Source organism: Saccopteryx leptura, chromosome 8 (genome assembly GCF_036850995.1).
Source record: "Saccopteryx leptura isolate mSacLep1 chromosome 8, mSacLep1_pri_phased_curated, whole genome shotgun sequence".
Classification (NCBI taxonomy): Eukaryota; Metazoa; Chordata; class Mammalia; order Chiroptera; family Emballonuridae; genus Saccopteryx; species Saccopteryx leptura.
In genome coordinates, this window is record NC_089510.1 from 59,697,618 (window position 1) to 59,837,723 (window position 140,106).

The 140,106-nt window shown below is 37.8% G+C and overlaps 1 protein-coding gene and 1 pseudogene across 4 annotated transcripts; one reads left to right on the forward strand and one right to left on the reverse strand.

Moving 5' to 3' along the window:
* Window positions 1-1,091: 1,091 nt before the first annotated feature.
* On the reverse strand, window positions 1,092-105,474 carry OPA1 (OPA1 mitochondrial dynamin like GTPase). 4 transcript variants are annotated; one of them, XM_066347714.1, is made up of 31 exons: window positions 105,272-105,474; window positions 94,145-94,463; window positions 93,006-93,102; window positions 91,207-91,314; window positions 90,666-90,719; window positions 89,919-89,986; window positions 78,622-78,732; window positions 73,967-74,020; window positions 70,405-70,509; window positions 68,760-68,846; window positions 67,945-68,058; window positions 62,345-62,425; window positions 62,143-62,217; window positions 61,761-61,832; window positions 61,578-61,677; window positions 60,904-61,034; window positions 58,032-58,104; window positions 57,866-57,938; window positions 55,973-56,088; window positions 55,052-55,116; window positions 53,957-54,033; window positions 47,989-48,154; window positions 45,869-46,021; window positions 37,995-38,103; window positions 37,449-37,528; window positions 34,781-34,921; window positions 32,352-32,468; window positions 30,587-30,680; window positions 29,582-29,692; window positions 6,013-6,087; window positions 1,092-3,987 (listed from the first exon to the last, which is right to left on the reverse strand). In XM_066347714.1, the coding sequence occupies exons 1-30, from the start codon at window positions 105,301-105,303 to the stop codon at window positions 6,023-6,025; spliced, it is 3,048 nt and encodes a 1,015-aa protein (XP_066203811.1). In that variant the 5' UTR covers window positions 105,304-105,474; the 3' UTR covers window positions 1,092-3,987; window positions 6,013-6,022. The 4 variants fall into 4 exon arrangements, with proteins under 4 accessions (XP_066203811.1, XP_066203812.1, XP_066203813.1 ...); XM_066347715.1 differs by lacking the exon at window positions 90,666-90,719; XM_066347716.1 differs by lacking the exon at window positions 78,622-78,732.
* On the forward strand, window positions 39,150-41,761 carry LOC136380052 (band 4.1-like protein 2 pseudogene; annotated as a pseudogene).
* Window positions 105,475-140,106: the final 34,632 nt, after the last annotated feature.

The window sequence follows — 140,106 nt, forward strand, 5'->3', positions numbered from 1 at the left end:
TTAATCTGACCACTTTTGCAGTACTTGTCTTAACTCTCCAGTTTTCTACATCTCTCAACTAAATCTAAAAATGCAGAAAATATGACTTAGTTATCACAAATTGAGTATGAATGATTATTTAAAAAAAACATTTTGGAATATAATTAAACACTATATTATTTATAAGCACATGGTACTTCAATTTGATAAAGATATTAATTCTTCAATTGTAAATATTAAAAAAACAAGATAAATTACTCTTAAATTTTCAGGAACTAAGTTCTTGAAACTTACTATATACATGAAGATTCTGAACTTGAATTACACAAAGGATGGAAACTTAATTTAAAACACAACTACTTTTCCATCCTCACACTAGAATTAGTTAACACTGATAAGCAAAATAAATGCTGATATGATTGAAACATGGTGTCCCCCTAAAGAAATTCAAAGACTTGCCTTTTGATATTTATTCACCAGAAATGGACTGCATGCCAGCTGCTATATACTATTTATTGAAGCAATCATGACTTTGAGTATTTTCCTAGTTTTGACTTTAGCCAACTAATACGAATCCTTGAGAAGGTACACCCACATTCTGCCTTATTTTACACATCGAATGATGAATATTTAATAAGCATCATTTACGAGCAAAGTTCTGGGAAGAATAAAAAAATGAGAAATGAGAAATAGGATAATCAGGTGGTAGACAGAATTAAGTGACCTTTAAGGTTACTTCCAGTTTTATTACTCAGTTGTGACTTTTTGGTAAGCCTCGTGTATAACAGAACATGTTGGCCTCTTTAGTGAAAATGATGGCGATAGCAGCAAAATGTAATCAAAAAACGTTATTTATATATTTTACTAAAAACAAAAGCAAAAAATACCCAAAATGTTTTGACAAGCGTCAGGACTTGAAAAGGGGGGGGGCATGTTTGACCACGAGGTTATAACTGTGAAGCGTGACGGTGCTGAGATGAGTCACATTAAGAGGCATGTTACACTGAATCGGCTTAGATTGGGGGTCAGACTATGACCGTAGGTGCAGAGGTCTCTCTCTCTCTCTCTCTGTCGCTCCCTCTTTAAAACAGAGAAAACGTAAAGATGCTCTCTTTAGATAGTATGATATCTTTAATTGCTCATCCACACAAATGACCTTGGATCAAGCACAGGCAAAGATAAATGGCAATAACATCTACAGGTAGTGTGAAGGTTTTAAAAAATACAAGGTTCATTCACAGTGCACAAGTAAAACAAAGTTGTTTAAAATATTGAAACATTAGCCACCACTGTTCAAAAGGTAAGCATTATTTGTAAGCACATTTCCATCCTGTTTAAGTACCTGCAACTCTAGCTTATGCCAGCTTGGAGAATTGAGATAAAAAGCATTACTTTGATCCCCTTTTTAGAAAACTAAAATACCACATTTCTTTACACAGATAAATTTGAAATAAATAAATATAAAATTATTAACGAATTAAGGAATTTATCTTTTAAACCTACATTCTGAGTCTTATTATCATATGTAAAATTCCCAAAGTCTAAGAACAGGCAACACCTCTCTGCCATGTTCCCTACTCATTTTTACTCTATTCATTTGCATGTAGAGGCTAAATTATTCGTGGGAAGGAGTCTGTTAGAGCAAAACCTGGGGAAGGGGGAAAATACAGAGAGGAGAGAATACAGTTAGGCTGCTAAGAAGGCTGACTGCTCCACCTGCAAGCACAGCTCTGCTGGTTCAGCCGTGAAGCCGCAAGAACCTGCCTTCTATCGAGCACAGCCTCCAAGGTGGACTTTTAAATCCATGTCCTGACCGAGTCAATTTCAGACATAATTTATTTAAAGTGTTCAGTCTTCCATAGAGAGCTTTTTCTCAAGCTATTCTTTACAAATCCTGACATGAAAAACAATTCCTGGCCTCGTTAGAATTTAACTTCTGTATATTGAATTTCTGAAGTGATTTGTTTAAATTTAAATCATTTATAATTTTTGAACTATACACACAACACAGAATTTACTGTTGAGAATCTGAATTTTATTTTTTCTTTTATTAACATCTGCTTTTAATAAGTACCTAGCTTTTTTTAAAAAATAAAGGCATGCTTAGTATGAGATCAACAAAAAAAAGTATCTATTATTCATGAGATGTGATATTACTGAAGAATGGGAAAACATCTGGACTCCTATATAGGATTTTTAATAATATTCATTTTTTTATAATTTATTTACATAATTACAAATACTTATCTCAAAGAAATAAAGACACGCCCCCTTTCTTAAATTTGTACAAATGGATGTGATGAAAGTACTTACTTAACATCTGCCTTTTGCTTAGGAGAAATCCTGCTGAGGGCATCTAGAGCTCACAGAAATAGATATGGTCCTCCTATTTCATTTCTGATTCAGAAACCAGTTGTGTTTTAGAGCTACAAAAGACGACTAATTGTATGATGTCTGCCTCAGTGAGCGGTTTACTTACTGGCCAGCACTGGTTAGAAGGAGTTAACCAGGGAGGTCATCTCCTAATCTTTGTACAGAACACTGGGAGCTCCCTTTCTGTTCCCCTCTCTCCCTAAACCTAGAAGACAGGAATGGTTCTGACTACTCATCTACCCCACATCAACAATGCAGACTGCTACTAGCTGCTGAAAACTAGGTCTGCTTTCTTATTAACCAGTATAAAACAAGTATTTCTGAAACACATTATAACAGCCTTCATAGTTTCATATTAAGTGTCAGCGCTTGAGAGAGAGCACAAGAAACTATGTATTGATAGTAAATTTTACAAATGCGCAGTGGCAAGGGAACTGCTACCAAAACATAATTCCAAGAAAACTGTACAGTTAAGTAAACTGTAAAATAAAAACTGTCACACATGGGCATTTAATAATAAAGGCTTAATGAAATGGCAGCAAAGAGGTGAGTTAAATGAGAAAAACATTTTAAGTAAAAAATGTCATATTTCTTTGCTTTAAAGTCCTTTAGCCAAAGAAAGTACGTAATTATATAAAACATAAAAAATGTTGTGAGGGTATTACTGTAATTAAACTGCAATAAATTAACCGTTATCTTTTTTTTTAAATGTTTAGTTAAAAGGGGGATGGTCAACATTATTCTAATTGTTGAAATAATTTCTACTTAAAATACAGTCCCATCACAGGAAGCCTTTTTCTGGTGCCTAGTTGAAATGTTTGACAATAATCTAAATGTAATTAGTCAACTGATTATTCTTAAACTTCCCTATCCTGTGTCACAACCCAATAGCTGTCAACAGGTTAAAAAAAACCACTGCTAACAGAAAGCTTAGCTTAAGTACACAACATTCAAAATAAATGGATTTCTAATGGATATAGAGTACAAAAACATCACCTGAATCAAATAGGTAAGCTTCCAGCGACTGAGCTTCTAAGGCAGCTCGATACCGTCACCGAGGGCTGAAATCTCTTTCACTGAATGTCCATGGTATTGTTGTAATCCAAATTACCTTATTTGAAGAGTTCTTTTGTTAACTAGTTTTTTTCATGTGGTGAACATAAACAGAATTATCATGGTCAAAGAGTTTCTGGGTATACAACATTACAGATACAGACAACAAATTAGCGGCTACCATCATTTTATATACACTTGATAGCTTTTAGAAAATTGCTGTAAGTTTTAGTTCAAAACACCTACCATTAATTAGTTGAACTAGTACCACCACAAGTGAGGCAGCAAGCAGGAGAGCAAGTGTCTTACCTTTGAGGACTGAACCTAATGGCCATACCACTCACATTATGCCAATTTGTCACTTCAGTACAACAGAGGAGAATGTTAATGCCAATTCCCCTGCTCTTCTATTCAAAAGGCAGCTGGTGGTTAAAGTGCCCCTAACACACATAAATTATTTTTATCCCATGATTTTATTTGTGTTTAAAAAGGTAGGAGAGCAGAAGGAAAAAAGGCAGGACAAAAGACTGGAGTTTTCTTTCTTCAGGCATATGCAGAAGTGATGATATTATGAGTGGGATTCTGTAAAAATAAGCACATTTGATAAATTTAGTTCTGGAAAGACATTACTGCACAATCATAAAAATATTAATGCTTAACTGTCTAAGTCTCCAATTTGCTAGTTTTATTAAATTTAAACTATCACCAACTATATCATAATTTCAGCAAACATGATATATGAATAAAAAGATACTGAAATTCATTTCTCAAAAGAAAAAAGGAAAAACATAGTATATTAAAATTGATCAGTAGAAGGAATCTGAGTATAACTATGTTGGGTATAAACATTTTCAGCAAGTATCAGAATTAATTACTTAAAACGATCAGGTGGAGGAACTCCATACATGTTAAAACTATCATTGAGAAACTATTGCTTAAGATGCTTGGTAACTTTTATAAAACGGTTAGAATGAAGCAAGGCTACCATTTTGCCAGATTTGTTTTTAAATGGATTTGCCAAGTATGCTAACATAGATCGTCTAATTCATAGAGATTTGTAACAAGGAATGGGAAGGGCCTTGGAAACTACAGCCTCGTTGGGAACAAAGAGAGTTGGGATGGTTCCCCGAACACAAACACCACCACTGCCTGGCGCTGTGTGTTGCCCCGGTCTGCAACTGGGACAGACATTTTGTGGGAAAAGCTTGTTCCAGTAGCAATGGTGACTTTAGTTGTCACACTGACCATCTTAGGGAAGTGACACTGACTAGTATGTGAAGCACTGGCTGGCTATGGGCTTCATTTCATTAAAAAGACAGAAATATACTTTATATTTTTAATGGGATTTCTGTGATATTCATGACACTCCACCCCATGGTACCCCCAAAACACATTTGTAAACAAAAAAATTAAGTGAACTTTCATGCTGAAGAATATCTCTCAGTCTAGAAGGCTGTCAAAATGTGTATCTCTAACATTAACTATTGACAGTGATTAGGATGATGGAGATATCATACACTTTATGATTTTAAAAGAAAAATTTTATACACTGAAGATGTATAAAACATTGAGACTTATAAATAATGAATTATTTTTGGCTTGTGTTAAAGACTGATACTATGTTTACAGGTATGTTTTTGTATACATCTGTTCACACACGAAAGAGACAAAGTAACAAAGTCAAGCTTTCTAACTTCTTCCTCTCGTTCATTGCTGGTGTACTGTTGGCCAGAGCTGTGCTTTCCTTCCTAGCCTGCTTTCTTAACTACATTGCCCCCACAGTAGAGGGAAGTAGGCAGTTTGTGGTTTAGGTTCTTTAGGGAACTAAGTGTAGCTGGAGGGAATCTTCCACACTTTCCTACTCCTTCCTGTCTTCTTACATAGGCTGTTGATAAGATAAGACTCACACGTAAAGTGATTAAATATTTTAAATAGATAATAATGTCTTAATGATAGCATTTGCCCAGTCTCAGCTCTTCAATAAAAGAAAAAGACCTACTAATTAAAATTCTTCAGCGATAATTAACAATTAACTAGGTTCCTAAGAAAAGTTTTTCAAAATGTAGTATTTTATTGGGAACATGCTTATCATGCCAGATTACAGTATTAGGTAAGAAAGTCCACACATTCAGAAGAGTACTAAATCCCAAGGCTATCTAAATTACGTTAAACAGAAAAAAGGTTTATCTAAATGTTTTAAACATAAGAGAACAAGATAAAGAACAATTAATAAAATTGTTAGTCAAGCCCAGTAAAAAGCTCTGCAAGCTAACATACACATAATTAATTATCCATCGAGTCTGAACAAAGAGGAATAAAATCAGAGAGCTAGAGTTCAGTTCTTTACACGCAGCAAATTTGTGAGCCATCTGCGTATTTATAGAATATCTTAGTTTGTTCACCTTTGTTCTGTTCAAAAAGAGTTCTAAGGGAATATTTTTAGTTGAGCTTGAAGGCAATCAAGTCATTAAAAAAAACATTATACTGTACATGAAATATAGAGATTTCTGCCATTAAAATTGTTATTAAGGAGCAAGTAGAATATAAATTTAAAATATAAATATTACATTTAGTAAGTACCACAGTAGTAAGAGGACTTTTACTTACTTATTATAATTTACTTCTCCTGATGAAGAGCTTCAATAAAAGCATCAAGTTTTTCTTGAATTTCCCTAACTTTCTCTGTGGAGATAAAAGGAGATAATAAATTAAAAATAAATTTATTTTTCAAAGGCATCACAAATCATAGAAGATAATTATTCAATAAAGAATCTTGAATACTTTTAACTTTTTAAAAAATTATTTATTGATTTTAGAGAAAAGGTGGGGGGGAGAGAGATAGAAACATCGATCTGCTCCTGTATGTGTCCTGCAATCAAACCTATAGCCTTTGCGTTTCAGAGTGACACTCCAACCAGCCGAGCTACTGGCCAGGGCTAGCCTGGGATACCTTCACGGTTTGGTAAACAGAGGAAAATGACCTTAGCACCACGCACCACCCACCTTATATCCAGATAAAGTTCAAAAAGGTTATAGTAGTAGTAGCTCTTCACATTTTTTTTTTTTTTTTGTATCTTTCTGAAGCTGGAAACAGGGAGATACAGTCAGACAGACTCCCACATGCGCCCGACCAGGATTCACCCGGCACGCCCCTGGGCGATGCTCTGCCCACCAGGGGGCGACGCTCTGCCCCTCCGGGGCGTCGCTCCGCTGCGACCAGAGCCACTCTAGCGCCTGGGGCAGAGGCCAAGGAGCCATCCCCAGCGCCCGGGCCATCTCTGCTCCAATGGAGCCTTGGCTGCGGGAGGGGAAGAGAGAGACAGAGAGGAAGGAGGGGGGGATGGAGAAGCAAATGGGTGCCTTTCCTATGTGCCCTGGCCGGGAATCAAACCCGGGTCCCCCGCACGCCAGGCCGACGCTCCACCACTGAACCAACCGGCCAGGGCCCTCTTCACATTTTTTGAGGGGAGAATGAAGAGCATGATGGGATTTACAACAGAACCTTTTGAGATTCTAATAAAAAGTTACAGAATCTTAAACAGAAAAATGCACATACACATATATGCAATTATGTATAGCGTTTTATGGAGTTCTCAGGTTCTCTAGAGTCCAGCCAAGGACTCACAGTGAGTACTATCTGGAAGAAAGGAAAATATAAAATAATAAAACTGTTTTTAAAAATTAAAAGAGAATATAGGTATTTAACTAGCCTTAGGCTGGTAAATGACTTTTTAGGTATAAAGTTACATGTTTGGGAAGAGTTACAAAGGAAAAGGTTACCTAATATGACCACCTTATACAGTGTGTCTGTAAAATCATGGTGCACTTTTGACTGGTCACAGGAAAGCAGCAGAAGATGATAGAAATGTGAAATCTGTGCCAAATAAAAGGAAAACCCTCCCAGTTTCTGTAGGATGATGTGGCAGCATGTGCGCATGCGCAGATGATGATGTAACACCGTGTATACAGCGAAGCAGCCCACGGCTGTGCCAGTCGAGATGTGGACGGTACAGAGGAAAGTTCAGTGTGTTCTGTGGCTCACTAAATTCGAATCTGTGACCAAAGTGCAACGTGAATATCGGCGTGTTTATAACGAAGCGCCACCACATAGGAATAACATTACTTGGTGGGATAAGCAGTTAAAGGAAACCGGCAGTTTGGTGGAGAAACCCCATTCTGGTAGGCCATCAGTTAGTGACGAGTCTGTAGAGGCTATACGGGATAGCTACCTAAGGAGCCCTAAAAAATCTGTGCGTGAGCCCACATCAAACTGCACTGAATAGGTATGAAACTGGGAGAGTTTTCCTTTTATTTGGTGCAGATTTCACATTTCTATTGTCTTTTGTTGCTTTCCTGTGACTGGTCAAAAGTGCACCATGACTTTACAGACACACTGCATGTCAAAATGTCCTAAAATTAAAAGACAAAAGAAATCATAGAAAAATTTTGCAACAAACATGAAAAGGGCTGTGACACTTTAAAATACATATAAAAATATAGTTTTCTAGCTATGAATGAAGAAAGAAAGGTTTAAAAACACCAGAGCCACTAAAGACAGATTTACATTCTTTTATTTGACTTTTGATTTTCATGTTCATAGACTTGCAAAATAAAATCCATAATTTCTCTGAGGTGTAAAGATTCCCTTCACAAATGCAAACTATTCACAACATGTCAATTTTCTAGTATTAAAAATGGAAAAGTTGTGATTTATTTTACTTTACTTCTAATTTAATTATGCAACTCTTATTTTAAAATATAGGTTATAGTAAGCATAGTAACAAATATTTGTTCTTTTAACACAATTTATTCTATTAGTGGGAATTAACAATTAAAGTGAAGCGACTGGTTCCAAGTTGGTGATGTAGACAAAAAAATGCAAAGCATTCTACCTTGTATCTATAGAAAAAAATCACACGATACACTAATATTCAACAACTGCATCTTTTACATTAAAAATAATCTGCAGTTAAAGATATAAGTATTTGTTTCTTACCAGTGAGAGAGCACTTGTGCTGAGCAGCTAATAAAATAAAATTGTCCCTTTTATGACCGCCAATAGCATGACAGGAACTCAACAAAACCTATCACAGTTTTTGACCATGTGCATATAAAGAACACAATGTCTTCATAGTCTTTTTCTTGTAATTAACAGTTCTAATTCTTGGTATTTTGAAACACAAAACCTATAGAAAAACAAACCCTACTGTTTTAATCAATTATTCAAAGAGAAAATATGGTAATAGTTTCCACAAAGGCAGCATTAACTCCTTTTATAAAAGTTAAACTAGACAAATTAGAAAAAATAATCCCAACCCATCTCTTGGAATTTTGTCTGTATTTTTTGTTAGTCTGTACTTTTTTTTAACCAGCAGTCAAACCAGTAAACGTACTTCCTTTCTCAAAATAAGGCCACATTCTTATTTTTAAAATTAATTCATCTAGTTGCTTAGAAACAGCTTCACTGATTTTCCTCAATGAATACTTAGAGAGTTTCACATAGTACTGCTCATCAGTTGAATAATTAAAAGGGGGGGGGCAGTAGGAGAAAAAAAGAGTTTCCTAAATTATCTCATTGAATGCTGGAGATGCATGCGGTCTTTAAAAAATCATCTAGCTTACACAGCACAACACACGGAAATCTAAAACAGGTGTTTAGAACCTCAGCAGCCCCTCTCATACTCACTGAGAACTATTTCTAATCGGGGAAGCTGTACTGCACCAAGAGGGGAAATTGACTCTAGTTGCTCCATGATCTGAGCACAATCAGGCAGCTGCACGGCCAGCTCCATCCATACTCTGCCCTGTCAATGACCTCCATCCCCAGGGGACAGACTATCTGTGAGCGGGTGGTACAGTAGCATCACTCACAAGAGGCTTTTCAGAGCAGGATCTATCTGTATTGAAAGAAACTAAGAGCCACTCTGATCGCAGGTGTCTAAATCAAATTCAAATTCTTCCGAAATTAGAGATAAGCCATGTTGTTTCTTAAATGAAAGTAAAAGGAGTATTTATTTAATTAACTATTATATGAACACAAAGTAAAAAATTTCCAAATTTCCTGTAAAAACTTGTTTCTACAAATACATTACAATTAGAGTCTCAGGACACTGTATCACTTTGCCCTGGAACCTCAAGAAAGACACAAAGTACAATTAGATAAGGTTCTGGGAAGTAGTGGGGGGGGAGAGGGGAGAAGAGGAGAGGATGGAGGTAAATGTTAAAAAAAACTGTGATAAATGTATCCTTTACCACTAAATAAAAAATCCATTTCTTTGTTCATTCCTTCACTTATACATTCACTTGACTTAACGGAGTAACTCAGAGATACGGATGATCTGCCTTTGACAAGTTCCTTGCTTACTTCCCAGCCTCCTCCGAAGTCTATGAAATGTCTCCTGTTTTGGGTGATTTCAAATCCCGCATTTCGGCTGGCCTCACAGCTCTGCAGGTGTCAGTACCAAAGATGAGGACATGAAGTCTGGGAGTTAGGCTTGTCCATGTTCCTCTGACTCAGAGACACACATCAGACCTGCTGCCACATGCATACTCTACATGGTAACAAGATAAATGCTATCATTTTTAAGTACATTTGTTATGTCTTACATTTTATGGGAATTAAGATATGTTTTGGTAAAAATTATGGACATTACCAAACACCTATAAGCTGTTCTTTGGCTAGGGATGACAAAAAAATATATAATATTATCATACTCTGATGAATATTATTACCTCCTGAGCAGACTAGATCTATACATATTTGGAGAAGTCTCTGAGAACAATATAAGTGGGAAACTGAACAAAAACATTCAGCATCTTCTGTGTCTACAACAGTGTCTGACTCGGTATACGTGCTCAATAAGTAGGAAAACAAGGGCTGTAGGTTATCAAATAGAAAAAAACCCAACCACTTGACAGGCTTCCAGGAGGTTATACCAGTGACCACGAGGGCAAGCCTTGGAACAGGAGGCAAGATACACAGGACAACAAAGATCAAGACAAGCTGGTGGGTCACCTGAACCACACAATCAACACAAAGCCAAATCCTCAGGTCTCAAAACACAATACCAGTGGCAAAAGAAACTTCAAAATAATTATTGTACCTTATTAGGAAGGCTAAAATATGCTGCCCCCCACCCCCAGCTTTAGAAAGGAAACTGATTTCAGGCCTTATAAGGAAGCTCTATTATACAAATAATAAGCAGCATTATTTCCCATATTTGAATTCACTCATTTTAAATTCTGACGTAGGTTCTCAGCACTGTCCTATATACTAACTATGCCATACGCTGAACAGAAAACTGAATTATCCATAAAACTTTCTCATTTCTGATCCTTCCAAATTAATGTCCTAGTTATTACTATTTCCAAATCCCCAAATCTTATTGTATTTAACTATTTCACTATTAGAAATTACTTTCCCACAGAAATATGTGTACAGATTACCATGACTAAGTATAAAGCAAACTCCCTTTTCTGTTATATATTTGCATTAAATATTTATAGCTAGAGCATTCTTGCAAAATTTGTGATTTACTTGATAAATTAAACCAACTCAGGAAGGGATTAACATACTGCTATTTCTGTTACACTGAAATAGCCAACTCTACATGTTGTGAATACTGCATCTACTTTCCATTTATCCAGTGTTTACTTAAAAGATGAACTATTTCAAACATCAATGCATTGTGCTCCTTGATTGAGTCATGAATATTCCCATAATCCCCAACTCATAAACCCTCAGTCTCAGTGAATAAAGTTTCTTCTTTTTTCTTTCCTTCAGATGACTTGACACCCATTCATGTTCTGGGTCTCTTTATCTCCACATGATACTGCTAGTCTCAAATTCTTTTTGAGTCTTCTGATACTTGCTCTAAAAGTCTCAAATATAGACTAATCTGTAATTAGGTTTTGAATACACTGTGAATACCAAAAGGCCAAACCCGGGAGAAGGTTCACTTCAGTGGTTAATAACAGTTTAGAACAAGAACAAAGAATCACACACAAAACACTACCACATGCACTGAAATAAACCTTTTACAACTTTTGATGTTTTTAAAGAAAGCATAGAGAAACAAGCTGCAAACTTACTGACTGATGCACTGTACTTTAAGTAAACCACACATCCCAAGATCCTAATGTGCCTTAACAGACTCATTTATAACATGCTATACACACACTTTGTGCCACACTTGAGGACACCTTATAGGTGAGATTATGCTGTAAAAAGCTGTTCATTAAAGCACTGAGAATTAAAGGAACACTTCTTCTTATGTAATAATATATGTTGTTCCTGAAAAGGCTTGCTTTTTATTAGACAGTTATACTATAACTGCTCTTTACAAGTTCAGTATTTAAAGGAATCATCTATTTTAAAGGGGTTTGAAGAAAGAAAACAATAAAAAATAGGTGAATAAGGGATCAGATTCAAGATTCAAAACTATACTCAAAATCTTCAATTCAGTGCAAGGAAAACGTGCACCTCTTACAGTTAAAGAAAGGAGGGACCAATGAGAGATAGTCAAAGGTGTATAACTAAATCTAACACTTACCTTCTGAATCTTGGCCTTGTAGTTGTTTTCCCTACAAATACAGTTATTTTTAAATAGACTCATTAATAAAGATAAAGAGATTACGCTTATTACTGAGGCATATGGAGGCATAATTTCCTATGTTGTGGAAAGCTATTTAAGACTGGTACGGTAATGTCAAAGCGGGGCGGGTCCCAGAGTGCCAGGGGGTCTGTGAAAGGGCTAACAGAGTCTCTGGGTTCTTCCCATTATTTCAAAAGTTCAAACAAAAATCTTTGTTTGGGCAAGAACTACATCTACTCTTATAACAATCACTTATGAGATATGAGTATATAATTCTAACTCTATGTTTCTAATTAAAAAGAATACAAATATATTATTGTAGACGATCTTCTAAAACATAGACTTCACCGGCATATGCAATAATAAAAGGAATGTCTGATGGAATAAAGTTAGAAATCCCTGGTCTAACACCCCCAAATACTCAATAGGGTAGTTATTTTATATGACTTTTATAATGACAAAACATAATGTATTATAAGGTATACAGTATTGTGACAGGAGAACTGTCTTAGTCCCAGCGTTGCCTTTAACTTAGGACTGCAGACAATTCCCAGTCCTAGTTTCCTTATCTATAAAATGAAGAAGTCTGTCCTGAAGAATCCAAAGCCCACATTACTTTAAAACTTATTTAGGATTTACAAATGTACTATTCTAACTGATTATGTTTTAATTACATCTTTTTAAACTTGTTTATCTTTTGTTTATTATTCAATATCTTTTAAATTTTCTTGTTAAGTTCCTAGTAAAAAATACAATCACAAATGACAATATTATTCTCACAGGGCCATATAATTCATTTTAGAAAGAGCAGTTTTATACTGCATGTTCCAGGAATCAATGTGGGACTGCTTGTATGAATCATATATATACTTACAAAAAGTCTGTCATTTAAAATAACGCAGCCTAGCACAATACTTGCTGTGCAATAGATGCTCATGAATATTCACTGTTCGTCCATTGTTGAGTGATTTGATTTAACCAGTACTTAATCCAAACATTAAAGATAATTATTTTAAAAGTCTGCTATTTTCAAGCCTTAAGACAACAGGAACTAGAAAAAAAGCTGCCATAACAAAGTCTGTGAGGTAAATTGTAAGTTATACCTGCTGAACACATAAAAAGGTCAAAGTGACTGAATCAAGTTAGCTTTTTTTTTTTTAAACTCTTAAGCACTTCCACCAATCACCTTTTGGCCAATTTAACCAAAACCTTTTAAAATATTTTCTTGGTATTTTAAAAAATTTTTTTATTAATTTTAATGGGGTGACATCAATAAATCAGGGTCCATATGTTCAAAGAAAACATGTCCAGGTTATCTTGTCATTCAATTATGTTGCATACCCATCACCCAAAGTCAAGTTGTCTTCCGTCACCTTCTATCTAGTTTTCTTTGTGCCCCTCCCTCTCTCCCTCCTTCCCTCCCCCTGCACCCCATAACCACCACACTCTTGTCCACACTCTTAGTCTCGTTTTTATGTCCCCCCTATGTATGGAATCATGCAGTTCTTGTTTTTTTCTGATTTACTTATTTCACTCCGTATAATGTTATCAAGATCCCACCATTTTGTTGTAAATGATCCGATGTCATCATTTCTTATGGCTGAGTAGTATTCCATAGTGTATATGTGCCACATCTTCTTTATCCAGTCTTCTATTGAAGGGCTTTTAGGTTGTTTCCATGTCTTGGCCACTGTGAACAATGCTGCAATGAACATGGGGCTACATGTGTCTTTACGTATCAATGTTTCTGAGTTTTGGGGGTATATACCCAGTAGAGGGATTGCTGGGTCATAAGGTAGTTCTATTTTCAGTTTTTTGAGGAACCACCATACTTTCTTCCATAATGGTTGTATTACTTTACATTCCCACCAACAGTGAATAAGGGTTCCTTTTTCTCCACAGCCTCTCCAACATTTGCTATTACCTGTCTTGTTGATAATAGCTAATCTAACAGGTGTGAGGTGGTATCTCATTGTAGTTTTGATTTGCATTTCTCTAATAACTAATGAAGATGAGCATCTTTTCATATGTCTGTTGGCCATTTGTATTTCTTCCTGGGAGAAGTGTCTGTTCATGTCCTCTTCCCATTTTTTTCTTGGATTGATTGTTTGTTGTTGAGTTTTAGGAGTTCTTTGTATATTTTGGATATTAGGCCCTTATCTGAGCTGTTGTTTGAAAATATCATCTCCCATTTAGTTGGCTGTCTATTTTGTTGTCAGTTTCTCTTGCTGAGCAAAAACTTCTTAGTCTGATGTGGTCCCATTCATTTATCTTTGCCTTCACTTCTCTTGCCTTTGGAGTCAAATTCATAAAATACTCTTTAAAACCCAGGTCCATGAGTTTAGTACCTATGTCTTCTGTGTACTTTATTGTTTCAGGTCTTATATTTAGGTCTTTGATCCAGTTTGAATTAATTTTAGTACAAGGGGACAAACTGTAGTCGAGTTTCATTCTTTAGCATGTGGCTTTCCAGTTTCCCCAGCACCATTTATTGAAGAGGCTTCTTTTCTCCATTGTGTGTTGTTGGCCCCTTTATTGAAAATTATTTGACCATACATATGTGGTTTTATTTCTGGACTTCCTATTCTGTTCCATTGGTCTGAGTGTCTATTTTTCTTTTCCTTTTTTTTTTTTAAATTTTATTTATTCATTTTTTAGAGAGGAGAGAGAGAAAGAGACAGAGAGAGAAGGTGGGGAGGAGCTGGAAGCATCAACTCCCATATGTGCCTTGACCAGGCAAGCCCAGGGTTTCGAACCGGTGACCTCAGCATTTCCAGGTCGACGCTTTATCCACTGCGCCACCACAGGTCAGGCTCTGAGTGTCTATTTTTCTGCCAATACCATGCTGTTTTGATTGTCATGGCCCTATAATATAGTTTGAAGTCAGGTATTATAATGCCCTCAGCTTCATTCTTTTTCCTAAGGATTGCTTTGGCTATTTGGGTTTTTTTTATAGTTCCATATAAATCTGATGATTTTTTGTTCCATTTCTTTAAAAAATGTCATTGGAATTTTGATGGGAATTGCATTAAATTTGTATATTGCTTTGGGTAATATGACCATTTTGATTATATTTATTCTTCCTATCCAAGAACAAGGAATATTTTTCCATTTCATTGTATCTTTTCTGATTTCCCTTAACAATGCTTTGTAGTTTTCGTTATATAGATCCTTTACATTCTTTGTTATGTTTATTCCTAGGTATTTTTTTGTTGTTGTTGCAATCGTGAAGGGGATTATTTTTTTTTTTAGTTCGTTTTCTAATGTTTTGTTGTTGGCATATAGAAAGGCTATGGACTTCTGTATATTAATTTTGTATCCTGCGACCTTACTGTATTGGTTTATTGTTTCTAGTAATCTTTTTGTGAAGTCTTTGGGGTTTTCGATGTATAGGATCATATCATCTGCAAAAAGTAATACCGTTACTTCTTCTTTTCTGATATGGATGCTTTATATTTCTTTATCTTATCTGATTGCTCTGGCTAGAACTTCTAGCACCACATTAAATAAGAGTGGAGAGAGTGGACAACCCTGTCTTATTCCTGATTTAAGGGGGAAAGTCCTCAGTTTTATGCCATTTAATATGATGTTAGCTGATGGTTTATCATATATGGCCTTTATTTTCTTGGTATTTTGAAGTCAATTCTCCAAAAGATTTCAGTATAGATGAACATAGAATAAATAGCCTTATACTCAGCCCTTTATATTGATGAGGCCCTCCAACTTTCGTAAGTAGATGGCAACCCTAATTTCAGTCCAACTAACTATTAATTCTCACGGATATACCCTGAACTAATGAAGAGAGGCGTCATTCCAGGTGTGTATCAATGAGTGTAAAACTTTGAACTTTCTTCTACCTGATACTTACTAAAATGCTCAGCTGTAGAAATAATACATAAGGGAGGCTGGATGGGGGATACACAATTCATCTACTTCTCTACACACTAGATTTCATCTTTAGATAAGCCAAACCAATTAGCTATGTATTTGGTCTAAATCATTCTGATTTTGCTCAGAATTGCTTATGTTACTGGCCTACTGAAAACATCAAGAGCCCCAAGAAATTCATGATTACACATGCAGCTATCTGATTCACTCTCATGTAACTCACAGTTCCTTTGATGAGGACTGATGAAGTTTCTCTCAGGTGTGTGCACTGGAATACCTATGCTTCATAAGCAGCTGCTGTGTCGATGTCTGACAGCTGCCAGAGATCATGCAATTAACACTGCTTTCCATTTTGCATCAGCCACTAGAAAGTTCAGGGCTAAATTTGCTGCTTAGTTATTACTTATTTATTATTTATATACTTATTTAGATAGCGAAGTATCTATCAATAGAACCCCTGAGCATGTATTTTGAGGGAATACCAAACTCATCCCAAATTTCACATTATTCCATTGCCTGAATTTTACCTTCCCTTTCATTTAACTTTTCCATTGAAGTGTTTTTACCTTTATACAAGATAGGTTTTTGTAAGATGCCTCATACCCTTTTTTGGTGATAAGGCAGGAAATTAATAAACAAAGTATCATGCTAGTTTGTGCAAGATATAACATTAGGCAGCTGAGTTATACAACATATTATAATATTCTAAAAGTGGTCTTTTATACTGGTAATGCTTTTTACTTCAGTAATTTAAAAATATTTGGGGGGCAATACCTATCATATTTAATCTTCTATGAATATATCTGCACTGGAGAAAAAAATTAATTTCTGCTCAATTCTTGGAAAAACTCAGTGATAAATATCTATACTTAAAGTATTTATTTTCAGCAACAGAAGAAAAAAATCATAATTTTTTTTATGGGATTCATGATAGTGTTTTAAATGTAAAAGTTAGACTGAGTCTACCTTAAGATTATAACAGTTTACTGTGAAGTATTTTATTCTGTATCCAGTTCATAAAATGCTCCATATTAGTTACATATATCAACTCAAATTATGGTGAAAAAATATTTAAAAGTTGTTTTATATGTTAACTCATTAATAATATATTGCTTTTTCTCCAATAAAAACACTATCTCAAAATGAACACATTCCTTTAGTTCCTGTTGAGCAATTTAGATATAAAGACAATTTTAAATATATGATTTAGGCAGTTGGGAAAGCTCTAGCCTTATAACCAGTAAAACAGTCATTCCTAATCAATTAAGTTTTTAAAATTACTCATCATTTTTTTTCTTTTCTATTTCCTCTTATTCTTAAAAGTATATTTTATCCAAATTTTGTTAGGAGAGAAGTTGAAACATTTTAAGGAAAGGAAAACCACCCAGGCAGCCCTTAAAGAGACAGGACATCATTTATCACTTGCAAAGACAGATTTATAAGAAGAGGGCCCCTTCTGTTCCTTTAAGACTGCAAAACAGATGGGAAGTGAATGGACAGTCAATGGGACAAGAAAACACATGCTGCTGTATGTATGTTCCCAGCATAAGAAAGAGGTCAAGATTGTAACTGCATGACTGGGTCCTGGAAAGGGTCTTTCTTCAAGCTGTTACAAAGACAAACGCTGTTCCTCATCCCGCTGTCAAACTGTTATAAATATTGGTTTGTCAAAAGACCTTCAGTGCTGAAGCTTTAAAAAGGAGGCGTAACAGATGAATGAATCATGAGAAAGATTCTTAAACAGTCAGCTCATTAATATAATTTTAAAAGTAAAAGGAAATAATATAAAAACAAAATGTAATTCTGATGTATGAACCAAACTAAAAGTGTATGGAAAAATATGGAATTTAAAAATTATAGGGTTAATTATAATAATAAAGTTATTAAGTAAGATAAAAAGCAAAAATGAAATACAATTATATCCCTTAAATAAGATACTGCATTGGGACAAAGTATTAAACTTATCACAAGGAGAACAAATAGGCATTCATGTTTTAGAGGCTGATAGCATAAGTTTTCAGTTGTCACAACAACCTTGTAAGGAGGTGTCATTACTGCTACTGGCTTCTGAGCCCTCACAATAAGGCTCAATGAAATGAAAATACATTTAATTTCAGATGTTCATTAATTTAGAAAGTCACCTTTAAATTTGAAGTCACAATTTTTTTCTATAGAAAAGGAAAATCAAAAAATTGAAATAGCAGTAAGAATATATACATAGATTTATAAACCTGGGTTATTCTTTTGAAGAATGAAACCATTACATATGTCTTTGGAGGCAAATTCATTGTCCTAGATACTTAATAATTAGTTTAACTAGGAGAGTAAGCTCTAAAACTAACACATTAAAAATAACATTGAAAAGAAGAGAAATTATATGAACTTCATTATCTATAGTCAACTACAGAAGAAACCCAAAGAAACCTAAAAATGAACAAAATCCCAAAACAAATAAAAAAGATGCCATCTCCAACACGTTGTTAGCACCAGCTTCTCCATAAGTATTTAGAGAAGGAGCTAAGTGATTTTTCTCAGTGAACATCAATTTCCCCATCAGAACAATGGGGATAACACCTTAAAAGCCTCTTATGCCTTGACAAGGTGCAACCATGGACAAACATAACACATTTTGTAAATCGTAAAACTCTATATAAATGTAAGGGACAGATAATAGAGTCCCAAGCAGGATTTGGATTCCAAATTACCAAATCGTGCAGTTACAAGAGAATACCTTCTATTCATTGCTTTTTCAGGTCAGCCATTTTAGAAAAAAATAATTTAAGTAAAAATGAGAATAAAAAATTACGAAGTTAAGAATTGAGTGGATGGTTAAAATGGAGGCAGCAGAAAATGTTCAAAGGCTCTCCTGTTTAAAAGAGAATCAAGATCAAAAGTAGCTAGAGTGCACAGAAGAATCAGTCCAGCGGTTTTAAAATGGGAATGTCCTGAACAATTTTGAAGAAGGAAGAGACATAATGAAGGCACAAGCGGAGATAGGAAGTTCCAGGGTCCTGAATCAGGTGGGGGTTAACTTTCAAAGGACCATGATTTTCAGAACATGTTTTGCTACAATAAAGCCTCTGGAATACCTGACCTATTTAAAACTAACTGGTACTATAGGTTTTATTTTTACAAATGCTGCTTTTTCTCTCAGTGAATCTTTTGAAATAGTTTATATAAAGAAAAGGAAGAAAATTTTAGCTGGCTCTGATATGAGAAACCAGAAACAGAAGCAATGGTGATGAAGATTGGAGGCGTAAGGGAAAGCCAGCCTAAGATCTCTTCATAAAACTGTGTGACAAGAATATGATAGAAATTATGTTCCTAAGACCACATTAAAAAATTTGTTAGACTACAATGTTATAGTAGTTATCTCTAGGTAGTAGCAATTGTTTAAAAATTTGCTAAACATATTTTCTAATTTCCCACAATGCATATATACCAGTTCTATAATAATAAAAAGGATTAAAACAAAAACACCTAAAAATTCAGGTCCTATACTTGGTGAAGACAGGTACATACTGGACCTATGTCTCAGACTATAAAGTGACATCAATAAAAGGAGAGACTAGAAAGACTTAAATTCCTTGGCCCAGAAAAAATGATCTAACAACTTCTTTTTATAAGTCAAAATACTAAAACTAAGGAATGGATAAAACAGCTCTTCAAAGAGAAATTAAAATGGACTACCTTCATACACAGTAGATACCAAGGAAGTAGAGAAAATTTATTATCTTAACTAGGTTGCACAAGCTTGAAAACTTCACTAGTTCAGGACAAATTCCAATTCATTCACAGATGACAGATCCAAGATAGGCAGGCACTGGACATGGTATGAAATCAAAGCGAGTCCTAACCACTGAAGAGAGTGCCATGATGAGCTATTACTATGTGGTCCCATAAAATGTCTCTTGGTATCAAATAACCAAGAGGTTATTTGGGAAAATATTCTGTTACTTTTAAGATTGATCATATCATGAATTAGCTTTATCATTTCCATAACAACAATAATTAAGAATAAGAAATTATGTTCAGTTGGGAAAAAAAACAGTTTAAAAATGTATAAAAATAGTAAGATATTTCTTTTGCCTTTAATCCCCTCTCCAACCACTCAGACAACCCTACTTCTGAGGATACCAGTTTAGTGTACATCAATTTGTCCTTCAAGACTTCTTTTTAAATAATTTATTCATGTCTTGCATAATCTTATTTTTTAATATGCTGTTTCACAAGCCAATTTGTGATTCGACTGTTTTCAATGACTCAATTCTACTTTTTTCCATCTTAGAAATGGAGAGAATACATAAAACAATTAAAAAGAAAACAAATCAAAGTTTAATTCCAAGTTCAAAGATGTTATTTCATTCTGAACTCAGTCACTAAGGAAGTGGTAAGTATACTGCTCACAAAAATTAGGAGATATTTAAAAAATGGATATGAAGCAATAAAGTATCCTCTAATTTTTGTGAGCAGAATATTATTAGCAAGGGGAAAAAAACAGCATAATTCCTAAGCTTTAATTCTGTGCACTGACCTTTTTATATATAAGAATATACACATAAACACACATCACAACAACACATAAATAAAACCTACCTTAAAATGATAAATGAAAAATTCAATCTGTAAATTATTAGAGAAATCTTTCTTATCTTTATTCTTACTTTTAATCAGTTGAAACATGAATTTAAAGTGAAAAGAATATACTTGCTAGTAAGGCATGAAGTATCAGTAGCCTGTGTAAGATTACAGAAAGGTAAATATTCTTTTAATCTTGTACCAATTTATTAATATCCTTCAATGTTGCTTTAAAAAAATAGACTTAGGCCACGAAAAACGTGCTTGACTCTTAACGTCCCATTTTGAGGCTGGATTTTTTCATCAGTAACCTGGAAAGCACAGCACTCAGGTTTGTGATGGAGAACTCTGTGTAAGTAACTGCTTTTCTAGCACAGAGACCTCTCCCTGAGGATTACTCTGTTCTTTGTATCTGACTCTCGTCCGGCTCTTACTCTCAGCTACAGCACAAAGCACAGTCCACTTCACATATGCAGACTGAAGGGAAAAATAATCTTTCACTATTTTCCTTAGATGCTTTAATTTGGCAATTTCAGCTTAATATAAAAAAATATTATTTCACAGAGGCATAATTGAAACATTTGATCACTTTTCCCCCCAAAAGATGCCTTAATGACCAGAAACACTGATAACATAAAACAGAATAAAGTTATCTTACATACTCTGTAGTGAAGAAAAACTTTCCAATCTTTTCATTTTCCAAATATACTCATTTCTACTAATAACCATTCCAAAGTATACATGAATGTGTCAAAGAGAATGGAAATATTTCAATCAACTAAGAAAATTCCTAACAAACCTAAAAAATTATCAGTGTTTTGGTGAACTAAAAATGAGGAAATCACTGGTGACCAGAAAGAAGTGGTCTCGTTGGGGATGAAAGCAGATCCCCGACGTCAGCAAGGGAGTGAGTGGCACAGGGTAAAGGTCGCAAATGCTAGCTGCTCCCCAAGGGAAATGGGGTGGGAACTTTCTGGTATGACAAAGTAGAAAAAAGTTTCCTTAGGATGAGAAGAGACAGCTTCTTTTTTTAAGTCAAGAGAAAGAGGGGCTAATAAAAAATCTGTATTAGAAGCTCATGGTCAAACAGTTATTGAACACATACAATATAATATGTAAGGTATGGTGAATTTATAAAAGAACCAAATCACTTTGGCAGAATAGATCAATATAATAAACATAACATGTTCTCCGTAGGTTGGTTATTTTGGTTGCCTGCCTATAGTGGAAAGCCTGCCTTCTCCTCAGTTAGACGTCACTGGCAGAGGTTTTGAACCACTGAAAGAAGGCAAAGAAGTAGTGTAGAGGAAAAGTACTGGTTTCAGACCAAGTGCTAATGATCCACCAGGAGGCACAATGAGATATAAGAAAAGAGAAACAGAGAAAAGACTGCTTAGAAATGTGCTAGAAGCTAGGAGAGAGGAGAAAAGCAGTAGTGAGGTCTTAAAATTATTGGCCAAAGAAATGCAGTAGCAGTATAGGCAGTCCCCAGGTTACAAACAAGACAGGTTCTGTACGTTTGTCCTTAAGTTCAATTTGTATCTAGTGGGAACAGGTGTATTTACCTGTTAAATGCAACTTAAGACAGGTGTTTGTCTTAACATAGTATTTGTTTTTACCTTTCTGTGCATATAAATAAATATTTCAAATCTATATACAGAACCTATCTTGTTGGTAACCCGGGACTGCCTGTGTTTAGATATAAATGATGTTACAGGGGTCCTTACAGGTCATGCTTTCTCCCTAGTGCACTTTACGCTATTCTCTGTGATTGTGCTTTTTTGTTTGTTTGTTCAAATGCTCTCGGTGCTAGGTACCTAGAATTCTACAACTTAATACCACCGCTATCTCCTTTAAATCCCTTTAAAATTAATTTTCTTTGGTTACATTGTCAGAAAAAAAAAAGTGAACATGCTACTATAGAGTTCAAATAACTTACCATATTTTCAACAATCACTTGGTTTATCAGACTCCACTAAAAGAAGATATATATCAATTTTATCCCAATGAATAACTAACTGTACTGCTCTGAACAGGAAGAACTCTCTAGAGTGCTGGTTCGGGGCAGAAGGGTGGGTGGTGGCGCTCCCTGGCGATGATCACCCATGGAGGGAGAGGTGTCAAAACTGGCAGCCAGAGCCCCACCTCTGGAAAAATAGTTTCAAAAATTTGCTTTTCTTATCCTTTTAATTCTGACTATAATAATCATCCCAGGATTACTTCCAGTCTCTCACTACTTCATAGCCACTATTTTTTATCGACAGTGGCCCTCAAGCGCATGGCAGGTATGGGATAAGTTTAGGAATGTGGAATAACTAATGGAAATAAAATACAAGAATGTCTTGATATCTTTTCTTTTCTAAGTGAAAAACAAGAAATCATTCTGGCTGAGGGTTCCATCTACATATGTTCTGACTACTTTTTATTCTAGTTTTAACATGGCATGAAGATATTTCTTAACTATCCTATAAATTAGGATTACGTTTTGGAGTTAGTGAAAGGGCCTTTCTAGATTTAAACACCTATGGTGCATTTCTCTTCTGATCTTGGCTTTTAAAATGGCAATACTGAATCATTCTGCTGCTGTTCCCTTTTCATCACTGTAATTTCAAAAACGTACTAGTAGGTTCATTATGGAGAACCAAGTTTTCATTATAAAAACAGATTGTAACTGAATATGTGGGAGCTCTACGAAAAAATGTTTCCATCTGTAGTCTATTTTTTCTAAATTTTTAAAGTCAAAACGGAATCCCCTACACATTAAGATACAAAGCTTATATCTTCGCTACTTTCTAATTATCAAGAGAAAGCACGGGGTGGAAGATAAGAGGAGACTGGGAAAGTGAAGAGACACAAAGACCAGCCCCACCAGCATTGTATACTCCCAAGAGAAACAAACTTTAAGTTTCAAGAAACAATTGCTTGCTGTCTGGGAGATACTCAGGCATCAAACAATAAAGAACAGTCAACAGAGGCAAGAGGCCGAGCGCGCTGCTGTGATTCCTCCTCTCTAATCCCCCAGCTCAAGTAAATAGGCCAGCTGTTGCCACCTCGCGTGGGGAGTCAGCAGAGCAAATTAACTGCCCGAGAAAAAAGCCTCGGATATTGGAAAATTCTAATTTACCAGCCTCTTTTAAGCTACAGTTTTTTTTTTAACATTAAGGAGATCACACTATAGCAATGGTAGCCCAAGTAAAGGAGTTTACCACTGTTTTCACATTTCACTGGTGAATGAGTTGTAAATATGAAGTATTTGGTTTTGACTGAAGCACATCTTCTATGAAATTTCACTACAAAATAAAAATAATTCCATCAAAGTCATAGTGGGCACATTTAAACACCAGACAGTTTAAGTGTGACTAAACACTGCAAATAAGAAATTAAACAGTATGAATAAATACCCTAAAGCTTACTATAAAACATTTCAACACTCACACAGAATAGCTCAACAGAATGCCTCAAATACTTGATAAAAATTCTGTATGACTTATAGCTGGATCCTAAGTCTCTAAGCATGAACACTTCACACGGAAAATCTGCATCTGAATTTTGGGCACTCAGGTACTATTTATCTATGGTAGAATTTGACAGACTATACTTCGAGACGTGATCGCAAGTCATATAAAGAAACCTAACTTCCTCAATGTGTCTGTGGCTTTATGTACACTTTAGTGTTCTCTTACCCAGATGTTCTAATTCTATCAAAGTTTCCATATCATTTGACAGTTTCAATTGCAAAGCTTTTTATAGCGTAGGAATATGATGATGATCATCACTAATATGTCTTTTTAACCCACCCTGCAAAAGTAGTTTTGGAAGCTTCCATATATGTATATTGCTCACAAAAATTAGGGGATATTTTATTGTTTTATATTAATTTTGAAATATCCCCTAATTTTTGTAAGCAGTTGTATAAAGGACCACTTTATGTAATATTATTTTCTAGTTGCTTGAATTTTTTTCTCAAATAAGTTTTGACACAGAAGTTAAAACACCTGGGCTCAAATCTTGGCTTTATCACTTACTATCTATCTAAGTCTCCATTTCTTTATAAAGTAAAAAAAGAGGACTGTACCTACGAGAAAGCAGGCAAAGCATATAACCTAGTATCTGGGAGAGAATAATATTCAAGTATACATTCATAAACAGTTTCAAGTTCTGCTACAAAAATGAAAAGGTATTGTAAAATAAAGAAAGACTGCAATTCTTAGAAAAAGAGCTAAATGGTAATGCCCCTGTGATTCCTGGGTGTCAAGGATGCTTTGATTGTGTTCTCAGAGATGACCAGTGTAACTCGAGCTCTAGTGAACAGGAGTTAAGAGAAACCTAAGCTCTGAATCCTGAGCAATTGATTTAAGGTCTGAACCTCACAATAACCTAGTTAACAGTTGACACAATATTCATAGCAACAGCAAACAGTAAGAGAATCCCAGGCTGTACTGATGAAACTCAGTTTAGCAACATTACCAGCCATTATTACCAGCGGGGTGGGATGGAGAACAAATTCTGAACAAGTCTGTGAGATGACAGTGCTATTATTTGTTTTATAGAAAATCATAAAAATTTATATAAGGTCATAACAGAAAGAAAAACTTTGATTTAAGCTACAATATACCAATTTTCCTCTCTCCAAAAAAAAAAAAAAAAAAAAAAAAAGCATTTTAAAATTGCTGTCTGTTTGAATAAATAGGTTGGAAACATAAAAAATTCTGCTGGGAATCCAAGTAGGTTTTATCTAAGTTAAGACTGCATTTAAATATGTATTAACATTGTTTGAAATACATTTCACTACAAAATAAAAATAATTTCATCAAAGTCATAGTGGGCACATTTATACACCAGACAGGTTTAAGTGTGACTAGCCACTGCAAATAAGAAATTAAGGTGAAAAGATGAGCTATGTATTTTATTAAATTGCCTGTGAGGTAATAGTCTTCTGGCAACTTTAGAGATCATGCTTAGAAAAGTTTCATTGTCTCTAAATTATTTTCATGAGCCTGATCCATTAATTTTGTTATAAAAAACAAACACATTTTTTTTACTTTTTATATAATCCCAGACTTATAGAAAAAAAATTATCAGAACATTACAAAGAAAACATTTTTCCTGAATCATTCACTGTGTTTATGCCCCCAAAAGCCTCAAATATTCTATTATGTATTAGCTACAAATAAGTATATTTTCCTAAATAATACCAATTTAACAATTAAAATTTAAAAATTAACACGGAAGTACTACTACCACGGCACGCTCAGAACCCTTTCAAGTTCTACCCACTGGACCATTAGTGTCCTTTAGAGCAAGAAGGTGAGTGCAGGACCACACTCCGCATTTCTTTAGTTTCCCTCAATCTGGAACAGTCCTTCCTTGTCTCTCATGATGGTGATGCATTTGAAGACGACGGGCTAGCTGTTTAGTTGACCGTGCCCTAACTTGGGTTTGTCTGTGGTACCTTTGGAATTGGACTTCAGTTATGATCCCTACCATTCCTCAAGTACTTCCTTACCTCTAGACCAGCAGTTCTCAACCTGTGGGTCGCGACTCCGGCGGGGGTCGAACGACCAAAACTCAGGGGTCGCCTAAAGCCATCGGAAATACAAGTACTTCCTTACCTCTAGACCAGCAGTTCTCAACCTGTGGGTCGCGACCCGGGCGGGGGTTGAACGACCAAAACACAGGGGTCGCCTAAAGCCATCGGTTTCCGCTGCTCTAGACCTTCAGGTTCATCCTGCCGTTCCTGGCTCCAGCCATGGAATCTGCCATATCTCCAAAGTCCTGGCTCCTATGCGTGACCCCTCTTCCCAAGAGCCTCCTGAGACCAAGAGAAGTGGTCTCTGCTCTCATCTCTCTGACCTGCCTAACTGTAGCTCTGTGGTTTCATTTCACTAGTGAACATGGTACAGCTTCTCCAGAGTATGAGAAAACACTGTGCTACTTCTTATGCACTCAACTTCAAGGATGATCAGTTGATGAATCTCAAAAATAAAGTGGTAATATGATTTAAAATTGAGCAAATTTAAGACTGGTACTAAATGCGATACACCAAACTTTACTAATCTCGACAATATTCCACACTGTACAATTTTTAAATTATAGTAATCACCTCCCTTCTCTAAATTCTGTTAACTAACACACTATTCCAACTGAACAGGTATCTGTGTAATAGAGTAGTAACTGTTACACTTTAAGAGTTTTCTGGCTGAAACTATCCACAGCCATATTCCCAAGGGTTAGACTGAAGATAAGCAGTAAGGAGAGACGCTCAAGACTGTCTCGGCTACTGGACAAAGTCATGGCCCAGTTCCCTCAGGGTGGCTGATGAGGCCGGTCACGGGCGAAACACTTGCTTCCAAGGACATAATTTGGTACATTAACACGACCATAATTTTATATGTACAGAAGTAGTAAATCATGTCACGGAGTCGCAAGTTTCTCAGGAAAGCCAGTAGAAAAACATACGGCCTGGCTTGACAGTGCACAAATTTGTTAGTAATACACTTTCACTAAGGAATCCGATGGCAATGGAAAGTGACTGGGAATCGGTCACACACAGGACTCTTGTTATAAAGCATGAGAAAAGACACATCATTTTTTTGATCACTTAAAAATGAAGTATTTCACTGTCTGATAACTATGTCCTGAGAAGCACAAAAGAAATATATTTGTATACACTATGACGCTGACACACCCCTTCCTGGAACAGTACTAATTTAGCATAAAATTATGAACCAGGAACTTCTAAATGGTTTTGAACTAATTCTCCTAAAATAGCAATAACTATTGTAGTAGTCATTTTCACAAAGAAGCTAAGGCTCTGGGAGATACCCTGCCTAAGCTAACACAGCTAGTAAATGGCAACTCTGCATTAAACACAGGTCTTCTATAAGTTTGACCACACTTAAAACTATGTTGCTAAAGTGGCATGTAAAAAAAACAAAAGAAAGGCAACTGAAAATGGTTTAAAAAGTTAAAATTGGATATGTTTCAAAAAAAGACTGTTTAGGCCCTGGCCAGATGGCTCAGTGGTAGAGTGTTGGCCCAGCATGTGGATGTCCTGGGTCTGATTCCCAGTTAGAGCACACAGGAGAAGTGATCATCTGCTTCTCCACCCATCCCCTCCCCTTTTTTCCTTCATTCTCTCCCCCTCCCACTCCCGCAGCTATGGCTTGATTGGCTCAAGTGAGGTGGCCATGGGCACTGAGGATGGCGCCATGACCTCTGCCTCAGGAGCTAGAAAGTGGCTCAAGTTGCAATGGAGCAACACCCCAGACGGGCAGATCAATGGAGCAACACCCCAGATGGGCGGATCATCGCTCCAGAGTGGCCATGCCGGGTGGATCCCGGTCAGGTGCATGTGGGAGTCTGTCTCTCTGCCTCCCCTTCTCTCACTAAAAAAAAAAAAAAAGAAAAAGATTATTTAAAGAAAGAAAAGGAAAAGAACAAGCAAAGTTCAGGTATCAGGTAACACAGAAATGGAGAGAGAATGCAAAGACAAGCAGTGGAGACAGCACACTGCTTAGGCACAGGGCATAAAAGGAAAACTGCCTGCTTTCTCTCAAACATTCCCAAGATTATACTGTAGTGATAAAAATTCAGCTTAGAAACTGTTTTCATATTCGAAAACCTTCTTTCTATTCATCATATGCTTTCTTTTAGATAACAGAAAACTCAGGATAACAAATTTAAGTGCAATGAAAGAAAAAATACTTTGTTTCATGAAGCTGACATAAGGGAAATTTATAACAAGGTAAGCTCAAACAGAAGCTCAAACCCTGTATTTTTAGTTTTATTTATTAATATTAATCTTTTATTGACTTCCTTAGATTCTCAAGGATCTAAATAAATTTTAATATGTAATCAAACATCTTAAAGCTAGGACCCTACTAGCAGTAGGAAAGAACTAAATACCACCCCCAAACAAAGAGACAAAGTGAGCAGTAAGGTCCAGCTGGAATGGGGGTGGAGGTGGTGGAGGGAGGGAAAGCCATATTTCCCAGTGCAGGTGAGAGCCGGGCAGGCTGAAGAGACTGTTCACGCAGGGTGCCGAGGGCCGGCCCACCTGAGGGGGGTATCTGTGTAAGAGGCAGTGTGGTGCAGCGTGCTGGAGCTCAAGTAGCACAAAGAGGGTGTCTCCATGAAAACACGGTCTGGCTTCAGGCGAGGAAGGAGTCCTTGTGTAGGGAGAGGGGAGGGAATAATGAGACGGGAGAGGTCTGCACACGGGGTCAGAGCGTGGGCTCAGTGAAAAGGACTCCATGAGGAAGGGCAACCTGACACACGCGGGACGTCAGAGCCTGGACGAGGTAAGAAGTGTGTCGACATGGGGGAGGCAGTGGTGGTGGCCTGCGGTCAGGATAAGAGTTGGAGCTGGGTGAAAGTGTGTGCTCAATGAAGGGGATAGTGACGGGTTTGGTTACATACTGAAGGGCTGGTCAAAATAAGTTAATATATAAATAATACTTGAAGCCAGATTTCTCATTGTCCAAAAAAAGAGTTATAAATATGGAAAAGGAGAAAACTAGAACAAGTCCTGTATTATAGGATTAAACTGGTAAGTATCAGAGTCAGCCTATGGTTTTCAATAGACATATGCATATGACTAGGAACACAGATGCAAACGTGTGTACAGGTATCCACATGTGTACACGCACACACACAGCACTTGTTCCCTGGCTCTTCCCACTGAGAGGGTCTGGGAGCAGCGACAGTCCAGTAACAATGAGCAGATCTAGTTCCCAGCTCTTGATTTCTAAATACCATTTTCTAAAACAAGGAAGCTGGGTCCGGGCAAGTACGAATGAGCATGGCATCCTGTTAGATGGAAGGACAATCCTAGGACAACAGAGGAGACCCGAATGGGCTGTGAAATTAGTAACGCATCAGTGTTAACACCTGATTTAATGGCTGCATCATGGTTCCTAGGAGAAAATGCTTGTTTCTGCGAAACACACATTAAAGTACCAGGAAGCTATGGGGCTTCAAGTCAGCCTTCAGACAGTTCAGAAAAACGTTCTTTGTATATACTTGTCTACAAGTTTGAGAATAAATGGGTGAACAAATAAATGGAAATGAGGAAGGTGAAAAGGTAGTAAGGAAAAGGCAGGAAAACTACTTACTGAGGTCTTCAGCCAGTTGAACTCGTTTACCAGTAAGCAGCTTAACCTTCTTCTCACTGTCCTCAGCGAAGTCTTCCAATACTTCTTTAACATTTTTCTCTAATCGTCTGACTATTTAAAGGAAATAAAAAAATCTGAGGAGTACTGCTTTTATGAATGCACAACGATGTGAAATTAACAATATATGGAGAATAACTTCTTACTTTTCTCATCACATTTAGGTCTATTAAGTTCAGACTTCTCACAGTTATAGGGAGAGTAATGACCTATTTATACAGTACTTTTAAATGTGATTCCATTTTTTTTTAAGTGAGAGGTGAGGAGGCAGAGAGACAAACTCCCACATGTGCCCCAACCGGGATCCACCTGGCAAGGCCCCTATGGGGCAATGCTCTGCCCATCTGGGGTTGTTGCTCTGTTGCTTGGCAACTGAGCTATTTTTAGCACCTGAGGGGAGGCCATGGAGCCATCCTAAGCACCTAGGGCCAACTTGCTCAAATGAATCATGGCTGTAGGAGTGGGAAGGGGGGGGGAGAAAGAGAGAAATGGGGAGGGGTGGAGAGACAGATGGTCACTTCTCCTGTGTGCACTGACCAGGAACCAAACTTAGGACTTCCACATGCCAGGCCAAGGCTCTTGCTGAGCCAACCAGACAGGGCTTATACAGTATGTACTTTTAACAGCATAAAAAATACATATTGTCAGAGAAAGTCATATTCTCAAGCCCTAATGCTTTAACAGAGGTGCAGATTTCTCAAAAAAACTAAGTGATGCTTAGAAGTCTTTTTCTAACAGTTTTTGTGTAATAAAGGGAGACTCCTGGTATGTTTCATTTCCCATCATTTTAAATTATGATTAATTTTCATTAATATTTTAAGGGCAAATAATAATTTTTGTTTTTTACTAGACCTATTGTAAAAGAAGTACTGGGCATGCTATTAAATATGGATGCTATTAGTATCATTTTTGATGTCATAATTAGAAAGTGGTCCCTCTGTGGCTTACCTTCAGTGTTTGTAAGTTGCTGCCTTAAAGTATTTGCGGTGATTGCAAGCATGCGCTGTATCCGCCAAAACAGGACAACATCATTGCATTCCAACTAAAATATAAGGTAATCAAGATTACCAGATGCAAATTGAAGCATAAATTTGATCGTGAACACAGACAGCTACTAAAGTTGAGTACCTACAGCCTAACCTTTAAATAAGATACTTAGATTTACCTAACATATATATATCCCTACTATAGACATAAGCTACTGAATCTTTCTGCACAGGATCCATCAAATTCTGCATGACTGGGGTTCTATCTACTCCACACCTATATAACTTTTCTTTGATTCCAATGACAAAGCAAATAAATTTGTGAAGTAGGACATTTCATTACACTGTATACAAGTAGAAAGACACAGCATATTATAACCTTTACTTTGTATTTAATGTCAACAACCACGTTAACGTGCGTCTTTGGGTTATCCTCTTTTCCGTGAGAATATGCTCAAGGAATTTTTGAAATTCAGCTGTAACATGAAAATAAATGATTTTTTTAAAAAGAAGCTTATTCTGTAGAAAGATCTTCTCAAAAATTAAAATTATGCAAAAAACTTGCCACTTTTTACATTAGGACATTTAAATGTAAATTTATTCTAAGCTTCTGAAAATACAAAAGGAAAATATTTTAGGGGTCTCAAATAGGATCTCTGATTAATAAAGCTCTTTCAGAAGAACATAATAAAATTTTGCTTGTAAGAAAATGCTCAAAATACATCAGTCTGCTGCCACCTAGAGGTTACTTTCTAAAATGTGATATTAAACTACGTTTACAACTGTCTAATCCAAGAACTTAATTGAATTATTTAAAACAAGGTTTTAGTGATATAAAAAAATTACAACATAATATAGGAAAACTATCACCATAAAAAATCATTTTGCAGTATGATTTCCATCATGCAAATAGATATTTTATGGAAAGAGTTGAACAAAAATATATAAAAATGTTAATTACAATTACTCCTAAATCAAGGATTATAAGGAATTATGTCCTTTTGCATAGTTTTTTATATTTATTTACTGCACTTACCTTTACAAAGGCAATGTAATATTTTCTAACATAAAAAGTTAATTCTTAAAAGAATTTTAAGTGATAAGTACCTATTTTATGCACACATAATCTTTCAAGCACTGGAACGATGTGCATTTAAGATGCATTGATACTTCCTGCCGTAAGTGGTAAATATCTTTGAAAAGATATGGATTAGGTTATTCTTTATAAATCAAACATATTCCCCAGAAGATCAAAGGACTTAAAATTAATGCTAAAGCTAAGGTTTGCTTTTAAGCATCTAAAAAACTATTACTAAAAAACATTTCTAGGCCCTGGCCAGTTGGCTCAGTGGCAGAGTGTTGGCCTGGCGTGCAGGAGTCCTGGGTTCGATTCCCAGGCAGGGCACACAGGAGAAGTGCCCATCTGCTTCTCTACCCCTCCCCCTCTCCTTCCTCTCTGTCTCTCTCTTCCCCTCCCACAGCCAAGGCTCCATTGGAGCAAAGTTGGCCCGGGTGCTAAGGATGGCTCCGTGGCCTCTGCCTCAGGCACTAGAATGGCCCTGGTTGCAACAGAGCGACGCCCCAGATGGGCAGAGCATCATCCCGGTCGGGCACATGTGGGAGTCTGTCTGACTGCCTCCCCGTTTCCAACTTCAGAAAAATACAAAAAAAAACCTATCCCAAAACAAAACAAAAAAAACATTTCTACTTGTTTTTAGAAACCTTACCTCAGAATCTACAAAATGCCTTTGGTAGTAATAAAAGCCTCTTCGACAAAGGTTACAATGATTTAGAGCTGTTTTTAAGAAATGTCTTCTATAAACTTGATGCCAAGTGTCCTTAATCTAAAATGAAAAAAAGGAAACAAAGACCAAAGAGTTATTACACACTCCTCAGGTTAATCAAGCACATTCGGAAAAGCCACATACAATGCTTATTTATAAAAAAAGTTAACTAAAACCAATGGCAAAGTTGTTCTTTACCAACCTCTTTTATCCATTAATTTTTTTCAAGACAAAGATTAGATTTAGATTTACTACTACTCTGTCCCCTTAACAGTTCACGTACTTCAAAATTTGCAGTGTTTTTAACAAGCATTGTTGTTATATGCAAATAATCATCTCGTAAGGTGGATAAGGCAGGGATTATTTTCCCCTAATTTGAGAAAAACATTCCAAAGCAAAAAGAGGCTGTGAGTTGGGACTAAAATGTTGGTGTCAGACCAGGCCCATCAACCAACTCAACAATATTTCCTTTCTGATTATTAAATTTCAGTTACCACATCAATATGATCCACGTCATGTTATTGCTATATACTCTTCAGAGTGTTCAAGTTTCTTTCATATCACTGTTTTTTTTAGAAGTGTAACAGTAATATTAAATAGGTAGAACAAGTATCATCAGCAGCACTTGACAAATGAAAAAAGTGGGGCTTAGAGAGATTATATCAATTATATACTAAAGGAAATATTACTTACTAGTGAAGGGAATGAAACTGTACTAGAATGCCATCTGCTGATTGATAATCAGTCCATCCACTTTTCTAATCATAGTACTTTGCTACCAATTTTACAGCTTCATAAAGTGCACTAAACAAAATGTCTTTTGGGGAAAAAAACACAGACTTTCTCGCTCACAAAAAGTAATTAAGATACCCAGCCAATCCATATCCTAAATATAGACAAGTCTCTCCCACTGTATTAGCCAAAGTATCAACACTTATAACACATAAAATGTACAAGTATCTACACCAAATACAACTTATTAATGAGAGCAAAGACAATGTAGATAAATTAAATCTATATTCAATTAATAATTTCATGTAATCATTAGTCTTAATTTCATTTTCAATTTATACATATACATGTATGGAAGCTATAACTGTGTTTGAGTTTGTTTTCTTTTCTTGTTCTGACCTCTGGTGGAATTTAAAATAAGTATACTGTACTGATATCTTGGCCCTGGCTGGTTGGCTCCGTGCATAGTCAGCCTGGCATATAGACATCCCAGGTTCGATTTCCAGTTAGAGCACACAGGAGAAGCAACCATCTGTTTTTCTCCCCACCCCTCTCCTTCTTCTCCTCCTGCAGCCAGTGGCTTGATTGGTTTGAGCGTCAGCCCTGGGCACTAAAAATAGTTCAGTTGATTTGAACATCAGCCCAGAAAGGGGTTACCGGGTGGATCCCACTCAGGGTATATGCAGAGGTCTGTCTCATTATCTCCCCTACTCTTACTTAAAAAAACAAACAAACCAGTATATTCATATCTCAAACAAGAAAACATAAATAGCAGATAATCTTTAAAGAAATTTATATGTGGCTCTGAAATTTCTCATGATTGTTTTCCCCATTGTTGGGGACTAAAAGCCAACAGGGTCTTTGCAGCTTAGATTTTTGGGGAACATGGTGTGGGGAACTGGTAGTAAGCTGACAGTCTGCCCAACCCCCTACCTCACTTGTTTTGTGAAGTTGCTAAAGGCTATTTTTTTCCACACCTTCATGTTAGCTATGGTGCTGGATTGTTTATACTCTCCTATCCCTCATGTCCCTCAGAAAGACTGGAAGCAATCCTTTGTTTTGTGAAGTTAAGAGGTTATGTATGGTGGGGGTTTTCTGCACTTGGTAGAATTCTTGGATTGCCTTGGAAATGTGATCAGAGATCTCTTTGATTTGCTAATGACCTCACTTTGCTCTATAAATAAAGCAGGTGGGAGGGGGGGGTGGAGAGCAGGCTCTGTTCCTGCCATCAATCAGCATTGCAGAGGCCTCCCGATCCCATCCTTCTTCTCTTCAAGCCTATTTTCTTAATTCCGCACCATTCCCACTCAGGACCTGGAATTACTAGCTGCGCTGGCTCGCGGCAACCCACCAGAATTACTTTTCTCGTTGGTTTTAATTTAAGCTAACTTAAGCTAATATTAAAATGAGGTTTGATCCCTTACACCTTAACTAGGAAACACAGGCCCAGAAATGTTTTTTTGTTTTGCTTTGTTTTTTTTCTTCCTCAAACATCATGAAGATAAGCAGAAAGTAATCTACACTGAAATTATATTTCTCCTCATATTTATTATAAGTGAGGAAAACAGACTGCAAAGGCATGATCCAACAAGTAACAAAGATTAAGGAAGCATGCTCATGCTTTCTGCCATATTCATTACCAAGCTTGGATCTACTTCCACTCCTCGGGATTCCAGGTTCTTTCGGACTGTAGTTATCTCATCACTTGCAAGATAAGCTGGGTGCTCCTCATTACATTTCAACATCTTCTCCAATTCATTCTTGGTTTCATTGTGAACACACTTTAAAACGTTTAAAAGAAAACAGTGTTTAGTTGGTTAATGATTTGGCACAGGTATAAAAACAGTCCTGATTTTAACAAATATGTTGCTATTGCACAATAGGTGACACAAGTTCAATCACAACAAACAAGAAAGTACATAGTGCCCTGGCTTATGAATGCAGAGTAATTTGGAATTATGACTGGCAAAGAGCAAACAAAAATAAGATTTAGCCCTATTTGTTATATTTTACTTTGCTAATACATTTTACTATCAAAGTTATAGCACCAGGCATCTTACTGTGTATTATCTTTCTTGACCTTAGAGTGTGGCTTTAGTCTGAGAAAAAGTACCCTGAACACATGGGAAGAGATAGTGCTCTGTAAGTGCCTTACGTCTAAAGAACAAGAAGACTTTAAGGATTTGCACCTGTTAACCTGTTTCTTTTTCAATAAATTAAATATGAAATTCATAGTGGGATTTTTAAAGTCTTTTCATTAAAAATCGTGCTCTATATTGTTTCTGTATGGTGCCCATTATTCTTAAATTCACTTCTAGTTGCTTCTTTATAATTGTTCATAATCTCCTCACCATAGGAGGAAAACATATACACACTAGTGATAAGCTTGAAAATAACTCTTGGCCTTGGCTGATCAGCTCAGTCGGTTAAGAGCGCTGTCCCAAAACAGCAAGGTTGTGGGTCTGATCCTTGGTCAGGGCACACACAAGGAATGCACAACTGAGTGGAATAACAAATGAGTGCTATCCTTTCCCTTTCCCTCTCTCTCCCTTCCTCTCTCTCCCTCTTTAAAAATCAATGAAAAAGATTAAGCCCTGGCTACATAGCTTGGTTAATAGGAGTATTATCCTGAGCATGGAAGTTACCGGTTTGATTCCCTGGTCAAGGCACATACAGGAGCAGCTCAATGTTCCTGCCCCCCCCCCCCCAAAAAAAAAAGTAAAGAAGACTCTTATACAGTATCAAATTAAGATTATCTTTTCATTTTTTAATCCTTCCTTCAAACTTGCATGACAAAAAAAAGCTTCAAACTCACGGATTAAACAAGTTACTACCATGGCACTTAGCCTAAACTGTACAAGCTACAGAAACTGAGCATGTACACAAAAATAACACATAGACACACATAACTGGCTTGCAAATAGAAATACTAATTAGTATTCTCTGAAAACATTATATTTTAGAAGAAATATTACTTAATAAAGAGAAATTTTACTGTTTCCTCTATTTGGTCTGGGGTAGGAAGGAAATCTCTAAATATGCAATTCCCAACTCTTCTTGGCCTGTCCTCACTGCCACCCGTCCATCTGTCCCCATCCCACTTGGTCTTCAGGACAACACTTCACTTCTACCTATGCTGACCACGATCTGCATTAGTTCAGCTCAGATAAGGTAAACATTTTCAAAGGGATGGACTTTTCCTAGAAAACTAAAGAAACAGTAATACCATAACAGCACAAAATAGTTTTAAGAGCATAGATTTATCATCTTTAACACTGGAACAATCTTAAATACTGCTAAATCCAGTCATTCAAAAAGACAAAGAATTGTCGCTTGCAGTCTGAGACCTAGAGATATTCTAACCGCCTCTAGATCTGTTTCTTACTAATTTCCGGGAATGAGGTCTAGAACAGTGGTTTTCCACTGGGAGTGAGAGGGTTAGCCATGTTAGAGACAAGCTTGGCAGGGGTCTGACAGGAGGCTCTATTTTGAAAGCATAAACAAACATACACAAACCCCTCCCGGGTGATTCTGATGCCCCCCCCTCTCCATTCTAAATTACAGCCTCTGTACTAAAGTCACCGTGAGTCCTCCTTTCCTTACTCATTACTCCCTTGATTTATGTATTCTCATTCTATACTTTATGTACACTCTTTTATTTAGACATGAACGAGAAGGAGACAGTGGTGTAGGACTGAATGCTAGACAGGAAAAGAAGCCACAACAAGGCAGGAATGAAAAAGGTGGACAATGGTTTACACATTTTTCCTCTTTTACTAATTTGTAAAATTATTTATACTTGTCTTTATCATTTTGTCTTTCTCAAATACTCATTAAATGCAAATAAATGAATTCTACAATTCTGCTTTCTGTCTGAACTTTTATATTTATTTTGTGAACATAGGAGCAAAAAAAGGTTAAATGATATAATAATCTGAATAGACAACTAACAAAAAAAATTCAAAGATAAAATAATAAAATACAGTAAAAAAAGTCATTATATTTTTTATTCTACTCATAGTCAATCTACATCCTTTGAAATCCTTAATTCTTTTTCCTTTTTCATCTTTAATCTTTAATTTATCTCAAGTAAGAAGCTGAAATGAACAAAGTCATCAGCCATAAAGAGGCATATTTCATCTCCCCTCTCTTTCTTTATAACATAGTCACTTCACTGAGAAAGGCTGACACAAACATCTGAAGTAATTAAGACTGGTCTAGAGGAATGCAAAGGTTATATTTTACTGCTTGAGTTAAAATGAACAAAATCAGATGATCATAAGAGCAGAAACTTGTTTCGTTTTTTACCTGTTCTTGGGTCCGATTCTTCCAGTATAACCACCTCTTTTTCCAATCTGGACCTACCATGTTTTCAATTGCATTTTCAGCTAAAAAAATTTTAAATTCATTATGAATTTTATTGCCAAGTATATAAATTATAACTAATTATATTACTGCTTTCTTAACTACTTCAAAGTAATATATCAATATAAAGTCAATTGAAATGAAGAAAAATTACGATTAATAGGGTGCATATATAAGAAAGAATTATATGTTTACAACTTATAAAAGGTACAACTGCTTGTAAAGTTCTCATAAGTATAGTAGCAAACACTAAAATAGTTTGAATATAGCTTTTTAGATTATCAGTACTTATAAACATGTCTAATTTATTTAATATTTTTAGTAGTTACCAAGTAGTTAACTAAAAAATCCCACAAATAACATTCAACCACAGTATTAATAATAAAGACCTTGAAATGTTCATTTTTTAAAAATAAATGTTCTCTGAAGTTGGATGATTCCTTCATCACTGGGAATACTCAAAACTTGATAGCCGTGGTCCGTACTTACTGTCCTTGAGACGAGCCTGAAGGGCCTCTTCCATAAAGTAAATAGCTGCGTCCCACTGCTGCTTATCGGATATGGAGCGATCTTCCAAAGCATTGTGTTGAATAACCCTCTGCAATAACAAGGAAAGAAAAACAGCTACTATAATTTGTGTCTTATCGTTAAGTAATTTTATTCAAATTGACAGCTTAGCAAATATCTAAAATAACAGAGGTTATCTAAAACAATATAAGTGTGTTCTTGCCACACAAAAGCAGAGGGTCCTATTATCTGCCTATTTGTCAGCTTTCTATCTGAAAAAACAAACTGAAGATTTTCTCCTAGCCCAAACTGAGCTGACCATCTCTAAGATCGTGGGGGGCAGTGGGTACACTAGTGTATTACAAATTTAACTTTGCAAAATCCCAACACCTGGGACTCTAGTTTCAGGAGTTAACAATTCAGATCATCTCTCTCTCCTTTCTGTCATATGACCTATATGTTAACGTTTTCAAATATGAGGAGGAAAAAAATGATAACCATTACTTCACTGAGAAGAGCAACAAAAATGGAGAAAAATTTAAAAGGTCCAAACAATCATAAGCAAATGTTATTTATTATAAGAAAATTAGTTTCCAAATTTTTAATTGTTGAATGAATGAATGAAAATGGCACCATCCCTTCAGAAAGCCAGTCTTAATAAGGCTGCTAACTAGAATATAATTTCCAAATATGAAGACATATTTCTTCCAAAAAAATTCTAATTACAACCAGCTCACAGTCATATATATATGCATTTTCCTAGAAAACTACTTTTTATCTTTCAACAGTGCCTCTCCTTACTATCTGAGCAGAGCAGGTGCTGAATAAGATTTGATTATGATGATAAGAATGTTCTACGTAACAAAAGATTGATCGGTGGTGGGAGTCAGGTGCCAGGCTTCACAATTAGACAGAATGGGGCTTGTATCCCAGCTTTGCCAACGACAATAATAGGACTTCTTAACAAGTAAATAGGCCCAGAAACTGACTACGTTTTTTGTGGGAGAATGAGTGAAAAGGGCAGTTTCCTGTGTTACTTCCAAAAGGTCTGAACAATCTGCAGTAACTTGTGGCTGGAAAACAACTTCTGTGAGGCAAACTAGCAACTAAAACCTCACCTTGGCATAAACTGTGACCATGACTTCTGAAGCAGGCTCCAAGTCTGAAGTGAAGAAGGAATCTGAGCAGTTAGGAGCAGATGCTACCAAGGAGAAACCAAAAGAAGTAGCAGACCTCAGCAGAATCAGTCATCTAATCCAGAGGAGGAAAAGGATTCCCAGTCATGTCTTCCAGCTAACAGCCAGAGGAGCCCCTGTTGCTGGAAGAGGCAGCCAGATCTGAGAGAGGGGCTCTCATACCTCTGTGGCTTAAGAAACAGAAGCTCTATAACTTAGTAGTGGCCGAAGATGGAGAAGGTAAGAAAGAGCTTACCCACGCTGTGTAGAAGAGCAGGTTCTAGGTAAAGAGGAATCTCTTCCTGAAGAAGAAAGGCAAACCAAGGGTGATGCTGAACAAACAGCTCGAGAAAACAAGTCACTAAAGTGGATGTCAAGGCAGAGAAAGCCTCAGTGAGCAGTCCTGAGACAGCTGCTGAAGAAGGACGGAAGGAGACAGGAGGAGGAGGGAAAGCAAATACGGGAAGGCAAACCAGACGCAGCAGCAAAGTGAGACAAACCAATGAGCTTCAAGCAGAGGAGGCTGCTCAAAAAGCCACCATGAAGACCAAGACTACCCAGTAGGAAGTGACCCTCCTAGATGACACAGAGGACAGCTGTGACTGGAGGAATGTAATAAGGAACAAGTGTTATATGACAAAGTGTGTGAACATCTCAACCTTTTGGAAAAGGACTACTTTGGACTTCCGTTTCAGGAAAGCCCAGAGCAGAAAAGCTGGCTAGATGCTGCAAAACAACGAGACAACCATGAAATCTTCCCTGGCTGTTCACTTCTAATGTGAAGTTATATCCTCCTGATCCCTCCCAACTCACTGAAGATCTCCCAGAAACTTCCTGTGCCTTCAGCTCTGGCAAGACATTGCCTCTGGCTGCTGCCCTGCTCCTTTGGGACTCACGCCCTCTGGCCTCTTACACACTACAGGCTGAACTTGGAGGCTGTGACCCAGAAGAGCATGCCAGTCATGACCTCAGTGACATCCAGTTTGCCCCCCACTCCCAGACGACGGAGCTGGACGAGATGTCAGAGCTGCATGAAACCGCAGGGGCTTATCTCCAGCACAAGCCAATGCTCAGTTCTTAGGAAACGCAGAGGCTTTCCGTGTATAGCAGTGACCACATCATGCCAAGGACTCAGGAGGCGTGGACATCAAGCTGGGCATGTATGGTACTGACCTCACTCAGAGAGACAAACAGAATCAATCACTGTGCTTGGCCAAAAGCCTTGAAAATTTCCTGTAAGCAGGGTACTTCTACATTAAAGTTAGGGCATTAGGGCACCAGAGCTGGGACAGTTTGAGAGCACCACTGGATTCAAACTGCTGAACCGTAATGCCCAAAGAGGAGAAGGAAGTGCGTGTGGGACATCGTACTTCTTACAGGCTTATGTCTTCAGAGCAGCCACCAAAGCCCAAGTTCTTGACCTTGGGGTCTAAATTCCACCACAGTGGCCACACCCAAGCCCAGGCAAACACCCTACTAATAGGTGAGTGTATACTAACATAGTAAAGCAGGTGTCCAGGATTCTAGGTGGAGGTCTAATTGGTGCTGGGGACCAAAGTCTTATGCAGGGTTTTCCTGACCTGCTGGGGAGGTTTCCGCATACGGCCGTGGAGCTGTCGGCACTGCTATGGCACAGGATAGGGATGGCAGGAGGGACATCAGAGGCCCCACTAATGCCCCTCATGGGCAACTCATTGAAGAAGAGTTCACATGAGACTCTGAATGTAGTGGAGAAGAAGCAGGCAGAGGTTGAGTAAGATAAAAGAGTAATCCCAGAAGAAATTATCCCAGAGAAATTAATGGTAACAAGGTAGCCTGGCCAGGTCCTGGGAGCTCCACAAGGCGCGGCCTCTGACACAGAGCTGCCACCTCCTGTCTCTGAGCAGCAGCAGCGACAGCGGGGAGGAGGAGGGAGAGCCCCGACCCACCGTGTGACCGAGGGCCCTAAAGGAAGAGCAGGAGGAGCATGAGGAAGGGGTGAAGAACCCGGCCGAGTAGCCGAGGCCGTAGAGAGGGAGGACCCAGTGCCAGAGGCCAGCGCCGGCAAACAAGCAGGTGCCAGTGTCGTGCAGTAGGAACAGTGGCCCAGGAAGATGTGGTTGCCCCAAAGATATCTGTAGAGAAGAGAGAACACAAAGGCCCCACTGAGCAAGAAGTGAGCGAAGAACCAGAGGACGAGCAACATCAAGTTTCAGAGAGGTGTCTCATGTTGATGTCGGATGTTTTGTCACAAATTATTTGTCAGTCAGAATCATCTGTGGTAAAGATAGATAGTAACAATTTCTGATGCCTCACAAGGGACAAAAATCTCCAAGAAAGTCCCTGTTGCCCAAACTAAGACCAAAATCATCACATGTGAGTCTCCACAAATTGAAGGCAGGGCTGCTGGTGACTCAGGCACGTTACTGACTGCACAAACTGTCACATCTGACCCATGTCAACAACAACCACACACATCACCAAGACTACAAAAGTGGAATAGCTGAAACAAGACTTGAGAAACGCATCGTGATCACAGGAGATGCAGACACTGAGCACGACCAGGCGCTGGACCAGGCCAGCAGGGCACCGTGATCACAGGAGATGCAGACACTGAGCACGACCAGGCGCTGGACCAGGCCAGCAGGGCATCGTGATCACAGGAGATGCAGACACTGAGCACGACCAGGCGCTGGACCAGGCCAGCAGGGCATCGTGATCACAGGAGATGCAGACACTGAGCACGACCAGGTGCTGGACCAGGCCAGCAGGGCACCGTGATCACAGGAGATGCAGACACTGAGCACGACCAGGTGCTGGACCAGGCCAGCAGGGCACCGTGATCACAGGAGATGCAGACACTGAGCACGACCAGGTGCTGGACCAGGCCAGCAGGGCATCGTGATCACAGGAGATGCAGATATGAGCACGACCAGGCGCTGGACCAGGCCAGCAGGGCATCGTGATCACAGGAGATGCAGACACTGAGCACGACCGGGCGCTGGGCCAGGCCAGCAGGGCATCGTGATCACAGGAGATGCAGATATGAGCACGACCAGGCGCTGGACCAGGCCAGCAGGGCATCGTGATCACAGGAGATGCAGATATGAGCACGACCAGGCGCTGGACCAGGCCAGCAGGGCATCGTGATCACAGGAGATGCAGACACTGAGCACGACCAGGCGCTGGACCAGGCCAGCAGGGCATCGTGATCACAGGAGATGGAGATACTGAGCATGACCAGGTGCTGGACCAGGCCAGCTGGGCATCGTGATCACAGGAGATGCAGATATGAGCATGACCGGGCGCTGGACCAGGCCAGCAGGGCATCGTGATCACAGGAGATGCAGATATGAGCACGACCGGGCGCTGGGCCAGGCCAGCAGGGCATCGTGATCACAGGAGATGCAGATATGAGCACGACCAGGCGCTGGACCAGGCCAGCAGGGCATCGTGATCACAGGAGATGCAGACACTGAGCACGACCAGGCGCTGGACCAGGCCAGCAGGGCATCGTGATCACAGGAGATACAGATATGAGCACGACCAGGCGCTGGACCAGGCCAGCGGGGCATCGTGATCACAGGAGATGCAGATATGAGCACGACCAGGCGCTGGACCAGGCCAGCAGGGTATCGTGATCACAGGAGATGCAGATATGAGCACGACCAGGCGCTAGACCAGGCCAGCAGGCAGCCAGATGGCAGCGCCCGACATGCCCGTCAGGAGAGGGGCGGTGCAGTGAAACCAGAGTTGGAGGAAAGGGAGAGTAAGTTAAGAAATTCACTTATTAAGCAACATTCAACTTTGTGAACCTAAAGAATTCTGACCATTTCAAGTCAATGTCACACCACTAGCCAGTGAATTTATACTATGACTGTTAACAACAACCAGAAGCCTGAAGAAGTAAAGTGCTAATACCAAACCATTTTTTAATAGCTCTGGTCTACACTATTCCTCGCATTTTAATATATTATTGTGTTTTATAACTATTTCTAAATACACTTGGGTCTTTCTTTCTTCTTCTTTTTCAATCAGAGAGTTTTGCTTTGTTTCCTGTTTGCTTTGTGTACAAGTACCGGCTGTTTATGACTCATTCTGATGCAGTGGTCATGAAAGCCAGCCCTAGCTGGGAAGGTGCTGGTCACCTGAACAGGTGCTGCTGTGCAGAAAGGTCACTCTGTGACTAATTCAGATAGTGGCTTTCCTTCCTCCACATTCTTTCCAGTGAATTACAGTAAATATTTACAGAGTTTTCAGATTGCAGTAAATATTCTCTATGAGAAAATATTAATACAAATGGAAAGCATTTCTCACATCTTGAAATTTTCCTAATGTTAAAAAATTCATTGGGGATATATATAGATATCTATATATTATATATCAGGTCTACCGGAAAGTTCCATCCGTTTCTATCACAAGTTTACACATGTAAACACATGTTTATTTGGCGCATGTGTACCTCTCTATTTTTATCACTTAATGTATACATACTGACGTAGCAAATTAACTAAAACAAAGTTGATTCACGTCAGTCTTATGTGTGAAGCAATAGTGTACTCATGGCTACTGATAAAGTTCATTTACACCACTGTAATTTTTACGAATTTCAACAAGGAAGAAATGCTACAGAAGCATGTCTGTCACATCCACCATATTCCCCAGACTTAGCACCCTCCGCTATCACTTGTTTTTGTCCTTACAAAATTTTTTGAAGGGCAAAAAATTCAAAAATGAAGAAGATATCAAACAAGCACTGGTTCAATTTTTCACATCAAAGGATAAAACATTTTTCAAAAATGGGATATACAAATTGCCCTCATGCTGGCAAGAAATCATTAATAATAATGGCAATTATATTATTTAATCAAGTTTATTGACGGTAAGAAAAATTTGTATTTTGTTTTATTCCAAAAATGGACAGAACTTTCCGGTAGACCTTATATATCAATATATATATCAATAAATATAAATATATATATCAATATTTATATACTGGTGCCCTAATGCCCTAACTTTAATGTAGAAGGACCGTGCTTACAGTATATGTATGTGTGTGTGTATATATATATAATTTTTTTTTTAAGTGAGAGGAGGGGAGATAGTGTGCACCAACCAGGATCTACCTGGCAACCAGGTCTTGGGCTGATGTTTGAATCATCTGAGCTATTTTTAGTGCCTGAGGCTGACCTGCTTAGACCAACCAATCTGGAGGCTGATGCTCAAACCAATCAAGCCACTGGCTGTGAGAAGGGAAGAGGGAGAGAACGGGGAGAGGGAGGGCGAGAGAAACAGATGGTCACTTCTCCTGTGTGCCCTGATTGGGGATTGAACCCAGGACACCCATACTCTGGGCTGACGCTCTATCCACTGAGCAAACTGGCCAGGGCTCATTGGGGATATTTTTTATACTGAACCCATTTGCCTTTACAGTCCTGTGACTTTTTACTGTTGGCAGAAAGTCACAGAATCTCTGGGTGGTAGAGTGATGAAGTTCGCTGACCTCACACTGTGTTTAGAGGCCCTACTGCTCCACAGTGCTAACGCTTCTCAGACACACTCTTCAGCAGCATTCCTGAAACAGGAGGGAGGAGAAAGAAAAAACAAGTTCTTCCCTTCAACTAAAATATTCAGGCAGCTTAAAACCTCAGAGCTTTCCTTTTTTTTAAAGATTTTATTTACTTATTTTTAGAGAGAAGAGATTAAAAGAGAGAGAGAGAAGAGACAGAAGCAGGAAGCATCAACTCTCATATGTACCTTGACCAGGCAAGCCCAGTTTCAAACTGGTGACCTCAGTGTTCCAGATGGATGTTTCATCCACTGCGCCGCCACAGGCAGGCAGGGCTTTCTTTCTTAACACACCCAATTTCAATCTTTTACAGTTTGAATATTTGTATAGAAGACTTGCCTTGTCCACATGAAAAACCAACATTCTGTTACTGAGCAGCTGTCTCTCTGAGACAGTCTGATGATTCACACTGGGGAGAGGAGGTAGTAGGGGCTATGGTGGCGTTTTGATGGTTATAAGAAAACTACACCATTTAAAAAGCTGGCACCAGAGACCTGATAGGTACTTATTAACTAGATCGAACACTTTTTTCCTTTGTTTTTGATCCTATCTATAGTTATGATGCCAGATTAGATTTATAGTAGCTTCAAGCTATATTAAATGATATTTTGCTTTCTGTAGTAATACTGTTGTAAAATAAAGTTGGTTTAGTCTCTGAAAAAAAAAAGACTAAGATAATGTTTATAAAACACACAGCAGTTTCTGGCACGTGCAAGCACTCAGCACACGGTGGTCAGTGCTACGGTAGGAGCCTAACATTTTATGACTCAAATCCACTGAAAATCCATGCATCTAATTCCCTTCATTACTGGAGGTTAAATGAGAAGCAGCTAACCTCTATTAGTTAAGGCTGATGGATAACAATTTGTTGAAATTTACAGCAGCCTGTTTACTGAAAGGTTTGACCTTTTTTCTGAAATGACAGCCAAAAATGAAGTAACAGAAGGCAGGCAATTATAGAAGGACAGAGAAATGTCAAAGGGCCAATTACAGATCATAGATATCTTTCTTTCCTTCATTATTTTAAATTCAGAATCTAATTTAGTCATATAAAAATAGTTTTCTATGGAGGTATTAATTTGAGAAACTATATAAATATATGAGGCTGACATCCTAATATACAAATGACATACCAAACTGTCCTCTGCAAAATCATTCCACTTGTGGCGTTTGATACTTTCTTCCTTGACAGCTTCTTTGAGTTTATCAAAGATATCATCATGCTCTTTTCCTTTCGGTTCTGTCATAAAGCGGGAAAATTCGTCTTGTAGAGTCTCCCAAGCAACCTAGAATTATTTAAAAGAACATATTTGTACTGCATATCTTTATTTAATGTGTAATATGAAAAATAAACACACAAATAAGTCAAATAGGAGTGATAAATCTGGTCATCAGAAAATATATATTTGATCACATTTTTAAAAAGTCAGCAAATATAAACTCTGGCCCTGAGATCTTACACTGGTAGCTGGTGGGACGGATCTGGATTCCTGACGTGTTGCTAGGCATAATACATGGTGTTTAAAAGTTTTAAAATGGTGTCCAATATTTAAGGATTGAGAGACTTCACACACAAATCTACATTTCCAGCCTCTGTGGAACATCTGGCAACAACACACCCACATTCCCTCACAACAGCACCTGCTGGAGGGACAGAACCTGCCCCTTTAGATAAGGGGCCCTCGAGCCACCCAGGCTTGGTTCACTTTCTCCTTCTCTACTACATCCGAGTTTGCCTGCTTCTTCCACACTTTAAAAAGCTTAAAACTTCTTAATGACTTAGTCTTCTTCACATTTTGGCCTTTATGCAAATACACGAAGCAATGCATTAATACTCTGACACATAGCTGAGTATTTATTATTCAGCCTATTATAGCTAACTCCTAATTACATGAATAGCAAAAGTAAGAGCAGTGTCAAAAGTAATCAAGAACTAAATCTATTTAAAGTCAAAGTAGGCTAGTTAATGGTATTTTATACTCAGCCCTCTTCATTTTAAACATTAAGAAATTACATCATAAAGACAGTGACTATTCAAGAATACACAGGAAGTATTAAAACCGATGTTCCCTGACCTTCAGCAGGTCCGCATCTCTCTACTACACCTACGTGTGAAGGTGTGAAGGGCGAAGCGGCAGGAGCGGCCTCGCTGCCCTTTCTGGGACCGCTTCTACTGCGTGACCGTGGATACAGAAACATCCGGTCACGACACACCAGAAACTGCAGGGCCAGCAGGGAGAGAGCTAGAGCAGCAGCAGCAGCAGCTCGAATTAGTTCGGGGTGACTGTGTGGAGAACTGACCGGGGCTCAGCAACAACATGCAGAGGAGGGCATGCAGCTATAAAAGTTCTTAGAAATGGGGGCTTAAGGAAATTGAGAACAGAACTGAAGCTAGGACTGAAACTGGAACGGAAAGGGGTGAAATACACCTGAAGAATCAGAAACATTTTGTTTCTAAGGTAGTCATGAGAAGCAAAATTATTTTTAACACCAATTCTAATTTCAGGAGCACCCTCACACAGACCTTTAGCTAGTACAATCATTTTTCAGAGTAATATGCACAGCTGATCACCCTGGATGACGGTCAATCGTCATTGTAAGAGCAATTGGCATTTACTGAACAATTACTATGGGTCAGGTATTGTCTAATTAACTCATTTATTCCTTATAACAATCTATGAAGTAGGCATCATTATCACCCCTATGTTACAGATGAGGATACAAACCTTAAGCATCTAGCCCAAGGGTCACAAAGCAACCAAGTGGCAGGACCAAGATATGTGGGTAAGAGACAAGCATTCTTTAAGGCACTTTCTTCTCATTTCTAGTCTAACCTTCTGGCAAGATCCAAACTAAGGAAATGATTATTTAATATTTAAGTATAATTGGGCCTTGCAGATACTCAATATATGAAATGTTTTATCCATTAAACATTTTCCTTAAAGAATCTTTATCCACAGAAGAAGTTATAAATATCTCCTATTCAAGCAAATTTTGGTGGTTTTGTCAAATGCTATCTTTGGAAGAAAAATAATACCTTACCCAACACCATACCAATTAGTAAAGTTTATAACAGTAGTAACTGGTAGCGGCATTAAGCTTAATCCCATCGCAGAGATGAAGAATAAAAAATAAATGGAGTATAAAGACAAAAGGAAAGATAGTGGCTGTGATGGGAATAAAATCTACAATTCACAGCTCCTACTCCCTTCAGATAATGCTTCTTACCCATTTAATTAAATTATATCCTAACCTCTACTGCTTTATTAGGAAGCTGTTTATCAGTCCACTGTTTAAGCTTGATATCCACTGTGGTATTAAAAGTCCCTGAATTCATGGTCTGTGCAGCTGGGAGATAGATGTTTTCAATCACATGAGTTGATACTCTTTCCCATAGAGATTGTTGAAGGATTTCCTCCCTAAAATTTAAAAAAACAAAAAGTTTCAAGAACACCAAATTTAACTATATTGTTTTTAAAAACAGCTTTATTGAAGTATTTACAAAAAATTGCACATATTAAAAGTGTTGATATACGTACACACCTGTAAATCACCACAATCAAGGTAATGAACTTACCCATTATCCCTATGAGTTGTAACCAATGGATCTGCTTTTTATCACTAAAGATTAGATATTTTCCAGAATTTTATATAAATGCAATCATACAGCATGTACTCTTGTCTTTTTTCACTCAGCATAATTCTTTTGAGATTTATCTATGGTACATATATATCAAAATATCACTTTTTCTTATTGCTGAGTATTCCATTACATGGAATCTGTTTATCTACTTACTTGCTGATGGTCATTTGGGTGGTTTCTAGTTTTTGTCCATGAAAATAATGCTGTTATGAGCATTCATGTACAAGTCTTTGTATGGACATATGCTTTTGTTCCTCTTGGGTGTATATTCTACAAGTGGAATGGCTGATCATATGGTAATTATATATTTAACTTTATATGATACTGCCAAACTGTTTTCCAAAAATGGTTGGACCATTTTACATTCCCACCAGCAGAGTATGAGAGCTCTAGATCCTTCATATCTTGCCTATACTTCTATACTTGACATGGTTAGTTTTTTTAATATTAGTCATCTTAATAGGTTTCCAGTGGTATCTCATTGTGATTTTAATTTGTATTTTCCTGATGATTAATAATTCTAAGCATCTTCTCATTGGATTATTTGCCTCATATGCTTCATATATGTTGACTGAAATGGAATCCAAGACTGAAGACAAAATTTTAATTAAATTTTGATATAATTTTAACAGTTTATCAGACCACAGCACAAAGCACAGAGATGTTGTATAATACTGCTGGGTAATTCAGGATTAAGATAATAATAGAAAAGATGCACAACAAGTTGAAAATTCTGTCTCAAAAGACATCTTACATGAACACAGATCTCTAAATAAGAAAAAGAATTATTTCAATCAAGAAAGAAAATTAGCTGTTAGCTTAGTTGGTTAGAGCATTGTTCAGATATGCCAAGGTGTGGGTTTGATCCATGGTCAGGGCACAGGATACAAAAATCAACCAAGGAATGCATAAATAAGTGGAACAACAAATTGATGCTTTGCTTTCTTTTTCTCTGTCTCTCTTCCTCTCTCTCTAAAATCAATAAATAAAAATTTTTTTTTAAGTAAATTAAAATCTCAAGATATTTACTTGGCTTCCCCAAACTAATTTCTACTGTAACAGAATACTATAGTATATAAAAACACTGTTTTTGTTGTTTATCAAGTGGTATGTCTTAAGGGTAACCTCGTCCTCTAGATGCAGCCAGGAAGCTAAGGTAGTAGAAACAAACATCCTTGCTGCATTCTCTTGGGTAAGAAGAGTCAACAGCTCCTCTTATCCGAGACTACTCATACTCAACGTTTTGTGTAAAAGTAAGTCTACTGAGTCAGTGAGCTTAGCTGGTGGTCTCCTCTTGCTAACTATTGGGTCTTTTTTCAGTTACAGCCAGAAAACAACAACAAGAAAGAATAAGAGGAGAGGATTTACCACCGAGGACCAGAGGACAAAGTCAGTTTAATCGTGGTGTTAATGACAGATAGTGGGAGAATTTCAGGAGCGAGCCAAAGAAAAGCAGCTTGTCAGGGCCTCCTATTCACATACCATTTTAAACACAAACTCAAGGAAATTTCTGAAAAGTGAACAAAAGACTGATCCAGTTTCTGACCACCAGGGCTTTCTGCTGCTGCTCCTGCCTCAGCACAGACATGGTCTATTATCTCTTTCTAGGAGTCTTTGGGCTGGGAATCAGTATCCCAGACACCCTTGCAGGGAGACCACAGCAAAAATTCACACCACCAAATCCTCACAGGCCTAGAGGGACTTTCTCAAAGGAGACCACTGCTTTCTGACCCAGCCTGGGGAGCTGCTGTCACTTACCCGACCCCAGCCTCACTGGCCCTTTCACCACCAAGTGCTGTCATCGGTCCAGACCTCCTCTGCGCCCCTCCATCACAATAATTTTTTTTTTTTTTGTATTTTTCCGAAGCTGGAAACGGGAGGCAGTCTAACAGACTCCCGCATGTGCCCAACTGGGATCCACCCGGCACGCCCATCAGGGGGCGATGCTCTGCCCATATGGGGCGTCGCTCTGTCGTGACCAGAGCCATTCTAGCGCCTGGGGCAGAGGCCAAGGAGCCATCCCCAGCGCCCGGGCCAACTTTGCTCCAATGGAGCCTTGGCTGCGGGAGGGGAAGAGAGAGACAGAGAAGAAGGAGAAGGGGAAGGGTGGAGAAGCAGATGGGCACCTCTCCTGTGTGCCCTGGCCGGGAATCGAACCTGGGACTTCCGCACGCCAGGCCGACGCTCTACCACTGAGCCAACCGGCCAGGGCCCACAATAATTTTTATTGTGACCCTAAACTGTTCCATAACAAACAAACCATTTTACATTCTCACTTTTTCCCTGTTCCTTGCATCTTCAAACCTTCCCTGGCTCTTGCCATGGACAGTGATTGTCCTCAAACTCTACTGAGAGGAAGTTGCCCATCAGTTGAATATACTTAAGAGTTAGAAAGTAGAAGCCCCCCCCCCCCCCATTTTCTTCTGTGGAAAAACATAGCTTGTTGTACCCTTACCTGTATCGGTACTTACATCGACCACTATTCCCAGCATGTTATATGTGACTGCAGATTTCTTTCTTTATCCTAAGTTTTGCCATCACACAAAATAAATCCCACAATATACAAAATACAATTCACAATATAGTACTATTTATTACCATCTTTTATCTTCAGGAACTTCCCCTATACTCAATTTTAATTAGAAAAATTTTCAAAATAGACATTTTTCTTTTAATGGAGGACCTAATCCATACACTACTTTTAACCAATATAGAAAAAGCAAAAACCCCTTCCTAATTCCTCTTTCATTAGACAGTCATTATTTACAGCTTTAGTTATCATTAAAATAATTTAATGTTGGCCCTGGCCGGTTGGCTCAGCGGTAGAGCGTTGGCCTGGCGTGCGGGGGACCCGGGTTCGATTCCCGGCCAGGGCACATAGGAGAAGCGCCCATTTGCTTCTCCACCCCCCCCCTTCCTCTCTGTCTCTCTCTTCTCCTCCCGCAGCCAAGGCTCCATTGGAGCAAAGATGGCCCGGGCACTGGGGATGGCTCCTTGGCCTCTGCTCCAGGCGCTAGAGTGGCTCTGGTCTCGGCAGAGCGACGCCCCGGAGGGGCAGAGCATCGCCCCCTGGTGGGCAGAGCGTTGCCCCTGGTGGGCGTGCCGGGTGGATCCCGGTCGGCGCATGCGGGAGTCTGTCTGACAGTCTCTCTCCGTTTCCAGCTTCAGAAAAAAAATAAAATAAATAAATAAATAAATAAAAAATAATTTAATGTTTATGTACATATTTGTGTGATGTGTATTTACAAGGGTAGATCATTACATGTACTGTTTTATAAATATTTTTTTAAACTTGAAAGTAAAAGTGTATTTGCCTGACCAGGCAACAGTGCAGTGGACAGAGCACTGGACTGGCACACAGAGGACCCAGGTTCAAAACCCTGAGGTCACCGGCTTAAGCGGGGGCTCACCAGCTTGAGCGCAGCATTCCTGGCTTGAGTGTGGGATCATAGACATGACCCCATGGTCACTGGCTTAAGCCCAAGGTCACTGGCTTGAGCAAGGGGTCACTTGCTGTGCTGTAGCCCTTGGTCAAGGCACATATGAGAAAGCAATCAATGAACAACTAAGGAGACTAAACTGCCATAACGAAGAATTGATGCTTCTCATCTCTCTCCTTTCCTGCCTGTCTGTCCCCATCTGTCCCCTCTCTGTCTCTGTCACACACACACACAAAAGTAAAAGTATATCATACGGTTTACCAAATCAAAATCCTGTATTTTCCAATGACTATACAGTAATCTACTATATGGATACACAAAATACTATGTAATTCTAAATAGAAAATATAATTATTTTACACTTCAATATTTTTTATACTTATAAACAAAACCACAGTAAAGAATTTTATGTGTTCACCTTTGTCAAATTTATCTCCATTTCCACAGATTCCTAGCAATGTAATTACTGGATATAAATGTAATCACTGTTAATTATAATTACTCCTCTATTATGTATCCAATCATTAAATCCTGTCAATTCTTATCTTCTAGGTCAGTGGTCCCCAACCCCAGGCCGCGGACCGGTACCAGTCCATGGGCCATTTGGTACCGGTCCACAGAGAAAGAATAAATAACTTACATTATTTCCGTTTTATTTATATTTAAGTCTGAACTATGTTTTATTTTTAAAAAATGACCAGATTCCCTCTGTTACATCGTCTAAGACTCACTCCTGACACTTGTCTCAGTCACATGATACATTTATCCGTCCCACCCTAAAGGCCGGTCCGTGAAAATATTTTCTGACATTGAATCAGTCCGTGGCCCAAAAAAGGTTGGGGACCACTGTTCTAGGTAACCTCTTAAGATCTTAAAATGTCTCCCCTTCTCCACCTGCATGACCACTATTTAAGTTCAAGCCACTATGATGTCTTATCAAGATTTTTCCAATAACTACCTCTCTCCTTGATTACAGTTTCCTCCACCTATATTCCATTCTCTCAACTACAGATATCTTCCTAAAATGCAATCGGACCTAAATTTCCTCAACGACCTTCACTGCTCAGTAGGTTAAATTCTAGTCTTCTGAACTTGGCTAGTAAGGCCTAGAATCTACCGTATTTCCCCATGTACAAGACACTCCCAGTATAAGACACACTTTATTTTGGGGGCTCGAAATTTGAAAAAAAAAAAGTATTACATAAAGCTATTGAACTCAAGTTTTATTCATCATAAAATTCATACAACTCCTCATCACTGTCAAAACTCCCATCACAAAGAATTTGTTAATTAACATATGATTGCAAAAATCTCAAGGTTCCTTAGACACAGCTTACTTGCAGCACAGGGACTTCCTTTGGTTACAGTGCCCGACTCCAACAAATTCAAAAGCACCCAAATTTACATAAAACAAATTGAAAGTAATAGTTTGCCTTGAAAGATTTGCATTAGTATTTTTCAAAAGGATACATTTACTTGCTTTTTTTTTTTGGCAGAGACAGAGTCAGAGAGAGGGACAGATAGGGACAGACAGACAGGAAGGGAGAGAGATGAGAAACATCAATTCTTCATTGTGGCTCCTTAGTTGTTCATTGATTGATTTCTCACATGTGCCTTGACCAAGGGGCCACAGCAGACTGAGTGACCCCTTGCTTGAGCCAGCGACCTTGGGCTCAAGCTGGTGAGCCTTGCTCAAACCAGACGAGCCTGTGCTCAAGCTGGTGACCTCGGGGTCTCGAACCTGGGTCTTCCACATCCCAATCCGACGCTCTATCCACTGCGCCACTGCCTGGTCATGCTACTTCCTATTTTTTTTAAATTGTCAAACAGGATTCAATTTGAAATATGATTTGTACAAAACATATTAAAGGTAAAGAAAAGCCTAAGACAAATCAAGATTTTAAAAGTATGAAGCAGCTATTTTTTAGAATATCTCTTCTGAAAGATACTTATACATAATTTATTCTACTTAAATACTTCATTAGTTAGACTAAAATAGTAATTAGATACTTTTATCTTCCTGCCTATGTTTTGGGGATGAGCCAAGGCTATAATAAATCACTACTTTTTCTATTTAAATTTTAATATTTCACTATTTTTCATATAGTAAAGTCTTTGAGAAAAGGTCAAATACTCACCAATGTTTTGGTGTAACCTGGCTCAGACTGATAACTTCATCGAGGATTTCATTTTTAGCTTTTTCAAATAGTTCATTCTAGGCAATATAGATACAAGTAAGTAAGATTTTCATAAGATAGTCATTTGTCCTGCCATGATTTTCAAAGATAACTAAAAAGAAGGCCTCTGACAGGCTAGCACCCTCAGTTTGAAGCATACATGACCAGGAAAAGTCTCTTCTCTTCTAGTCTCTTTTTGAGAAATGTCAATATCCAGACAAGGACAAAAACTGACACAGATATCTACCTTATTCACATAATGATGAATGCAACTTTTCACATCACATCTGCTCAGATAAATTTTTCACATAACAAACGTTATGTGAAGGTATCAATACATGTGAATTTAGTCTTTTATTAAAGTGATGATGTTTGACAACCAATGGCATTTTAAAATAAAGAAAAACCAGTTTTTAAATCCCACTAACTTAGGGTATATTTTTCCACAGTAAATGTTGAAAAGTGAATGATGTATAACTTTAACAAATTTATATTATATAAATACATTAATTCTAAAGACCTTTAAAAATATCCTTCATCTTCTCAGAAAATAGTTTTAAATACTTGTTTTGATATCACATGATCACTAATTATGTTTTAACATTATAAAAAATGACTTCAATTATTGTAGAAAAGATAACTGGAAATGTACTCTTGCAGTTCTAATCATGGTCAGAACCAAAGCAATTTAGCTTACTAGATTTTGCTCATTAACATAAATTTTGTTATAGTGCAATATTAGATTAGATCAGCAATTTTCAACCTTTTTCATCTTGTGGCATAAATAGACTACTAAAATTCTGCATCATACCAAAAAATATATTTTTTTTGCTTATCTGACCAAATAATAGGTATAACTTTGATTGAGTCACACCAGATGGCCACTGCTGTGTTGGCTATTGTCATTTCTTTAATATGATGACAATCTAAGGGAAAAGAGGTCAGTGCCCTTAACTAAATAGTTAGGTATTGCATGTTTTAAAAATTCTTGTGGCACGCTGGTTGAAAATGGCTGGATTAGATATATGCAAAATACATAAGGTGCACAAATATTACCCGGTCCAGTTCTCGCAGGCGAGGATAGTTATTCTTCCATTCTGTTTCAAGGTTAAAACGTGTTGCTAAGGAAGAGAGAAAGATGTTCAAGTCTGAGGATTTTCGATGTTTCCAGATGCAATGGCTACAGCTTACCTTGCCTGTCTTCTGCATGAACTGAATTAAGTGTGCGCCTATGGCTCGCGAGCACTCCGGGCTCTCAACATCTCAGACTCTCATCACTGCAATTTTCCCCGACTAATCCCCTTGACTCTAGTTTCCCCATTTTCAAGCCACAAAACACACAACTGAAGCAGTTTAGTACAGCAGCTAAAGAGCATGGACCCTGTGTTTACACCACCAAGATTCAGATACCAGGTCTACCGCTACATGACACTGGGTATGTTACTTAGTTAAGGAACTCTGTGTCTGTTTTCTCTTGTGTAAAATGGGAATAACAATACACAAGATTGCCCAGGAACTACATGGGATAAATAGGTGAAATTTCCAAATGGGAAAAGGGAAGAAATGTATATTCTCACCAATTGAAACTATAGAAGCCGCAGAGCAGGGAAGTACGGGATTCAGGAACTAGCTGAAGCTCAGATAGCTCTGCTTCCTAACCTATTTCCTCTTTCCACTCAAAAGGGGACTCCGAGTTGACTGTAGTTTGTTATGCTCTTTCTCCCAAGGACTACTGCAAACTTTCTAATTTATTTCAATTCACAATGTGCACCCAGCAATGCCTCCTCTGAAAGAAAAATCCTGTTCTTGTACTACAACTGAAGATTTGTATTTTTTCTACTTTCCACATACTCTCTAATAGTAAATGAACTAAAAAACAGCTCCTAAAGAAAGGAAGAAAAGAATCTCATGAATACCTAAGACTGCCAGCTAATGCAATTTCTAAATGTGATGCTTTAGTTCAGAAACCCAACTTACCTTTAAAACTATCAGCCTGTTGTTCAACTGACTCTCGTACCATTTTCCAAAAACAGTCTGATACAGCAAGGCTTAAATTTCTGGTAGTCACTTGGTGTGCCTTTAGCATACTTGTCCTACAAAAAAGTAACAAGGGTTAAATTACACTAAAATGGCAGTAGGACTGTACCGTTACTAAGTTTGAGAATGTGCTTGTTACGGTAAGGTTACAGCTTATCATAAAATTTTTTAAAATTTATTTTTATTGATTTTAGAGAGAAGGGGGAGAGACAGAGAGAGAGTGGGAGAGAGAGACATAGATTTGTTGTTCCACTTATTTATGTATTTATTGGTTGATTCTTGTGTGTGCCCTGACCAAGGATTGAACTTGCAACCTTGGTATATAGAGATGACGCTCTAATCAAGTGAACTACCCTGCCAGGGCTGCCACATATACACTTTATACCAATGCTATCAAATAAAATTTGCTGTGATGAAGAAAATGTTCTAGCCTGATCAGGTGGTGGCGCAGTGGATAGAGCGCTGGACTGGGAAGCAGATAACCCAGGTTCAAAACCCTAGGGTCACCAACTTGAGTGTGGGGTTGTTGGCTTGAAGCCTAAGGTCGCTAGCTTGAGCCCAAGGTTGCTGGCTTGAGCAAGGGGTCAATCACTTGCTCTGCTGTAGCCCCCTGGTGAAGGCACATATGAGAAAGCAATGAATGAACAACTAAGGTGCTGCAACAAAGAATTGATGTTTCTCATCTCTCTCCCTTCCTGTTTGTCCCTAACTGTCCCTTTTGTTCTCTCTCTGTCTCGACACAAAAAAAAAAAAAAAAGAAAGGAAAAAAAAAAGAATGTTCTATATCTGAACTATCCAATATGGTAGCTTCTACTGGCCACATGGAATTACTCAGCCCTTGAAATGTGTTGCTAGTGTGACTAAGAACTAAATTTAGTTTTATTTGATGTTAACTAATTTAAATTTAAATAACCACACAAGGCTAGTGACTAGTATATTGAACAGCATAGTTCTATACACTTGTCAGCTCCTATCCCATTGAATAATACTCAAAATTATGTTTATAAGAATTATCTTTGCCCTAGCCAGTTGGCTCAGCATCAGCTGGGTATGTGGATGTCCCAGGTTCGATTCCTGGTCAGGGCACACAGAAGTGACCATCTGCTTCTCTACCTTTCCCCCAACCCCTTCTCTTTTTGTCTCTTCTCCTCCCACAGCATGGCTCGATTGCTTCAAGTGCATCGGCCCCAGGCGCTTAGTATGGCTCTGTGGATCCTCTGCCCCAGGAGCTAAAATAGCTTGGTTGCAAGCATGGCACCAGATGGGCAGAGCATCGGCCCAAGACGGGTTGCCAGATGGATCCCAGTTGGAGCACATGTGGGAGTCTATCTCCCTTCCTCTTACTTGGAAAAAAAAAAAAAGAATTATCTTGATTTACTCTACTAATATAGAAGCAAACATACTTTTCCACGTCAAGAGACTCTCTACATATACAGTTTTAATATAACTCAGTTGCCCTTTAGCTCTTCCTTTTTGCTTTTCGGTTTTCAATATCTATTTAGGGATACCCCTTTGACACCCCAATCCCCATTTCAACTTTCCCCAATACTATGAAAGAAATGAGTACAAATATTTAAAAATGTAAGTGTTGATACTTTAAAATCGCTCTGTAAGTAAAACAACTCAAAGATGTCTATGCAGTCTTTCATTGCCCACAGTGAAGGGGCAGTGTGCTAGGTCAGCATGTATTGTACCATGTGATAAACTGCTCCCCCTTCTGTAGAGTAGCTGGAGGGCTTGCTGATACATAGCACTATTTAAGAGAAGTTCTGAAAGTTCAATGTTGAACTTCCCTCACTATAAAATCTTTACATTTTTAAACAAGATACTTACTTTAGGAGTTTTGAATTCTGAAAAAATTCTTCTTCGTATTCTCTTATTGCTTCTATGCTTTCAGAGCTGTTTCCTAGGGAAATATGATGAAGTTCTCGCTAAGAAAATTAATGTTTATTATTTGAAACAATAACAACTTCAATTATAGTAATTCATCTTTGCATACCTTTCCCTGTTACAACAGCAAAATAGCCTAGAGCTTTCATTGGGAAGAGTTTTCCTTCAATTATCTGCTGAATCTATTTTTAAAAGTGAGAAAAATAAATGCGAGATGTGTTATAAAGGTTTACATAATTTTAAAGAGCATTATATGTTATTTAGAAAGCAAATTTATAATGCTGTATATGCATATGTTTATTTAAATATGTAAATCAATACAAAAGTATTAAAATGTATTTTAATTGCAATTTTAGGACAAAATAAATACATTTAATTTCAGTATATTCAAAATGTATTATTAAAACACAAGTACCAAAATTAAAACTGGAATGATGTGCTTTGAAGTCAGGCCTGTCCAAATTTCTGCTCTGCCACTCACTAGCTATGTGGCCTTAAGTACACTACAACTTTTTCAAAACGGCTGCTGAAAAGATTATATGAAATAATGATACTTAAAACAATGCCAAGAATGCAAAAGATTCAATATATGTCAGCTGCTATTATTTCCCCACACTCTTCCCCAAATATCTATATTCTAACCAGTGAGGCCATCTGCTTAAAAAATATTTGAATCCATTGGTTTCCCTACTGTTGGGGGTCAAAAACCTTCTTTGAATATAGCAACTACAGACTTTGTCAGCAGAAAAGTGCAAATTTGCACAGAGAACTATCATTCATGCAGTGTAAGAGTTTCTCCTCTCAGAAAGCCCATTCAGCTGAAGACTTACTGATGTAAAAGTCCCTCCTCTAAGATAGGTCACATCCCTAAGCTAACACTGACTCTGGTGTGAAAAAGGATTGCTATAAGCTTCAGCTGCATTTAAAAAAAAAAATTCAATCTGACTGTCCTGTTCAGGAAAGACATCTGAACAGAATGAAGAGAGATGGGACGAAAACACAGAAATTTGCTTCTACCTCACTTTTTTCTCTCCTTATATCAGGACCGATACTGCCAAAGCAGACCTCACCCACCATATAAAGCAAAGCAAAGGTCAGAGTAAAAAGAGTTACCATGGCAGGCCTGAGACTGCTGTCCTTAGAAAGGCCTGCCTGTCTTAGGCTGGTATCTGGGAACTGAACTAGTAAACAACTCCTTTCATTGATATAAAACTTTCCCTAAGGAACAGTAGCTCATTGTGCAAGCAATATGGTTTATGCTGAACAGCTGCTTTCCTCTGGGTGTCTGGAATTTTGGTACGAGGGTGCCTACATAACCAGGCCCCAATAAAAACCTTAGGTGCTGGGTCTCTAATGAGCAGCCCATTGCTGGAGGGATCAAGCACGGCTCCTGTGACTCTGCTGGGAGAGGACTCTTGGAAAAGGGAATCTGAGTTCCTGTAGTCATCCTTTCTTGTGACTGTTCCCTTGTGATTTTGCTTTGTCCCCTCTCATTGTACTAAATCTTAGATGTAAGTACGACTATGTGCTTGAGTCCTGTGAGTCCTTGTAGACAATCAGTGAATGTAGCAGTGATCTGTCTTGAGAACCCCTAATGTGTCTTGAGGGGCACAGTCCCAAAAAGTCTCAGGTAGAAAGGAAAGAAATTCTAAGCAGGAGCATGAGGCAGGGGTACTTATATCTGAAGTTGTTTTATGGAGGATAAAGATATAGTAATATCTCTCCCACCTCTTTTAAAACAAATATTTACCTCATTAAACCTTCACAACTTATGAGCTAGTACCATTAATATCTTCATTTCCAACAGATGAGAAGCCCAAAGCACTAAAAACGTTAAAATAACTTATCCAATGTTATACAGCTAGCAAACAGTAGAACCAGAATTTGGGACCAAGCAATCTGGCTACAGCTTCTGCTCTCTTAACCAGGACATGTTAAGCCTTTAAGTTAAGTACAGAGCATGACCTAAGTCAAGACTTGAACTCTAATAACATTTACATACAATGTCACCTTGAAAGAAACCTCTTTCCTTGTTACAGGGGACACCAAACACCATGAACAGAAGTCGAAGTCACAGAATTTCAGAAATGAAAATGACCTTAGAGATCACCTAAACCAGCGATTTTCAACCTCTTTCATCTCATGCCACAAATAAACTAATTACTAAACCTCTGCGGCACACCAAAAAATATATTTTTCACCGATCTAACAGGAAAAATAGGTGTAATTCTAATTCATTCATACCAGACGGCTATTGTTGTGTTGGCCGTTGTGACGGTTTTGACAATCGAAGGGAAAAGAGGTCAGAGCCCTTCACTATAGAGTCAGGTATTGAATTTTATAAAAATGTTCGCAGCACACCAGTTGAAAATCACTGAGCTAGTCTACTAGGCTGGACTGTGCACTGACTAGAAACAGAAAAATACTAAGATTTTCCCAAGAACATACCCATTTGGAAGGGGAGCATAGATAAGAATGCTGATGCCTGACACCTAATCTAATGCCCTCTCTATTATAAGAATCTGCTCATCTTTGATCAGTTAGGAAAAGTAGTGTTTACCTGCAAAAAAATTAATTTAAAAAAATAACAAAAGGCATATGTTAAGGTCCAAAAAGGAGTCAATTAGTTTGACACTAATTTATGAACATCAATCCAAAAAGAAAATTTTACAAAAGAAACACCACAAATGAGGTTAATGACTGTATGGCATTATTTAAATCATTGCAAGTAGAGTTTGCAGCATTAGCAGTTCAGGTATTTCTAAAACAAACTATAATTATGGAGTTTTATTTATACCTCAAAATTGCACTTAATTTACTATAACTTCCCAATACTTTGTTCTGACAGAGGAAAAAAATAGCTCTAGCACTCTCTGATAAAAGTATTCCATAAGGTGTTTTCCCCCTTTACAACAGTCCCTGTCATAGCTGGAGCTTGTACTAAGGATCGTTTTTTTTCACAATAAAGAACTTGCCCTTACCCTGCTTGGACTAGCCACATTTTTCTCTGCCAGGTCTACTTTGGTCAAAACAAATATCGTCCTTCTTCCATGAGGATCCATTTGACTGACCAAGTCTGTAACAATGCTGCGTTCAGCATCCACAGATCCATCTGAAAAAAAAAATGACACTGTAACAATTGCAAAGTGAATTTTAAAAACTTCCACAAGCCACACCACTGTGTCTACATGATAGTAAGGGAAATATTCTTTTTTTATTTTTATTTTTATTTTTTTTATTCATTTTAGAGAGGAGAGGGAGAGACAGAGAGAGAGAGAGAGAGAGAGAAGGGGGGAGGAGCTGGAGGCATCAACTCCCATATGTGCCTTGACCAGGCAAGCCCAGGGTTTTGAACCGGCGACCTCAGCATTTCCAGGTCGACGCTTTATCCACTGCGCCACCACAGGTCAGGCGGAAATATTCTTAATACATCTCTGTTATAAAAAATATTCTAGCCAATAAAATTTCTGTGGTGCCTACAGTGAAATTCATCAAAATATTCCCAGCTTCAATTCTGTTTACTAATAAAATGAATGAGCAGGAGAGAGTGAATCATATCTGTCTTGTATGTTTATGCAACATGCACACTGAGAGCAAAGCTTAGATTGCTAAAGGAAACATATCAATGCAATTAAACTCTTTTGTTAAGATTTACCTTGAATACACAGGATGATGGCATTAGGATTCTGCATATAAGCTTTGCTGATACTGAATATAGTTTCCTTTGTGTCAGGAGCCATGCCTGATGTCACAGTCTTAAAGAAAAGGGTTTTAAATGTCATTATAAATGGTTTCCACAAGAGGAATAAGATAAAATATAAGTGTTATATATACTCACACTAATCACACCTGGTAAGTCAACAAGCACCATCCTCTGCAGCCCAGGGCCTTTTACATTTAAGGATATGGTCTATTCAGGAGGAAACAAAACAAATTTGGGGGAAGCTTGTTAGGAATTCTTTGGTGAATATGTTCTGAAAATTGTATATCTCATCCTTTCAGATATGGTGCTCAGAAAAAATATATTCTTTTCCTGCACTAAAAGTAATTATTCTAGACAATTACCCACAAAACAACCGATTATTTGGAATATTAAAAAAAAAATCTATGTTATTTTGGAATAGCAGCAATGTAAATATCAATGCTAATGTCATTATTTATTTCAAATCATAACCATAAAATTTTCATAGGACATTGTTAAAGTGAATCGCAACACTGACCTCAGGGCTAACAGTACAACCTTCTTTCACATTTTTCCTCATTCGAAGTTCTATTTCATGTCTTAAAGCTGCAAGCTACAAATTGAGAACAGCAAAGTATTATGAAAATCTTCAGTAAACAGATATTCTGTTTAGTTTTCTTCTATAAGCTTACATAGGTGTATAAAGTTACACACATGAACTTCACATGAATGCTACTTACATCTTCCTCTTTAGTAAGATCAAACTCTCGAGAACTATCTTTAAACAAGGCCACGTGGTGAGGACCTTCACTCAGAGTCACCTGAATTAATAAAAAATTGAGATGTAATAATGCATTTACCATTCATATTAATTCCACAGCACTGACATGGTCTAGACAGGCCACCTCATTGCACAAATTCTGGCGTCCCTTCATATGCCATACACAGCAGTATCCTTGAGGGCTGTCAACATCGCATCGCAGAGACCATAATTCTTTATCCGTATTGTCCACATATCTGTCACATGCAGTGTGATGGCTACTTTATGGCTTTCATGACCCTCTTGTTTCACAATGTTATACATAGTACTGAGCACAAAACCACCAATCTAAAACTTGCAAAACTAAAAGAAAATCTTGCATTTAACATCCCAGGTAAATTTAGGGAAATCACAATTCATTTATTTAACACTGACTTATTGAGAGCTGTGTCAAGTGTTGTGGGTGGGGAAACATGAAGACCTGACTGTACATGGTTTAGACCCACTATCTATGGGACAGATATATACAGAAGCGAGCAGTTCTAGCTACAGGAGAGCTAAGGCAGCCTTCCCCCAGGGAGTGTCATTTGAACAAGAAATTCTCTAACAACTACAGGTTAACAGTGGTTTCAAGTTCTCAACTTCAATCTCTTGATTTTTTTAAGTGTAACTTTTCAAGCTTCACTATAATGATCCGATTTCACTTTTAAAACATTAATTCCTTCTGCTGAGGTTAGCTAAACAGGCCAGATTACAAACCAAAACCAGCCATTTAATGGTATCAAAGAATAGCCTGGACTGAATTCAAGACCCCAAAGGATTGGGGCAGGGGGAGGAATATTCCTGACGATATTTTCCCTTAGGGCATTTGCTAATTTGTGGCTCAGGGCAGCTTGCAAGGAAAGCTTAAAACTTGTAGCAGTTTCACTGGGTTGAGGAGCCAGAGTTAACAAGCAGCCACAATTTGGGGTGCCAAGGTCCCAGACAAAAATGCACAGCAGAAAGGAATCTCCAAATCCCTACATTCTGCACATAACTTCCCTTTAAGGCACTTGCACATTAAGAAATGAAGCAGAAAGAAGCTGCTATCCAGGCTAACACGCTAAATCAACATTCTGGCAATCTCACTCTTCAAGGAAGACAAGAATCGGGAGTTGAGAATCCACCAAGGAGAAGTCCTGGTACAGACTACAGGGTTGAGGGGAAACTGGAAAGGGACCAGCCTTGTCGGGTTCAAGGAAATCTGTGCATGCTGGGTCAGCCTGACAGAAGAAACCGCCCTCCTGAGACAGAACATCATCCACACCCACTCTAGTCAGGGTGCTGGTAACAATGTAAAAGGTAGGTTACAAAGTTAGCACAGTCCACTGCAGAGCATGATATCAGACAAAGTCAGTTCATTTGTTTTCTTCCTAAATTAAAAGTATCCCAAAGGCCCATCAAGAGTAAAATGGCTCTATAGCAAAATGGATCTGTAAAGTATGGCACATACAAATATCATAGATAAGCGATTTTCAACCTCTTTCATCTCATGGCACACATAAATTAATTATTAAAAATCTACAGCACACCAAAAAATATATTTTTTGCCAATCTGAAAAAAAAATAGGTATCATTTTGATTCATTTACACTGGATGGCTACTGTTGTGTTGGCTGTTGTCATTTTATTTTTTTATTGACAACTTCAAGAAAATTAGGTCAGTGCCCCTAACTATAGTTAGGTACTACATGTTTTAAAAATTCTTGTGGCACACCAATTGCAAATTGCTGCCATAGAAAAATGAAAAAGAAACTAGCCAGACATAATGAGAATGTATGAATCTCTATGAATTACACCAGACTGCTTGCTGCAATTATAAGCAGACTCCATTGCTACAAGATTTTTAGAAATCCTTGTCAGCCTCATCGTCTCACTTTCTACCACTATCCTGCCTTCTTTTCTGATTTCAATTTTCCAATTACTCTATAACACACCTACCAGCTGATCTTAAAAAAAAAAAACACACAACCAAACAGACGCCCTTTTTTTAAAGTTTGTGTCCAGACCTTAGTGGGACTTAAGTACCACCCAGCAATCCTCGTATTTCTCGACTTCCCTCATGAACTCAATCCTGGACTCACCACCCGCCTAGTCGAGACCTCACACTTTCCTCTTACTCAGTCTTCAATACCTTCTCCTCTCTTTTCTTAATAGCTGATAATCTCACTTCTTCCGTCACTGCGGAAGCGGAAGCAATCACAAGGAAATGTCACATTTCTACTTCCTTGCCTCTACTGTGAATTCAATAGTCATCTCCATCTTCCCCCTCCTTGATTATCAGCAGCACCGGCCTAGCCGTCTCCCTCTCCTGGCTCGTCTCCCTCTCCTGGCTCGTCTCTCACGCTCAGGACACCAGCCGCTCTGCTCTGGTCCCCCTCCGACCACACTGGTTGCCCTTCACAAGCTCCTGCATTGTTTCCGTCTCCCTCAATCTCTGAATGCTGGGAACGCCAGGGCACAATCCCTGATCTGCCCTCTGTCTCTACTCACTCCCATGGCGACCTTATCCAGTAAGAGCAGGGCTTTATATCCTACCTTCAAATATCTGATTATGACTCCTAAATTTAAGTTGCTAGACTGTTTGCCAAACCTATATATCCAACTGCTCATTTGCTAACAACCCTTAGCAAATCCAAAACTCCTCATTTTCTCCCCCAAAGCTAATTCACTCTAATCCAGACCTCCCCATGCCAGTAACAGGTTTTAATCTATTCATACAAAAAACCTCAAGTCATCCTGACAACTGACTTCCTCTCTCTCCATATCAAATAAGTCAAAAAATCATGTTGATTCCACTTTCACAAGAGTCGACCATATTCATTGCTACTTCTCTGGTTCAAGGATCACCCGAATACTGCAAAAGCTTCCCACCTGGTCTCTCTGATTCTACCCACCCCCTTGCCTCTGTCTATTTTCAATACAGCAGTCAAAGTGAGCCTTTTTAAAAAAGTGATGTTACCCTGCTCAAAGCCCTGCACTGGCTCCCATTTTATTCAAAATAAAAACCAAAGTTCACATGATCGACAAGGCTCTAATAATCTGCTCCCCTCTTACCCTGTTATCTCTCTGACTGCATCACCTACCACCTTTTACTCTGTTCTAGCCACACTGGCCTTGAACACAGTAGCCACCTAACTACCTCTGGGGCTCTGCACTAACTTTCTCTCTGCATGAAACACTCATGAACTAGGTACCCACACAACTCCCACCCTCACTTTTTGCAAGTATTGGTCCCACTGTCACCATTGATGGAGTCGACCAGCACCCTGACAACGCCATTCCTGTTGCCTGGCTCCACTTCCCTTTCCCTTCCTTTCCTTTTCTTTTTCTTTGCACACTTACCACCTCTAACATATGCAACATACGCACTTCAGTTATTAATTGCGTCTATTATTTATTATCTCCTTCTACTAGAACATATACTCCATTATGGCAAAGATCTTTGTTTTGGTTACCAACACACTGCCTAGGCCAGTGCTGGCACATATTAAGCACCAAGAACTATTTTCTGAATGAAAGACTCCGTAGTCAGGGACTCCCCTCCAGTAGCCACGGATGAATTGTCAGTACTTCTATAGACAGACAACTTGTACACTCAGTCCCAGCCTTTAACCTCAGTGACTTTGCTCCCTCTTTGTTCCCTCTCTCCTGCATCATTTTTTTTCAACTGGAGCATGGGTAGTCTGTCGGAAGCCGATCCACAAATACTGGCTAACAAGGTCACAGCAGAAGAAGATCCACAACTGCTGGCTGACAAGGTCACAGCAGAAGATCAAAAACTGCTGGTTGACAAAGTCACAGCAGAGAAGACCAATGGCTGCTGGTTGACAAAGTCACTGCAGTGAAGACCAATGGCTGTTGGTTGACAAAGTCACCGCAGAGGAAAGGCACAACGATACTTCCCCCTTTGACCTTTTGAATTAATTTGGCCTATATCCCCCCTTTTCTGGGTGTGTGCTATCATTTATGGCACAGGGATAATAGTACCATGCTTTCCCTGTAGATTCGTATAATTTCTTTGGAAATGAGACAGAGGGTGTGAGTTCCACAGAAAAGCCTGTAAGCCCCTTTGCCTGGGCTCATAGATATAAGAGGCTGGCTATGATATCCCTTGTAAAGGGTTAAGTTTGTAGGAGAATTCCTTCTTATTAATCATGTTAGAATAAATAGATTGTGACTTATGAATAGGTAGGAAACAGTAACTATACACAGAAGCACCTTTCAGCCTTCACTTAATTCATTACTTTACCTCCCTAGCCTTTTCATGTGGTAGAGTAGAGAAACTTTCCTTTCTTCTTGCATACCTGACCTGCAGGTGGTGGAACATTCTGAGAAAAATAAAGTTAGAACTTAACTAGTGTATAATTAGTAGATAAATAAAATTTGACTAGACAATAGGACATTAGGTAAGGTAGAGTTATTAATCAGTACTGACCTTTTAGAAGTTTGTACCAATATTGTTATTGCTGTTCAAGTTATTGTATAACAGTACTTTGAATGACTTACCACCTGATTTATAGCTTATAGAAATGAATTAACTGTTGCCTAGAAATATGTAACCATAGTGAAACAAAAACAATGATTAATCAATGTATTCTGAATACCATGTGATTGTAACTTAAGTGTGTGTGTATAAAAATAAAGCTAGACCAGCCATTGGCAGAGATGCCTGGCAGTAAATGCTAACGAGAGAATAAAGAGAAAACAAAGAATTCGGCTCTCTCACTCGATTCGTGCCGACGCCGTCTCTTCCTGTGGGACCCCTGGATTCCCCCCGGGGCTGGACCTCGGCAGTAGTCAACCTTTTTATACCTACCGCCCACTTTTGTATCTCTGTTAGTGGTAAAATTTTGTAACCGCCCACCGGTTCCACAGTCATGGTGATTTATAAAGTAGGGAAGTAATTTTACTTTATAAAATTTATAAAGCAGAGTTATAGCAAGTTAAAGCATAAAATAATAATTATTTACCAAGTACTTTATGTCAGATTTTCACTGTTTGGCAGAATAAATGTTTATAAAACAACTTACTATAGTTAAATCTATCTTTTTATTTATACTGTGGTTGCTCCGCTACCGACCACCATAAAAGCTGGAATGCCCACTAGTGGGCGGTAGGGACCAGGTTGACTACCACTGAACTAGATCATTACATATAGCATATATCTTTAAAAACTCTCTCTTGACCCAACATATTTTAACTGCTCCTGCCCCATTTCTCTACTCTTTTTTATATTAAAGCCAGATAATTAAATTCATTGACTCCACTTCCAAGATTGTCATTCTCTTACTCAGCATGAACTCCAAAGGCCTAATAACAGTAGAGCCTGGCCTTGCATTACACTCCTGTCCCCCTCTCGTCACTCCTCCGCACTCAACTCCTGTCAGAGTGGCCTCCTGGCCATGCCCCCTGATTTCTACAATAAGAATAACTTCAAATGCTCTCTTTAGTTAAAATTCTTCATTTCAACACCATCAACAAAGCTCACTGAAGCAGTTACCTTTCTAAGGCACTCCATTCAGATGGTCTATTTTCTTACCTTAACTGGAGACCGTGTCATCATCTCCCCAGATCCTCGTGGGAATATTCGTGCTTGAGCAATCATTTCCAACACACTAGTTTTCCCAGCACTCTGATCTCCAACCACAACAACCTTACCGCAAAACAAGTAACATTTATTCATATATTCAATACTAACTTATATTTAAAGAAATTTGAAATGCTGCTGAGATTTTTTTATTTTTTTAAATATCTATAAAGAATTTAAAAAGACCATCGATGAAAAAAAATGATAGTTGATACATAGATGCACATTGAAAATATAAATAATGAAACATGAATTGGATCCATGTCAAATCCAAAGCCAAATTTTTATTAAAAACTTACTAAACCACTATTTTCAAAACGTTTCAAACGATCATTCACGTTCCACAAATCTTTCCCATAGCTGATTCACTCTTTACAAAGACATTTTCAATCCTAGGATGTTAAATTTCACTTGTGTCCTGAATTTAACCCACTGTTCAGGTACTTTAATATCATCGATATTATACATATATTATGCCAAATATATTCATAATTCAAATATCTAACAGCCTTCCTTTATTACACACAAATATAAGTCAACCAATGGATCAAAATACTCACACAACATTCAATATTTAATACATCAACTAGAACACATAAGTAATATTATATAGGTAAAAAATATATGTCTCTGGTTAAGTCTATGTGTCTACATATACATATGTGTATGTACTGTGTGTGTGCATCCGTGCACATATAACTTTTTTTAAAACCTAAAGGCTTTTATTGATAACGAGGAAGTTCACTATGTATTGATTTTTCTCTTACCCTTGGCAGATGATCTTGTGTATTATAACTGGCATCATAATCAGATAGAACATCCAGAACTTCAGAATACATGTCAATCAAAGATTTCTATAAAATTTAAAAAATTAGTATTAAACAGTGAAAATATTTTTTAAAAAATATCACAAATGTGTCGAAAAAAGCTAATAAATTCAAAATGTTTTTCCATAATCATCATACTGTTTTTTCAAATAACGTAAATACATAGTCATAGTAAAATACTATAGAATAAAATTCATTTCTTCTAATTCAATGTATCCAATTTATTTTATTTATAGGTACACTGATTATTAAAGCACATTAATTCAGGATTTTCTAACCTTCTAATTAAATGGTAAAAGAGGGAAGTTATTATTTAATATTGAAAAAATATGAAATGCCCAACAAAGGAACACCATTAACATCATAAAGGTCAAATGAGGGGTCAGGTGACCAACTGAAAGGAAGTAATCTTCTACCAAATTTGGTGTGTGTGCCTGATATAGAGATAGAGACAGACAGAGACAGAGACAGAGATGGATGGGGTGGGGGAGAAAGACCAAAAAGAGGATTAAAGTGGAAAAAGAATCAACAAAAAGACTGTTGAATCAGTAAGCATGATTAAGTGTACTTTGACAACTGGGCAGACTAAAATATGAGTGTCAGGGAGAGACATCCGTGTTATTCCTCTCTGTATGTAGAAACAGGATCAAATATGGTACCTGGCAAATAGCAAGGTTCAAGTAAGTATTTGATGAATAAATGAACAAATACACAGGCTGAGGGAAAAGGGCTACTTTTAAGCATTTAATAATTAAAGGTAAGTTTTAACGCTAAGGTAAAAACAAAATAAGGGCCTACAGTTCTTTTCTTCTCTTAATATTTAGAAATAATAAATGGGAAGCAACGGCTGTCCCTCCACTGAAAAATAAACAAAGAATTCTTTAAAATTTCATTGCATCTCATTTTATGACAGAAAATACTGTTTCTGAGATAAATTCTCAAAATATAATAACAGTTGGACATAACTTTTCTCAACTCAATATTTTTGAATAACCTATAAAAAAGCCACAGTATTTGTCTTTATGTAGTTATGATTTAGAGTCAGAACTACTAATATATACTATTTAAACTACAATAAATATCTTTAGACCATGGCTATCAAATGTCTGTACCACGATTTATTGCAGTTTTCTACACACACATTCAGTTTATTTATATGAGATGTAAGTTAAAAGAATTATTCCAAATTAATTTAGCAAATACTGCTTGGTTTAGTGGGCATAAGATTTAAGTTACTGGTAATGGTAATTACCAATATGCTGATAACAGTATCCACATATGCTTTTTCAAAAATTCTTTAAAATTTTAAATTCTTTAAAATTTAAAAGTTCCTAGGGAACTTTCCAGGAGAAAATGTTAACTTTCTTAAAACTAAAGATATGACTATTTAAAGTATGAAGATCTTAAGGGCATAGTTCAAAATTACAATTTGTAACATGTTTAAATATAGGAAGAGAACCTTCCTATTCCTGAAGGGTAACAGTTACAAAAGAAGAGGAGAGGACTCTTTATGATTCCTTACCCACTAGTACTGATGAATGCACGAAGTTCTGAGAAATAATAAATTAAGATAAACTTAAAATACCTTAAGCTTTCTATGATGGATGCCTTTGTCATCTTTCTGCAACACTAATTTTCTCAATTCTTTGTTCTCCTTTTCTAACCGTTCCAAGATTCTCTGGTACTTTAACTGAAATGAAATAATAGCATAACTACATAAGAAAAAGATGTGCTAATAAATAACATTAATTAAGTATAAATTAAAAGCTTCCAAAGTCCTGAAGTCATATCTCCTACTTAAAATAAATTACTTCATTTAAAAAGCTCCTATAAATATATTCACAATTTATTTTATTCTCTCAGTTATTTCACACAAACAGTAAAATTCAATATAGTTTTCTGTTATAATTTGGCACTTTATTTGGAAAATTCTTTGCTATTTACAATGAAGAAATTATATTATTTAAAAGCACTAAAAATGTAATCACTTAAAGAAACCAGTCCTTAAGTACACTCCATAAAGAAATATTTCCTGTTACATACAAATTTTAAATCTTCATTATAGGGACATTTGGCAAATTTTCAAATTCTTCCCATTCCCCATATTATTTTGTTTTAATTAAAATGATATAAAAAAATAATAGCCTATTGTACCTGAGCATGCATTATGTGACCAGCCTGTACTGAGTGTTACACCTGCATTAACTTCTTTCGCAAAAGGCAAAGGTTATACAGATTAGGAACCTGAGGTTAGGGATGCTTGATAGCCTATCCAAGGTCAGAGTTTTCGATAAGTTGGGGGCTCAAACTCTTTCAAGTTTTGTTAAATTTCTGTGGCCAGAGATTACACATTAATTTTTAAAATACTAATATAAAAACATATTTTAAGAAGACAGTATATTCAGATACATTGTTTTGTCAAAGTACATGCTTAGCTATACACTTTTCTTAAATAAATGTGACCTTTTTCTAATTGGTCTTTTCAGTTTGCACACTAGTATTTCTTCTCTAAGCAGTAATAAGGTTTGGTAAACTATTAAGAATTACTCCATTCTACAACAAGCAAAATGTTTATGTTCAACTTATAATATCATGCCTTTTAGAATGGAAAATATTTCTCAGAATTTTTTTAGGTTGTAATCAATCTTCCAAGACCACAGTAAATAACAAGAAATCATGTTTCTATCCTCAGAGAATGTCTAATTTAAGACAAATTAAAGAAAAACATTAGTTTAACTATATAGTATGAGACAGGTAGAACTGCAGGTTAAATTCTACTATAAACCTTTTTATAAAACATTCATCTTATATATATAAAAAAATAATGTATAGTAACAGTAGTATATATAACAAATTTCTGGCAGTATTTAAGAATTAGACCATTGCTATCTAATATGGTAGCTACTAGCCATGTGAGTATTAAGCACATGAAATACAGCTAGTTTGAATCACAATGTGTTTTTAAGTGTAAAATACACACCAGAATTCTAAAATTCAGCAACTAATAAATAAATAAAGCATCTAATACTTTTATACTAATGTACATATTTAAATGATACTATTTGGGACCTACAATGTTAAATAAAATACATTATTAAAATCAATTTTTTATGTTTCTATTTATACTTTAATGTAACATTTTTAAATTACATATGTGGTTTCCATTATATTTCTACTGGGTATCACTGGTATAATCATATGATCAAGCATTGTATCAACGCTCAGTGGCTAACAACTATAACTGCACAGACCAAGGGCTAGTATCAATGAATGCTGTAAGGGTGGTAGGATTTCCTTTGGTTCATTTCTTTGTAAATATTGAATCCACGATGGGGTCTACAAAATTTCTGTGATGAAACCATTCTCTGGTACAGATGCCGAGCTGTAGCTATTTTATAGAGATGTGCTACTAGGCTGTCCTTCAAAGGACAGTAATTACTCCAAAGATCAGTAATTCTCAAATGTAAGGATGCATCAGAATCTCTTGAGGGCTTTTAAAAATAAAGACTGCTGGGTTCCAATACCAAAGTTTCTGGTTCAGTGAGTCTGGAATGGGGCTAATAATCTGCATTTCTAACAAGTTTCCAAAATATACTTAAGCGACTGCTCCATAGACCACACGTTGTCACCAGTGATTCTTACTTAACCCATGCTGCAGATTGGAACTGCCTGCCTGGGAAGTCTTAAAAATATAAATGATGCACAGAGCACAAGTCATACAGTTAGGTATGACAATCAATTCATAGATATTAAAGAAACGTGACTCAAAATATACTAAGTGTTTAATTTCAATACCCCATGCTGCATATACAAAGAGACATAAAATGTCTTTTTTTTTTTTCACTTTAGAGAAGAGAGAAAAAGAGAAAGAGAAAGAGAAGAGAAGGGGGAAAGAGCAGAAGCATCAACTCCCATATGTAGCTTAACCAGGCAAGCCCAGGGTTTCGAACCAGCGACCTCAGTGTTCAAGGTCGACACTTTATCCACTGCACCACCACAGGCCAGGCAAATAATGTATTATTTTATTTTATTTTATTTATTGATTTTTTAGAGAGAGAAGAGTGAGAGAGAGAGACAGAGAGAGAGAGAAGGGGGAGGAGCAGGAAGCATCAACTCCCATATGTGCCTTGACCAGGCAAGCCCAAGGTTTCGAACCGGCGACCTCAGTGTTCCAGGTCGACGCTTTATCCCACTGCGCCACCACAGGTCAGGCCCAAATAATGTATTTTTAACTAAAAAAAAAAAAAAACTCAAATATTGCAGATCATTGATAACTATATAGAATATCTGACAATGGAGTGGATGATAAGACAATTTTGTACTAGAATGATAGCTACTCAGTACATTACACAGATCTTTAAAATAATAATGATCTTAGGCCCTGGCCAGTTGGCTCAGTGGTAGAGTGTCAACCTGGTGTGTGGAAGTCCTGGGTTCAATTTCCGGTCAGGGCACACAGGAGAAGCGCCCATCTACTTCTCCACCCCTCCTTATCTCCCTTCTCCCTTCTCTTTCTCTCTTCCCCTCCTGCAGCCATGGCTCAATTGGAGCGAGCTGGCCTCAGGCACTGAGGATGGCTCCATGGCCTCTGCCTCACATGCTAAGAAGAGCTTGGTTGTTCAGCAACAAAGCAACACCCCAGATGGGCAGAGCATCACCCCCTTAGCGGGCCTGAAGGGTGGATCCTGGTCATCGGGACACATGCGGGAGGGAGTCTGTCTCTGCCTCCCCTCCTCTCACAAATAAAAAAATGAAAATAAAATAAAATAATAATAATGATTTTATAATAGAATAGCTTTACAAAGTAGTACCAGAAATACCTTTAGAAAACTTATCTGATTGGTTATGGGCTTTAGAAAAGTAAAGGAAAAAGTTCTGAGGGTTCATGAGAACAGTGGTAGACTCACAACTATAACTTGAATTAATTAATAACTGGTACTTAATTAGCCTATAAATGTAAAAATGCAAGCATAGGTTTACATAAGGACAAGTCACTTTCTCTTATTTTTTCTATAGTTTTGATGATAACATTTTACCATTAGACCATTCCAAATTTTGCTTTGTTAAAAAAAATTAATTTTCACATCACCAAACTCATATTTGACTATTAGAAAAAGTCCCTGGTTCTTTTCACTCATCAGAATTACCTGGGTATGCAGAAGTTCTTCTTGAAGTTGGTCGATTTTCTCTTTGTCTGACACCTAAATATTTAAAACAAATTAATTTTGAGTAGAATTAGGTTCAGATAGAATGTATAGTAAGTTAAAAATTTTAAATGTATTTTTAAGAGTAAAAGCTATTGACTTAATATGTATAAACAAAGCAAATTTTAAATCAATTAATATTTAGGAAAGTAAAATACAATTGTATTTAGCAATAAAAACAGTTCATCAAAATTTTACATTAAGTAAAAACCTTAATTTTCCTGTTGCTATGCTAGTCATTTCTTGAATGGCTTGTTAGAAAAATAAGACATGTGGTTACTACGATCTTCAAAGCTTGTTTTGTGCACAAGCGCAGGCACTTGGATGCATGAAAGTACTGACAGCCCTACAGAATTGTGTTTTGGGAAGTCAGATACATGTTATGATTTACAGGTATTGAAAAAGTTCATTGATCATAGTGTGTATTTTAAAAAAACACTAGCCATTTCCATTCTGTAAGTAGGTAAATATTAAATAAACGCAAAGAACAACTTGCATTTTCAGATGATTGTTTTTAAATTCAGTTCTAGTGCAAGAACTGCTAACACATGTTATAGCAAATGCATCAGTAGCAATAAAGTCAAATAAAGCAACTAAAATTAATTTGGACATAAAAACAAAAGTAGGACAAAACCCACAGGTATTGTGGAAACTACTTCAAATTGTTATTAATAATAGTTCTAAGAGACAATATCCAAAACCGACAAAGAAGTTTATTGTATAACAGGTTTTAAAGTAGTTACAATACAGTTTTAAATATAAAACACAATGATCAATTTTAATCAAAATGATGTCCTTTATGACAAATCCACACAATTGTGCTTTGACTCTTTGATGAGGTGCAGAAGTTATCAACCTCGGTCTTTCTGATAATTAAAATTTGTAAACATGAATTTATTTCATAGGACACAAAAACAAGTTAAAATTCATGTAATCTTTGTCATTCATTGGCTATTAAAGCAATCAAGACATCATGGTAGCAAAGAGATATGAAAAAAAATTTAAATGATTTTCTTACTTAAGAAGACATTAATAATTCTTATCCATGTAATAAAGTTATTTTGAGATTTTAATTCCTATTTCTCAAAATTTACCCTAAACACTTCTTTTAAATAAAAATGACAATGCTTGCTGGAAATGATGGGTACGTATGATTTTTTTCTTTAAAAGCCTAGGCCTAAAAATCTCCAGATATGATTCAGTAGTTAGAAAAAAAGATAATATAAAACCAACTTGACTGCTGTTTTCTCACTCCCACAGAGCAAGCAGAGACTTGTGGCTAGAAGCTTTTTTCATTTGATTGTGTGTTTGTGTAGAATGGACAAGAATGATTAATAGTCCCCTAAAATGCGAGGAAACAAGAAATTTAGAGAGAAGCGCACAATCCAAAGAACAAAATATTGAAGGCCAATGAAGAAATAAATAATTTTGCATTTTGATCACAAGGCATGCCATCACACTGTAACAATGTGGTCATAAAAAATTGCAGATTAAATTCCCAATTCATTTTAAAAGGTACTTTGATTTACTTTGTTCCATTAAATATTCATCCAATTGCAGCTAAATTAGTATAAAATGTATTAACACTATTAGTATAAACTGTTTTAGTTTGAATGTGAATATTTAACAATTTCATGCAATATATCTTAAATTACAATACAAAATTCATCATTACTCTACACAGTGCGACAATAGTTAAGAAACTAATACAATTACACAAAAAAGTTACACTGTTTACTATAAGCCAAGAGCTTAAAAGGTTAATTTAGTAATTTGGTCAAATAAAAAGGGTATACAAAAAGTTAAAATTATATAAGGTTATCAAAATTTTACAAACACAATCTTAATGCTGACAAGTATTTAGTAATCATGACTGTTAAGATTTTTATAAATCCCTATTTTAAGAGTATTTAGATTTATCATTTGCTCTTCTGGCATATGATTATTAGGAATAATTCATGCAAAGTTTTACTTTTTATCTTCTTAGCTTAATGGAACATCAAAATTAATGTAATGTTACAAGTGTTGGTAGAGTCAATAATTAATTACACCTAATATTTTCTAAGAAATAAGGTGAAACCTTTAGGTTCACAAAATAAAAATTAATGAGAAGCTACTTTTACATATCTTCTTAAGAAACTAGCACATGCTATTTTTATTCTGTCATTTATTTAAGGCCTTAACTAGCAATTTGGGTGTATTTTATTTTAATGCACTTTTCCGATAAAATTGAACTATTTACGACAAGAGTAAGTTCTTGTCCTGTTGTTTAAGATACTCAGTTTGCATTATGAAATTAATTTAAAACTCACCCTGACAGAAATGGGTATCAATGGTCTTGAAACCAGGGCTTTTGTACAATTCCAGGGCTGTGGAACTGATGGAGAAAGAGCGGAATCCTCCGCAGAAACAAGCTAAGGCTGAAAGACAAAAACCTTTACTAGCTCCTCACAGAACCAAGCCTGATTTTACATGTTTAAGTATTTCTTCCTCCTAAGCTACGGTGGCCATTCTGAAATAGTAAAACACATATATAAAAGACTCAAAATGTCTATGTATGTGTACATATTCACAGGAGGCAAAACTACCAATAGCAGTTTTAATCTACTGTTACTGCGTGAGCTCCTTTGTTCAGAAGATAGAGAAAATATTAGCTGCTACTACTACTAAGATATAAAAAAAAAACCTACTTATATTTTCAAGAAGGCAGAAAAAATGATTCAAAGGCAACAAAAAGCTGTGGTTTTGTACCTCAGTAAACATCAAATGCTTAGAATGATATAAAACTTATGAATGAGGATTTTGATCATTGTGATAGTGAAGGGTGAAGTCACCTGTGTACTAGCTATAGGTGGAAAAGTAGGGAGCAACCATAAGAAATCTGTCTTTCAGGACAGCAAGGGGAATGATGTCACGATGGAAGAGCGGGAACGGTGCCTACTGTCCCACTGACTTTCACACCGTGGCAGGAACAGTTTAGTCTGATGCCCCACTATGTGTCATAATAAAACAGAGGGAGGCACAGTCCTGTCAGTCCCTATTTTACAAACATGAGAAGTAAGACATAGAAGAGTTAAGTGGATAAATCCAATGAATACTAGAAATAGGAATATCTCTATGCCTAAAAAAAAGCAAGTGGGTCTCAAATGAGCATTACCCTTTGACAAATGTAGAAAATACACAGCATTTGCTTCTAATAGCCCTCATAACATCACATTCAAAAAAATCTTAAACCATACCTTAAAACCTTAAAATGGCAGACTATAGAACTCATTTCAAATTATTTTATCATTAGGAACATTTAAGAACAATTTTTAACTAGAACTATATTCATATTTCCAAATAACGTACCAGAACATAATAGTTCCTTCCCCTTCTTCTGTAATAAAGCCAAGGAAAGGATGGCTCAGCATATGCATCCATATTTAAAATGGTACTCTCAACAGCCAAAGAACAGAGAATGTGAAAGTGCCATTTAAAATAAGTCTTTTCTTGGTAACACACACACTTTAATTTAATCAAGTACAAAAATTACTTTCTGTATCTACCTAGGTCATTCTTTTACTGAAAGCTAAACATACAGTAGTTGATTCCACAGCCATGGAACTGAGAAAAGCCAGGAAGTGACATTGAAAAAATGAATGAAACCATGACAAGTAATCTCAAGTGTTAACCACCACCAGATGCAATAAGGTTAGCCAGCAGAAGCATTGCACTAAGTCATTATCTATATAGGTTGATTCCAATATCAGAACCTACAGGAAGCTAATTCTATGTATCACTGAATCTTATTTCCTGAGTAAGGTTTGCACATAACTTTAAAACTTCTGACATTATATATGTGAAAATTAGCTGATTTCATCACAATATAACTTTAAAATCATTACATTTATTTCACTTTGACTCCTAAGTTCATTTAGAATATGATTAACCTTGGGATCTACACTGTGGGATCATCTAACAGCCAAAAGTGTATTTTAAAGGACTTCTTGATTGTACCTATAACCAAATATTTGTATTGACTTATGCTGACTTTTATTAGAATCTCTTCTTTCAGTAGCCCAAGGTAAAATTTATTTGCACTGACTTTATGGAAGGAAGTGTACAAACTTCATGCAATCAGTTTATCAACCTGTATAAGAATAACTATGCCCAAAAGTTAAATCAAAATTGTTTTCTTCTATAAGAAATAAAACTGTTCTCTGCTGATCCATTTTAGCTAAAACAAATACATTTCACTCCATAGTAATCCTTTTCATTTTAGAAATAAAAATTTGGAGAACAAGTAAATAGACAAGTTGACTATGAAATTAGGATGACTAAATACCTGGACCAAGTAAACCATAATTCATAATTCTTCCCTAAATACAAACTCATGGACCCTCACAGTTCATCTCAGGTTTAGATCATGTATATTTTGGGTATGTTTACCCATTCCAGGAAAGTTACATATTTGTATTATGTATCTTTCATATTTTTACTTTGTCAAAAATAACTTCTCATAATTGGTATCCATGAATGGATTAGGGCGACATGATCTTTGTAGAAATGGTGGATTAATGAGAACACATCAGAAGCCCCCTTAAACCATCCATCACCTTGCGCTTCTGTTGGGCATAGCTCGTGCTATACTGGCCAGCAGCTCTGCGTGCTTCCTCTTCATGTTCTTGTATTTGCTGTTGTAAGAGAATGAGCTCACCAAGCAGACCCTGCCACGAGTTTACAATGAGGAGAAGAGGAAAATTGGGGAGGAAAACAATGTTAAACCAAAGGGCACAAGAAAGGAAAAGATGTAAGTTGGGGAGGAATGGACAGCATATAACAAAAAATGGAAACATTTATGTACCTTTCAAGCCACTAGAAAGTTGGGCTCTGCACATTTCCATTTTTCCCCTCAGTAAAATCAGGTGTCTCAGAAATATAAAACAGCACAGTTTAAAAAGTGAAATAAGTAACTATTGGCTGTATAAAAAAAAACTAGACTAGCTTGAAACGATCAAGGAAGGTAGTGCTGTAATAAACTAAATTTCCTAGTAACAGGAAACTCTAGAAAACAAACATCTCAATCCTTATATTTGAATTGCCAATATGAACTAGTTCATGTTCTAGACTTGATGAGGGAGAAAATTAAACAGTTCTTGAACAGTGTGGACCTTATAAATTGATTAAATCTTTTAATTCTCAACCATAATTCTCATATGGCTGAATAGAGGATATACAGAATGGTTTATTTACTTTGTAACTTATTATTTTAAGTAAATGTTTTTTTCATGATATCTGGTGTCTGCAACTAAATACTAGTCCATGAAAACTATTAAGAGTTTCTGAGCCTGACCTGTGGTGGCGCAGTGGATAAAGCATTGACCTGGAATGCTGAGATCGCAGGTTCAAAACCCTGGGCTTGCCTGGTCAAGGCATGTATGGGAGTTGATGCTTCCTGCTCCTCCCCCCTTTCTCTCTTTCTCTCTCTCTCTCTGTATCTCACCCACTCTCTCTCTCCTCTAAAAAAAATAAATAAATAAATAAAATTTAAAAAAAAAGAAAAAAGTTTCTGAGTATTAAGTTAATCAAAATTCTACATTAATCCATATTTCTACATGCCTATACACACAAGCTAACTTGACTAATACTTAGGGTATTTCCTTTTGCAAATTAAAAAATATTTTAGATACTGTTTCAACTTTACACAACATCAAGTAAATAGTCTGACTAAATTTTCACTTTTTATGAGCTGTTTTGACATTAAAAATATCCTGTGAGAGTATAAACTATATCAACCACTAAAACATAAGCATTATAAAAGCAATTAAGATATGGATATAATTATTATAAAAACTAAAAATGAAACAAAACCCAATTTGGACCCATGTACAAAATAATTAGCATTGCTATGTTTAAAATTCATTCAATTTAATAATCATGAAATGTTAATCTGGTACAGTTTTTATCAGAATATATTCACACATGGCATGATAATAAAATACACTCTCTATACAGTATTTTTAATTACTGCCCTATCAGATAACTAATCTTAAGAAAAGTGGGAGAAAAGGCAACTAAGAATTGACAATGTCAGAAGCCTAATATTTTCTCATTTAGAAACCATAAAAAGACTCAATTCCAGTGAATGAGGTCATTAATTTGCATAAATTCTAGGAGAACAAAGGGCTCAATATTTATCAGATTATAAAACAAACAGTTAGGAAAACATACTCATTAAAATAATCTAAATTAATCTAAAAGAGGAGTTAGCTAGCTTCAGAGGTTTTTAAATAACTGTCCAAAAACTTTATTTTGTATTATACAATTAAGAAGTCTCTTAAAATAAAATACATTCAAATTTTAATGAGTAGATTCACCCAGAGGCTTTATAACTCAGTTTAATTCATACAATCCAAAGACTTATAGAAATCAAAACGTTTTCATAATAGTAAATACAAACAAAAAAGCATTTTAAATTAAGAGAAAATATTAGCATATAATTTGGAAGGGTTTACTTTGTTTGATTCTTAGTTTTAATACATGAGGCTATAATCAGTGCCAATAATAATGGCACTATATAATGACTTACTATAAATCAAAGGATGAAACTTTTTGATATTTCTGCATGACAAGAAAGAACATCAAAGTAGTAAGTAACATAACTGAAATTTCAACATTTGTTTCCAAATTCAATACAGAATATATTTATAAAACCTTATCTACAAGATATATCTTCTAAATAAATATTTTATAGTCACTGATAAGTCTATCAAGAAAAGATAATGCCAACTCACTACCCTCATCATTCCCATAATCTTTTGTCATGTTTTTCATTTTTTGTATCATTGCTTTTCATCATGCAGAAATATTCAGCTTCTTTTTACTCCAAACCCAATTATTTTTATTACCTTAGTCACTTGTCATAGTCAGTTCTTCCAAACATTCAGGTGTTTAGATTTTTTAAAACAATTCCCTTTTTAAAAAGGGAATTCCCGTATTGGTTCACACAGTAGTGTACCTATTCTTTATCTAACACACTAACCAGTATTCTACTTTGAACAGTGCCAAAACAGTAATAAAATAGTCCACTTTTCTTAACTGTGCTGGTCTGTCAGGCACACGATACTTTTTTATTTATAGCTGATATACCCTTCCTTAATTTATTGCTTATATCTATATACAAAGTGTATGGTAAATACTCTAACATCTATTACATTACAAGAAAACATCCTCTTTCTAGTGACACTTCACTTTCAAATTAAGTTACCTCCTGAAAAAAGTAGGAAGAAAATAAGAATTACACATAGAAAAAGCTATTACACTATGCTACATGACTAAAGGATGCCACCCTTATCCAATTTTAGGCACCAAATCTCACCCTAACTACAGGGCCCAGTGATAGGCTACACAGCCTGGAAGTCAGGCCATGTGGAAGAAGGAAGGGGAAGAAATGTGTGTATCTACCGAGGAAGATACACTCCTAAATGGACAAAACACATTTTCCCCAATAATTTCCTAAGCTCATACATTTTTCTCTCAAAAACTAGCACATATTTTTAAGTGATATATATTACATATAAAATATAATTGTTACAAATAACAAAGTTATTGTAAACACAGATGATATACTCTCTAAACACCTAGTGTCAATTTGACACGCAGCTCTCAAGTCTCATGTTTCATGTACAGTGTTCTCAGTTTTTAAAAAATTATGTCAGATCAAGAAAATCAGTGATAACTCCAGAAACCAAAATATCAACTGAAAATGCTACAAAAACATAAAAGTTGATAAGTTTGGTAGAAAATTTTTAAATAATCTTGAAATTATAAGTCATTAATACGTGAGTACATTTAAAATACTATAATATATATTAATTGATTTTAGAGAGAGAGGAAGGGGAGAGAGAGAGAGAGAAACATCAGTTTGTTGTTAGACTTATTTTTGCACTAATTAGTTGATTCATTTTTTGTGTGTGACAGAGACGGAGAGAAACAGAGAGAGGAACAGATAGAAAGGGAAAGAGATGAGAATATCAATTCTTCACTGTGGTACCTTAGTTTCTTATTGATTACTTTCTCATATGTGCCTTGACCAGGGGCTACAGCAGACCAAGTGGCCCCTTGCTCAAACCAGCGACTTTGGGCTAAAGCTGGTGAGCCTTGCTCAAACTAGATGAGCCTACACTCAAGCTGGCAACCTTGGGGTTTTGAACCTGGTTCTTCTGAGTCCCAGTCTGATGCTCTATCCTCTGTGCCACTGCCTGGTCAGTCTCATTAGTTGATTCTTGTATATGCCCTAAGATCGAACCCACAACCTTGGCATATTGGGGTGACACTCAATACACTCTAACCAACTGAGATACCTAGTCAGAACTAAAATACTACATTTATAACATATTTTTAAAATATTACATTTTAATACATTTTTAACTTATTTTAGAAATTTGTAGCAGAGCAGAACTCATACCCTGTTGTTTTTATTCCTAGCATCTAGAATGCCTGACACATTGAATGTGTTCAAGCCACCATCCTAAGTAGGGCCTTGTAGGAATATGTTATGAAAATAGGAAGTTAGGATTACAATTAGACAGCCAGGTGCCCTAGGGTGAAAGCCCTGAGCAGACAATTTCACTACCAGTTTAATTTAATTAATGTCTTTTAAAGTTCTTAACAAAAAATGTTTGTTTTCCATAGGTTTATAAAAGGTTCCTGTTATCTTTATTATATCTTTTTAAAATGTTTGTTTACCAATGAAAGAACCTGTTTCTAAAGGTCATGAAATATGTTCACATAAAAATATCAATCTAAAATTGCTAATTACTAACTTAGGCCTCACTGAAAGTTAAGGGGTTTAGAAGTTGAGAATCCTGATAAATTAGAAACTGCAAAGTTTTAATAATAAAAGGTATAAGGTATAGAGGTACTTTTAAAAGGAAAAAGTAAGATGTTCTGAGAGCTGGTTATTTCTGAATGGTGAAGGTTTGTGTAAGTTGCAGAAGATTTGTGCAGGTTGTAGAAGGTTTATTGCAGAGGTTAGAAACAAAAAGAGAAGGAACTGAGAAAGTAGACAAAGGTGAGACAAAGAAAGAGGAAGGAAGGATTTTAGAAAAAAGATTGTCCAGAAAGGAAAAAAAAAGGAACATTAAAACATTTTTAGGGGCCTCGGGAGCTTGAGAAATTCACCCAGACATTGCACAAAGAGCCAATGGTCTTCTTAAGCCTCAACTACACAAACAAAAAAGGGTGAGTCAGAAGGAGAGACGCACCCCACAAGTACAATTGTATCTTTTTACTTTTAATTTTTTGAAGATTTCCTCACCTACACTTACTGCAGCCGAGAGGCACTTTGTACTAGCCAAGCAATGGCCTAAGCCTCTCATGTTGTACTGGGATGTATTAGCTGGCCCTGAGTGGCAGAATCCAGTCAAATTACTAATGTGGGGGCGAGGGTATGTTGCAATCTGTCATCAACAAGTCCTCTTTGGATACCAGCGAGGAATGGGAAGCCTTATCATGAGATGGCATCAGCCCCTGGAAAGCAACCCAGTTCCAGAGAACCAGCAAGTGAGAGTGAATCCACCTCTGGAAATGAACCTGAAAAAGGGAACACCTAACTCACTCCCAAGCACTCGGGAGCACCTGACATCCCCTGGGGCACTTTAAAACGCCTGACCACGCACGCTGAAGAAGTACTGCAAAATGCAGATATGCCTGCAAACCCTGAAAACCTGTTTCTCTCTATACTTGCCCTTCACCTTCCACTGCAACCACCTAACCATCCTACTCTCTGTTAATCTTTACTAAACAGAAAAGGGAGATATGTAGGAATACGCTGTGAAAACATGCAGAGTTAGGTTAAACAATCAGAGGCAGAGAGGTGCCTTAGGGCAAAGGCCCTGAGTGGACAAGAGTCCGGGGCCTCTCTAACCCTATGCTAGAAACAGCAGGATAAGATTCAGCAACAAGAAAATGTTCAGGCTCTCAGAACAGAGATTAGGAGTCAGCATGTTCCTTGTACTTCACCCCCTGTAAACTTCTTCTGCTTCCTTGAATTATTTATACTGGCTAATATATATCTGAGCAAGGCAGGGGACAAGGCTTCAGTCCCTCGGTCTGCCAACCAGGGCTGTTACCTCCCCATGGCCCCTTGGAGCATGTCATCTGGTCACCAGGCAGTTCATTGTCCTTGTGACAAGTGGTGCCCGTGTGAGGAATGGGAACCAACCATTAAGGTTTCCTTCTTTGAGTAGTTCATTGTTGCAGCCAGAGGGCCTGACACATGTCAGCTGCTTGAATGACTCAAGTAACAACCTACTTTTACCTAATACTGCACACAAAGTTTCTAGCATAAAATCCAAATTGGTTTCATAAAAAATATCTATTCTCTAGATAAGTTACACATCAACCCTACAATCCATTTTTCCCAATTTCAGAAAAGACTCCTCAAAGTTTGAGAAAAGGGGAAGAAATTAATTATATAATGTTAACATTCTGTTTACTCATGCACTAAAAGTGTAAGATCATAGTAATCATCATCATCATCATCCTAAGAGCCAATATTTATTTAGTTTCATTATGTGCCGTAACCCTCACAATGACCCTATCAGATAGGGTTTCCCCTTTTACAGAAGAGTAAACAGAAACTCAGAAGCAGAAGCGAGGCACTTGTCCAAGGTCACAGAGCTCAGAAAGCAGAAAGGTCAGGCTCTGAATGCAGGCAGGGACTACAAAGTCGGCACCTGACACCATCCTGTTAGCACTTTGGTCTCACTATTTAAATTACCCTTTAGAGAAGAAGCAGGCAAACTACGGTGGACTGGCTGAGTAGTCCAAACATTCTGGCCTGCAAACTTAAAATATCTGGCCCTTTAAGGAAGTCTGCCAACACCTGCTATATTAGATTTATAAGTGACTTGGGGCCAGAAAAGAACTTAATGAGAGTAAAGACATTTTTCCCTTTCCATTTAACAAATATTTCTAGTCATTAAAGTACTTTTCAGTTTGAATAATTCTGCTGTTTGACTAGCTCTAAAGAACCATTTTCCATTTAATTTTTTTTAATCTCCCAGGGAACTGAAAAGTGTTTATTATTTGGTTATCAGAAGGAAATACAACTTTTGATTTGGATTACTTAACTTGTTCCAATTAAGAAATACCATATCTTATTTCACTATTTGGAAAATTTCTACAAATAATAGTTTTAAGAGATAAATCAGTCTATTAGCAATAGTATAATGAATATTACAATTTTTACTAAATCCCCCTTTTCTAACTTTCCTATGAAGTGCAATGGTTTCTAAATGACATAAACATGCAGTGCCCTTATTACTAAAGAATGAAGTACGGCTGCCTGCTCTACCACTCCCTCCTCCTGCTGCAGATCCTCCCTGCTCTTCTTCCCTGATCCCTCCGCTTCCCATCCACGACTTTCCAGGACACAAGCAATTTGGCTTCCTGGCTAAGAATCTAACCAAGCATAAGTCGCTACTTGTTAGACGCTGAAGCAATTCAAGTTTCCTGAATCTATAATTACTTGATAATAGTGAGAATTTCATTTTACCCGTTAGCACGTTTGTTACATAAGGAATCCTAGAAATGTACATAGCACATAAGCAACAATGCTTTGTTATAATTCAGCACTACATGTGTACTACCTTCACTTTCTTGTTCTCCTCAACAGCTGCAAATATTGAAGGCCAAGAGAAATTTACAGGAAATCAGAGCAAAAAGAAACATTGCATAAAATCACTCTTGTTGGCATCAAATTTACTACTTTAAATTAGTCTCTCTTCTACTGAGTTAAACCAATCGACTGTGTTTGCTAAGAGCTCAGCACTATCCTACCTCCTCTGAGAAGAGAGTGTGGTAGAAACATCCCATCAATAGTAAGACTGCAAACCAAAATAAACAGTTAAATATGGCAAGTGTTTGAAATGTTAAGAGTATAGTTACTGGAACTGAAATGATTATAGAAGCCTTAAGGATGAATGGAAATTAGGCAGAGGAAAGGAAAGAACTATTTCAGCTGGGAGGTACCATATAAGCCACACAAATAAAGTAATAAGCGAAAAGGAAGAGCAGTAATATATTACTGTTCAATAATTAATACCACCTTTCAAGATTTAGATTTTTCATAGGTCCTCCAAACATTTTCAATAAATTATAACTATGCTTATAAACTTCAGAATGACCATATTCCTTATTTCTGTGATATGTTTATGACCAATCAGACACTTCACAGAACAAAAGCACAGATAATAAAATGTCTTACTTAGCAAATTAATTTTCACCAGAAAACAAGAATCTTACTGAATCTAAAAAAGAAGATACACTAAGTAGTCTTTTCAGCTATAATGTATTATTATGACCAATACACAGAAATCTACTGATAAATTAATTCACTAAAATAGGCTCACCACTCCAATTTCTAATTTGTTATCTGGTAGTTATAAAGGTCTCCAAGTTCAAAAATATTATTCAGTTTACACCAGCGGCTCTTTCTAATATTTTAAAGCAGGGGTTGGGAAACTTTTTGGCTGAGAGAGCCATGAATGCCACATATTTTAAAATGTAATTCCATGAGAGCCATACGAGTCGTGTACGTTACGCATTATCCAATAAAAATTTGGTTGTCCCAGAGGACAGCTGTGATTGGCTCCAGCCACCCGCAATCATGAACATGAGTGGTAGAAAATGAATGGATTGTAATACATGAGAATGTTTTATATTTTTAACATTTTTTTTTTTATTAAAGATTTGTCTGCAAGCCAGATGCAGCCATCAAAAGAGCCACAGGCTCTGGCTGGTTGGCTCAGTGGTAGAGCGTTGGCCTGGTGTGCAGGAGTCCTGGGTTCAATTCCCGGCCAGGGCACACAGGAGAAGCACCCATCTGCTTCTCCACCCTTCCCCTTCTCCTTCCTCTCTGTCTCTCTCTTCCCCTCCCGCAGCCAGGGCTCCATTGGAGCAAAGTTGGCCCGGGCGCTGAGGATGGCTCTATGGCCTCTGCCTCAGGCGCTAGAATGCCTCTGGTTGCAACAGAACAACACCCCAGATGGGCAGAGCATCGCCCCCTGGTGGGCATGCTGGGTGGATCCTGGTCAGGCGCATGCAGGAGTCTGTCTGACTGCCTCCCCATTTCCAACTTAAGAAAAAAATAAAAAAATAAAATAAAATAAAAGAGCCACATCTGGCTCGCGAGCCATAGGTTCCCAACCCGTTTTAAAGAGAACATAAATTTTAAATTTTTTGATTAATAAAAAAGCACGTATTAAAAAATAGTTTCAGTATTTTTCCATTTTTTATTTATAAAAGATACATAAATTTTCATTAATACAACATAAACAAGTAACTGTCTACAAACTGAATAGACACAGATCCAGGAAAATCAGAGAAACTTGGTATCTAGTTAGCCCATACATTCTTATATGCAAAGATATGCTTTCTGTAGACTTTTTGAAGACCTCCATTGCAACTCTCCAGAACACCTAAAAGTCTAGTGACCCAGGACTGGGAACACAGGTAATCCCTTCATCATGTTGTTCACGCTGTCTGACTCAAGTCAAACAATCAGACATTTGTGTTCCCTCAACTCCCCGTCACTTTAACGTCAGTTGACTTGGAAAGGTCCTAACTGTTCCTCTACTTGCCAGCACTTCTCCAGATGTGTTCTCCTATTAGAAAGCACAAATCTTTTTTTTAGTTCTAGTTATGTTTTCAATTTATTACTACTGTTTTAAAAATCTGATTCACATTCACTTTTATATTTCTAGTAGAAGTGTAGCCAGAAACTTAGGAATAAACCACACAACTAGTAAGTTACAGCATGACTGCTGCAAGCCCTGAATACATTTTAACTCTGGGGCTCTCAGACACCAGACCCAACCAATCAAAAAGGTATCAGCTAAACTCTGGCTGCTATCTACCTCTGATCACTATCCAAATTTTCGAACTTGATGTTTTAGACAATAGAGTAATTTCGAAAAGGCTAATGCTAAGCTAAGGTCTATCCTTCATTACCTTAAACCACTAATTTGTAGACAGGTCTGTTAAAATCAGTTTTTCTACATCTTGTCTGAATGGTTCATTATTCTCAAGTGTCACAGAGCAGCAGTCAAGCCCTGAAACCATAATACTGCATATTAATAGAATTAAAACCACTAGTAGAGGCTGAGAAAGCTCTTTTGTATAGAAATTTTTAATCTAGCATTCAGTACAATTTGATTTAGCCTTTAAAAAAAGCAGTTGAATTCCAACTCTAGATTTAGTGTTTAAAACAAATATTTAGAAATTATAATGGGTGAGTTTTTTAATGGGCAAAAAATCGCCATAAATTCAGAAAAAATTAAAAGAAAAATAGTCTAGAAGGATACTTCTTTTCAAACAAGCAAAGGAGGAAATTATAAAGTAAAGCAATAAATCTGCTCTCATGTCTATAGCATAAAAATCAAATCTGTAAATGTGTATAATTAAATTCTTGAGATCCATTCCCTTGCTTCTTCTACACTATAGAGATCCTGAGCTTTTACGGATTATTCATTTATCACCTTAGCAGGATTTTAAGGAAATTATCTGAGTCAGGTCCTGCAGTAGGTTTCTCATTCACCAAAACCATCCTCAGCTATAATAGAGAAAAGCAGAAATGCAGACATCCAATATCTGATCGAAGCAATGAGAAATCTTCTCCCCAATTAGACTAGCTCCTCTCTGTACAGTAAGTCTACCTGTATTAAAGGGCCAAGGCCTTGGTTCAAAATAAACTGTGCATAATCAACTAACTCCTATTCATTATTTTATCTGCAGTAGCATGAATAGTCAAGGATATCCCCTGATTATTATAAAGCCAATGGAAAAGATATCTTAAAAGGCAAATGCCCATACACACACACACACACACACATGCACACACATTTCAAAATGTTTTCTCCAAAAGATCAAGTTAAAAAGCAAAGGAAAAGAAAATTGGGTTGAAATATAATTAAAACTTAGACTATTATGTAGAAAGTTCAATGTTAAAGGACAGGGAGAGAGATAGAAACCTACTTAGAAATTAATTTCTTCCAGCTTCTCCAATAAACAAGAAATAATTTCTCTTCAATATGGTAAAACCATAATAACCTTCCTTCTAAAACCTACATACTCCATATTTAATTTTAAAATGTTCATAGAGTATTTTTCCAAATACCTATCTAGATATATATTTTTTAATATTCAAAGAATCAGTTACCTTATCAATTCCAAAACATAAAAATGAGACTAAGAAAATGTAAGGTTAACATATGAATATAAATATAGAGCGATGTACTGTATAAGTTATTCCACATAAGTAATTCTCTTCAGACTTTCATGTGGATTTTGCTAATGCAGGTATTGAAACTGACATAGCCTCTACATAATTTTGTTAACTATCAATGTAATAATTTACTCCCTAATAACCTGCTTCTATTCCCTTACTATTGCCACTAAGCGTATGCTGTATACACTGGTCCCTAGAACACTTCATGCAAAGGGCTCTGCCGCTAAGTATCTCTGGAACGTGTTGGACACCAGACTTCTAAGAGCTTCACAAAGCACATCTGCACATTAAGATCTGAAATATCCTAGGGACAAGAAAAGAAGCCTGCTTGTTTTATTCATGCCAGCTTCTCCCACACACATTTAACAACAAAATCCTTTGTTAAGGGACAAACTCTTTAATATTTCACAGAACGTATTTGAAAGAAATAGGCTTTATACAACTGTATTTCTAAAACTGCCATATATACCTTGCATTTTGTACTAAGGTTAGTAACAATACTTAGATGTTTTATATTTTATCCTTAGATGTTAGATGTTACCATTTTCAAGTCTTCTAGGCAGGTTTAAAACTTTAAAATCTTACTGGACTACCTAGGTAAGAATTCTCCTTTGTACTTACCTTTCTATAATGCTTATCACCTTCAGACCCACGATCTGTTGCTCTAAATGCAGTTTCTCCAGATGAACCTTTGGAATAAATAAGCAGTCCTTTAAATTCTCCAGTGATGATACCTAAACTAACCTCCAAATAATGTTTAATCAATTAAAAAGTAAATGGATTTTTGGAATAAGTATCACATTTTTGGAAAATTATTCTTATTTTAAGAAACATACTGGCTTATGAAAAAATATTTTTTAATTGTAGCACGTGTTTAACTTATTTTAAAACATTACTTAAAATTACAATAAAAATAAGACAATCTTTGATAAGAAGAAGTATTTTACATGAGTGTACTTACAGCTCAGATATATATCACTGCCATTAAGTAAAGATTACATATAGTAAAAAAATAAATTTAAAATGTCACCTATGACAGGACAGATGAGACAAACTAAAATTACTTTTCATTTCAGTTTACCAAAGCAATTAGATTACCTTCAAGAAAATATTCTGGTAAAGCAAACTCTGTTTTTAATAGCTTTAATCTTAAAATACAGATACATATTTAGGAATTTTAGTTTTACTGCAAAATAATTATTTTATTATTTCCACCTAAAAGAGAATGAATTTGCCCAATATAGTTCTAGGGGTCCGAAATTCAGCATAAGCAGCATTATAAATTTGGTCTGCAATTTTATTTGCAAGTAGTTCATTAGAAGCATTTAAAAGGCATATTAAGGTCAGCAAAAATGTCTGTTTACACACCTAACAAGAGAAGTAGGCCAGAAGCTCCTATGACTTCACTAACCAATTTGTGACCTGTGAAAAATCAGCAAAAGGGGAAATAGAAATGAAAATTTTAACAGGAATGAGCAAACAAAGATGTCTGAGATCTCAGCTGTGTATCAGTTGGGCAGTAATTGGGCAAATGCATGTTAGTAAATTCTACTCATTATGGTCTATCATAATTAAATTTGTTTTAAAATCACCAAATTGGCTCTAACCAAGTATGAAAAGCAAATACATAGGAAGTCTCATCTACTTGTCAGGAACAACTAATCCTATTCCCTCGCTGACTAAAGCTTAGCTTGTTTAAGCTATTGCAAACTTCCATCCTATTGGGCTTAACAGAAATTAAAAACATTGTACCACAAAAGTTTGTGTTTATATATTTTCCAAAAATCTGTATTTTATTTGTACAAATATTGTTATTGAAAAGATGATAATAAATAAATAAATATATCTGATTATTTTTCTCTGTGGTTCCTGACATTTTCAATGAGATCAAACACAGGTCCTTTCTTACCTGTGGTGAAAAAATCCTTCAATAAGCTGAGGCTTTCAACAATCTTTTCAAAGTCAGGGGCCAACTTTGCAAGGTCCTCTGAATTAGGAAGGGCTTTTCTAATTTTCTCTGGAGAAAACCAAAAAAAAAAAAAAAAAAAAACAAAAAACAAACAAACAAAAAAAAAAACAAGTCTCTAAGTAAATATTTTTACTATTAAACCATTAATAAAATTTAAATCTCATGATATATAAATTTAAATTAAAATCTTTTTCCATTTCCTCCCTATTATGACTGCTATATATACCTGAAACAACATGTTATTCTGATGATAGTCCACAAGCCATGAAATACATTTTTAAAAGACTCATCAAACACATGGTTTAGATATAAACGGTTGTTTTATAAGTTAAATGCCTTGAGACAGAAGCGCCATTTTAACAATGTTAACAATGAACCGGAATCAGTTTGGGAGGAAGTTACACCAAAGAAAAAAGAACATAATATCTCTTACAGTACCTGGCCTAACTCAGAAACAAGAACACATCCCAGTTCAAGTTCAAGAACAGAATTCCATTACTTCTCTCTCAGTTTTTTATAGTCCCTGTTACCAAATGGAAATAAGAGCCCAAGGCAAGCTTTTATTTTATTTTAGCTAGTTTTATTTATAAAATGGTCAAAACACATATTTTTATTTAAAAACATTTAATAGTTTTGTCCAAGCCTGGTACAAGTTTACAGGGTCTTCTAAATTAGGAAGGGCTTTTCAAATTTCTCTAGAGAAGACAACATGCATAAATATTCTCAAAATATGAATACATGACAGCTATTATATTAATGCGGTAAAAGCATTAATTTCCTTACTCTTCAGAGCAACTCTATAAAATAGCTATCCTCAACCCCATTTTCTAGATGAGGAACTGGCGCACAGAGGTTATGTAACTGGACAGAAGCACACAGCAAAGACGCGGGCAGTCAAGGGTTAAGCCTAGGCAGTCTAGGTTCAGAATCCAGGCTTTCAACCACTACATCAATCCTCATAAATACTAGAAAAATAATTTGAAAGGGTCCTTTTCCTACAAATACCTTTGTCAACAGAGCAGTTTCATTTTTTTAAAAAGTACTGTGAATAAGCATATATAGACATTAATTCCACCCCCCCCCAACATCTAAACCAAGAAATTAGACAATTTCATCCAAAACTCTTTTTAAAAATCAACATGAGTTACTGACAATCATAGCTATAAAATATACTTTTTCTCACCTACATAGTTTTGGAAAAAAGGAAACGGGGGCTGAGAATAGAGAGAAATTACTCTGGACACTAGCAGACTTTTGAAAAACCTGGTTACCAAGAATAGAGGTAACCAATATATCAAGCAAGAAGAGCTAGTTAAACAGATTATGATGCATCAGCTGGGTAACATAGGACTTTAAAAATGTTTCGGAAGGTTGCTTGGCAGTATGGAAAATGCTAGCAGTATGTGTTAGGTAGCAAAAGAGAAGATACCAAAGTGTGTGTTTACTATGATTGTATAATTTTTAAAAAGGAAACTAAGATATAAACCACATACACAGAATTGGTTCAATTTTTTTTAAAAATGCTCCATAAGGACAGTGGCAGCTTTGTTAAAGTGATGGACTAGTGGATACTTTTTTCTCATAAATTTTTTTCTTTGATGTTTTATTATTTTTATCATTAAAATAACCTACTACACATTAAACTCATGAGTTAGGAAACTATCCCAACAGAAGTAGGTCTCATTCCTATAGATATGACCCTCCCAATAATAAAGTACATTAATATTAATTATACAAACCTAAATCAATATACTCATCAATCTCCCAAACAAAGTCAGGCACAATCCATTTATAGTCACTAAGGTCTGGTATCATATCTTTCCATTGATCAAAGGTCTAAAAGATAAGAAAGAATGCCAATCAAATGCTCTGCATACCATATAAAAATATAAGAAAAATATTTTTATTTATTTAATTAAACATGCTAATCTACTAATAGTAAGTAATACATTATGCTCAAAAGTTTTAGAAACAGGCCCTGGCCAGTTGGCTCAGCGATAGAGTGTCGGCCTGGCGTGCAGGAGTCCTGGGTTCGATTCCCAGCCAGGGCACACAGGAGAGGCGCCCATTTGCCTCTCCACCCCTCCCCCTCTCCTTCCTCTCTGTCTCTCTCTTCCCCTCCCACAGCCAAGGCTCCATTGGAGCAAAGTTTGCCCGGGCGCTGAGGATGGCTCTGTGGCCTCTGCCCCAGGCGCTGGAATGGCTCTGGACGCGGCAGAGCGACCTCTCAGAGGGGCAGAGCATCGCCCCCTGGTGGGCATGCCGGGTGGATCCCAGTCGGGCGCATGCAGGAGTCTGTCTGACTGTCTCCCCGTTTCCAGCTTCGGAAAAATGAAAAAAAAAAAAAAAAAAAGTTTTAGAAACAAAATGGCCTCAATTCTTCTAAAACTATTGATAAATGAACTGGAAAGCATATAAAAACATAAATGTTTCTTTACTGAATATGAAAAAGGTAAAAATTTCAAAATCTATTCCTGTATGAAACAGGTTTCAGGCTCTGGCTTTAAACAACACTGCGGATAGAAGCAAGTAGACCAGGTGTCAAGACACCTTGCCTCTGGGCCCAGCCAGTGAGCGGCTACACGAATACGTTTCCTATCTGTGCTACCAAATAGCAAAGTTAGAAACCAAACCAACGTGTTCTCAGTTGCAGCAAAGGGTTCCTTTCACTAGGCCATTTTTATCTCCAATAATTATAACTAAGATTCAGAAGGCATTTTCCTATTACTATTCACACTATTAAAACAGTCGAGCATATAAATACACAGTAAATATTTAAACATCCAATTACATTGTACCGCACTAAAGAAAAATTGTTATAAAACCTTAAAATAATCATGCTGAATAATTAGAAAAGCGGTAGGAAAGTTAAACTCACCTTTTTGGCTGTATAGCCACCCCCAACAGCAGATCCCAGTATGAGATATCGAAGTTTTAAGAGTCTTGCAGCTAATCTCGCTGGCCAAAAATTCCTGCGGGGCTGGTAGCCATATTTAATTGGAGACAGTTTCAATTTACGTAAAGGAAGGTTACTTAGAGAAGAAAACTGCTGAAATGATGTCCTGAACTGGGGTCTTTGAAGCTTTAAGGTAGGGTGATGTGAATGATAAATACTTCGTGAAAGCAGATGCACTTTCTGTAGCGGTAGGCCACCTTTCATTCCGGAGCTGCGTTTCACTAAGGAGTGGCAAACCTCACTGAAAGAAAAATGGGTATGGGAAAAAGATTAGACAGGGTAACATGCAAAAGAAATGATAGAAAAAGAGCAATGTACAAAAGGGGAAACACATAACTCATGCCCCTGTGGCCAACCACACTATGCCATCAACAGCTTCTATCTGTCAATCATTTACTACGTGCCAGGCACTGTTGCAGCAGGTGCTACCTCACGTAATCCTGCTAAGAATCCCACGAGAAATTATCCCCTTTCACAGATGAAGAAAAGGGGGCATGCAGATGCAAATAACTTGCCTAACTGCACCCTGACATACAGAGTGATGGGGGGATTCAAACCCAGACAGTGGGACTCCATAGCCCATCCTCTAATTTACTGTATGTGGGCTATAATCCTGGTACAAGGAATTGCAACCGAAAAGAATTACAGTGGGGATTTATTTTGTTAATGCTCTTCACTGTGAGTAAAAGTGGAAAACGAAATGCACCTAACCTTTTGCTTTCAAGCATAACACTCCAGCAGCTTAGAACAGCTATTCTTTGCTGGCTCGTCTAAGTTTCACAATGGTGAAATAGCCCAGGGGTAGAAATTAAGGAAAAGTCATTAACACCTCAGGCATATGGCTCCCCAGAAAAATGAAAGTAGCAAAGATCAACCAACCAAACAAAATACCCAAAAGAAAAGAGAATCTAAACGTACATGTTACTGAGCTCTTCCCTTTTCTCCTTCCGGGCAGAGAATGAAAATTTAACATCAACAATCATTTACCTTATTCACCACACATAGTGCTTACTATGGACCACGCTCAGTTCTAAGTAGTTTAAAACATTCATTTATTTAATTACATTGGACTAGAACTAGGAATCAAGGAACACACATACAATTTGTGAAGGACAGTGAGAGAAAAGGCATTACGCTGGATGTACTCAAAAGTGCTACCATTAATTCTCAGAAAAACCCGGTATGGTAAGTGTCCTTATTTTACTAATCTGCCTTTTAAAAGTGTCTTCCCTAAGGTACAATGACTAGGAAATGGTGGAAGAGGGATTGAAACTCAATTCAGTCTGACAATATAGCCCAAATTCTTCCCACAAGAGAAACTAGGGGTAGAGGATGGGACGCAGTGGGTACACAAACCCGGGTGGCCTCAGGCAGGAGGCTGCAGGCCCTCGGCGCACCCGCCCCCTGCTGGGAACCCTCAGGATGACAGACACTAGGCCTTGCTCTGACTGAAGACCCTGCAAGGACCCTCCAACTTAGGAAACCTGAGGGAAATTAGGATTTAATAGTAGGAAAATATACACTTTGAGTATTTAAGTGAACTACTCATTTATAATTCTACAAGTAAAGGCTATTTCTGGTCACAAAAATATTTATCTTCTTTCTAGAATTTGGTCAACATTCTGTAAACTTTTTTTTTTTCTGTAAACTTTTTAAAAGCTCTGATTCCAGAGCTTGATAATTATGATTAAGATAAATCATAATCTCTCCTTCTTATAAAAAGTTCTGTCACCTTTTATTAATCAAGAAATTAAATTCTCCTGATCTCAAACTCAGCATATAAAAAGCAAAGTCCTCATTTTAGCTTCAAAAATGGGCTTTACCCCAGCAATCATCCACACATCAAAATTAATAACATAACAAATGTCTCTATGTCATAGGAACAGTAGAGACAGTTAAGTGGTATAAGAGTTGACAGGAAAGTGAGTGATCCCTCGGGGTTGAGGTGGTCAGTGACTATTTCCCAGAAAAAGTAAAGCTTAATTAGTTGGGAAGAGTCAAAATGGGGAAATTCCCGACAGAGAGAGGGGTGCGGAGCTAAGACAATCAAGTGGCACAGGACCTAACGGGCTAGCACAGAAGGTTCATTGTGCAAGGCGAAATTGGAGAGGAGGTCTAAGAACAAACTACAAAGCCGCTGAACATCAGGCTGATTTTCAACTTTATTCTGTAGGCAATAAGAAGCCATTGATGTTTCTGAGTAGACTAATATTATTTAAACAGTAATTTAAAAAGATACTAAAGGCAATGTACTCTAGACTGAATATTTACATCTCCCCCAAATCCATGTATTGAAGCCTAATCCCTAGTGTAATAGCATCAGGAGGTGAGGTGTTGCAGGGGATACTTAGGTTTGCATGTGGTCTTGAGGACAGAGCCTCCATGACGACACTGGTGCCGTGTAAGAGGATAAAACGCACAGAACACTCCCTCTGCCCACCATGTGAGGAAAGCATCAGAAGATGGCCATTATAAGCCAGGAAGCAGGCCATCACCAGACAACAGACTTGCTGCCACCATGATCTTGGACTTCTTAGCTTCTGGAACTATGAGAAATAAATGTTTGTGTTTAAGTCACCCAGTGTATGGCAATTTCTTACAGAAGCCCAAAATCACAAAGACACAATGTTAGATCAAAGATAGGTAAGTAAATCAGAAGTGGAGAGAAAAGGTGATCTTATTTTAGTTGCCCAGATTTACAAGAGAAGAAACTAAAGTGTTGTGGCAGAAGTGAGAAGGGAAAGGGTAAGGTCAATACCAGAATGACAGACAAGCCACAGGAAAAGAGAGTAAGTAATAAACATGAGGTTTTACCTGGGATGACTCAAGTTACCATTTACAGATATAAAAACTCAAGAGATGAATCAATTGTGGGAATAGTTCATGATTCCAAAACATTTAGTTCAAATTTCTTTCAACTGTATTTCTACATCCACTTAAGTCTTTTGAATTGGGTAAACTTTGCTTCCAGTGACAGCTTTGTTGCTTACTAGTTGGGCAATTAAAGGTAAATTACGAATTTATCCAAGCCTCAGTTTTTCAATCTGTTAAAATAAATGATAGCTGTATCAGGGAGTTCTAGTTAGTAATCACTAATTCAAACACCATAATTTCCTTTCACTACAATCATCTTTGACAAGTCACTGATACTTCTTTCTTTTACCTATTAGTTTCCACCTTATCTATGTACCCACTTACCCACCTAAAATTCCCTAGTTCATAGCTTCAGTAACTCTTGTGCAAAGATTCTAGACTCCCTTACCCTCTTTCTGTCTTACTTAACTAGCAAAATATAAACCCTGAATGATTTTTTTTTTCTGAGGTGAGAAGCAAGGAGGCAGAGAGACAGACTCCCACATGTGCCCGACCAGGACCCACCCAGCAAGTCGGCTAGGGGGCAATGCTCTGTCCATCAGGGCATTGCTCCATTGCAACCAGAGCCATTCTAGCACCTGAGGCAGAAGCCATAGAGCCGTCCTCAGCACCCAGGCCAACTTTGCTCCAATGGAGCCTTGGCTGTGGGAGAGGAAGAGAGAGATAGAGAAAAAGGAGAGGGGGAAGAATGGAGAAGCAGATGGGAGCTTCTCCTGTGTGCCCTAACCAGTCATCGAACCCGGGACTTCCACATGCCGGGCCAATGCTCTACCACTGAGCCAACTGGCCAGGGCCCTGAATGATTCTTACTGCTTTTCTCATCTAACTAGGAGAATGAAGCACTACTGAAAAAAATCACATCTACTGGATAGACATCTCACCTAGGTCCTCAAGACAGCCTGACAGTCCAGTCTTACTTCATTTCTCCTATCAATACATTCTTCTACTCTCTGCTAGGACTCTTTCAGACATTTTCCACTCTCCTCTAACCTCCTCATCAATCTCCCCATACTTCACTATTTCAGACATTATCCACTCACCTCTAACCTCCCACATCCCGGATACTCCCTCCAACTCTCAGTGGATGACCTTGCCCCCACTTCAAGGAGAAAATAGAAGCCACCAGGAGGAAACATGCTGTCCACCTACCACAACTACACATACTTCCTTACAACTCCTGTAAAATAACAGCAAGTACTTCTCCCGAAAAATCCGTTTCGAATTCTTTCTCCTGCCCTTTTTTTTTTTCAGATACAGAGAGAAAGTCAGAGAGAAGGATAGATAGGGACAGACAGGAACGCAGAAGTGAGAAGCATTAATCAACAATTTTTCATTGTGGCACTTAGTTGTTCATTGATTGTTTCTCATATGTGCCTTGACCGTGGGGCTACAACAAACCAAGTAACCCCTTGCTTGAGCCAGCGACCTTGGTCCAAGCTGGTGAGCTTCGCTCAAACCAGATAAACCCACACTCAAGCTGGTGACCTCGGGGTCTCGAACCTGGGTCCTCTGCATCCCAGTCCAATGCTCTGTCCACTGCGCCACCACCTGGTCAGGCTCTCCTGCCTTTTAATGAATCACAAATTAAGTCTCTCTCATCTTAAAGGAGAGAGGGGGGAAAAGACCCCATTTTATTCTCTAGTTACTCATTAAAAGCCAAGTCAACCTAATTTTCATTTCTATCATTTCAGTGAAATGGCTCGTAAAGAGTGTGCCAAAAGCTCTCCAATGGACACCCGGTTTTTCAATTCTAACTCTCTCAGCAATATCTGACAATGCTGATACCTCCTCATTGTTGGAACTCTCTCTTCCCTGGCAATTTCTAGTTTTACCCTTACCTCACTGGTCACTACTTTTCACTCACCTTCTCCCCAACTACCTTTTAAATTTTTATTTCTTAATTTTATTTGTTTGTTTGTTTTTTTGTATTTTTCTGAAGCTGGAAATGGGGAGGCAGTCAGACAGACTCCCACATGTGCCCGACCGGGATCCACCCGGCACGCCCACCAGGGGCGATGCTCTGCCCCTCTGGGGCATTGCTCTGCCGCAACCAGAGCCATTCTAGCGCCTGAGGCAGAGGCTATAGAGCCATCCTCAGCGCCCGGGCCAACTTTGCTCCAATGGAGCCTTGGCTGAGGGATGAGAAGAGAGAGATAGAGAGGAAGGAGAGGGGGAGGGGTGGAGAAGCAGATGGGCGCCTCTCCTGTGTGCCCTGGCCAGGAATCAAACCCAGGACTCCTGCACGCCAGGCCAATGCTCTACCACTGAGCCAACTGGCCAGGGCCTTTTATTTCTTAATTTTAGAGAGAGAGGACTGGAAAGAGAGACAGAAACATCAATCTGTTCCTGCATGTGCCCTGATTGGGAATCGAACCTGTAACCTCTGTAGATCGGGACGATGCTCTAACTAACAGAATCACCTGGCCAGGGCCCCCTAACTACCTTTTAAATGTTGAGAGTTGGCCCTGGCCAGTTGGTTCAATGGTAGGACATTAGCCTGGCACATGGATGTCCTGGGTTTGATTCCTGGTTAGGGCACAAAGGAGAAGCAACCATCTGCTTCTCCACCTCTCCCCCTCCCAATTCTCTCTCCTTCCTTCATTCTTTCTCTTTGTCTCCCACAGCCACAGCTCAATTGGTTCGAGTGCATTGGCTCTGGGCACTGAGGATGGCTCCGTGGAGCCTCTGTCTCAGGCACTAAAAATAACTAGGTTGTGAGCATGGCCCCAGATGGGCAGGGCATTGGCCCCAGATGGGATTACGGGTGTATCCTGACTGGGCACATGCAAGAGTCTGCTTTGCTGTCTCTCCTCCTCTCACTTGGAAAAAAAAGAAAGAAAAAAAGAAGAAAAATGTTAAGAGTTTATTAAGGCTTAGATCTTAAACCACTTCTCTTCTCACTGAATACATTCTTACTAGGCAATTTTATCCACACCCATTCCCTAGATTACCACTGACACACCCATGTTTCTCATATCTATGTTTAACATAAATAGATAAGTATCTAATTGCCTACTCAACATCACTACTTAGATACCTCAATTTCAAGATGTCCAACATCTTGATATCTCTCCTCCACCCCCCAAACCCTGACCTCCAGTACTCCTTATCTCAGAAAGTGTCACCTATTCAGTTACATAGGCCACAAACCTGGGAATCATTCTTGATACCTCCCTCACCCTAGGGTTCTGTTAATTCTACTTCAACATAGACCCCAAATCTCCCACTTCTCCCATCTCCACTACTATCACTCCTTATGTGGGTGGCTACAATGGTCTGTACTATGGTGTTCTCCACAGGACAATCAGAGCATTCTTCTGAAATGTAAGTCTGACCACTGTCACACACCTGCATAAATCATTTACATGTCCCCCCACCGCCAAGCATTCAGAATAAAATCCAAACTCCTGGTTTATAAAGCCCTCCATGGTCGGGCCCAGTCTCCCCCTCTCACCTGCCGACAGGTTCTCACTGAGTTCCTCAATAGTGCCAGCCTCCTTCCCACATTGGGCCCAGTCTCTCCCTCTCACCTGCCGACAGGTTCTCATTGAGTTCCTCAATAGTGCCAGCCTCCTTCCCACATCAGGGCCTTAATGCACACTGTTCTCGGAAAACTCTTCTACCTCCTCAATTCCTGTTGCTCCTGTTAACTCCTGTCAGAATTAGTTTCACCTCAAGCATTCCTTCTCTCCCTGAACCTTTATTTTTATTCAAGTCCCCTGCTATAAAGTTCTTGGCTCCCTGTAGTTATAAAATTTATATTACATAATAGTATAATTATTGAATTTAATATTTGTCTCTACCATTAAACTGCAATTTCCATAAGGCATCAGATTTCTTACCAGTGTATTTCTAAAGCCTAGCCCAATGCCTCACAAATAGCAGATACTCAATTAATTTGTTTAATGAACATATGCTATTGAGATAATAGCAAAAAAAAGGGTGAAAGAACCTAGCAACGGCCACAGGAAACGTGCTCAATACTGTCATTTCAACACTAATCTCCACTACTATATGAATGAACAGCTCTTTAACCCTCAAAAAATTATTTGCCATTTTTATAAAAAAAAGTTAATACAAATATAAAACCAAACAGATAAACTCCAAGATTGAGTGGGCATACCCTTAAGATGCTTCTGTTTTTCATTAAAGTAAGTTGTCACTTAATGTCATTGATAGGTTCTGGTTCTGCAACCTGAACCCAAACAATATACAATGAAACCAATTTACCATAGGCTAATTGATATTAACAAGAGATAAGTTCCTACAGTATCTCATCAATGTTACAATGAAACAAAACTGAATACAATGATTTTACTCAAGGGCTTGCTTTACTTTCTTCATCTTTTATTTTCAAACCCTAAAATTCCTATTTTCCATAATGGTGGCAGCAATAGCTGTGGGTGGAGACAACAGAGAGTAAGGTAGTCCAAGTCAGAAACAACATGTGAAATGTTCTTTAATTAGTCCCCTGGAAGAGATAACTGATGTAAAGCAAAAGCCTAGAACTTGATAAGGCACCCTCAAGAATCATTTCTAGAACTTCCAGGTCATGATGATGATGAAATTGACATTTACTGAAGCACCAAGTAGAGAAAGGTGGTGTGGGTCACCCTCCACCCTATTCCAATGCAGCTGAGTGTTAAGAGCAACATTAGTTCCCAGTCTAAGCAACCTGGCAGGGAAGAAAGAGCTAAGGCTCCCCAGTGTGTGTGGGTGAAGTGAAGGGAGGGATTCTTCCCAGAGTGGCCCCAACAATACTGGCATTTGTGACGAGATTAGATAGCCTGACCACTCCCTAAAAACCCTAAAACAAAGCCTACTAGCTGACATATCATACACCTAACCATTTGCTAAATTGGCCTTTTCAATCAGGGGTAACCTACACAGCACCTGTTTCTATCATTAGTCCTTCATGTTTAAAAGTGATTAGATAACTAGGCTCTTGTGGAAAACCAGTAGCTGTTACAACGAGGACCAAGATAAACAACATTAAACTTGGAAAAAGCGAAGATAGGAAATTCTCATTAATATTCTCAGGAGATTTTCTAATGATATTGCAGATATAAAATAAAAGCAGGTTGTTATTAAAAATAGCAACTGGAGAACAATACAGAATTTACAGCATTAAAATGTCCTTTAAGAGCTTAATAAATGTTAAAAAGGAATTCCTGGAAATTAAAGCTATAATGGCCAATAATATATATATATATATATATATATATATATATATATATATATAAATGCAATATCAGACAATGAATTAAGAAAATTCTCCAGAACTTAAACTATAAAGAAAAAAGCAGAAACCATGAGAGAAAAGTTAAGTGACTCAGGGAGTGAAATCCAAAATGGAGGGTGCATATAACGCAATCCATGGGATTCACAAGGCAATACAAGGGGGTTCAGGAAGGAAGTACCAGAGCTTCTAGATACAGGTTTTTCTTCTCTCTCTCTCTTTTTATTTCATCCTTCAAAGATTATATTAGGGTTGATATATAATGTAAATAGTTAATTAGTACAGAGATACAGTTATAATTTTTTTAAAGTATACATATATACACATTTTGTAACACATGCATACTTCTCTAACAAATGGTGGGTACAGATCATACTTTGGAAATCATGGACATACAGGATCAATCTAAAAATATATTCATACAATAGATGTCTAAAAAGGAAAAAAAAAAAAACCAGAAAAAATAAGAGGAAAAACTAAGAGAAGAAAAATTTTCCAGAACCGAAGAAAGAATCTTTTTAACAGAAAGGCAGACTGAGTGTCAGGCCAGATGAGTGGGGGGTGGAGAGGGAGAGTAAGAGTGGGAAAGAGGTAAGACCACCTCAACAAGGTCTTGAGAATTTTAAGATAAGGCCAAGATCCTAAAAGTTCCATGAAAGGAAAATCAGGATAGCTACAAACACAAGAATCAGACTATACTGAGAGTGTATTAACAACAAAGAACACTAGTCCTGAAGGAAAAGGATTTTGAGCAGAATTCTATATTCAGCCAAACTAAAAATCAAACCTGAACCAACTTCTGTTTTCCCCCTGAAATCATCTATTCTCTTTCATCTATTATCCTTTCTAACCTGTATATCATCCCGTAATATGTAAATATGTAATTCTTTTTTCCACAATTTTACAAAAATTTTATTGCACCTAAATAAATGTTGGTTGTTGGTCTTCTTAGGTTTCAATCAACATGTATTTAGATATATACGTATGTCAAAAAAGTTTTATGTTCCCATCTGTTAAAGAACAGGAAATTAAGTGTATGTCTTCATAACATACAGAGGAACTACAGCAAAATAAAAATCCCAGAGTTTGGGTTTCTGACCTTTGACATCTCTACTTCCGCAGGTAGCTAAACTGTGCTATCAACATCAGATGACATTTTTAAGCCACAACTCTATGGAGTCCAAAGTAACTTTAGAAACAATTTAGCCCAACAGCATCCAATTGAATAAACAGATATCAGTTATTTTTTTTTATTTTTTTTTTATTTTTCTGAAGCTGGAAACGGGGAGAGACAGTCAGACAGACTCCCGCATGCGCCCGACCGAGATCCACCCAGCACGCCCACCAGGGGCGACGCTCTGCCCACCAGGGGGCGATGCTCTGCCCCTCTGGGGCGTCGCTCTGCCGCGACCAGAGCCACTCTAGCGCCTGGGGCAGAGGCCAAGGAGCCATCCCCAGCACCCGGGCCATCTTTGCTCCAATGGAGCCTTGGCTGCGGGAGGGGAAGAGAGAGACAGAGAGGAAGGAGGGGGGTAGGGGGGGGGGAGAAGCAAATGGGCGCTTCTCCTGTGTGCCCTGGCCGGGAATCGAACCCAGGTCCCCCGCACGCCAGGCCAACGCTCTACCGCTGAGCCAACCGGCCAGGGCCAGATATCAGTTATTAATCAGTTTATTTTTAAACTCAATTTTTAAAGTTTTCCCTACGTATCTTGATTGCTTCAACAAAGTACGTAATTTTCTGCAAGTCTTTTCTCTTTTTATTTAGAGAATTTCCACAGTAAATACCGAGTAGAAATAAAAAGGTTGTAAGTAACTTTAGTACTGAGGGCTGTGTGGATTTACTCAGAAATTAAAATTTCATGAGATTAGAAATAATTTATTCAATTATTCCAACTGACAGAAGCTGTAACTATGGTATGCCATCCCATTCTAAATTTAAATTCAAGTTAAGCTTCATGAAGTAAATAGATTCTATTCCTTATAAACACTATAAACTACACCATTTAGAACATTTTGAAAAAAAATCAAAACAGGTGTTTAGAGCCTGAGTTAATTCAGGAAAACCAAGTTTTTTTCAACCTTGCTTAATATATATTACTTATCAAATGCCTGCAACAATAAGTTAACTCTGAAGGTATCTCAGTATATTAAAATACAACTAACTACACTGTATTAGATAAAGACATTTGATCTCATTAAAATGCATATAGTAACCCATAGAAATGAAAAGATGTCTATGATTTTTCTAAGGATTAAACCAGGCCAGGGCAACAATAACAGCGTGATTAGAAAGATGGTGCCACATTTACCACCTCCCATTCAAAACCAAGTCTCCTTCCCTAAACTCTGGAAAAAAAAAAAAAAAAAAATAGCTGCTAGCAAGAGGGTATCTCTAATCACCATCTCTGACACCGTATGTGTCAGACTGCTCCAGATCTGACTCCAAAATTACGTTCACTCAGCGGACAGGGGTAAGAGCCAGAGTCCCCTTCACCCCGGGAGCAGAGCGAAAGAACCTGCAAGAGCAATGCACGCCCGGCGTGGAGACAGAAGAGTTAAGACAGACGCGGAAAGGGTGACACATGCATAGAACCAGAGACCGCGGAGGCAGAGGGCAAAAACAAGAAGCAACATGAGACACAGATAACGGCGAGGTCAGAGGGTGAAAAGGGCAGGGACAATAGACACGGGCCAAGACGGAAAGGCGCCCAGAATCTTCGAGTGGCCCAGGAACAGGGACAAGGGCAGTCCTGGAGCTGGCACCTCAGGTAAGCCCAGTCAGGGCTCCTGTCACTGCGGGTCCTCAAACATATCCCAGAATCCCCCGACCGCCCTCTGTCCGTACGAGTTAGCTGCACCTTCTGCTGGTAGTGATGGGGCAAACCCGTTTCCGAAGGCCGTAGAAATAGTGGGACCAGGTCGCAGCCGGCACTTACCAAGCCACCGCGGCCCGGCGTAGACGCCACATCCCCCCAGCCAGGAGGTCACACAGGCCCGGAGACGGCCACGCACAAGTCCGGTGTTAGTCCCAGTCCGGCTCCTGCTCCAGGAATGACCCAGGAAAAGGCCCTGGGCAACAAGGACATCGGGAAGCCACTGCGGCCCTTCCAATGGCGCATGGACTTCCGCAAGAGCCCGCCGGGCACCCGTACTCAGTCCGTCAGGCAAACAATCACCCCACCCCTTCTAGGAGAGCCGCACAAACGGTCCGAGGACCAGCGCATGCGCTCAGAACCTAGACAAATCTATTCCCACCCCCAACTCGTTCCGCTCTCTTTGCTGCCGGGTTGGAATTCTGAGCCTCGCAGGTTCAAGACTGGAGCAGGGGAGTGAATGGGACTTGGGCGGGGACGGACGAAGGTGAGGGGCTTGGAAACTGGATCAATAAATTCTTACTGGTGGGGAGGAGTGGGGGGATACCAATTTCAGGAAATTTGGGTATTGAGGAGCGAGAAGGATCTGGAGAGTACAAATTGAAGACAATAATAGACTAATAAAAACCGATGGCTGCTCCTTAGCCCCACTCTTTCGTTCGGTGTCTTTGTTTACAAAGCACTTTTACATCCTTAGAACTACTGTATCTCAGGGAGGCAGGAGGGGAGTCACGGACGTATATCTGAAGGTCATATCCGAAAGGGGCTCAGATCAGTTAGGCCAGGTATGGGGTTGGAAGAAGCTTGTCAGTTTATAAAGGCGTCTAAAATTATTTTGTCCACTCTTAACTAGCTTTCACCTAGTTTTTACTCTCACCGATTTGTTGAAATGGACCGTGTCCAAATCTGAGAATTTCCTGCTGCCAGTGGTCATTGGACCTCTCAGTAGCATTCAGCTCAGAATGCTGGCTGCTCAGCACTCTCCTTAGCCTCCCTTTCTTGGCTGTCAGGACATTATATTCTCCTTTTTCTCCAGGAGCTGCTGCTCCCCACTCTCCTTTGCTTGTTCCTCCTCTCCCAACCGCCCAATGTTGGAGGGTCCCAGATCTCAGAGATCTTAAGCCTCCCCCTTTCTTCATTCTTTCCCTAAGTAACCTAAGTCTCTTCCACGGCTTTAAAAACCCTTTTTTTTTTTCTTGGAACGCTTATAATTTTGTATTTTATGAGGAAATGAGCCCATAAAAGGAAGGTGGCCTGTGAAACGTAATGAAGGCAGTTAGTGACATAGCCACAATCAAAGGGTCCTGTGCCCCAGCCTCACTTCAAGGGCACCCCCAACACCCACCCACACACAGAGAAAACATAATACCTTTTAAGATCGGAATCCTGAGTTAGTATCCATCCATTCACAATACCACCAAGTGTAGATCCAGGCATTGGTAGCAAACTCCCCAAATGCAGGACTTGGAATTTTCTTTATTATACTTGTGGTGACTGAATGGTAGAGGTAGGTCCAGATAGGAATTTGCTATAACAAGTTGTGCAAAGTGTACATCTTTCCAAGATTGTAGAGTTGCACAAAAATTTCTTTGTTACTGTTACTTCCTAGTTGTTTTAGAAAAAAAAAAAAAAGAGAGAAACCAATAGCAACCCCTCTCATATACGGTTTATCTTTACATTTACGAAGCCCTTGTTTTGCAATTGTACTTCTAGACATTTATCCTAGATAAGTGAAACACTCCCACATATGTGCAAAGATGCATGCATGATGTTTATTTCTTCACTGTGTGAAATAGCAAAAGATTGGAATCGATATAACTTAAAAGATGACCTGAGCCCTGGCCGGTTGGCTCAGCGGTAGAGCGTCAGCCTGGCGTGCGGGGGACCCGGGTTCGATTCCCGGCCAGGGCACATAGGAGAAGCGCCCATTTGCTTCTCCACCCCCACCCCCCTCCTTCCTCTCTGTCTCTCTCTTCCCCTCCCGCAGCCAAGGCTCCATTGGAGCAAGGATGGCCCGAGCGCTGGGGATGGCTCCTTGGCCTCCTCTGCCCCAGGCGCTAGAGTGGCTCTGGTCGCGACAGAGCGACGCCCCGGAGGGGCAGAGCATCGCCCCCTGGTGGGCAGAGCATCGCCCTTGGGCGTGCCGGGTGGATCCCGGTCGGGCGCATGCGGGAGTGTCTGTCTGACTGTCTCTCCCCGTTTCCAGCTTCAGAAAAATACAAAAAAAAAAAAAAGATGACCTGAGGCAAATTAAAATTTTAAGTTTATTCGATCAAAAATTGATTTGACTCAGGCAGTGCCAAACTAGAAGCGATTAGGAATCCTCCACCAACAGGAAATGAGGGGAAGACTTCCCCACAGAGAACAGGGAAGTAAAGCAAGAGAAGTATTTAATGGGCTACAGCGGAAGTGGTTGCCTTATTTGGGAAAGCCTACTTGGCTGCTTATGATTGGTTGTCTCTGGTTTTGCTATATTAACCATAAAACACTTACAGGCTTAGGTTTTGGTTTGCTTAGGAGGCTGACAAGGCAATAGAACCATCTCAGTCTAATGGTGGCTTTGTTTAATTTAACAAAATAAATGTCCATAGATAAGAGCTAGGTAAATAAATCATGTTCACGCTAGACAGGAATGTCTATGAGTCAGACCTCTTTGTCCTGATAAGGAGCAGTCTCTAAAAAGTAATATCACATGAGGAACAAAGGCCAGAATATTAGTAATCAAACTGCCACTACTGATCCAAATTTTGCCAGCAGACCTGTTTTGTTTAGCTTGTATTGGCATATTTAGTATTTTAAAAATAATACTGGCTTTGTTGCCAATATTTAAAAACCAAGGAATTTTACATTAAAAAAATTCCGATTTCCCTTAAAATATCAGGCCTGACATCAAAGCCTACATGCAAAACTATCAGATGAAACAAGGAGCCAAGCAGTAGTGTGTCCTTCAGACATGCATGTTCTAGTTCACATTCTTTCCGCAAGTCTTCCTGAAATTGTAGAGTACATCAATTGCCATGTAGCATGAAGCTTGTGTTTTCATTTTCTTTAGTAAAATCAGAGGAAAGGGAACCACTATTTATTTCAAATCAAAAGTAAAAAACCCAAAAACATGAAAGACTGAGAGAATCAGGTGTTTCCAAAACAAAAAAACAAAAAGAATTTTTTTTTTGTTTTGCAGAAACTAAGAACATAACTATGCAAATAAACTATGTGGTGTTGAAAGAATACAATTTAAGTTAGTATTATACAACAAACACATATGCATTATTCATCTTACGTGCCTGACCCAGGAAAGCATTTTGAGTTGATGCACCCTAGTGAAGTGCAGCATAATATTGTGATTTATGATAAGAAATATGTATGTATTTATTCTTCGTCCTCCCTCCTGGCTCATAGCTCCCCTAGCCCTTGATATTTCATGAGTGACTAAGAACAATAGGGGTATTTTTTGTTAAAATATTTGGTTTTTGTCCTCCTGACATATCTCCAAAGTAATAAATGTGAAAGAAGAATTTTGTTACTCATAACAAGTGCCTTTCAACAACTTTTAAGTTGATGTTAATGAGGCAACTTTTGGAGTCCCTAATGATGAGGGCTAGTTACCAGGGCAAACAATCTTTCAGCCCCACCTTCACCTCTAAAGAAGTTGAATAAATCATCAATGACCAATCATTTATCTCATGCTTACATAATGAATCCTTTATAAAAACCCAGAAACATGAAGTTCCCAGATATCCCAGGTGGTGAACAAGAATGCATCCGTGTGCTGATAGGACTGTACACCGGACCTCTAAGGGGGATAGAAGCTGTTATGCTTGGTACCTTTCTGAAACTCACCCAAAGTTTGTCTTCATCTGGATATTCATTCACATCATTCAATATCTTTTATAATAAACTGATGATCTAGTAAATATACTGTTTTCCAGAGTTTGGTGAACCACTTCCATAATAATTAATCAAACCCAAGGAGAGGGTCATGGGAACCTTTGATTCATAGACAGTCAGTCAGAAATACAGAAATACCTGGACTTGTGATTGAAGTCTGAAGTGAAAGAAGGAGACCAGTCTTGGACTGAGCCCACAATCTGTGGGAGCTAAGGCTAACTTCACACACGCAATATCATACATGAGTTGAATTGTGGGACATGAAGGTGGTATCAGGAGAATCTGAGAATAGCTTGGTGTGAGGGAATCTATCCTCCAGCCCACTCCTAGCACATTTGGCAAGGAGAAGAGCCTGAAGTGAGTATTCAGAGAGTAGTGAGAGTGGATACACAGGAAGAGTGACTTTCTTTTACAACTAGGGTCTGGGGAAGGACTTGAAGATGGTGAATCATGAATAGATAAAAGACTTACTTTTATCGTAAACCCTTTTATATTCTGAAGTTGTTAACACAGTGTTTACTTACTTAAAGAAATGGATGTTAAAAATATTTTTCTGGCCCAGGAGTCATGAAATAATTTAACTATTTTCAACTAAATTTGCAGATTCAGCTGGGAATTGGGCAATCAACTACTTAAAACTCTTAAAACATTACTTTTACTTGCAAAGAGACACTTTTCAGAGTTTTCAATAAAGCAGATAAAAAGGAAGATAATGGTAAATGTTAATGGAAAGTGACACTTTTGCATTTGTTTTTTAAGTTTTAGTTTTTTGTTTTTTTTTTGTTTTGTTTTGTTTTGCATTTTTCTGAAGCTGGAAACAGGGAGAGACAGTCAGACAGACTCCCGCATGCGCCCGACTGGGATCCACCCGGCACGCCCACCAGGGGCGACGCTCTGCCCACCAGGGGGCGATGCTCTGCCCATCCTGGGCGTCACCATGTTGCGACCAGAGCCACTCTAGTGCCTGAGGCAGAGGCCACAGAGCCATCCCCAGCGCCCGGGCCATCTTTGCTCCAATGGAGCCTTGGCTGCAGGAGGGGAAAAGAGAGACAGAGAGGAAGGCGCAGCGGAGGGGTGGAGAAGCAAATGGGTGCTTCTCCTGTGTGCCCTGGCCGGGAATTAAACCCGGGTCCTCCGCACGCTAGGCTGACGCTGTTTTTTAAGTTTTATATCTAAATTTTAACAATAGACGGTTTTGCAAAGTTCTTCCTGGGAGATGTCCAAGCTCCTTGATACTGCACTCTTTCTCTGTGGTTTCCTGGGGAGGGAAACTGGCTAACTCACACATATGTGTGCAATCATTATTATCAAATCCTCCCCATCACTCAGAAAAGCATGGCATAATCCTCACCAACGACCACATATAAACCATTTCCTGGGAATTCTGCTCTGGGAATATAAGAAAAGAGTAAAACCCAGCCACTGCTCTCACGTAACCATGGTCTGGTTAGAGAGACAGACACACATATAAAAAGATAAACTGTGTGAGGGAGCACATGCTGAGGACCAAGTAAAGGCTAACAGTTCTGTTACAGGCCAGAACTACTGCATAATCAAGTAGGCTTAAGAAATATAATTCTGGAAAAGAAGAAAAGGATAAATTTGTAAAATGGGAGATTGAGTGTCAGGAAGACTAGTGAACTAGAGGCTATGTATGGAGAAGGTCACGTGTGAAGGGTTTGGCCCAAAGTGTAGCAATAGGGCTAGAGGTGAGAGATCTTTCGAAAGGATATTTCTGGATATTTAAATCAATGGAAAAATGCAGAACTAGGAAATAAATCAAAGGTGACTGGGGTTCCATGATATAGCAAATTGACAGCACTAGAGAGAGCCACAGAAAAGGAAAGCTAATTTGGAGAGGAGATGATAATTCTGGTGTTGGATTGAAGATTAATGCTGAGGTAGTAATGAGTGATCCAGGTGAAAAAAATCTAAAAGGCATTTAGAAATCAGGTCCTGGAATTCTAACGGGAGGTATGGTTTGCAATACAGATTTGAAAGCTGTCTTTATAAGGTGAAACTGAGTCACATTCACCTTTGTGAAACTGTACAAAAAATTTAAAGTTGTTTGTAAATGATAAATCCACATTATTATATAATGCTTACATTTTAAGACTAAAAGTATTACAAGCAGTGCAATAATGCAGGAAAATTAAATATAAGGCATCTCATTTTCAGATAACATGATTATTTACATTGAAAACACCTTAAGACACCAGTTTAAAAAAACAGAACAAATACTAGAAATAATTAGTGAGTCAAGGACAGTCTCAGAATACAATGCCAATATATTTTTTAAAGTTGTTTCTGTATACTTGCAAAAACACCATTGTGGATATCAGAGTCTAGTCCTTGGAAGTTGTAAATGTTACCTTATTTGAAAAAAGGGTCTTTGCAGATGTTATTAACAATGTTGAGGAAGCGACATCAGAGAAATGGCGCCATGAGGAGTGCTCCTAATACCTCTCCCTGAAACTTCAACAAATTCAACAACTATTGACAGAAAAATAATCTCAGGAACATCTGAAATACACATATATCAAACAAAGGTATTATTGGGCGAAAAGGTGACTGAATATATAATTCACTCTGAAGGAAATAAGACAGAGGATGGAGTATTCCACTTTCCTCACTGACCTGAGCAAGGGCTGCTTTCACTTGGAACTGGGAGAGAGCAAGGGCTGGGGCATGAAAGAAGCTGGGCTAGAACAGAGACACTCAAGCTGAGGAGAGAGTGTGCCCGTGGCTCAGCCCACACAGAGCTAACGCCAGCGGTGGGTGAGCAGTTGCCTTATTTTCTCCTGGTATCCCAGTCGGCGAGTGCGGGTAGTATGCGAGTAGATCCACCTGGCACTTTGGGTGTGGGTGCCCACATTCCCGGATGGATGGGCTGGGTCAGAGACTGTCAGTAGTGACCCTCTTTGTGGGCTGTGCCCAGAGTTTCTGAACTCTGGGAAGCCGGGTTTGGGAATCCTGGCTTCCCAAACAATAGCGTGGAAGTGCACAAAAGCCAGCTTTCCTACACCCAGACCTGTCTGGGCACGGCACCTCCACCAGCCATACAGGCTAACAAAGTACACTCCTGGGGAAGAGAACTGCAGAAGTGGTGGGGGAAGGGCATGCAGGCAGGTTGCAGACAGCCTCTGGAGATCTGCGTAGTGCTAAGGCATACTAGACATGCCTGGAGGCTCATAGAAAGACACCTGAAAGGCAATCGGCTCCCAACCCTCCCTGATTACTCTGGCGGCTCTGGCTGGCAAAGCCTTACCCAGAACCCTGCATTGAGTGGGGATAGAGGGGGGATTTAGAGCCTCTTGCTCTCTAGGCAGTGGCTGGGGCAACTTCACAGCTGGGTCCCCAGGCTGCTGATTCAGGAAGGAGAGATTTGGGGAGAGGATCCGGGAAAACGGACTCTTCCATTGTTGGAGCCTGCAAACACTAACAAGCCCCACCTACCAATGGGACTGAAGCTTAGTTTATGTCATCACCATAGCAACACAATAGCAAATCTCTGCCTAAGGGTGCCACAGGGGCAGAACCTGGGGTACAGCACCACCAGCCAAAATGAGAGAGAAAAAAGAAAAAGGAAGAAGATAACTTCTAAAAACCAGGAAAAATCCACAGTCTTTATAACATTTTTCATTTTTTTCTTGTATTTTTTATCTTTTAATTTTTCCTTCCACCTTAGTCCTCTTTCTGTTTTATTCTTTTCTTTTCATTTTGAATGTTATTACCCATAGGTGTTTCATTTTCCATTCTTTTTTTTTTCTGTGAATGTTACATTCCAAAAAACTAAACAACATTTTTTCTCTCTCTTTTTGTTTCTTCTTTTCTGTTTCATTTTTTTCTCTCATTCAAATCTCACCCACAAACAAATTATTTTATTCTGGATTCAAATTTTTCTTTGTGGTATTTTGTGTGCTTTTTACTTTGCTTTTTATCTCTTCAGCATTTTCCCCAACTCTGGCTCTCCATTCTATCGTTTTTGTGCCACCTAATACAATAGAATTTTCATTTTTCACTGTATTTTTTATTTTTATTTATTTTCTTTTCTCTTTTACTATTTCTCTCATTCGACAATCATTTACAAACAAATTATTTTATTCTTGATCCAAATTTTTTTCTTGTGGCATTTTGTGAGATCTTGCCTCATTTTTTCCCTCTTTGTCACTTCCCCCCAACCCAGGCCCTCCATTCTATGTATTTTTGTACCACTTGGCACAATAGAATTTTCAGTTGTTCACTGCATTTTCTCAAAAAAATTTTTTTTCAAACTCTTATTAGTGTTATTAACAATACCACTCTCAAATGCCATTAAAAAAAAAGAAATTAAATATCATGGATACAAAAGACAGTGATGTAGCTCAGATAGATGAGGAAAAATCTATAGAAAAAAATTTCAATAGCTGAGAAACTTTGGAGTTAAATGACAGAGAATTTAAAATTGAAGTCCTAAAAATACTCAGGGACACACAAGAAAGCACAGAAAGGCAATTTAGGAAGCTCAAAAAGCAATTCAATGAAAAGAAAGACTACTTCACCAAGGAAATTGAAACTATAAAAATGAATCAAACAGAGATGAAAAACTCAATTCGTGAACTGAAAAACGAGGTAACAAGCTTAGCCAATAGAACAGGCCAGATATAGGAGAGAATTAGTGACATAGAAGACAGGCAACTAGAGGTACTACAGAGAGAAGAGGAGAAAGACTCACAAATTAAAAAAAAAATGAGATAGCCCAACAGGAATTGTCTGACTCCATCGGAAAGAGCAACATAAGAATAATGGGTTTATCAGAAGGAAAAGAGAGAGAAAATAGAATGGAGAACATATTCAAACAAATAATAGATGAGAACTTCCCAAGCCTGTGGAAAGAACTAAAGACTCGAATTCAAGAAGCAAACAGAACACCAAGTTATCTTAACCATAACAAACCTACTCCAAGGCGCATCATAATGAAATTGGCACAAACCAATGACAAAGAAATAATTCTCAAGGCAGCCAGGGAAAAGAAGAATACAACATATAAAGGAAGGCCCATTAGATTATCAACAGATTTTTCAGCAGAAACTCTACAAGCTAGAAGAGAGTGGACCCCAGTATTTAAAGTTCTGAAAGAGAGGAACTTCCAGCCAAGAATGCTATACCCATCAAAGCTATCCTTCAAATATGAAGGAGAAATAAAAACATTCACAGATACAGAAAAGATAAAGAAATTTATCACCAGAAAACCCCCACTTCAGGAAATACTAAAGGGGATTTTTCAACCAGACACAAAGAACAAAACAAAACTACAAGTAAAAGGTCCATCAAAATCACAATAAAAACAAGATTAATCTGTGACAAAGAAACAAAAAAGGGGAGAGGACAAAGATTAAAAGTAGCAAAAGAGGATGGAGTGCAGAGGCACTCATGAGATAATGTACTACAATGACCTTGATATGTATGCTTTCCATTACTTAATGGTAACCACCCCTGAAAAAGCCAACACAAAAGTACATGGCTCGAAAAAAGTAACAGAGAAAAGAAATATCAATTACAACCAAACAAAAACAAATGATAGAAAAATAAAAAAGAAAAACAAAACAAGATACAAAACTATCAGAAGCAATATATAAAATGGCAATAGGAAACCCTCAAATGTCAATATTTACACTAAGTATAAATGGATTGAACTCACCAATAAAAAGACACAGAGTAGGAGAATGGATTAAAAAAATTCAACTGTATACTGCCTACAAGAAACACATCTAAACTACAAGGATAAAAACAAATTCAAAGTGAAAGGTTGGAAAACAATACTCCAAGAAAATAACATTCAAATAAAAGCAGGTGTAGCAATACTCATATCTAATAACGCTGACTACAAGACAGCAAAGGTAATCAGAGACAAAGATGGTCATTTTATAATGATAAAGGGGACTTTGAGTTAAGAAGACATAACACTTCTTAATATATATGCACCAAACCAAGGAGCACCAAAATATATAAGACAGCTACTGACTGACCTAAAGACAAAAACCGACAAAAATACAATCATACTTGGAGACCTCAATACACCACTGACAGCTCTAGATCATTCATCCAAACAGAAAATCATAAAGAAATATTGGCCTTAAATGAAACACTAGAGCACCTGAATATGATAGACATCTACAGGACATTTCATCCCAAAGTGCCAGAGTATACATTTTTCTCTAGTGTACATGGAACATTCTCAAGAATTGACCATATGTTGGGCCACAAAAATAACATCAATAAATTCAGAAAGATTGAAATTATACTAAATATATTTTCTCATCATAAAGCCTTGAAACTAGAATTCATCTGCAAAAAAGAGGTAAACAAACCCTCAAAAATGTTCAAACTAAACAACATATTTTTAAAAAATGAGTGAGTCAAAGCAGAAATAAGCGCAGATATCAAAAGATGCATACAGGCAAACGAAAATAACAAGACAACATATCAGAATCTCTGGGATGCAGAGAAGCAGTAATAAGAGGGAAGTTCATATCACTACAGGCCTATATGAACAAACAAGAGAGAGCCCAAGAAAACCACTTAACTTCACATCTTAAGGAACTAGAAAAAGAAGAACAAAGACAACCCAAAACCAGCAGAAGAAAGGAAATAATAAAAATCAGAGCAAAAATAAATGAAATAGAGAACAGAAAAGCTATAGAAAAAATTAATAAAACAAGGAGTTGGTTCTTTGAAAACATCAGCAAAATTGACAAACTCTTGGCAAGACTTACCAAGGAAAAAAGAGAAAGGACTCATATAAACAAAATCCAAAATGAAAGAGGAGAAAACACCACAGATATCATAGATATACAAAGTATTATTGTAGAATACTGTGAAAAACTATATGCCATCAAATTTAACAATATAGAAGAAATAGATAAATTCCTATAATACAATCTTCCTAGACTGAGTCATGAAGAAGCAGAAAGCCTATACAGACCCATAAGCTAGGAAGAAATAGAAACAACTATTAAAAACCTCCCCCAAAATAAAAGTCCAGGGCCAGATGGCTATACTAGTGAATTCTATCAAACATTCAAAGAAGATTTGGTTCCTATTCTACTCAAAATCTTCCAAAAAATTGAAGAAGAAGCAATACTGCCAAACACATTGTATTAGGCCAACATAACCTTCATACCAAAACCTGGCTAGGACAACACAAAAAAAGAAAACTACAGACCAATATCTCTAATGAATACAGATGCTAAAATACTAAACAAAATAGTAGCAAATCAAATACAACAACACATTAAAAAATAATTCATCATGATCAAGTGGGATTCATCACAGGATCACAAGGATGGTTCAACATACATAAAACTGTTAATGTAATACACCATATCAACAAAACAAAGAACAAAAACCATATAATCTTATCAATAGATGTAAAAAAGGCATTCGATAAAATACAACATCATTTTATGTTTAAAACACTTAACAAAATGGGTATAAAAGGAAAATATCTGAACATAATAAAGGCCATCTATGATAAACCATCAGCTAACATCATATTAAATGGCATAAAACTGAGGACTTTTCCCCTAAAATCAGGAAAAAGACAAGGTTGTCCATTCTCTCCACTTTTATTCAACATAGTGCTGGAAGTTCTAGCCAGAGCAATCAGACAAGAGAAAGAAATAAAAGGCATTCATATTGGAAAAGAAGAAGTAAAGTTTTTACTTTTTGCAGATGATATAATCCTGTACATCAAAAACCCTAAAGACTACACAAAAAGACTACTAGAAACAATAAACTAATACAGTAAGGTCACAGGATACAAAATTAATATACAAAAGTCCATTCATTGCCTTCCTATATGCCAACAATGAAACATCAGAAAATGAGCTCAAAAAAAAAAATCCATTTTATAGTTGCAACAAAAAAAATAAATATCTAGAAATAAACATAACAAAGAATGTAAAGGACCTATATAATAAAAACTACAAAGCATTGTTAAGGGAAATCAAAAAAGATATAATGAAATGGAAAAATATTCCTTGTTTTTGGATAGGAAGAATAAATGTCAAAATGATTATATTACCCAAAGTGATACACAAATTTAATGTAATTCCCATCAAAATTCCAATGTCATTTTTTAAAGAAATGAAACAAAAAATCATCAGGTTTATATGGAACTATAAAAAACCCCAAATAGCCAGAGTAATCTTAAGGAAAAAGAACGAAACTGGAGGCATTACAATACCTGACTTCAAATTATAATATATTATAGAGCCACAATAATCAAAACAGTATGGTATTGGCAGAAAGACCAATGGAACAGAATAGAAAGCCCAGAAATAAAACCACAGGTATACGGTCAAATAATTTTCAATAAAGGGGCCAACAACACACAATGGAGGAAAGAAAGCCTCTTCAACAAATGGTGCTGGGAAAACTGGAAAGCCACATGCAAAAGAATGAAACTCGACTACAGTTTGTCCTCTTGTACTAAAATTAATTCAAAATGGATCAAAGACCTAAATATAAAACCTGAAACAATAAATAACATAGAAGAAAACATAGGAACTAAACTCATGGACCTTGGTTAGAAAGAGCACTTTATGAATTTGACTCCAAAGGCAAGAGAAGTGAAGGCAAAGATAAATGAATGGGACTACATCAGACTAAAAAGCTTTTACACAGCAAAAGAAACTGACAACAAAACAAACAGCCAACTATATGGGAGATGATATTTTCAAACAACAGCTCAGATAAGGGCCTAATATCCAAAATATACAAAGAACTCATAAAACTCAACAACAAACAAGCAAACAATCCAATAAAAAAAATGGGAAGAGCCCTGGCCAGTTGGCTCAGCGGTAGAGCGTCGGCCTGGCGTGCGGGGGACCCGGGTTTGATTTCCGGCCAGGGCACATAGGAGAGGCGCCCATTTGCTTCTCCACCCCCCACCCCCTCCTTCCTCTCTGTTTCTCTCTTCCCCTCCCGCAGCCGAGTCTCCATTGGAGCAAAGATGGCCCGGGCGCTGGGGATGGCTCCTTGGCCTCTGCCCCAGGCGCTAGAGTGGCTCTGGTCACAAAAGAGCGACACCCCAGAGGGGCAGAGCATCGTCCCCTGGTGGGCCGGGCGTAGCCCCTGGTGGGCGTGCCGGGTGGATCCCGGTGGGGCGCATGCGGGAGTCTGTCTGACTGTCTCTCCCCGTTTCCAGCTTCAGAAAAATACAAAAAAAAAAAAAAAAAAAAAAAAAGAACCTAGTTTAGGTTCCTTAAAAAAAAAATTGGAAGAGGACATGAACAGACACTTCTCTCAGGAAGAAATACAAATGGCCAACAGATATATGAAAAGATGCTCATCTTCTTTAGCTATTAGAGAAATGCAAATCAAAACTGCAATGAGATACCTCCTCACATCTGTTAGATTAGCTATTATCAACAAGACAGGTAATAACAAGTGTTGGAGAGGCTGTGGAGAAAAAGGAACTCTCATCCACTGTTGGTGGGAATTAAAGTAGTACAACCACTATGGAAGAAAGTATGGTACTTCCTCAAAAAAATTAAAAATAGAACTATCATATGACCCAGCAATCCCTCTACTGGGTATCTACCCCCACAACTCAAAAACACTGGTACGTAAAGACACATGCAGCCCCATGTTCATTGCAGCATTGTTCACAGTCGCCAAAACATGGAAACAACCAAAAAGCCCTTCAACAGATGACTGGATAAAGAAGAAGTGGTACATATATACTATGGAATACTACTCAGCCATAAGAAATGATGACATCGGATCATTTACAACAACATGGATGGACCTTGATAACATTATACTGAGTGAAATAAGTAAATCAGAAAAAAAACTAAGAAGCATATGATTCCATACATAGGTGGGACATAAAAATGAGACTCAGGGACATGGACGAGGGTGTGGTGGTTACTGGGGGTGGGGAGGGGAAAGGAGGGGGTGGGGGGGAGAGGAGGGGCACAAAGAAAACTAGATAGAAGGTGATGGAAGACCATTTACTTTGAGTGATGGGTATGCAATAGAATCAAATGTCAAAATAACCTGGAGATGTTTTCTCTTTTTCTATGTACCATGATTGATTAATGTCACCCCATTAAAATTAATAAAAGAAAAAGAATGTTGAGATGGGGAGATTATTCTAGATTATCCAGGTGGGCCCTACATGTCATCACATGTATCCTTATAAGAACAAGATTTCACACATACACACGGAGAGAAGGCAGTGTGAAGACTGAGGCAGAGATTAGAGTGATACAGCCACATGCCAAAGCATTCCAGTGACCAGCAGCATATGGAAATATCAAGGAATGAATTTTCCCCTAGAGCTTCCCCTGGCTGTGTGGTTCTGTTGACACTTTAATTTCATCCTAGTGATACTAATCACGGACTTCTGGCCTCCAGAACTGTGAGATAATAAATTTTTGCTGTTTTACGCCACCCAGTTTTTGGTCACTTGTTATAGCAGCCACAGAAAATTAAATGAAAAGAATTTCATTCATAGTAGCATAAATTTAATAAGCAAGATGTGCACAATCTATACCCAGAAAACTCAAAACATTGCTGAGGGAAATTAAAGAAAATTGAAATAAATAGAGAGAATTACTGTGTTCATGGACTAGTTGACTCAGTGTTGTTAAGATACCAATTTTCTCCTAGTTAGTCTACGTGATCAACCCATTCCTAACATAATCCTAGCAGGTATTTATTGTAGAAATTAACAAAATATTCTAAAACATATAAAGAAATGCAGAGGGCCTAGAATGTCCACAACGAAAAGACAAGACTAGCATTTGTAACCACCTGCACTCAAGATTTAATGTAAGACTATTATAATGAAGACAGTGTAGCCGTGGTATAAGAACAAATATTATAGATCAATGAACCGGAATAGAGGGTTCAAGAGTAGATCTCCATTTGCACAGTCAATTAATTTTTAATAAAAGCAATTCAATGAATAAAGAAGTCTTTTTAATGACTGGTGCTAGAACAATTGGATATCTATATAAAAAAGATATCTCACACATACTTTTTACAGAATTTAGTACAAGGTTACGCCATGTATAAAGATTAGTAGCTACACAAAAACTCTGTAAGGTGGGACATAGCCTTAAATGTAAAAGTGAAAACTATAAAGCTTCTGGAAGAAATTTTAGAAGAATAACTTTACAACCTGGGAGTAGGCAAAAATTTCTTAGATCCCAGAAAGTAATACCATAAGATATTTTAAAAATGAATGAATTGTACTTCATCAATCTAAAACTCTTCAGCTCATCAAATAATACTACTGGAAAATAAATAAACAAACCTCAAAGCAGGAGAAAATATTTTTAGAATATGTATCTGGTGAAGTACTTACACCCAGGATGTATAAGAAACTCTCGCATCTCAATAACAAGATAAACAACCTGCTATTGTTTGAATGTTTCTATCTTCTCAAGATTCTATGTTAAAATCCTAATGCCCAGATGTGTGAGGAGGTGGAAGTTTTGGGAGGAACTTATGAAGGTGCAGCCCTCATGAATGGGGTTTCTGCTCTTATAAAAGAGACCCCGCAGAGCTCCCTTGCCCCTTCTACCTTGTGAGAGTCCAGGGAGAAGGCGTTCATATATGAACCAGGAAGCAGACTCTCACTAACCAGAATGAAGCCAGGCTGGCACCCTGAACTTGGACTTCCCAGCTTCCAGAACTGTGAAAAATAAATTTCTATTCTTTATAAGCTACCTAGTTTGTGATACTTTGTTGTAGCAGCCGGAACAGACTGACACAGCCCAATTAAAAATGAACAAAACAATTCAAGCAAGCACTGCAAAAGGAGGATATGTATATAAATAGCCAAAGAACTCATAATCAACATGGTCCATGTTATTAGTCACCAGGGAAATGAGTATTAAAACCACAGAGAGATACCACTATATTTTCACTAAAACTCCTAAAATTAAAAAGACTGGCAATGCCAAGTTTGGTGAGGATGTGGGCAACCAGAACTCTCAGACACTGCTGAGGTGGGGAGGATGTAAAATGACAATCACTGAAAAATATTTGGCATTTCTTACAAAGTGAAACAGACACATCTACTTTGGTTCAGCAGGTCCATTCTTCCAGATTTATTTGAAAATGAAAACATGTTTTAAGAGACTAACCCAAAAATATTCATAGCAGTTTTATTCACAGTAGCCCAAACCAAATGTTCATTAATAAGAAAACAAATTTATACAAAGTAATACAACAAACAGGAATGAACTACTGATACATGTAACCACATGAATGAGTCTAACAGACATGCTGAACTCAAAAGAGGACATTCTATCTGATTCCATTTTTGTGATGTTCTAGAACAGGGAAAATGAGTGTTGGGATGGGAAAGAAACTTGGGGGAACTTTTTAGGGAAATGGAGATATTTATATGATAGGACTCTGAGTTACTTGGATGTATCCATTTGTCCAAATATATAGCTAAGATTTGTGTACTTCAAATTTCAAAGAAATATAGTTTTAAATAAACCTATAAGAAATAATGAGTAGGAGGACATAGGAGGGTTGAAGTAGGTAGACATTAAATGAAACAAGAATGACAAAATGTTGATAATTATGGAAGGTGGATGGTAGGTACCTGAGAGTTTATTATATTTCTCTGTCCACTTTATATGTGTTTGAAAGTTTTCATTATACAAATTTTCAAATGTATCATGGTTCTTTCAAAAAATAATACAAGAAGGAAAATAAAATACACCGAACAGAAAGGCAGTCTCCTCAGTGAAAGAATAAGGAGTGAAGGTGACTAAGAAAGGCAAATAGTATGTGTGACTAGAACTGTTTAGACTGGATTACTAGTTCCCTATTGCTGCAGTAATGAATTACTCACAATGGCTTAAAACAAAACATAGTTATTCTCTCACTGAGAAGAATAACTTTTCTGGAAGTCAGAAATAAAAAATAGATCTCACTGAGTTAAAAGCCAGTGTGTAACAGTTGTCGTACTTTTCTGATGGCTCCTTTTTTTTTTTTTTTTTTTTTTTTGGCTTTTTCTAGCTTTTAGAGGTTTCCCAGATTCCTTGGCCTGTGGCTTATTTCTGTCTTCAAAGCCATCAATGGCTGGTTTAATCTTTCTTTTTTTCTTTCTTTCATTTTTTTTTTTTTTTGAAAAGAAACTTAATTTAATGGGTGTCATCGGTCCAAAAGAACAAATAGGTTTCAGGTAAGCATCTCTATAGCATTTGAACTGTTAAGTTGTGGGTCCATCACCCAAAGTTTAACATTGCATCATTCTGACAACTAACTCTCTGACTCCCTTTTCCTCATCTAGGGACCCTTGTGATTACATTGGGCCTACCCAGACGATTTAGAAAATATTTTAACCTTAATTACAATAGAAAGATCCCCTTTTGCCATATTTATAGGTTCCACGAATTGGGGATATTATTCTGTGTACTACACAGCTCCACTTAAATTTGGTTTACTAATCAAGTTTATCCAGCTTAACCACAGCTGGAATAGCTGTTGTTTTAAAATTGTACTTCTAATCTTTATTCTTCATTTTTATTATCTTCTTATTTTTAATGATTTTTATATCTTTAATTTGTTTTCCTGCAATCTAAGAAGAAATCTCAAGTTTGTATACCATATCACAAATTTAATTTCCTGCAGTGGTACTATTACCTACCTTCGAAGTAGTTGAAAAAATATAATATATACTCTTACATTGTAAAGCTTGAAATATTTACTTTGTTTATTTTTATTGTTTTCTGTACCTGTGTCTTAGAAGTCAAGCTTTTTTTTTCATTACATTAAAGATGCAAAATTGCTGTCTAAATTTTTTCTTGTTTCTATAGTAAATAAACTTATAGATAACAAATTCATGGATATGATCTTCTGGGTCTTTATTATAATAACTATTGTGACTATTATTATCAGTGAATACTCATTTAGTGTAGTAGGCACTATGCTGCTACTCATTTACATAAAATATCTCCTTTCATTCTTTTCTACAATATCTTTTCACAGATTTTATTTTATGTTGTTGTTTTCCCTGTTCTTCTACACCAGAGGGTTTACTTTGTTTTATGGAGCAAAGTAAGTATTGACCAATGATTATAATCTTAGTTCTGCTGCCTAGATCTTGTACTTAGTGGTTATTCATATATATTTATATTTGCTATAATTTTGGTCTAGCTCACAAACACCAGGAGAGTAAGGGTTACCATTTCCCATTCTGGGGACCCACCTACACAGAAATGGTACTTGCATTTAGGGAACACAAAATTAAACTGTTTACTGTAAATCATTTATAGGTTATACCAGTAGAAGGGACAATAAGAATGCACAGCACTCAAGAAATTCTTAAACAGGATTGCAATCATGTATTTACGTAAAATAAACAAATCAGAACCCCTTTTTCTTTTGTGTCCTTTACTCAGTTTGCCATTTTGTTCCTTTCTTGAGGATGAGTGAGATACAGACTAGCAGAAAGAATGGCAGGAAGAGACTGACCAGGCAGTGGTGCAGTGGATAGAGTGTCAGACTGAAATGCAGAGGACCTAGGTTCGAAACTCCGAGGTTGCTGGCTTGAGTGTAGGCTCATCTGATTTGAGCAAGACTCACCAGCTTGAGTCCAAGGTTGCTGTCTTGAGCAAGGGGTCACTTGGTCTTCTGTAGCCCCCTGGTCAAGGCACATATGGGAAAGCAATCAACAAACAACTAAGGTGCCTCAACAAAAAATTGATGCTTCTCATCTCTCTCCCTTCCTATCTGTCTCCCTCTCTCTGTCTCTGTCACAGAAAACAAACAAACAAACAAGAATGGCAGGAAGAAATATTGTAATGATACTTCTGCATCATTCTATTACCATGACATTATAATATGTGCTGATATCTTCATCTCATTATAAAATGAATTAATGTATGTGAGGCATTTAGAGCAGTGCCTGGAACATAACAAGCACTTAATAATTGTATTAGTTGAGATAAATGGGATATGCTGCTCTGGAAATGACTTGAGAATGACCCGTATGAGAGTGGTCTACAGGGTCAAAAATCACTTCTGTCCACCTTCTGTTGGTAAAAACATAGTCACACGGTCAACTTAACCACAAGTAAGGTTGGGAACTACAGAGGAACATGTGGAGAGTGGCTGAGACTGCCTATCTCCAATCTTTCCCAGAGAGTCAATGATCTGCCCACTATTACTTAATATATTTCTTTCTTGCTCAATTTCTTCTGAGTTAGTTTCTATAACTTGCAATTAGAACCTTAACTGATTCATTTTTATTATTTGATGCATAACCCAGACATTAACTAGAGGCATTCTGACCTGATCATTTAGGAAGGTTGATTCAAACTATATTTCATGATTGTAGAAAGTCCAATGTCTTATTCAAGCTTTCTACAAGTTCTGGAGGAGACTTAGGTTCTCAGACACATCTGACTCAGATCCTTTGCTTCCACTAAATTAAGATTTCTCAACCTTGACACTATTGACATTTATGCTGACCACTTCTTTATTGTGGGTGGCTGTTTTGTACATTATAGAAATTTTGATAGCATTTCTGGCCTCTGCCCACTTGATGCCAGTAGCTGCCCTGTCCAGTCATGACAGTCAAAAGTGTCTACAGACATTGTTAAATGTTTCTTAGGGGTCAAAATCCCTCCCAGGTAGGAAGTGCTATTCTAAATTAATTCAGGGTAGGAATTAGTACCTTTGTCTCTGTTCACAATGAAGTCAACAGAAGTGTGGCACTCAAACATTTTTCTTAATTTCCATCAAAAATTTTAAAAATTGTCATAAAAGGATCTATACTGGTAGCAAATTTGATAGCTATTCTAGAGAAAAGGGGAGATTTTCATTATGGATGCAACCAAATCAAATTTGCTAGAGGCCCATGTTCTTCAAAAGCCTCTCAGTCATTTCTACAACTTGGGTTCCAGCAACTATTCTGTTTCTCTTCCCTTATCTTTACTTACTTTCCTAGTCTCTGCTCTATCTTTCTTCCAAATTCCTTTCCATTTCAATTCAAAGTGGCTTAGTTACATCTTTTTATTTCTCTGTGCCAACTCATTCCCTGAGGATCTCACCTTCTACTTTTAGTTGGTGTGTCAAGGTATCTTCCTAAACAAAAAGAGCTTCCTCCCTCATTGTAATTCTGGAACCTGTTATGAAGATAATTAAAATTTTGTTGCAATTCTCATTATAACTCCTCCTATAGAACTGTGGTAGTATTAACCCCCTTTCACAGAAAAGAAGCTATTGCAATGATCTAGCACATATGACAACTACCCCAAACTTAGTGGCTTAAAACAATAATCATTTGATCATATTGTTCTTCAAATGGCATATCCTTATGGTCAGCTTGGAGGCCTCACAGGAGGGTATTTTAGACTAGCTCACTTTGTATATGGCGACTCAGGACTTCTAGAGAAAGAGTTTCATGTGACAGGAAGTGGAAGCTGCAATCTCTCCAGATCTGAGCTTTTTGTCTCATTTCTGCCATATTGGTTGAAGGAGTTACAGTCTGTCAGATTAAAGTATATGTTTGTGGTCATCTTTATTTTAACACAGTATACCATTTGACTACCAATTTTGACATTATCCCCAGATACAAATCACTCTCTTCTTCCAGAATCTCCCAAAGTCTGGTCCCCTTACAGTATCACTCTGAATTGAGGTCTAGAGTTTTCTGATGGATTAGAGAACTAGAAAAAGAGCTCAGAGAGCTTGGTGATATGAAAGCCAAGGAAAGACAAGTTTTCAAGAAGAGAGTGGTCAATAGGGTCAAAAGTCAAGTAACATAGAGACTGAGGAGAATACAGCTTTGGGTGTGACCAACACAAGACTTGGGTTCTCTTTTCTCCCTTCTTCACTGTATATACATAGAATATATAAATATCTCTGACTCCCAGAATCAATATCTATGTGTATGTGTATATTCAAACACATATGTATATATATGCTATATATACACATATATAATTTTCTTTTTCTGATGATACAAACATGTTTTCTCTAGAAATTTAGAAAATCTGGAAAATTATTTTTTAAAATGCATAAATAACCACTAAAACTATTGCTTATTGATTTCTCTATTCTTTATATAAGTATATATACTTATATGTATAATATTATACATGTTTGTGTGTCTATATATACATATATGTAAATAAACATATATTTATTCCTTTTTACTCTCATCTGTCCTCTGATTGTTCATTCACTACCAAGCCTTTTCTCTGTGCACTCAGGACAAGGTTACAAAGGAATATGAAGAGAAAGAAATGAGATAATTATCAGCACTTACATTTTCTAAATAGACTAGAACTTTCCAGAAGAGAAATTACTGGATTTCTGAATTTCAAAATCTGACTTTTGTGTATAAAAGCTAGATTTTATTTTATAACTAATACACTTTGTCAAAATGAATAATGTAAGAGTCAGCTGTCCTGCCATGGATTTGATCAAATTTCACAGCTGAGGAAGAAGAGATTTGCCTGTAGCTCAGGAAGCTTGGAAGCATGCCCTAGAGCAGGGGTCCCCAAACTTTTTACACAGGGAGCCAGTTCACTGTCCCTCAGACCATTGGAGGGCCAGAATATAAAAAAAACTATGAACAAATCCCCATGCACACTGCACATATCTTATTTTAAAGTAAAAAAACAAAACGGGAACAAATACAGTATTTAAAATAAAGAACAAGTAAATTTAAAGCAATAAACTGACCAGTATTTCAATGGGAACTATGCTTCTCTCACTGACCACCAATGAAAGCGGCGCCCCTTCTGGAAGTGCGGCAGGGCAGATAAATGACCTCAGGGGGCCGCAGTTTGGGGACCCCTGCCCTAGAGTTTCATTTGCCCTCAGGGTGGTGGAGAAGCACTGAGAGAAGGTGGAGACAAAACTGGTGGTGGAGCCACAGAGGTCTCCATGGAAGCAAGCAAGTAAATGCAAATGACCAAGGACCCAAATACAAGTGATGGCTCAATCTCTGCCAATGAAGGGCAGAAGATGAGGAAAGACCAGTCTTTCCTCACTCTGTTATGCTCTAATCCAGTGACCATAAATGCCAATCCAATAGAAGAAAGAGGGAAGGGGGATATCCTTACTCAATGTTTAAACAGAAAGTATTTGGGAATGTCTGGAGGTGACTGAGCTGCCTCATAGTTGTCTAGATTCATTTTCTGCAATTAGGGAAAACGAGGAATTAAAAAAAATCAAGTTGAGATATAAAACTATAATGTTACATTTTCTGCACCTGGTGATCTAAAAAATATGTATCACTGTTTACGTGTATATGTGTATACAGTTGACTTTTGGACAACACAACAGTAATGTTGCCAATCTCCTGTTCATTCAAAAAATACGCATACAACTTTGTCCCTACCCCCAAAAAGTTAACTCCTAATAGCCTACTTTGTTGCCCAGAAGCTTTAACAATAACACAAGTCAATTAACACATATTTTATATGCTTTAGGTATTATACACGCACTCTATTCTTTTTTTCCTGATTTTAAAAAATTATTAAATTTATTGGGGTGACATTGGTTAATAAAATTATATAACTTTTAGGTGTACAATTCTATAATACGTCATCTGTATATTGTATTGTGTGTTCACCACCCAAAGTCAAGTCTCCTTTTGTCACTATTTATCCCTCCTTTACCCTCTTTTACCTCCTCTCATCCCCTTTTCCTCTGGTTATTATCACACCGTTGTCTGTGTCTATAAGGGTTTTTTTTTTTTTTGCTTAATCCCTTCACCTTTTGCACCCAGCCTCCCAACACCCCTCTCCTCTGACAGCTGTCCGTCTGTTTTCTGTATCTATAAGTCTGTTCCTATTTTGTTTGTTTGTTTGTTTTGTTCATCAGATTCCACATATAAGCAAAATCATATGGTACTTGTCTTTTTTCTCTGACTGGTTTGTTTCACTCTGCATAAGTGAGCCATGCCATTTGCATTTCCACCAGTCCCTTCCCTCACATGGATGTGTCTTTCTTTAGAGACCACTCACAAGGGTAAAGTTTGGGTATCTGAACAAAGTGAGTCCTTGCAGATCAGAGGTTCGCGGTGTATCTTGACTCTTGTTCAGACTTGGATACATCAAATATGCCTGGAGCATGGAGGATGTCCTTTGCCACTGAATGTAGATGAAGTACTATGCCAACAGAGGGCAGAGTTATCTCACTAAACCAAGGTTGGTTGGTCTTGCAAAGTCCAGGTAAGTTTATACCATCAATCTAGATTTAAATCCTGACGTTGCCATCAAGATGGCTTCAATCAGATAAACAAAGGTGGGGATGCTACAAGTAATTTAAAACAGACAGTTCCTAATTACTGTAATAAACACGTTGCATTCACACTGCTTTGGAAAGAATGAACTTCTTATTTTAAAATGGTTTTAGATTTACAGATAAATTGTGAAAATAGTACAGAGTGTTCCCATATGTCCCAAACCCACTTTCCCCTATTGTTAATATCTTACATTAATATGGCATGTCACAGCTAACGAACCAATATTGATAAACTACTACTAACTAACATTTTAAATTTATTTAGATACCCTCGTGTTTTAACTGAATATTCTTTATTTGTTCAAGAACACCACATTACATTTAGTCCTCATGTCTTCTCATACTTCTTTGGCTGTGGCAATTTCTCAGACTTTCCTTGTTTTTAATGACCTTGACAGCTTTGAGGAGAACTAGTCAGGTATTTTGTAGAATGTCCCTTTGTTGGGATTTGTCTAATGTTTTCTCCATTGGCTGGAATCTTGAGTTTGGGGGAGGAACATAACAGAGGTAAAGTGAATAATATTAAGGGTACATACTAGCAACATGATTTATCTCTATTGATGTTGACCTTGATCACTAAGCTGGAGATAGCGTCTGTCTGGTTTCTCCAGAGCAACCCCATCCCACACTTTACTCCTCGGTGGAAGTCACTATGAACAGCTCATACTTAACGGGTGGGGAGCCATGTAACCCTTCTGAGGGGGCGGTGTGTACAAACATTATTTGGATTCTTCTACATAAGGGATTTGTCTCTTTTTCCCCATTTATTTATTTACTCTATCCTTATTAACATCAGTGCGGACATATGGATAGATAATTAATATTTTGGGTTATAATCCGAATTCAATTTTTAAATTTTGTTACTCAAATTGTTTTAGCTTTGGTTGTTGGGAGCTCTTTCAGATGCTGAAGTACCTTTTTTATTTATCCCGCAGTTTGTTCTTTTTGTTTTGTTTTTGTCTTTTATCACTTTCTTACTTTCACTAAATGAGGCCCCAGGTTCATCTTGAATATTTGGTGTCTAGGTCGTGTTATCAGCCATTTTTTTTTTGCCCAACGAAAATGGTTTAGAAACAAAGAGCTGGGCTTAGGTTCACTTATGTACATATTTTGTACACCTTTTATTCTTCCATCAGCACCGTAAAATTATCAGTCCTATTTTATAATTGAACCATCTTTGTAGCCCTGCACAAGCTTCCTCAGCTAGTTGCAGATCCTAGCTTCAGGCTGAACATTTTATTTCGTTAATGGAAGCCCCAATTTATCAGCTTTTAATAGTATTCTTATTCATTTTGCTTATAAAAGGTACAAATTATAACCAATCCTCTTCAAAAGTATTTGAAGTCACATTATTTGTGTATACAGAAAGTATTCTACTTAGTATGTATATGGAATTAAATTTACTTCTGTAAAAAGTATGTGTAATAGGATACATGTTTAAAAGATATAATAACATTATTTATATATAGTCTTCATTCACTGAAATTTTGGTGATTAAATGCTTAAGGAGGTCTAGGAATAAAATATTTAGTTGAGGATGTGGCAAGATTTATTTATTTATCCTAGTCTGTATTTATATTAGTGTGGACTCTCAGATAGTTCTTTTATACTTTTGGGTTATTCACACATTCATTCAAAACACATTATTTGAGCATGGGGACTACATATATAAATCAAATCATACTGGCTACCCTCAGAGTGATGTAGGGATGCACACATGCAAACAAATATGATGGAGGTGGTTAGTTATTTTGAGAGCTGGGACAGAAGTCTAAGATAACTCAGAAGTCTCGATGTGATGTAGAGGAATGCATATCCACGTTGGCATTGGAAAAATAAAAACACATGGGTTTCAGCCGCTCATCTGTGTTGGTTGAGCTGTATAGTTATGTAATCTACAGAAGCTGGCTCCTCCCAGCCAGTAGTCAGAGGAATGGAATGAGAACTTGTGAAAGCATATTGTCCAGCACTGATCAAGTACTACTGGTATCATTAAACTAAACACTCAATTTAATAGGAAGCGGTTGAGCATAGTGATAGTGATTAAAGGTATGTAGTCTAAATTTGAGGCCTGGGGTCAAATTTGGTTTTTACTAGTTAAACTACTTTGGGATAGTAAGTTTCACATACTCCATAAGCCTCCATTTGCTCACATGTAAAATAAAAATGATGATAACAGAACTTACCTCCGAATACTACTACATGAAGAATAGTGCCTGGGAAACAGTATGTTTTCAATAAAGGGGAGTTATTTTTACCTTCATTGTGTCTACTCACTTTGCTTCAAGTTACGTACAACTCTCAGCCCTGATACCTCTAACCTGACACTAGTAACCCTAACTAGGCCAAGACTAACATGTGTATGGGTACAGAATCTTGAGCAAATGATAAAATTGAAGTAAGGTGAACATAAAAATAGTAACTCTTATAGTACTATAAGGCCCATGGCCACTGCCGTCATGGCCATGCAGGTTCCTGTTGGATTCGGGCAGACAGTAAAGGAACTGTGGAGCCAGAAAATGGTGGGCCATTCCATTTATTAGTCTCATAAGGGCGGATGAGCAAGCAGACAGGGAAGACAGCATCCCTTTCTCACTGTGGACTCTCCCAGAGTCATAGGCCCCCACAAGCAAAATAGCACTCCCCAGCTAAACAGGATGGGGCAAAAAATCTCAGGGCTCCCATGACTCCTACAATTCTCCCTCTGTCTCTCTGGGTTCTCCAGCAAAACAGGCTGAGGAAGAAAACACCCCTTCTCCAGCAAACAATGGCCCCTCCCAAGCTGGAAGGCAATCCGCAATTTGCAATCTGCCGCCCTGAGGGCAAGCACCTGCAACCTTCCACAGTGTCCATAGACTACACACATGGCACTGCCCCAATACAAGTGAGCAAATTTAGAAAACATTTGTTTACCCAACAAGTACTTATTACAAAATACACATATGCAGGTTATAAATTTCCAAAAATTACTACCTCAATTCAACCAAATCAATAAAAAAGTAAAGCTAACATTTCATCACAAGATCAAAATACACAAAGTGTGGGATTTCCTTTTAGGCAAATGAAAATGTTCTGGAATTAGATAGTGGCTGTGGCTACATAACTTTGTGAAGATACTAAAATACACTAGATTGTATATTTGTAAAAGGGTGAATTTTATAAATCTGAATTACATAGCAATATAAATTATATCTGAAAAAAAGTAAGTGCACATTTTAGAGCTCTAGCAGGCAGTCATTTAAATATTTTTCTATTTATTCTTTGGGTGGCATGAGATTTAAATATTTAGAAGAGAAATAATAAACTAAGAAGATTCCAAACTTTATCTCACTAGATCGAGGTTGAGAAGTGGTAGAAGTGAAGTGGTAAAGCTATAGCAGTGCCCTTGTGCAGGTGCAAGAGAGACATTTCATTCTACTGTTTAAAATTGACAACACTTGCCCTGTTTCCTTCTGACTGGGTTCCTGAATACACTTGGCAATTCAAGCCCAATTATGGGCTTGAGAAGAGTGTGTAACTGATTAAGAGTTACAGGAAAAAATGGCACACAAATTTATTTCTTTAAACAAATCTGATTGGTCCTGGCCGGTTGCTCAGTGGATAGAGTGTGAGCCCAGTATGTGGACATCCTAGATTCAATTCTTGGTCAGGGCACACAGAAGAAGTGACCATCTGCTTCTTTCCCCTCCCTCTCCCACTTCTCTACCTATCCCCACCCCACAGTCAGTGGTTAGATGGTTCCTGGGCACTGAGGATAGCTCTGTTAGAGCACATCTGCTTCATGTGCTAAAAATAGCTTGGTACTTGAGCATCAGCCCCAAATAGGGTTGCCTGGTGGATCTTGGTCAGGGCGAATTCAGAGGTTAGCCTCACTATCTCTCTTCCTCTCAGCTAAAAAAAAAAAAATCTGATTATGCCATTACAACATTCAAGCTAAAGTTCAATTGCAAAATAAGTCCCCAAGAATGTAAAAAATTGCACACTCACATTTTCTCCAATCATTAGCATTTCTGATCAGAATGGTACAATCTCTACAATCAATAAACCTACACCCAAAGTCTGCAGTTGACGTTAAGGTTCCCACTTGGTGTTGTCCATTCTATGGCTTTTGACAAACATGTAATGGCACAAATCCACCATTGTAGTATTATACAGAGTACTTTCACTGTCCTAAAAATTCTCTCTACTTCTCCTAATTCATCCCTACCTAACCTCTGACTACCACTATTTTGCTGTCTTTATAGTTTTGCCTTTTCCAGAATGTCATATAGTTGGAATCATATAGTATATAGCCTTTTCAGATGAACTTCTTTCACTTTGTAATATATATTTAAGTTTTCTCTATGTCTTTTCATTGCTTGATAACTCATTTTTTTTAGAGCTGAGTAATATTCCATTGTCTGGATGTACCACAATTTATCCATTTACTTACATATTGATTGTTTCCAAGTTTTGGGAAATATGAATAAAGCTGCTATAAATATTCATGTGCAGGTGTTTGTGCTGGCATGTTTTCACCTCATTTGATTATGTCATTAAGGAATTAAAAAATTAAAACAATGAGATATCACTGCACATCTCCTAAAACAGCCCAAATTCAGAACACTGACAACACCAAATACCGGTGAGGACATGGAGCAACAGGAATACTCGTTCATTGCTGGTGGGAATACAAAATGTACAGTTACTTTAAAAGGCAGTTTAACAGTTTCTTACAAAATTAAACATCTTACCGTAGGATCCAGCCATGGCCCTCCTTGCTATTTACCCAAAGGAGTCGGAAGTTTATTCTTTATTTCAATCTCTCCTTCCCTTCATTTTACCTGTTTGATATTTCTGTTCTGCTCCACATGTGCCCCACAGAATATGATACAGTGTGGGGAGAATAGCAGATGAGGGTTTGCTGTGGTCGGAATTTGAATCTCGACATTTTGCTGACAGATTCCATTTATTCATTTACTTAATTAACTTCAGCGTGTCGTGACTGTACTAGATGAAGGAAAGAGATTAATAAGAGATGCTCGGGAAGAGTTAAGTCTATTAGTAAGCAAGACCAACACCAAAGTACATGCTAATACCCCAAACGCCCGCTAATTACAAAGGAGTGGCCCACAGCGTCCAGGTAAGGAGTTAGGCCAGAAAGGCTTCATGGAATTAGGGAGTTCCCGCTGCCCTAGATAAACGGAGGCGAGAGGGAAAACATTGACAAAGGAGGCTGAGAGCAAAGGCTCCGGGGAGGAGCTGTGCACGGGCTTATTCGGAGTCTATGAATTATACACACAGACTAACGACAGGACTGAGAGGATGCCTGAGAGGAAACGCTGCTTCCGCCGGTCCCTGCTTCCCTCTCTACACTCTTTTCCTTTTAAATGCTCCATCTCAAATAGGAATGAAAAAGGAAGAAAATAAATAACCTGCTATTTCTTTGCTGATCTAGTGTTTGAGCTCGCTTTCATTTGTCCCTGGAGCACGTGTGCTGCTCTGCGCAGTGCTCAGTCCCTGCGTGTCTGTGTAAGATGTTGAATAGGGATAACGGAGGGACAGGCTCCTGCCAGTCCTGTGAGGGTGCTGCTAGTGCGCTGGTCTAACCCAGGAGATGGTGTGAAGATAAGTGGTAATGATGCTTCATCAAGTGACCATTTCCATCTTTCATCTGTGAGGGTGCTGCTAGTGCGCTGGTCTAACCCAGGAGATGGTGTGAAGATAAGTGGTAATGATGTTTCATCAAGTGACCATTTCCATCTTTCATCTGAGAAGTCCACAGCCTATTACAAACATTAGTCCTTGTAACACAGTCTTTTTGAAGTAACTTCAGAGGTGTAGCAACTGAGTCACAAAGGGGTCACAAAGAACTGTTCACGGTCACGTGTCCTCAGTATGGGGTAGAAGCTCAAATAAGAGCCTTGTTATCATCACTGGCAATAAACTCCCTCAAACTTCCTCTTCAGTTCTCTTGACTCAGATCTGATCTTTGTAGAATGCTTGAGGTTTTGAGGTAAACAACTTTTTCTGAACTCAAGGTTTTACTGTTATTAATTATGCTCATCTGTACTAATGTCTAATCTGTGGACAACGCTGGAGCAAGCAAAGATGTGGTATCCCAAGGGGGAATTACCTGCCTCAGGGTGGCGATGTGAAGTGTAATTGAATTAATTAATGTTTGTAAAACATTTAGCAACCTTTAGATTAAAGGGTCTAATGCAAAGATACAGAGCCTCCCCATTAATTAACAAAGAAAAGAGCTGGCTAATGGCTGTCTCTACTTCTTAGAGGCATTGCTCCCAACTATCCCTGCTCAGCACTGGGTTCTGTCTGACCTTTTCTCAGGTGGCTTGGGGTGGCACATATTTCTACATTCAGAAGTACACTCCCCTTGCTTTTATTTCCAAACATAAAAATAAAAGCTTCTCTCTCGAGATTAAGCAGCTCCCCATCTGTAAAGCTTATCTTAATTCTATTATGACAAGTCCAGTTCATTAAGGACAGTCTATAAAAGAACAATGCCTGACCTGTGGTGGCACAATGGATAAAGCAGTGGCCTGGAATGCTGAGGTTGCTGGTTTAAAACCCTGGACTTACCCAGTCAAGGCACATACAAGAAGCAACTATGCGAGTTGATGTTTCCCGCCTCCTATCTCTCTCTCTCTCTTTCTCACTCTCTCCCCTCTCTCTAAAATCAATTTTAAAAACAACAACAAAAACAAAAAACAAAGACAACACAAAAAAAGAGCAAATCCCCAGGCAGAAACCTCATGCCAGTGTAGTCACTACTGAGAACTTTTAACCTGAATATTTAAATATAAAAAACAACACATATTCAGGTGTAACTATTAAAATCAGACTGCTGCAACTAGACTGGGCTTTAAATTTTTTTTATTGGTTGATTGATTTGAGAGAGAGAAATAAGAGAGAGTGAGAGAGAAATATTTGTTTGTTGTTCCACTTGTTCATGCATTCATTGGTTGGTTTTTGTATGTGCCCTGACGGAGGATGGAATCTGCAACCTCGGTTTATTGAAACCACGCTCCAACCAACTGACTCACCTGGCAAGGGCTAGATTGGGCTTTAAAAATGACTAAAATCACCCTTATTGTTTCTTAGGTGAAGGAAAAGTTCTAGGGAGAGTGTATAATGATTATTCCAAGATGACAATTTATAAGAGGCAGAACTTAAATCAAGGTATCAAGTCTTAGATAATACACTTCATACAGCACAATGTTGTTCACCACTTGTGGCAAACGGGTCAGAAAACGATTCTTTAAAACATTCTTTCTAGAATAGTTGAAAGAAGATTTCATTTGGAAAGTTAGATTTAAATAGTATGTTTCCAGAACACATCGACTGTGTAAAGCCATGGCCAGCCACATCATGGAACTGTAAGCCATGTCCTATCACTTAGGCAAGATAGCAAAGGCTTGGGCTGTGGCATTAGACACACCCACTGAGGTAAAAATCTGCTCTTGGGGACCAGATGAAATTGCAGGTGCTGACAAAGGAAGTCCAACCTAACAAACAGTTGAAGTTTATGCCAATCTTGCTTATAGCTCAGGAGAGCAATTGGCCAAAGGAACAGGGGGAGGGAGGCCATGAGACAGAAGTGACAATGTTTCAAACAAATAGTTATGGTTCAGCCAGGAGGAACATGGGGCAGGTGATACTTGAAAATCCAGACAGGAAGTTCATTCCAGGAGTCCGTCTTCTAGTGACTAAGCCCAACCAGAGACCTGGGACTGGTACCATCTTCCAATTCCAGATAGAAGCCTGGCAAGAAAAAGGTTAGTACTTACTTCTAGGAAGGTTCTGAGGCTTGAGGCCGGCTGCCAGACAGGAACCTGGGAACAGTAATACCCACAGGGAACCTTAGGGTTAGGAAGGAGGTAGCAGTCCTATTAGCAGAATCAGAGCACAGCATCCAGTCAGACTGATAGGAAGTGTGAATTGGGTGTTGACAGTGGAAAGCGAGGCTAGTGTAAATTCAGGCCCCTCACCACAGGCCTGGGATGACTTAGGAACAGGGCTGAACCCCCTGTAAAAATCAAGTATAGATCCCTGCTGGAAATGGAGGCAGAGAGAGAGAGAGAGAGAGGTTGAGAGAGAGAGAGAGAGAGAGAGAGGCATAACTGAGACTGCCTATTGGTGTTATTACTAGGTATTCTGACTTCTGTGGAGTTCTTAAATTGAAAGTGGTAGTTTAATATAAGAGTGCCAGGCTCAGGAAGGCAGTTTTGGAGTCCTCGGTTTCCAGGGGCTTTTGAAAGGCTATCAGAGAGCACTGGGGAGAGGGAGAAACAGAGCCAACCTCTGCTGGCACCACTGTCTAAAGCGGGCAACCCAAGCTTTTTAAACGACAGAAATTCAGAGCCAGATCATGTTGGCATTGGAAGAAGCTTTAGGGATTGGCTGCTCTGATTCCAATCCAGATGTCCCAACCTGAATTGTCCCAGCCTTTTTCTCCTCCCTCTCCCAGTGCCCCTGCTTAGAGCACCTTCCTCAATTGGCATTCTCTGCTGGCATCTGGCAGCCAGGAGCTTGCATGCTAAACATTATTAAATGGACAAGTATTTTGGATTAGAACGGGGTCCCCAAACTTTTTACACAGGGGGGCCAGTTCACTGTCTCTCAGACCGTTAGAGGGCTGGACTATAAAAAAAAAACTATGAACAAATCCCTATGCACACTGCACATATCTTATTTTAAAGTAAAAAACCAAAACGGGAACAAATACAATATTTAAAATAAAGAACAAGTAAATTTAAATCAACAAACTGACCAGTATTTCAATGGGAACTATGGGCCTACTTTTGGCTAATGAGATGGTCAATGTGCTCCTCTCACTGACCACCAATGAAAGAGGTGCCCCTTCCGGAAGTGCGGTGGGGGCCGGATAAATGGCCTCAGGGGGCATGTGGCCCAAGGGCTGTAGTTTGGGGACCCCTGGATTAGAAGGTGGGAAATGCATTCACTTCCTGCCTCTTCTTCTTCCACTATGTGATCCAGAACAAGTCAGTTCAATGCTCTGAGTCTCACTTTTCTCATCTGTAATGTGAGACAGATATTATTTGCCCCATCCTTGGGATATCGTAGAGTGCTTTGTACTGCTCGGCACAGTTAAGTGCTGCATGAAGGGAGGTCTCAAGACTGCCCGAGAATGAGCAATACATGAGGTCGTAGAAGTGAAGTGGTGTAGAATGGAGCACCTGAAGCCTCAACTCACAAACCTGTGCAGTTGCTGGAAGGACCAAGACAAAGCGCTTTCTTCTCCTCCAGGCGACACAGATGCATTTAGACCATGGTTCTCTGGAGGCCATGTGCTTGTCTTTGTCCCCTTTCTGTACTCTTTTTGCTACTGCCCTAAATTCCAGTTTCGTTACTGAAATTTACTACCTCACTGATTAGCCTTAATCTTGGGTCTTCATTTTCTTTGCTTTGCTCTCTCTCTCTCTCTTTTATAAATCTATTTATTGATTTTAGAGAGAGAGGAAGGGAGAAAGGGAGAGAGACAGAAATCAACCGATCTGCTTCTGTATGTGCCCTTAAAGGGGATCGAACGAGCAACCTTTGTGTATTGGGCTGATGCTCTAAGCAACTGAGGTATTCTGCCAAGGCTGCTTTGCTCTTTTTAATCCCTGTGATAGAACAGTTAGTTGGTTTCCAGTTTATACCTTCTTCACAACTGAACATTTCATGTGTCTGGACAGCAACTGGCCTGCCTCCTCCCTCATAGCACTGATGACCCTGCTCAGCTTGTACTCTGCCCTCAATAATCTGTGACTGCTCCAAGACATCAGGTGTCACGAGGAGCCTTGAATCCCTTTTCTTCTATCCCCACAATGTTTCTTTCTGCCTCTCTCTCTCACACACACATGCACACACATACATGTATACACCTGGACTGTTCTGACATGAGACTGGTCATACTTCCATTAGATCTAGTGTCAACATTTGCCTTACCATTCTTTTCCATATAGGAAACCCTTTAACCCACTCTGTGTGTGTGGGGAGAGGCTATTGCTAATTTCTTCAGTTCCTTTGGCCAGACTCCATCTCTTACCCCAGTGTCATTCAAAAAACCTAGTGTTGTGGTTCACATTACTTTCAATTGCTATTAACATATTTGACGACACGCCTATGTTAAGAATGAAAAGGAGTTTTCTGCAAGACTATTTGTATTATTTACCAAGTAGAACATATTTACAGTAATCACACCTAACATTCTCTTAATATTTTCCATGTACCAAACACTGTTGTAAGTTGTTTAACTTACCAGCATTTTACTGTTATCAGCTTTATGAGGCAGATACTTTTATTATCATCACTTTATTCCACTTCTAGAAATTGTTTGTAAGGGAATAATCTTGACTATATTCAAAATATAAGTACATAAAAATTTATTACAGCAGAGTCCAAATTGAACATATTCAATATGATAGAAATGATAGAATATTATGCATCTGTTAAATATCAAAAATTTCAGAAATGTTTAATGATACAAAAAGGTAATAAAATACTAAGTGAAAAACAAAAGTGCAAAGTTTTATATGTATCAACAGCCCAATATTATCCATGGATGCACAGACAAAAATAAAAGATACATAGGGTTTGGCTGGTTGGCTCAGTAGTTGAATGTCGTCCTAGTGTGTGGATGTCCTGAATTCAGTTCCCATTCAGGGCACACAGGAGAAGTGACCATCTATTGTGCTTCTCCATACCTCCCTCTCCTTCTTCTTCTCTCTCTCTCTCTTGTGCGTACTCGCTTCCCCTCCCACAGCCATAGATCAATTGGTTCCAGTGCATTGGCCCTGGGCACTGAGAATAGCTTCATGGCCTCACCTCAGGTACTAAAAATAGCAGAGTTGTGAGCATGGGCCTAGATGGGTGGAGCATTGACCCCAGAGAAGAGCTTCAGGGTGGATCCTCGTCAGGGTGCATGCAGGAGTCTCTTTAATTCCCCTCCTCTCACTTAGAAAAAGAAGAAAAAACCCAGCAAAATTGAAATAGTGACTGTCTCTGAATAGGAGAATTCATTTTTTGCTTTATTCACTTTTTTTTGTATTATCTAATTTTCTACATGTTTTAATGCCATAATAAAAAAGTAAATGTTATTGAAAACATTTATTTGCTTTAGCATAATTTATTTAAGTTCTACTTAACCTCTTCTGAGCCCATTTCTTGCTTACCCCTATTGGGAGCTTCACAATGTCAGTCTCTTTAGTTGACCCACGAACTAGATGTTCCAAAGACAAGGAGCTGGAAATATATATATATATATATATATATATATATATATATATATATATATATATATATATATATATATAACGTAAATTTATTCAATTACCAAGAATATAACCAAGTAAAGAACTCGTGGCTTCACTTGGTGGCAGGAAATGAATCCTCGTTAAGGATCTAGGGAACTTCTTGAACGGCCCTGAAAAATGAAAACTCAGCTACCATGTGTTAGGCCTGCAGTTTTCCCCTGGGATGCTTCCTTCTTCTTGTGCTAGTCTTTGTTTTTTGCTTCCACCAGCGCTTCTTTTCTCAGATCTGATTGGCCTCGGTCCTGTTGAAGTCTCCGGATTGACTCCCGTGCATCTGATCTTGTGAGCCGGGGCAGAACGACCCACTGAGACCTTGGGCCCATGCTGCACCCTTGGCAGAAGGGGGATACCCAAAACACCACCTGTGACTGCTGAAGAGTTTTGGCAAACAATGGATTTCATGACAACATCTGC

Bases quoted from the DNA above. Each gene is read 5' to 3' on its own strand.
- OPA1 (XM_066347714.1), bottom strand. From the start codon at position 105,303: ATGTGGCGTCTACGCCGGGCCGCGGTGGCTTG. The intron at 62,426-67,944 runs GTAAGAAAATAG...TTATTAATTCAG, and splicing joins TGACACGGTCTCCAGTTAAG to GTGACTCTGAGTGAAGGTCC. The intron at 55,117-55,972 runs GTAAGTTGGGTT...TCTCTTCCTTAG, and splicing joins ACAGGCTGATAGTTTTAAAG to CAACACGTTTTAACCTTGAA.